General features: G+C 48.2%; 2 protein-coding genes and 1 non-coding gene across 7 annotated transcripts; 1 reads left to right on the top strand and 2 right to left on the bottom strand.

The window, feature by feature from the left end:
* Window positions 1–5,004: 5,004 nt before the first annotated feature.
* On the bottom strand, window positions 5,005–5,077 carry TRNAG-UCC (transfer RNA glycine (anticodon UCC)). The gene has a single exon. It is a non-coding gene; the product is annotated as a tRNA-Gly (tRNA).
* An 899-nt stretch (window positions 5,078–5,976) lies between these two features.
* LGALS9 (galectin 9) lies at window positions 5,977–24,299 on the top strand. Of its 4 annotated transcripts, none has more exons than XM_081584584.1 (11): window positions 5,977–6,066; window positions 12,101–12,192; window positions 14,678–14,879; window positions 15,737–15,847; window positions 17,176–17,271; window positions 19,139–19,174; window positions 19,836–19,886; window positions 20,554–20,595; window positions 21,015–21,103; window positions 21,200–21,362; window positions 23,546–24,299. In XM_081584584.1, the coding sequence occupies exons 1-11, from the start codon at window positions 6,028–6,030 to the stop codon at window positions 23,690–23,692; spliced, it is 1,068 nt and encodes a 355-aa protein (XP_081440710.1). In that variant the 5' UTR covers window positions 5,977–6,027; the 3' UTR covers window positions 23,693–24,299. The 4 variants fall into 4 exon arrangements, with proteins under 4 accessions (XP_081440710.1, XP_081440713.1, XP_081440712.1 ...); XM_081584587.1 differs by having other exon boundaries at window positions 21,288–21,362; window positions 23,546–24,250; XM_081584586.1 differs by lacking the exon at window positions 17,176–17,271 and having other exon boundaries at window positions 23,546–24,264.
* Window positions 24,300–25,659: 1,360 nt separating this feature from the next.
* NOS2 (nitric oxide synthase 2) lies at window positions 25,660–106,961 on the bottom strand. Of its 2 annotated transcripts, XM_081584864.1 has the most exons (29): window positions 106,859–106,961; window positions 70,961–71,128; window positions 67,420–68,251; window positions 65,713–65,884; window positions 56,345–56,429; window positions 55,435–55,557; window positions 53,794–53,942; window positions 50,015–50,177; window positions 48,975–49,066; window positions 47,930–48,071; window positions 47,699–47,838; window positions 45,769–45,943; window positions 45,574–45,675; window positions 41,583–41,777; window positions 40,474–40,556; window positions 39,571–39,715; window positions 38,612–38,716; window positions 37,429–37,478; window positions 36,899–37,073; window positions 35,977–36,109; window positions 34,760–34,838; window positions 33,570–33,751; window positions 32,001–32,164; window positions 30,449–30,656; window positions 29,516–29,603; window positions 28,923–29,044; window positions 28,451–28,599; window positions 27,070–27,264; window positions 25,660–26,261 (listed from the first exon to the last, which is right to left on the bottom strand). In XM_081584864.1, exons 4-29 carry the CDS (start codon window positions 65,820–65,822, stop codon window positions 26,142–26,144), a joined length of 3,474 nt encoding a protein of 1,157 aa, XP_081440990.1. In that variant the 5' UTR covers window positions 65,823–65,884; window positions 67,420–68,251; window positions 70,961–71,128; window positions 106,859–106,961; the 3' UTR covers window positions 25,660–26,141. The 2 variants fall into 2 exon arrangements, with proteins under 2 accessions (XP_081440990.1, XP_081440991.1); XM_081584865.1 differs by lacking the exons at window positions 65,713–65,884; window positions 67,420–68,251; window positions 70,961–71,128; window positions 106,859–106,961 and adding an exon at window positions 60,135–60,309.
* Window positions 106,962–114,387: the final 7,426 nt, after the last annotated feature.

The following is a 114,387-nucleotide window of genomic DNA, read 5'->3' as shown; positions in this document are numbered from 1 at the left end:
CCTTTCCCCACTGCTGCTTTCTGAGAGGCTGCCTCCTGGGCTACAGTCCTCATTTTTGCCCCAAATAAAACTTCACTCACAATTCTCAAGTTGTACATCGTTTTTTAGCCAACACCACCAACCAATCAGAAGATATCCATGAGCTGATCATGCCCCACTCAACCCTCTACCTCACCCTGTCTTTAAAACCTGTTCCTGAAAGCCATAGGAGAGTTCAGGCCTTTCAAGCATTAGCTGTCTGGACTCCTTGCTTGGTGTCTGCAATAAATGCTGTACTTTCCTTCCCTGCCACCCAGTGTGAGTAGATTGGCTTTACTGCAAGTGGATGAGCTCTTAGTGAGTGGAGGTGAATCTGATCTAAATAGTTACAGATGGATTGGAAACTTAGATGATAAATTCAGTTGAAAGATTACCTTCCTTAGCAATCGCTTGGGGGATTTAGATGAGGGTATTATCTTTCCGGGTCAATGCTGGAGGAAAGGAAAGAGAAAAGGAGAAAGGGTTTCATGTTTAATTAAAGTATAAAATCTTCATCCATCATCTTGGACAGAAGCAGTTTACCTGAACATCAGCTACTCTTCCTCCTCAGTTTGAGTCAAGGTCTCCAACACTCGTACAGCACCAGGTATCAGGTGGGATCTTCAGTTGTGAGATGTGTATCCAAGGTACAAGTCCCTGGAGCTTGACTGCCATCTGGGTAGTTGGGACAACCTGGTACAGTCCCTTCCAAGGAGATTAAAGGAGAGTCTCTGCTCTTAGTGGTGTCAAATCTCCTGATGGAAGACAAGTGGGACTCAGTTTTGTGAGTCATAACCAAACTAAGTGCTTTCCAGCCTTAGCTCAATCAATGCTCATGACAATCATATCAAATAAGCTACAATATGCTTATTTGCAATATGCTACATCTCGCAGATGATGAAATACTAAAACAGTGTAGGGGAGCAAAATTTGCCATCCCAAAATGTGTCACTTCGGCATGAGGATTCATTTAGGCTGAATCTTTTTAAGAACCTGAAGACCTGAAGTTTTTCTTGTTACTCCCCCTCAACTGCTGCAAAGAATGTAGATAAAGGACCTATTCCAATAATAGAGCTGTGACCTACGATATCTACAGAACGTGGGCGAGGTGTGCTGGGTGTAACCCAGCACTCTGTAGAGATCAGAGTTCACTCTGCACCCAGCAAGCACTTATTTACCAAGCATTTGCTTATCTGGCTTCTTCCTCATTGAAATCCCAACCATTACCCTCAACTGTAATGGTGAGCTCAAGGTGGTATTTAAGGTGAGGCTTTGACCATTTTGGTGAGTTAGTTCTTCTGGGTCTCTCCCATGTATATGTGTTATTAAACTTTTGTTAGATTTTCTCCTGTTAATCTGTCTCCTGTCAATTTAATTCTTAGACTGGCCAGATGAACCTAGAGGGGTAGAGGAAAATTTCTTCCTTCTTCAACATCATCAAAGTTCACACATGCTGTAACCTGGGTCAGAATTTCCCTCCTCTTCATGGCTGAATGACATTGCACTGTGTGTATAGACCACATTTTGTTTATCTAGTCATCCATAATAGACACTTGGGTTGGTTCTGTCTCTTGGCTGTTGTAAATAATACCATGAACATGGGTGTACCAACATCCCCTCAAGTCCCTGCCTTCAGTTCTTTAGGGTTTATACCCAGAAGTGGAATTGCTGGATCATATGGTAATTCTATGTTGAGTTTTCAGAGAAACCTCCATACTGTTTTGTGACATCCGTCTCAGCCTATGCATGGTGATGCTGTCAGTTTAGGAATGTCTGGGGGCACTCATGTGGGTCTTTAGAACCTGTGGGAGCCCCCAAGTCATTAGCCCAGCTGGAGCCAGTGCTGTGGCTAGACTGGCCCTTGTGGTTCTTACTACTATTACAGGATGCAGCTCAGCAACAACTGTCTGGGAGCTTTGAAAAAAACAAGGATTATTACTCTCAAGTCCTGAGGGCTACATAAGGAGATCATCCAAATGGGAGGTGGGAGTGGGGGCCCTTACTAGGGTCCAAGGGTGGGGTGGTTAGGCAGGGACCAAGGAGCAGGAAGAGACAAGTGGGGTCCCACACATGGTTATCTAGGTACCCCAAAGCGTCCCAGGAAGGAGAATGTCATGGGTGAGTCCAGACTGGGTGCTTACTTAGAAGCTGTCACACAGCTGGTGATGTGTTTACACAAGATGCTGCTGCTGCTAAGTCGCTTCAGTCGTGTCCGACTCTGTGCGACCCCAGAGACGGCCGCCCACCAGGCTCCCCCGTCCCTGGGATTCTCCAGGCAAGAGTACTGGAGTGGGTTGCCATTTCCTTCTCCAAGGCATGAAAGTGAAAAGTGAAAGTGAAGTCGCTCAGTCGTGTCCGACTCCTAGCGACCCCATGGACTGCAGCCCACCAGGCTCCTCCGTCCATGGGATTTTCCAGGCATGAGGACTGGAGTGGGTTGCCATTGTCTTCTCCATTACACAAGATAGGTGTCTTCAAAATGGATGTTTTGACAATCAGAGGATTAATGCCAGGCCCTTAGGATCAAGCACATACACTACATTTCCCATCACCACTTCCCCATTAAATATTCCTACCCACAGCACAGAAGGCCTCCTTCCTCTATGTCTTCATCAATACTTGTCAGTTTCAGGTTTTTCAAGAGTGTGAGGTAGCCAACACATTTAGAACAGATCCTACCATCTACGATGCAGAAAACAGAGAGCCTCAGACAAGGGTCTGGACTTTGAATAAAGGAGCTCTGAGGGCTGCCTCTCACCTCCTTAAGACCAAAGCCAAGCCCTGGGAACAAGTCTCAGTGACTACACAATGATGCCAGGCTGCTGAGGTCAACTGTGCCAGGCACTGGGCCTTGGAGACGCCTCCCTACTGTCTCCATCACCTGAAAACCCATCGGCCTTTGTGTTGGCTGTTGCCCCTCCCTGAAGGGCAGGAGCAGAGGACCCTGGGCTCTCCTTTGGAGCTGGACTCCCTGGGACTCACCTCCAAGCCACCTAGCAATGCCAAAGTGAGTACTTCCTGGAACTCTAGCTGTCCCTGTGTCTCCCTGGGCCCTGGGAGTTTTTGTTTTTTTTTTTTTTAATATATATAAAAATAAAAACAGAATTTTATTGAGATATGATTCAGGTAAACCCACAGACTTTAGTCTGCTGGATGAGTTTTTATGTTGTAAACAGCTGTGTGGCCACCATTGAGGTCAAGCTCTAGGACGTTTCTAGCACCCAGATGACTCTTCAGGGTCCTTTTCAGTTGGTGCCCTCCACAGGTCATTGCTATTCTGACCAGATGTTGGGTTTTATGTAATCAGAATGCTCCCAAGCCTATGCTCATTCATGTCTGGCTCCTGTGCTCAACTGTGAGTTTCATTGATGAACTTGCTTGTATCTTCAGTCCCTTTTTACTGCTGAGGGCAGTCCACTGTAAGGCATCCCTGTGCCTCAGACCATTAAGAATCTGTCTGCAATGCAGGAGACCTGGGTTTGATCCCTGGGTTGGGAAGATCCCCTGGAGAAGGGAATGGCAACCCACTTCGGTATTCTTGCCTGGAGAATTCCATGGACAGAGGGGCCTGGCAGGCTACAGACCATGGGGTCGTGAAGAGTAAGCCACAATGGAGTGGCCAATACTTCCACTTTCAGTCCATTGTAGGCATATTACCATTCAATTTTCCTTTCTCCTGCTGGTGAACAGTTGTGTTGTTTCCAGTAAGGGGCTATGATGAGTGAAGCCATTATGCACACATGTGTATGTTCTCATTTCTCTCAAGTAAATATCTAGGAGCAGAAGAGCCAGGACATGGGGGCGGTAGAAGTTTTACTTTATTATGACCCACCAACAAGTTTCCAATGCTGCTGTGTTTTACTTCAACCTGCAGTGAATGAGAGTTCCAGTTGCTCCATATCTCAGTCAATGAGAAAACAGTCCCCTTGTCCCTGGTGTTGAAGAGAATTGCAAAGAATTTTCCCTTCTTTTTCTCCTTTCTGTTCCAACTGTGCCACCTGCCCCTGCCCCTTAAATTCGGTCAAGTTTCAATTGATCCAGGAATCTAGTGAGGAGGGAGAGGGGAGAGAGAAGGTATATGGCCTCAGTCTATGGGAACATCTCGAAGAAGTCAGTCTTTACAAATTCTGAAGCACAAGAAGGGAGCAGCCCTGGGGCACCTGCTCCCCACTTGGTTCCTGTAGGACCCTCAACTGCTTGTCCAGCATGGACCGTCGGGCCCTGTCTCTGCCACATGGTGTGGGGGACCCTCCTGACCTCAGGTAAGACTATTGTTGCTATGTCTTTCCTCTGCATCTCCATCCACGATCCAGGTGATCCTGAGTCTCTGTTTCAGTCAATCATTTCCTTTAACAAGGTGGTGGAGCCAATTAAAGACAGCTTATTCAATATACTGCCCTGGTATCCATGTCAGTTGGAACGTCTGAGACTTATCTGCTCCCTATTCTAAAGCCCAAAATCAAGGGAGAGAGAAGAGAGAGAGAAATTGGTAGAGAAAAGGGTCAGTAGCTCCTGGGGCATCATTATACACAATGCTAAGGTAACCTTGGGCTTTCCTGGTAGCTCAGCTGGTAAAGAATCCGCCTGCAATGCAGGAGACTCCAGTTCAAGTCCTGAGTTGGGAAGATCCCCTGGAGAAGGGATAGACTACCCATTCCAGTATTCTTGGGCTTCCCTGGTGGCTCAGACGGTAACAAATCTGCCTGCATTGCAGAAGACCTGGGTTTGATCCCTGGGTTGGGAAGATCCCCTGGAGAAGGGAAAGGCTACCCACTCCAGTATTCTGGCCTGAAGAATTCCATAAACACAGGAGCCTGGCAGGCTACAGTCCATGCATTTGCAAAGAGTCAGACATGACTTAGCAACTTTCACTTCACTTCGCTTCAAGGTAAGCTTCACTGTAAGGTTTTATGTTTGCAAGACATTTCTTTCTATGTGATTATGTTTTTCTTTTTTTTTCATGCCAGGGAGCATGCAGACTCTTAGTTCCCTGATCAGGGATCGAACCCATGCCCCCTGCAGTGGAAGTGCAGAGTCCTAACCGTTGGACCACCAGGGAAGTCCCAACATGATAATGTTTTTACATTAGGAAGAGAATTTTAAAGGGGAGGAAACCTTTTCCAGGCCCTATTGATGCTTTTGAACTGTGGTGCCAGAGAAGACTCTTGAAAGTACCTTGGACTGCAAGGAAATCAAACCAGTCAAGCCCAAAGGAAATGAACCCTGAATATACATTGGAAGGACTAATGCTGAAGATGAAGCTGCAATACTTTGGCTACCTGATGCAAAGGGCCAACTCATTGGAAAAGACGCTGATGCTGGGAAAGATTGAGGGCAGGAGGAGAAGGGGGCAACAGAGGATGAGATGGTTGGATGGCATCACAGACTCAACAAACATGAGCTTGAGCAAGCTCCGGGAGATGGTGAAGGACGGAAGCCTGGAGTGCTGCTGTCCATGGGGGTCACAAAGAGTCTGACATGACTGAGCGACTGAACACCACCACCACCAAGTAGCCTCAGATGGCTCAGATTGCCACTAATGAGCTGTGTGACCTTAGGTATGACCCTTAGACTCTCTGAGCCTCTGTTACCCTGCCTGGAAAAATGGTTATAGTCAGGCCTTCCCAGCACCGCTGCCACCCCACGTACAGGCAGCCCCCATCTGCATGGGCCGTGCCAAGCAGTCCCACTGTTGTCTGGACATTCATGACACAACCACAACATCAGGGGTAATGTCTCCTGGAAGCTTGCTGTGGTGTGCATGCGGTGAGGATCTCTGAGCCTACATGAACTTCTGGGACCTATTCTGACCTGGGGCGGAGCACAGGAGAGAGGGAGGAGAGAGAACACTGGGTGAGGAGCATTGGCTTCTATCCTCTGCTCTTTGTCTCTACCCATTTCCTCTTGCCCTGGGCTCCTCCCCATTGAATAACTGCCAGATTGCTTTGGTTTCTATTTCTTCATTGAGCCGGCGAGCGAGGTGGCAGTGGCTACAGAGGAGGTGCAGAGATGGCCTTTAGTGGTGCCCAGGCTTCCTACATAAACCCAGTGAGTTCCTGGGGCTGGGGATGGCTTCAGCTAGGGGTGGGGAGGAACAGGTGTCCCAGCTCCTGCAGGTGACAGGAGCTCTTGCAGGAGGTGGGGGGAGGGGGGCATCCAAATGAGAACATAAGAAAGGCAGACAAACCAGCCGGCGTGATCCTGACAGAATTTCCCCTCTGAGCTCGTCTCGTTCCCCTAGCACCACTCAGGGCTGGAGCGGAGGAGCATCACCAGGATTCAGTAGGCAAAGGTTTACTGAACTTTCCCTGGGTGCCACTCCTGCTCTAAATGCTCAGTGGGGAAGAAGGGCCTACATCATAACTAGAAAAGAGATTATTAATACTTTTTTTTGCATGAAGGGAGAGGTACACAGGGCTTCTGGGGAGGCTAACAACCCAGCCTGGAAGCGAAGTGCACTTCCCTTGAAGATGGCCTCCCTGGGTTCAGCCATGTCCTAGCTGGGTGACCACAAACATCCCAGATGGCTCAGTGGTAAATAATCCGCCTGCCAGTGCAGGAGATGCGGGTTCCAACCCTGGGGGAGGACGATCTCTTGGAGGAGGAAATGGCAACGCACTCCAGCATTCTTGTCTGGAAAGTCCCATGGACAGAGGAGCCTGACAGGCTACATTCCATGGGGTGGCAAACAGCTGGACATGACTAAACCACTGAGCAGGCGTACACGTGCAACCTCCAGCAAGTTGCTTTACCTCTCTGAGCCTCATTTCTGCATCCGTACGATGGGGATAACCCTCAAGTCACCACCCAGGGCTGGGGGAAGAATTAAGTGAGGTAGTCCACTGAGAGAGCTTGAAAGGTGTCTGGCTCACTGTGGAAGTGTTTAGAATTAATAGGAGCCTGGGGGTGACAGGGAAGGCCTCCTGAGGAGGTGTCTGCTCCCGGAGGGGTGAGAGAGTAATGCAGGGCAGGTCAAAGATACCTGAGAAGGACCATCTGGGGCGTTATGGGGGAGAGGGGGCACTGTGGGGTGCAAGGGCTGCGTCTTGTGCCCTTTTGCCTCTTGTGTGGAGGCCCCACTGCAGGTGGCCTTGTTTAAACCCTGTGAGCCTTATCATCCCCAGGTCATAAATGGAAAACAGGTTCAGACAGGTGGAGGTCACTTGTCAAATGTCCCCAGATGGTAAGTGACCAAGGAAGCAAGTGCCCACAGAGAGAGCCCTGGGTGAGGAGGAAGCAGGCAGACGGCAGGCCAGGTCTTAGGAGGTCTCCATGCCCCCTGTGTCCTGGGCCTGGTCCTTCAGTAGGAGCCTCTCCCAACCTCAGCTTCCTGAGAGGCTGGGCAGGTGGGCTGATGGAGTCCTTCCTGGGAGGGGTGGGGGGACAGCAGGTGCTAGGGGACTGCTGGACTCCACACTCAAGCCCACCTCCCCTGGGGCCCCTCTGGGCCTGCTTGCTCCAGGCAGTGTCCAGTGCCCCTCAGCCCACTTTGGGGGGTTCCTGTTGGGGTTGGAGGAAGCTGGGGCCCCCCAGTGGGTGCTTCCATGGTGACCTCGGGGTCAGGATGTGACACCTAGGTCTCCTTCTCCCTCAGATGGGGGACCCAGAGCCCCTTCCAGGCCCTCATGTTTTATTATTCTGGTGACACATTCCTTTCTAATCCTTGGGTTCAAAAGCCAAAGGTTTGAAATTAGAAGGAAATTCCTTCTGTTGACAGCAGAGAGGCAAAACAGGGCCTCAGAGTCTGGACGAGAAAGAGGCAGGCGCAGTCCCCCAGGGACCAGCAGCACGGTCCACCCCACGTGGCCGCCTGCCCCCAGGTCACCCAGTGACCTCTAGCATCCAGGACCTCACTTCCTCCCAAGTGCAGCATGAGGGTCACCCGCCTGGCCGGTCAGCTGAGTCAATGCCTCTAGGAAATGCCTCAGGAGCACCCCTATTCCTCACCCATGCCACCCTCTGGTCTCATCTGGCCCAGGCCCCAGAGGGCCAGGAGGGCAGCAGCCATCAGAGTCAGGACGGGACTCGCTGCTCAGTCCAGGAGGGTCAGGGCTTCCCCATGAGAAGTGGCCCTGGTCGGGGCTAAAAGCGTGGGTGCTGGGATTCAAACCTATCTCTATCACTGCCTAGCTGTGTGACTTCGGGAAAGTTAGGCAACCATCTTGTTCCTATTTCCTCATCTGTAAACATGGCACCAATAATGACCTAGTGGTTTCAAGGAAATGGGATAATGAGATAACAAAGGCACAGAAGGGAGGCCACCGGAAGTGGCCACCGGCAGTGCCGCCCTCTGCGGGTGAGCCCCCTAGCCAGGTGTGGCTGGGTGGCCTCTGTGACACTGGTTCTCCAGAAGGAGACTTCCCACCCCTGGCCTGTAGGGCCTGGTTCCTCTTTCTGGAAGGATATGAGGAGGAGGGAAAGATCCTCAGTCTCCAAGCATGGCCAGGAGCTGAGACCTAGTTCAGACCCAGCAGAAGGATTAAATCATCCTGATGCAGACAGCTACCCTTGTCAAGTCTTTCCAGCCGAGGGCTTTCCACTTAGCCTTTCACCTAATGCTCTTAAGGACACTGCCAGGCTGGCCTCGCCAGTGTCTCACTGTTCTGAGGAGGGAACTGGGGTGCAGACAGGTCATGTGACTTGGTCAACATCAGAGCTGCCAGCGTGGGGAGCTGGGAGGCGAGTCCATGCTGTGGGACCATAAATCCAACATAAAAATCCTTCCTCCAAGTCCTCTAGGTGCTGCTGTTTCTTGCTAAGATCACAGACACACAACACACACGTGCACGGAGGGGTCCTTGGCCAGCCAGGCTTAAAGCAATACAAATTTATTCTGTTAGAGTTCTGAGGTCAAAATCTAAAATCAAAGTGTCAGCAAGGCTGTTCCCTTCTGGAGGCTTCATGGCAGAATGTTTCCGTGCCTTTCACAGTTTCCAGAGGCTGCCTGCTTGCCTTGGCTTGTGGCCCCTTCCTCCTTCTCTAAAGTCAGCAGCTTCTCGCTTCTGTTGTCACATCTCCTACTACTGACCCTCCTCTTCTGCCTCCCTCTTTGAGGACCCTGTGACTACATTGGGCCCATGCAGATAATCTACAATAACCTACCTCAAGATCCTTAACCTAATCACATCTGCAAAACCCCCTTTGCTGTATAAAGTAGTATATTCACAACTTCCAGGAAGTAGCATGTAGACATTTTTGGTAGGGCAGAGGGGATGGTGGTAATTATTCAGTCCACCCTACCCTCCTAGGAGTCAACCAATATTAATGGTTTGTTTGAATCATTCCAGAAATGTTTTTACATAATGCTTTATTTATAATTAGTAAATATACATATATAGCCTCCCCCACCCATTTTTTAAATAATCCATGTGGCATCATTCCATATCAATTCTCAAAGAGTTCCCTTCTTCCTCTTCTTTTCTTATTAAGTCTCCATACAGTCCGTTGTATGGAAACACCAAATTAATCTCACTATTTTCTTCCTGGTGGACTTTTGGATTTGCTTCTGATTCTTTATAATTATAATGCAGCTATGAATAATCTTGTCTTTAGGACTATACTCAATTTGAAATAATCTTGTGTTTCAGAATTTGAGGGTGCCATTTAAGACATTAAAATCTCACAAAGCTTTTTGGGGAAATCATTTCCTAAGATTCTTTACTGTCTGAGCCATGGCTTCCTTGGTGGCTCAGAAGTTAAAGAATCTGCCTGCCATGCAGGAGACCCAGGTTTAATCCCTGGGTCAGAAAGATCCCCTGGAGAAGGAAATGGCAACCCTACCCTCAAAATCCTATGGACAGAGGAGCCTGGCACTATAGTCCATGGGGTCGCAAAAAGTTGGACATGACTGAGCAACTAACACACACACACACACACACACACACACACACACGCATTTCCTAAGATTAACCTGTACCGCCTGCCCCCATGATCCACACAGGGCTTCCTCTATCCTTCCTTCCTTCTGTGCCCTGAGGACCCCTTCCATCACACTGTGCTTTCAGTTCTTTATACCTTCGTGTGAATATGCTTAAGGGAGGAGCCCACGCTGCCAGAAGGTTGTATTTTAAGCCTTGTCTTTCATGATGGTGTGAAAGGCTCTTAGGAGGCTTCAACAAACAGTTAAGGGGATTCTTCTTCAGGAAAGTCCACCATGCTGGTCAGCCTAACTGGGTCAGGCTGATTCTACTCCAAAATCACTGACATGGACAGACAACAGAAAGAACTCAGAGATGCAGAGACGTTGTGATTTGCTTAAGGTCACTGAAGTATTTAATGGCAGAGTTGAGACCTGACCTGGGGTGCCGCAAAAGACACCTCTGCCAAAGGTCCATGGAGAGTATAGTCTGTCTGAATGGGATCCTGACATCACTGGTTATCTCCCAGGGCCAGCTGTGCACACGAGGCTCAGAGGGGCTTCCCTGGATTCTGAGTGGTCACACAACTCAAGGACACAGGGTAGGACTGAATTGGGCTTGCAGGTGTTTTTTTGTTTGGCCTGCACAGTGTTTACTTTAATTTGCTGCCAAAGAAGATGTATAATGTGGAGAGAACAGTATCATAAACAACACACACCCATCCCTCAGTTTCAACTCTTGACCTATCTGTTTCACCTTTACCCAAACCTCCTTCCCTTTCCACCCCTGGATTATTTTGAAGCAAATCTAGGTATATCATCTCATCGCAAACATTCATTATGTGTTCCTATCATAAAGAAACTCTTCTACAATCCTTTTTTAAAGGATTTTTGCCCCAGAAAGTAGAAAGCTTTACAGAGAAAAAAATCCAGATTTCTGTCTTCTCCTAATAAGTTGGAAGCTCTGTCCACACTGGACTGGAAGGTAATCACAGGTTACAGCTGAGTGGACACTGCTCCTCAGATAAGGAAGATGATGCCTACTTTGCTGAAGTCCCCACCACTCCCTACTGTACCCTACCTGGCCAGCACAAATATGTAAATCACCTGCCTCATTTCTGTCAGCATTGCATGTGTGTGTGTGAGTTTTTTCCTTATTTTTTTTAAAAAATAGTTTCTATATTTTTATTTTATATTGGAGTATAGTTGATTAACAATGTTATGTTAGTTTCAGGTGTACAGCAAAGTGATTCGTTATACGTATATATGTATCTCTTCTTTTCCAAATTCTTTTCCCATTTAGGTTGCTCCATATCATTGAACAGAGTTACCTGTGCTATGCAGTAGGTCTTTGTTGAGTATCCATTTTAAATAAGCATTTAATTTTTGTAGGGAATTGACTTAAAGGAGAAGGTAGACGAGACTTCAACAGCTTGAAAAAATGTGAAAATTGACTAGGAGATTGTACAGTGTGTAAGGCAGTTTGTAGAACCCCATTAGGCATTCCGGAGAAGGCAATGGCACCCCACTCCAGTACTCTTGCCTGGAAAATCCCATGGACAGAGGAGCCTGGTAGGCTACAGTCCATGAGGTCGCTGAGAGTCGGACACGACTGAGCGACTTCATTTTCACTTTTCCCTTTCATGCACTGGAGAAGGAAATGGCAACCCACTCCGGTATTCTTGCCTGGAGAATCCCAGGGATGGCGGAGCCTGGTGGGCTGCCGTCTATGGGGTCGCACAGAGTCGGACCACGACTGAAGCGACTTAGCAGCATTAGGCATTCATTTGGAAGGAAGCTTCGAAAGTTGAGATGTAACCAATTTAGGAATTTTGCTCAGAGACCAAGGTGGAAGCGGTGGGGGTGGGGGTGGGGGCGGTAGAGAGACAACCTACTACATGATGGACTCTTCCACAGACTTTCTCATTCAATCATGAATCTCACCCCAAAAGCGGGATTTATCCCTATTTCACAAATGAGGAAACTGAGGCAAAGAGCAGTTAAGTAAGCTTCCCAAGACCACTCAGGTAACGAGCAGCAGAATCAGGATTCAAACCTGGAGGATGCCTGGCTCTAAAATGAAGTCTTTTCACCAGAACCATGGATCCTTTATTTATTTATTTGTTTTATTAAAATCTTTTTATGTCTGCACTGGGTTGTGTGTGGGCTTTCTCTAGTGTGGAGAGAAGGAAGCAGGAGACACTGACCACCATCTCCTCCCCGCAGGTTGTCCCCTTCACCGGGATGATCCAAGGGGGTCTCCAGGATGGACACAAGATCACCATCATTGGGACCGTTCTTCCCTCAGGCGGGAACAGGTACCGGGAAGTGTCTCTCTCAGCCTCATCCCTGAGTGAACCATGGTGCTGTCAGCTCAGGAGGGTCCACCCAGCATCCTCCAAGCATCCGCACCTGGCTCAGGGGATGGGAAGGGCTTGGCCCTGCCAACAATGCATGAGACCCTGGCCACCTGCACGTAGCATCCAGGGCACCATTAAGCAGACTCCCCAGAGACAGGGGGGAATGGAGGCTCACAGTCTAGGGAGGGAAGCAGGCCAGCCCAGAGGCAGAGTTCTGGGACTGAACCTCGTACACGATGACCCAGAGCTGCAGACACGTCAACTTCCTCCATTTTCTACAGTCACTTGCATCTACTTCAGAACCCTCATGTCGGCCGACATGGAAATATTTAAACTTGCCTTCAAGGTTGCAGTTTGGTCTCTTTCAGTTTCAAAGTCTTTGCTGCTAAAGTCAATTCGAAATATAAATACCTCAGCTCTGTTTCCCAACCCCCTCCTTCCCGAGGTGGGCTGTCTGGGAACAGAGAGGAGCTTGCACATATTCTCGGAGGTGAGGGAGTCATCGGTTGCTCAAGCAGCCTTGACTGACCTCTGCCGAGGGCCGGGTGACCCAGAGGCCTACAACCTGTGCCCGTGTGGGTGGGGTCCAGGTGGGCTGCACCCTGAGATGCACAGTGTACACCGAGGCCCCTCTGGACACGTGACCTCTCTCAGAAGCCTCTAGATGACTTCCTCTGTCACTGCCTCCCCTGCCAGGTGACACAGTCACACTGACTATGGACTCTGAGAGCCTGCAGTGCCCCCCAGGGGACTTGGAGGGAAGCGAGGCACCTGGTTTCCCAGAAACTGTTCCAGCAGGGGAATTGGGAACCTTGTCTCTGAACTTCCATCCCTCCCTCTCCCCCCCTCCCTGTGCCGACCCTTCCTCCCAGCACAGGAGGACTTTCTACTCCCACTCTGTCTAGTAGAGCCTGTCTCTACCTCCGAGGGTCCCCCTTCTGATGGGAGCTGTTGTTCTCTTCTTCCCTGGGGTGGAATTTTCAAAGGAACACAGCAATGAAGCTGGAGGGTGGCAAAGGGAAAATCACACCCAGATATTTCAGAAACACTATTCTTCACTTTAAGAGGAACAGGGACTTCGATTTTCTCACTCTAGAGTCACTTGGAACATCCTTTCCTTTTTGTGTTCCCGGAGGGAGCATCTAAGGCTCAGGTCCTGGCCAGTTCTGTTGGTCTTGCTGGTTGAGAGCTCACCAAGTGCCCTGGTATTGAGGACAACATCCCAAACTCACCCTCTTAACTGATGAAGCAAATGGGTTCTCAGGGTTTCCCTGGAAGGCAGGTGAGCACCTCTCCATGCTTCCACTGCGGGGGGCAAGGGTTCCATCCTTAGTTGAGAAACTAAGATCCTGCAGGCCATGCTGCACAGCCCAAACAAACAAACAAAAAACCAAAAATGGGCCCTGCAGATACAATGTCCACTGAGGGCCGCCCATGGGTGTGCTGCAGCGCCTGGCTCTGTGAGGATGACACGGTAGCGAGGCACGCTCTCTGACTGCTGTGTTTTAGTTGGGGAGACCAGAGTGACTCTGAGAAGCAGGCTGTGAACCGCACTGGTTCTGAGTTCAGGCAAGGTGGTAGGACAGACTTCTTTCTGGAGAACCTCAGATCAGAACTTGGTTTGGGGACATGCAGGAGTTCCATCTGGGAAAAGTCAGAACAAACATCAATTGCACCCCCTTCATGAGTCAGGCCCCTTGGAAGCTCTTTTTTTTTTTTTAGCCCTCACCTCAGAGTCACGGCTGTACCCAGAGGAAGTTGGGATGGTGAGGAGAGGTGGGAACAAAGAATCACTTACTTGGCATCCTCGGGCTGCCTTGGTCATCATCCCCGAAGGAAGGCAGTCACCCCCTTTCCTGGGTGGGCCAGCTTGAGTAGTGTGGTCTTGGTCATTGCAAATGACAAACAGGGCAGAGTTGGGGTCAGGATCCAGGCCTGCTGACCTCACTGGGGGCACGTGGACACACGACAGCCTCCACTGAGCGACAGACACGCACACTGAGGTCTCCATGCCCAGAGAGCTAGTGTTTATTCTATGTCTCCCCTTTAGACACCGTCTCTGTAGGTGTCCCGCCAGTGTCACCTCTTCTTTCCACTTGTCCTCTTCTGTCCCAACTTAATGGATGCGGGCAGGCCTTGGCAACCACTTGGTCCAAAAGGCTCTCACTTCCAGGCACTTTTCTCGAGTTCCAACTTGGATACAAATTTCTTTACCCATAGAAATTCACACTGTAAGGGCAAAATGTGGTAACTGAACAAAAACACATTAGTGCAAATTAGGTGAACAAAACAGACAGCAGCAGACTAGGGATGGGTACCAACCAGCCATGCAGGCTGTATGCAGATTCCCAGATGGATGTCAGTCCAAAGTTTGAGAACTTCCTGTTCCCACCCTTGGGAGTAAACCAGGACACCAAGCACTGCCTGATTTCCCTCCATCTAGGTTTGTTGTGAACCTTCAGACCGGCTATAATGACAATGACATTGCCTTCCACTTCAACCCTCGGTTTGAAGAGGGTGGGTATGTGGTCTGCAACACGAAGCAGAGAGGAAGCTGGGGGCCGGAGGAGAGGAAGATGCAGATGCCCTTCCAGAGGGGCAGCTCATTTGAGCTCTGCTTCCAGGTACAGAGCTCGGAGTTCAAGGTGAGTTGGAACTCTCCTCTCGTCCCTTCAGCTGCCTGTCCCCTGGCTCGATCAGGTGCCATGTATGGTCTTAAAATAGTCACGTGAACAACACCTTTGTACAGAGAAGAGGATCATTTCCTTGTAAGGCTGCAGTCCCCTTACACACCTTCATCTGCATCTACAAGTGTACCTGTTGCTTCTTTTACTCCAGAAATAAGCACTGGAGAAGTCACCGTGGTGCTTTTTGGCCTCCTGGTGTCTTTACAGTCCAAGTTATTCCCATTTCTCTGTTGTACCCCTTCCTCCACTCCAGGTCCCTGGGAACATTTCTTTTCCTGTTACCTGTTGCTGCCTTCATCCAGGTGTTATTAATAACTTGGTTTTGCAGGACACTGCACATTGCTTTTGCAAGCAGAGCAGTGTCTCTAGACTTGGGAAGAAGGGGGGCAGGGGTGAGTCCATCTGTGTCTGTGCTGTGCTTCTCTGTGTGAACACAAATGTCCCCAGCCCTTTGTCATGGAACTTACCTCTCCTCTGCTCCCCACCAACATTTGTATGTATATTTCAATATGCATGTTTCAGTAACACCCCAGGTGAGCTATGATTAGAAAGACAAACCTACTGCAATAAACAACCAACCAAAAGAATGAAAAAGCAATGACTAGAGCCAGACAGAGATAGTGTTTGGATGCCCTCTGGGTCCCAAGCATGTTCCTGTGACTGGCACATCTCTGAAGGCTGATGCCCGGATCTACAGGGAATAAATGTGAAAACTAGATGCAGGTCTAAACTTCTAGAAGCAGGGGTCCCAGGGGCTCAGGTGTGCTTCTACCTGGCTGGGATCCCCCTCCTGGCATGTTCACTTCCCTCGGCAGGTGATAGTGAACGGGAACCTCTTCACGCAGTATGCCCACCGCGTGCCCTTCCACCGCGTCAACGCCATCTGCATCATGGGTGTCGTGCAGCTGTCCTCCATCAGCTTCCAGGTCAGACTGTCCACCCAGCGCTTGTCCCCAGGGGCTGGGTGCGGGGCCCAGTTCACTGTGCCTGGGCCCTGCTGCGTGGACCTGAAGTGCCAGCCAGTCTCCTTTCCAGGCGGCTCTGGGGACACGCCCCTGGCTCCCTTCTCCTCCTTCTTGTGTCGCTGTCTCTGTCTGGGACACCCGCTCAGGCTTCTGGACTCAGATGCCGCTCGGTCTCTGCTTCTCTCTATCCCCACTTAGTGGTGGTAGAAAGAACCTGGGCTTGGGAATCAAACTGAATCCTGCTCAAATCCCCAGCTCTGCCATTCTCATCGGCTGGGGGATCTTAGACAAGTGACTTCACCTCTCCTTGCTTCGGTTTCCTCAGCTGTGGAAGGAGCAGGGTCTGCTGCCCCACAGGTCGCTGTGTCAGCTCAGTGAGGTCACACCCATCGAGGGCACAGAATAGCCTGCTGGGCCACTCCCAGGTCTATTTGATCCTCGCTGTGTTTTAAAATTTTTAACATGTAACCAACATCTAAAAGGTCAGGGGCAGTTTTACAAGATGAAAGAGTTCTGGAGTTGGATGGTGGGGATGGTTGCATAATGGTGGAAGTCAACCTAACACCACTGACCCACACACTTAAAAAGTAGTTACGATGGTCTGTTCTATGGGATGTGCATTCCGCCACAGTGTAGCAGAAAAAAGGTCAGGTAATAGCCCGTGGAAATCTGGATTTCTGTTTTTTTGTGTGAAAACTGGGAAGACTGGGGTATGGTGGGCCCACATTCTGTAGGGCCTCAGGCTGCTGATTGGGAGCTGTTGTCACTACTCTGGCATCTGTGCCATGGGAACATTTGGCACCTTGACATGGGAAAGGCATGCAGCAGGCCCTTAACAAATACAGGATCCTCTTCTTTGGTCTTCATCTCTCATATTCCTTCCCTCCTTAACTCTCTCGTATGGGGGTGGAGGAGAGAAAGGTAGAGATGGAGCGAGAGATGGAGTTGAACATGGAGAGATGAAGGCAGAGAGAGAGACAGAGGTGGGGCGAGAGATGGAGAGAGGGACGGAGGTGGAGAGAGATGGAAAGAGAGATAGAAGTGGAGAGAGAGATAGAGGTAGAGAGAGAGGTGGAGATAAAGAGAGATGGAGAGAGGGATGGAGGTGGAGAGAGAGCTGACCAGCCTGCTGTCACTCACTGAAGCCCAACCTTCCCTCTGCCTGTCCTGCGCATCCCTCACTCCCCCACCTGTCTGGTTCTCTCCTCCCTGCCTGGCCCCTGCTTTTCCACTCTTCCTTGGCTCCATTAATGCTTCTCTTCACCCCATGGCGCCTTTTGTTTTAACAGAACATCCGCGCAGCTCCCAAGCAGCCCGCCTTCTCCACGATGCAGTTCTCCCAGGCTTCCTGTCTCCCACCCAAGCCCAGGGGGCGCAAATCAAAAGTGAGTTTAACAGAGGCCTGGGGAGGCTGAGCCACCAGCACGAAGGACAGAGTGTCTGAGAGGCTGGTCTAGTCAGCAGGCCAGCCAGGGTCTCCAGGCCCGTTATGCCCAAAGGTTCATCCACACCCCTCAGCCCAGAGCTGGGGACCTGGGAGCTGTCCTCAGCTCTTCCTTCCTTCATTATCTCTCCAGGGCACCAGCGCCTCTCCTCCCAAAGCCACTGGCTTTGTCCAGGCCATCTGCCCCCTCACCACCCCGCCCATGGCCTGGTTCTCCACCCCTACACCCCCACCCACCACCACTGTTCGTTCCCATGCACAAGTCCGATTGCATCTTTCCCCTGCTTTAAAGTCCTAAAGGCCCCAAGTCCTTCTAGAGAAAGCCCAGATTCCCCAGTAGAATCTGCAGAATCCTCCCTAGGCTTGCCCCAGCCTCCCTCCTGGCCTCACACATGAAGCTCACGTGGCCTCCACCACTCATGAGGGGCGGTCTCAGGCCACCATGCTTTTGGCACGTGCTGCCCCTGTGCTGAAAGCATGCCCCTCTGCCACTCACCCCCAGCTGACCCTGAATGGCCCTTCAAATCTCTCCTTAAGTGTGGCTCCTGTGGAACACCGTTCCTGATTGGTGGGTCACTGGATGCCCCTGCATCCCTAAAGACTCTCAATATCTCTGTGCTACATCAGTCATCACGTCCTGCTATAATTGTGCTTATGTATGTCTCTCCATCACTCCCCTCCCCTGCTTCCCTACACCCACCAGGCCCTCTGTGGGCTCGGATTGTAGCTGGTTCATTCATGTATCCCAGCGTTTTCCACAGCACCTGGCATGCAGTAGGGATTCAGTTAATGAATGTGGAATAGGTTTGCAAGAGGAACAGTCTGCTGGGTGAAGGCAGGGTCCTGGACAGGAAGGGGACCAGGGCCTGTCCTTTCCTCGGCCACTTAAGCATTGAGGACTGAGGGGCAGGGGGTCTCTCTACCCAGCCCTTCCCATGCCCATCACAGTGCAGGCAGGGCACCTGCCTCCTGCTATGTGGACCCAGGACTGGTAGAGCTCCAGGGAACCTTTGCAGGGCAGCCAGACTCTGGCCCTGGCCTGGGGAGGATGGGGCGTGATGGATACTATCAGAAGAACTGGGTACCATTTTGGATTTTATCTCTTGTTATCTGGGTGAGCTTGGGCAAGTTGCCTAATTTTTCTGAGAACTGGTTGCCTCACCAGCAAAACAGGAGGTAAGGATGTCTCTCTCATTTGTAAAGCCTTGAAGCCAGAGCCTGGCACACAACGAATCTCCAGCCAATGTTAGTTTTCACCTTATGGGTGAACTAGGGCACCAGGAATAATGGTTTTATCTCAGGGAGCTAAAGGAAGCGAAATGGTCTGTATCAGATATGTCCTCCTCTCTTTCTGAGGGCTACCCTGGTGGCTCAGAAGGTAAAGAATCTGCCTGCAATGCAGGAGACTCAGGTTTGATCCCTGGGTCGGGGAGATCTCCTGAAGAAGGGAATGGCAACCCACTCCAGTATTCTTGCCTGGAGAATCCCATGGAAAGAAGAACCTGGCGGGCTACTGTCCATGGGGTCACAAAGAATCAGACACGACTGAGTGACTAACACTTTCACTTTCCCCTTCTGAAGGAGCCAGTGGGAAAGTTCCCCCTCCTCCACTTCCAACCCCTCTCCGACACTGTTGCATAACCACAGTGTTATCTTGGGGGGGATGGGTGAGAATCTGGGTGCCCGGAAGGCTCAGGAAGGCTTGGTTGGCAGCAGGAAGGAGGCATTTCTTACCACAGTTCTTGCCGCCATCTTACCCTCACGCGGCACCAATGTTAACCACCGTTTTCGTTTCTCATCCCTTTCAGCCTCCAGGGATCTGGCCAGCCAACTCGGCTCCCATTGTAAGTCTCTTGCTCTCTCTTTAGACGCTCTTCACTTTGTTTCTTCCTGTGGGTTAAAAGAGGGCTTCCCTGGTGGCTCAGAAGGTAAAGAATCTGCCTGCAATGCAGGAAACCTGGGTTCAGTCCCTGGGTCGTAGGTTAAAAGGAGGAAGCAGAGCCAAACACCCGGCTTCTCCCACTGGAAGGTGGGGCCACCAAGGCCAGACCCCTGGACCGTCTGCCTGGCTGTGGTGGTAACAGTGGGAGGACTTGCGGTGGGGGAGGGTGGCTGGCCCTGACAAAGTGGGAAACAGCCCCAAGGGCCACTGGTTTGCTCAGGCCCCTGCCAGTCTGTCGGCAGCCACAGGACGCCAAGACCCCGCTTCCGCTTCTTCCTTCTGCAAAGTGAGGCTATTCTGGAGTGATTCCCCTAAGAAAGACAGGCCACATGCCACAAATGCAGCCATATTTCTTCTCAGAAGAAACCTTTGCCCCTATCTCATCCCCTTAAGAGAAGAAATATCTCTACCCATCAATTTGGAGGTACCTTCTGGCTGGTTACAAGCTCAAGATGAAACTCTCCTAAGAGGAGAGAGTTATGTGTTAAGTGCCACCTCTGGGGGGCAGGTGGCGGTCTCCACACAGGTGAGAGCTGGTTAAAAATGTAGTTTCTTCCTTCCAGACTCAGACCGTCGTCCACACCATGCACAGCACCCCTGGACAGATGTTCCCTGTAAGTCTGAACACTCTGGTCAGCTCACAGCCCCACTACATGCCCCTTTACCAAAGGCTGAATTCTCTAGGTCCAGGGTCAGGAAGAAAGCAGTTTGGCAAGGAGGTGGGGGACATTTGGGGTTGAGGTCCTTCGCTCAGGGGACATGCACACAATACTCTCCTTAGAGATGGTAGAGGTTCTGGATCAGGCTGGATTTACCCAGGGCGCAAGAAATAGATCCCCTAGGGGCCGGCAAGAAAACCGGTCCTTCTGTCACTGGCGGGGTGGGGGTGGGAGTGGTGCCCAGTGCTCCCAGAATCTGGATATGAGACCCTGCATCCGGAAGACGAGTCCCTGGGATGTCTGTCACTGCTGATCACGGCTGTAGGCTGTTTCTCCGCCTCCACCTCCTGCCGGGACAATGCACACAGGGACCTGGAGTCAGTGGGGCTGTCCTTGGAGGGGCTGAGGGGCAGGTGACCACGCTGGAATCCAGGAATACGACAGGAAGTCCCACCAAGGCTGACATGGGGAGGAAGGTGGCTGGGAAAACCCAAGGGCTGAAACCTTTACTACTTCAGTCTCCTATTGGAGCATCTGCTCTAGAAAGTGCGATCTCATGAGCGTGTGCGCATACACATGCAAGCGCACTCCCGCCCTGATGTTCTCAATCTCTTTTCAACAGAATCCCATGATCCCACCCATGGTGTATCCCAACCCGGTTTATGTAAGTGGTTTCTTGGGGAGGAGGGGAGGTCTGGTTTGTGCTGTTCAGGGTTGGGGGGAGGGGGAGAAGGCAGCTTACAAAATTAAAAGCAGTGCCTTAGTAAACTGAAGTTCTGGAAACTTCCGAGTAACTTAGAAGACTTACAAAAGGAGCTTTCACCTTTAAAATTGTCCCTTCCCACCCTGAGCATATCATACAGCCTCCCCTTCTCAGCCTAAGCATCCTTAATGCTGGAAAGGTTTTCTTTGCCATTTACTGAGCCAAGTAAAGATACCATGAAGTTCTTTCTTGAAGATACTCACAGACACAGCAAACTGTGGGCTGACAGTCCAGATGCATAGAAATTGGCACAAAGGTCCCCCTAGGGTGGCGGCTGCTCTGGCTGCTGCTGGCTGACCAACCCCACCCTCTCCCCACAGCCACTACCTTTCTTCACCTCCATCCTGGGTGGGCTGTACCCCTCCAAGAGTATCCTGGTGTCGGGCACCATCCTGCCCAGTGCTCAGAGGTAAGCCAGGGCTCCCAGGGAGAAGAGACACCCCAAGGTCATTCTGGCCACCGCTCTGCCTCACAGCAGAGTCCATGAGAGTGGCCCACCCCCCAGGTTCTACATCAACCTGCGCTCAGGGAGTAACATCGCCTTCCACCTGAACCCCCGCTTCGACGAGAATGCGGTGGTCCGCAACACGCAGATCAACGGCTCCTGGGGGTCTGAGGAGCGAAGCCTGCCTCGCGGGATGCCCTTCTTCCGAGGCCAGAGCTTTTCGGTGAGATGTTGCCACCTGGAGCTCGAATGGGCTCTCAAGGGGCAAAGGAGGAGCGGGTGGAGGACATCTGGGGGCACGTTGATCGAGACAAGAGCTGATGCCTCTAGCGTGAGGCCTGGGCTCAGAAGAGAAAACATTCACCAAATGACTGCTATTATCATTTTACTATTACTGTCCTGCATAAGGCAGGGGGCAGGTACTATCAGCTGTTACAGATAAGGAAACTAATTCACAAGCGTAGGTTACATGCTAAGGTCACACAGCCAATCAGTGTGGGATGGGACTTGAGAATGAGGTGTCATTCATTCATCACTCACTCACTTATTCAAGAGTCATTCATCAGATGTTTTGTCCAGGCCCACTTTGAGCAGGAAGTACCCCAGATGTTGGGGGGACAGCTATGACGGCAGCAGTCTAGGTCTTGACCCCACGGAGTTTACAATCGAGGTGGGAGGAGGAAGAAGGAAACAATGAACAGATCACTGTGGAATAGCAATGGGTACCATGCGGGGAGCAAAGCAGGATAGGGAACAAGTGAGCCCCAGGGTCATGCAGCCTTAGGTGGGGGCAGATCTCAGAGGAGGCCACAGTGCATGTGGGACTTCAGTGGTGGGAGGAGCCCAGCTTGCAAAGATTTAGGAGCAGCAGAGGGAAGGGTCATGGGCAAGGCCTGTCTAGGAAGCAGGGAGGACAGGGATGTGGAAGGGGTAGGAATTCTGGAGGCTGGGATGACACAGAGCTAGATTCTCAATCCTGACTACACACTCAGATCACCTGAGAGCTTGAAAAATAAAAATCAATGCCTGGCCCCACCCCAGGCCCATGAGTGGATGAGCCTGGGCACCAGTATTTTTTTTTTTAATTTTTTAATTTATTTTTGGGTGCACTGGGTCTTCACTGCTGGGCGTGGGCTTTCTCTAGTTGCGGCAAGTCGGGTCTACTCTCTAGCTGCAATGCATGGGCTTCTCATTGCAACGGCTTCTCTTGTTGCAGCTTGTGGGCTCAGTAGTTGTGGCACCTGGGGTTAGTTGCTCCATGACACGTGGAATCTTCCCAGACCAGGGACCAGATTGGTGTCCCCTGCATTGGCAGGCGGATTCTTAACCACTGAATTGCCAGGGAAGCCCCATCTGTGCTGTTAAATATGCCCTAATACTCCTCTCCCGGAGTTGAAAATGACCGATAGAGGGCATTTGGGGCCACAGCAAAGGAATTTGGATTTTAGTACAAGGTGTTGGTGTGTTTCAAGCCAGAGAGCAGTACACTTTGATAGCTGTGTGACCTTAAGCAAGTGACTTAACTGCTCTGTGCCTCAATTTCCTTATCTAAAATATGGGACTACAAGTAATACCAATCTCGTGGAGAAGCAAGAAGGAAATGAGATCGTGTTTGTGACATGCTTAGGACAGTGCCTGGTGTGCAGGGACCACACTGCTGGTGTTAGTGTGCGGTGGGGACAATGATAGTTTAACAGAAGTGCTGCCGCTGCCTCCTGGAGGATGTTGGGAAGGAAAAGACAAGTTAAGGGGCTGCTGCAGCAGGAACACAAGCACTGACCACGCCTGTGTGCTGGGTCCTAGGGGTATGGATGACATACGCCAGCCCTAAGGGGGCATCTGACTTGACTCGATGGGGGTCAGGAGGTGGGGAGTTTCCCCGATAGCTCAGCAGGTAAAGAATACGCCTGCCAATGCAGGAGACATAGGAGACATGGGTTTGATCCCTGGGTTGGGAAGATTCCCCTGGAGAAGGAAATGGCGACCCACTCCAGTAGTCTTGCCTGGAGAATCCCGTGGACTGAGGAGCCTGAGGAGTCCAAAGGATCGCAAAGAATTGGACATGACTGAGCGACTATGCATGCATAGGAGGTGGGGGAAGGCTGGGAAGGCTGGTTGGAAGGAGGAGGGTGAATCCTGAAGAGGGATTAGCAGTGATCCACCTGGACAAGGTATGCAGAACAAGGAGCAATGACATTCTGGGTGGGGATGCAAGGCGGGCAACGGAATATGTAAAAGGTGCTGGGAAGGAGAGTGCGAGGCATGTTTGGGCACGAGTGAATCCTTCGGTGTGGCTCAAATGCACTGAAGTTTGGGGAAGGTGGGAAGGAGGGAAGGAGACGAGCCTGCCTTCCGCTTGAGGACAGCCCAGGTAGGGTGCAAATGCCGGGGGGCCTGTCTGTCCAGGTGTGGATCTCGTGTGAAGGCCACTGCTTCAAGGTGGCCGTGGATGGTCAGCACCTATTTGAATACTACCACCGCCTGAAGAACCTGCCCACCATCAACAACCTGGAGGTGGGGGGCGACATCCAGCTGACCCACGTGCAGACATAGACCAGCCCCGCCCTGTGTTGCTGTCTGGATCTGCTCACCACCCACATCTTTCCCACCCCGGCCCCGGCCCCAGCCCTTCCCAGGCCGCCTAGAATCTGGGGGCTTTGCTGGAGAGACCACGACCTTTGCTGGCTCTGCTCCTGGCTACAGCCAGCCCCGAGTGGAGAGGGCAGCTGGCCGGTACTGTCTTCCTTAGACAGGGCAGCACTCAGATCCTACAGAAGACGGGTGGTCCACAGGCAGAAGGCCCTGCTCAGTTCCCGTGGCAGAAAGGGAGGGTCCTGGTCTTCCCAGGCTCCAGGCCTGCAGCCCCACCTGCCTCGAAACCACATTCCCATCCCCCATTCCAGTTCACCTAGTCTGAGCACCAGCTGTCACTCCACGTGGAAGCGGTATCCTCGACCCCTCCTCTTTCTCCAAACTTGACCCTCTCCCTGCTCCGTTAAACCTACCCTGCTGACACCCCTCTGGCCCCCACTAACGGACCGGAACCTTCTCAGCAGGGGGCTGTCCCTTTTCCCAGTGTCCTTCGAATAAAGAAAGAAAGAAAAAGACTTGTTGGTACACGCGCATGGGATAGTTGTGGTTTATTAAATGAATGTGGATACGTTTTGTTGTCTCCGGAACTGGGAAGATCCTGACTGAGGCAAGGGGGAGGAGAGATCATTGGCTCACTTTGATCAGGGGGCTTCCTGACATTGGGGTCTGCTCCCAGCGGGTCCCCCACCAGCCCCACAAGGGTGTGGGAGAAAGCTCAGGCCCCCTCTGGACGGGAATCTTTGCCGGAAGCTTGGTGACAGAAAACCAATGGCTCCATGCTTCTGAAATGGGCCAAGGGCTGGGCCAAGCGGCCACACGGCAGGGCCAGTTCAGCAGAACCCTGGGTCCCGGTGGGAGGAGGGGGCTCGTGAGCTCCGGAGAAGCTGGTTCAGAAGAGACACCTGTGTGTGTGGGCCCGCTGTGAGTCCCCCAGCATCAGGGGTCAGTGTATGTGGGGAGTGGGAAGAGACTCAGTGTGGCGGTTCTGCTGGTCACAGAGCCAGTGCCGGGGGACCCGACTCTGTGTCCCCATGACGCCAGCACATCCTGCTAACTCCAAGAATCCAGTCCTCGTGAGCCAGGGTGGGCTTGGACCAGCAGCACCTGGGGGCTCCTTAGAAACACAGAATCCGGGCTCTGCTGCAGACCTCCTCAGTCTGCGATATAACAAAAGCCCAGGTGGTCCCCTGCTCGCTGGAGTGGGAGAGGCGCTGGTCCGGGGGACTCTCCTTGACCACGCTGTACAGATGCATCGCTGGGACACTGCGGTGGCGTGCCCCTTCTCCTCCTCCCCACCGCCTGGCCACCCCACCTGAGCAGGAGTAGGGGAGGGGAGAAGGGGGCCAAGGAGCCAAGGAAACAAGAGTCCAAACCCAAGCTGGGAGCCAGATTTAGCCAACCCTCCACTTAGCCCCTGGCTGAGTTCCTTCCTTGTCCCCACCGGGCTTGGTCCCTTAAGAAGCCTTCCCCATGGAAGACGTGTGTCCTTCGCTCACCATCAAGTCCTTGACATGTAGCCCAGCCTCACCTGCTTTGTCACACAGGGGCCAAATCATTATTGGCCAAACTGTCATGAAACAGGCAGCCCCAGAGCAGAAGGCGGTGACTCCTGAGACAGGGCTGTGGGGCAGGCCTTCGCTAAAGGACTGGCAGCCCCTGTCTCCACGACACCCCATGTAAGATGCTTCCTGTGTAGGGCCAGCCTGTGCTTCCTCGCCTCCATCACAGGTTTTCAGATGTGCACAAAAACTTCACGTGCTGCCCCCAGGCCCAGTGGGCATTTCACAGAAGCAACATAGCCAAGCTGGTATGTCCCTTTGTGGGGGATTTTTGTCCACGCTGTGGCAACCCTATCACCAACCCCCCCAACTCTAACTCTGTACAGCTTAAGGCTGCTTTCCTTACAACACACACACATACACATACAATGTGGTTAAAATAAAATGTATTTCGTATAAATATCTCCATCATGGAATCATACAAGGAAGGCCCGAGAGGCAGACTGGGGGTTGTTTGTTTTTTTAAATACAGAGGCATAAATAACTTTACATGGGCAGCTAAATACAGAGTGGCATGACAGCGCCTCCAGGTGGTCACTCCAAGTGGTGCAATCAAGGAAGTTCCATCTTTCTCACCCCCTGGCCAGACATGGCACTGCAGATTTAGTCTCCAAGGGACCAGGGAGGCCTGTCTCTCCATCACCCTGGAGCAGGGGCTCAAGAGAGACAAAAGGTTCCGCTCTGTCTCCAAGGCTGCTACTTGGTAGCAGGTCAAGTAAAGGGTTTGAGAGGGAAGGAGATGGGGAAATAAGATTTGAAGCTTGGAGATACAATCTCCCTCTAGTATACCCAGTCCTGTGACCTCAGATAATCGAGAGTGGGTGCCATCATTAAGTTCCATGGCAGCAGCTTTAACTTCTGCTGTGGGCGCCTGGAGCTCTGGGATCGCTGGGCAGCCCTGCTGCTCCATCCTTTTTTACCTCATAGGGAAATACAGCACCAAAGATGTCTTCATGATAGCGCTTCTGGCTCTTTAAGGGAAAACAGAGACCAAGGTATTAATATCAGCTCTGTTGGTGCAGCCCCCTCTCACTCAGCAGGTCCAGGCTGGGACCAGCCCCCAGGGTTCCCTGGTTTCCCCATCACACAGACACTCATGAACTATTTGCCTTCCCAATTGCCATGCTTAGATTAAATTTGAATCTCACTTAGACTCTTTAACTCCCATGAGCACCCACTCTGGTGTGGACCACAAAACATCTCCACAAGCTTTATGACAGCCATTAAAGCCTGTCCATTGGAAAAGACCCTGATGCTGGGAAAGATAGAAGACAGGAGAAGAGGATGACAGAGGATGAGATGATTGCATGGCATCACTGACTCAATGAACATGAGTTTGAGCAAGCTCCAGGAGATGGTGAAGGACAGAAAAGCCTGGCGTGCTGCAGTCCATGGGGTCGCAAAGAGTCGGACACGACTGAGCGACTGAACAACAGCAAAGCCTGCCCTGTGCTTGTCCCACAGGGCTCCAGGAACTGTGGGCTCTGAGATAAATATGGTTGGGAAATGCTGTGCACTTTCTCCCAGTCTTTAAGCTCTTTGATGCACAGCAGCGTGTTAGGGGCTCTGAGTGTCTTGCAGAAAATCAACATGTTTGCTTTTGTCCAACTGAGCAATCAGATCAGGATGGACAGTCAGGCTTTCTAACAGCTCACCAGCTCTGACCTCCTGTCCTCTCTAGGATTCCTTTGAGTCCAGTCTGAGCCTGAGTCCCCTGGTCTCGTCTCCCAGGCCCGTGCCCGTGACCTGCATCCCGAGCCCACATACCAGCGGCCCTACCTTGAGCTGGAAGAAATAGTCCTCCACTTGCTCCTCGTTCAGGCTCAGCGCGGTAGCCACCAGCTGCTTCAGGGTGCGGGCCACATCCCGGGCCATGCGCACGTCCCCACAGACATAGAGGTGGCCTTGCTCCTCATGGAGCACGCGAAGCACCTCACCCGCCAGCCGCTGCCGCAGGATGTCTTGAACATAGACCTGAAACCAGAGGAGATGGTGGGTTCAGGCCCCCATGTTGGGGGCAAAGGCTGCAGTCAGGCCTGCTGGCCATAGGGAGGCAGGGAGAGGGCGCAAGGGGCTGTGGGGTGAGCACCCTCCCGGCCAGCGCCTTGCACGGGGACAATCAACGTCGGGATGAGGAGGTTCACTGGCGCCCTGCCTGGCCCAGGCCTGGGCTGGGGCTGGAGAGGTGAATACCGGCCACAGCCCTGCCCTTGAGGAGCTGACCCTCCAGTGGAGCTCCCAGATTTAGCACACTTGCTCTAAATTTAGCACACTTCAAAGAGGCATCAATCAAGCCACTTGCCCTGCCCAGGGCTCTGAGGCCCATCTGCCTAGACCTCAGAAAAGGGAGCCTCTCAGCAGACTGTCCAGGGGACCCTGCTTGTAATTCAGAGCAGGGCTCGCCAGATATTCAGAAATCCTGGAGTCAATCGGGGACTCTCTGCTCTTGCTTCACACAAGTGATGCCACCAGGCACAGAGACACCACCGAGCACGGAGGCCAGTACCAGGTTGGGAGGGGTCCAATGGGACAAGTTCACAAAGGCTGAGCCAAGAGACTGTTCTGACTGCCCAGGCTCCTGGGGCAAAGTGCCCACTGGGGCAGCAGAGCGGGGCAGCAGGCCATTTGGGGAACAGCAGCCACCCTCCAGCCCTGCACTGCCTGAGCATGAAGCTGACCTGGACCACCACCCACCCAACAGTTGTACATCCAGAGAGGGGAGCCTTCAGCAGGCCAGGCACTGGGGATGAACCCATACATGACCCTGACTTAGCCCTTAATGTTTCAGGGCCTGTCTCTTCTCCTGGAAGAGTGAACATACTATCAGTAGCTTCATAGCACCGCTCTGGTGACAGCATAACTCCTTCCATTTTATTTTTAAATATTTATTTATTTGGCTGCACTGGGTCTTTGTTTCGGCATGCAGGATCTTTAGTTGAGTGATGAGAGACCTAGTTCCCTGACCAGGAATTGAACTCGGTCCCCTGAATTGGGAGCACAGAGTCTCAGCCCCTAGACCACCAGGCAAGCCCCCGTCTCTATTTTGGAGCTGAGGAGGTGAAGGCTCACAAAGGCAAGGGGCTTGTGGGGAGCCAGACACCCACCATAGTCTGTTCTTTTAATGCTCCACCCTTTCTACACGCACAGTTGTCGCATTTACCTTGGGCTGGTCAGGCAGGCGGGAATAGGCAGTGTGCACCTCGTGCAGCACCCCCTTGCGGGCCATCTCCAGCATCTCCTCCCGGTAGAGGTGATCCTCTTCCGGGCGGCGGCACCCGAAAACCAGAGTCATGCGGCCGCCCTGGAGCCCTGTAAGACCCAGAGCAGGTTGCAGTTACCATGATGACCAGCAGAGGGCGCGCGGATCATGCTGCAAGGCTGGCTGAGCTGGGCGCCCAACTGGAATCCCATTTCATCGCCACATCCTATCTAAAATAGTACTGTCCTTATTTTACAGATGAGGAAACTGAGGCCCAGGACATTGATATCATCTTTCCACACAGGTTGAGGTAAACTTGGGAGAGGGGCCAGGAAATGTCTGTGGGATGGTTACAGTCACAGTTCTACTCCCAGGCAGGCGCCGAGCACCACCTGGTGCCCCCTCCCCATCCCCGGGAGCCCTCCAGTTATACCTTTGTGCTCAGCCTCATGGAGCCGCTGCTGCCAGAAACTGCGGAAGGGGGCGATGCCCGTGCCGGGTCCGATGAGGATGCAAGGACGGGAGCGGTCCTCGGGGAGCTGGAAGCCACTGGCACTGAGGGGACAGAAGGAAAGAGGTCCTGTCCTCAGACACTCTGGGCCCAACGCACACACACAGGACAGGGGCAGGGGAACTGGGGTGTGGTTGAGGCAGCAGTGTGGAGGGGCAGGGGGTTGCGGTGGAGACAGCGAGCTCAAATTTGGTTTCCCAAGTCCAGCAGGCTATTTCATGTCCCCCATCCAGGTGAACTACATTCACCATCACCTCACCCTGGGGTCCTTTGGGAAAAAGGCTGAGCTTCGTTGTTCTGAGCCCACCACCACCATCAACCTCTGTCCCTGCTAGAGACCTGGCTGTGCTCTATCACTAGGGGTTAGAATGGAGAGGCCCAGTGTGATGACCCCAGTGCCTTCTTCACAGGCCAATAGACCCAGAGTGGCATCTAAACCCCAGAAGCCTCCCTTTCAACCCAGAACTCCCCGGGGCCAGTGGTCCCACAGTCGACACAGTGGAGGGAGTGCCTACCTTCGCACAAAGCAGGGCACCGGGTCTTGGGGCTTCAAGCTGCTGAGCCACGTACTGCAGACGCCATGGTGCAGAGGACCTTGGCCATCTGCAAGGACAGCACACACTGACCAATGTGGTCCCCACCACCCATGCATGAACACTTTTAGTGGCTCCTCCCTGAACTGCCCGCTCAGGCACCAACAGGCTTTAATCAGAGGGCTGCTTTTCCTCCTGGTTCTGAGCTCTCCTCCCTATGTGCCCAGAGTCGGCAAAAGCTGAAAGGGACTCAGAACAGGCAAGGCTCTCTCACTGCAGAAGCTGAGTATCAGAGAGGGAAGGTGACTTGTATAAGTTCCCTCAGGTAACAGTAGAATTGGGTCACGACTCAGCCTCCCTAACTCCTACTCCAATGCTCCTACCAAGAAGTCTCGATTGGTTTCCCTCAGGGTGGAATCCTGCTTTCATAGGATGTGCACCTGCCTCCCCTCCCCTGGTCCGAGGACTGAGACCTGGCCTCTGTAGATGTTCTTTGAGTGAAAGTCGCTCAGTCATGTTTGACTCTTTGTGACCCCATGGATTGTAATTGTAACCTGCCAGGCTCCTCTGTCTGTGGAATTCTCCAGGCAAGAATACTGGAGTGGGTAGCCATTCCCTTCTCCAGAGGATCTTCCCAACCCAGGGATGGAACCCAGGTCTCCTGCAAATGGTCTTTAGCAAAGAGAGTCTCTGCCTGGTTTTCAGAAACCATATGAATGTGCTTCTCAGATCACATCTACAAAGAAGTTAGCTCGGTGCCTGGTTCATAGTGATCTCTCCCATACTCCTCCCACTGCTGTTAACAGGTCTGGAAGATGGGTGTTTAATGATGAGGAGATCAAAGCTCAGAGGTGTTGAACAGCTGCCCAGTAAGTAGCAGACTTGGGCTGCCCACAGCCACTGCCCCAGCCTCACCTCGGGTGCGGTACGTGAGCACGGCCACAGTGAGGTGGATCTCCGTGGGTGCGAGGTCCCTGGAGGAGCTGATGGAGTAGTACCGGGGCTTCAGAATAGGGAGCTGGGAGAGCAGGAAGCTGGCAGACACCCGCAGGGACGGGAACTCCTCCAGCACCTCCAGGAATGTGGGGCTGTTGGTGAACTTCCACTTGTTGTAATCCGAGGGCTGAAAGCCAAGGGCAATGTGAGTGTCTCTGGGAGTTTGCTCCACACGGAGGGAAGAGGCTGTCACAATTCAGTATTCATTCATTCACTCAACTCATTCATTCCCACAGCAAGCATTTCAAAGAACTTGGCTCTGTCCATGGTGCTGAAAACACTGAGCTGGAGAGAAGTAGCATTTCTCTAACTTGTGTGCTTAGAACCTTACTGTCAAAACTGGTGGGCAACAGTCAAATTTTTATCATAACCTAATTTGGGTGAATGTTTTGGAATCATACATGGGCAGCAGTCAAATTTTTATCGTAACCTAATTTAGGGGAGAGCTTTGGAATCATATTCTGGAGAAGGAAATGGCAACCCACTCCAGTATTCTTGCCTGGAGAACTCCATGGACAGAGGAGCCTGGTGGGCTACAGTCCATTGGGTCACAAAGAGAAGGACATGACTGAGTGACTAACACACTTGGAATCATACAGACCTGGGTTCAAACCTTGCCTGAAGGCTCTTACTATTTGTGGGATCTTGTCCCCATTACTTAACCTTTGTGGAGTGAGGACAGCATCACCTACCTCGTGGGGATGTTGTGAGAATTAAGTGAGAAAATGTGTGCCAAGTTAGTGTAGTGCCGCCACAGGATAATGGCAGTGGAGGTGACTGGAATCAAGATTATTAGAGATAATGGTGATGGTAATAATGATATCCAGTGCTTTGCAAAGGGCTTCCCTGGCAGCTCAGATAGTAAAGATCCATCTGCAATGCAGGAGACCCCAGTTTGATTCCTGGGTCAGGAAGATCTGCTGGAGAAGGGATAGGCCACCCACTCCAGTATTATTTAGGCTTCCCTTGTGGCTCAGCTGGTAAAGAATCCGCCTGCAATGTGAGAGACCTGGGTTTGATCCCTGGGTTGGAAGTGCCTTTGCAAAGACTTGGGCCTAGAAAGTTTCCAGTGAGTTAATGCATTCTTTCATCCATTTATTAATTCAACTACTACACATCTGTTACTATGTCCATTCATCCACATCATCTATCCTCCAATACTTCCTGAGTTCCAGGCTTCTTCCAGGTGTAGGGAATACAAGAGAGAATGTTTCTCCTTTTTCCAGCTAATTTCTAAGGAAGGGCACTTAGGCTGCATTCTGCACACATTCAAAAAACTCAGTTCACTCGATGCAACTATGTCCTAGAAATGGGACGGGAGAGGATGCCTGACTTCCCACCAGCCTTTGACAAGTCGCACTTTGGGAAGCTGGGGTGGATCCTCTTGAAGTTTAAAAAAACAGCTCTAGGCTCAGGCTCCCCCTGACTCTGTGACCCTGTCCCAGCCTCACCCACCAGCCCCGACCTTCACCTGGCATAGGGTCTCCAGCCTCTGCCTCTCAGCCTCTTCCGTGGCCAGCTGGGCCAGCTTTCGGAGCAGCAGCTGGGTTGGCGGGGTGGTGATGTCCAGGAAATAGGTGAGAGCCTGGCTGAGTGAGCAAGGTGGCAGTCGCTTGTCCTTGACCCAGTAACTGCCTGAAGAGGGAAGAAAGGAGACAGGATAGGAAAGAGGCCCCATTTAGGTTTCCCAAAGAGTGATAAGGCTTCAGGGAGAGACACCCTCCACCCTCCAGCTGTCGGGGAGAGAAGACACTGAAATTCTGGTTCCAGAAACAGTAAAAGGGCTCATGTGCCCAACTCACGCGCAGGGGAATGGTGCTCAGAGATAGGACTGCCAGGAAAGGCTGATCAATAACCCCCCAAAGGGCACCCAAGTGGACACAATCTTCAAAACTAACCATGAACCAGAGTCCAGTCCCTCTCTGGCACGGACTTGAACTTCAGCAGTACACACACAGGTGAACTACAGATTCACATTGACTAAATTCACCAAAGACTGATGTACACCCTAGAGGTGAGTTGTTCATTTAGAGAAAAGCCTTTTTCTATCCTGTGGTGGCTGCTACTGTTATTATTATAATAGTAATTATTATGAATATTCTTGCATATCTGCCTCCTGTACTAAGTAATAAGTTTTCTGAGGGCAGACATGGAGTCTCACTCATTTTAGCCCAGGTATATAGCCCAGACGGGGGCTTCCCTGGTGGCTTAAATGATAAAGAATCCATCTGCAATGCAGGAGACGTGGGATCAATCCCTGGGGTGGGAAAATCCTGGGTTGGGAGGAGGATATGGCAATCCACTCCAGTAATCTTGCCTGGAAAATCACATGAACAGAGGAGCCTGATGGGCTACAGTCCATAGGGTCACAAAGAGTCAGACACGACTGACATGACTTAGCAGACATGCACACATAGCCTGGGATATAGATGTTTTGTAGGCTGGTATACAGATGGTGGTGGTGATAGTTTAGTCGCTAAGTTGTGTCTGACTCTTGCAACTCAATGGACTGTAGCCCAACAGGTTCCTCTGTTCCATGGGATTTCCCAGGCAAGAATACTGGAGTGAATTGCCACTTCCTTCTCCAGGGGATCTTCCTGACCCAGGGATTGAACCTGTGTCTCCTGCATTGCAGGCAGATTCTTTACCACTGAGCCACCTGGGAAGCCCCTGGTATATAGATATAAGTGATTAAAATTTCGATGGAAAAATGAATCAGTCAACAGAAGGGGCCAGTTAAGGAAACAAACGAAGGGGAAAGACAGCCCAGCCTCAGGTGTTGGGCAGATAGTTTCAAGGAAGAATCCCTTCTCACTGGAACTATTATAGTCCAGAATATACAGCTGAGAATAGTATAAATAGTCCAGAACTATTTGAAAGGCTGCTTTGGGGCAGGCCTCAGGGGCCCCCTACTCAGCCAGAAGGACAAGACTAGATGAGTGTTCGCAGCGCAGGTCTGGGCCCAGCCCATCAGTGGGGCTGGGAGGTGGTGGGAGGATGCTGAGGTCACCTCAGCCAAGCTCCCCTGCAGAAGGCTCACCATTCTCACAGAGGGTCTCCAGGCGCACGGACTGGTGCGGGGCAGGGCCATCCACCACTCGCTCAAGGATGCCTTGGACCAGGGCCGGCTGGTTGCCTGGGAAAACTCCGAGGTGCTCTCCCGGCAGGTAGCTTGGAGCTTGGCTGCCCTCACAGGAGAGTTCCACCAGGAGGGTGGTGCGGCTGGAGAAGGAAAGAGAAGCCTCTGGTGACGCCACCAGGATTTCCTCCCGCACTCCCCAATGGGTGGGCCAGCTTCCCCAGGAAATGTGCCCTCCTTTCATGTTTCTGCCCAGTTCCATGAACACAGGTTGCCAGCATCCCAGGGCTGGGGTGCTCAAGAGGGCTGGGGGCTGGTGGGGACCGTGGCTTCTCCGTGGGGAAAGGGTGGGCAGTAACCCTCCACAAGAGCTTGGCCACAGACTCTGCCTAAAGAAAGCATGTCACTGGGAGATACGTGGGCATTGGGACCAACCTTTCCTAGTGTCAGCACAAATCTGGTTCTTATTATAACACAGCCCAATTTTGCTAACGAATGTAAGGACAGCACAGATAAACCTACAGAGAATCCACAACACTGGCTGCCCGGCAGGGAAAGGTCCTGCCCTGCCAAAACTTCTCCTGAAAGTTCTTAAGAAAGAGCCAAAGGGTCTGAGTTTCTCTTGTCCTCCTTTTTTTTTGGTAAAATAATTAAGTCACAAAGGACAGGAAGTGAAGCAGGTGCCTGATTTCCAAGCTGGAAAACTGGCCCATGGTTAATGGAGACCTGATGTGAAGGTGCTGGTGGCCACAAGGGTGAGCAGTTTAGCTGGTCCTACCAACAGCACCGTAGCTAAGGCCAGCAGATGCTTTTATTTTCTTCCTTCAAGACTGACTTACTCTGGCCTTCCCTTGATTAAAATAAAATCTGTGGGGACCTCCCTAGTGGTCCAGTGGTAAAGAATACACCTGCCAATGCCGAGGGCATGGATTCGATCCCTGGTCCAGGAAGATCCTATATGTCTTAGAACAACTAAGCCCATGTGCTGCAACTATCAGAGCCCATGCACCCTAGAGCCAGTGTTCCACCCATGCTCCAAAACTAGAGAGTAGCCCCCGCAGATCACAACTAGAGAAAGCTCGCGCAGCCAAAAATAAATAAATAAATAAAATCGGTGGAATTTCACCCTGAAGTCCTGTCTTCTGCTCTACCTGGATTTCGGACTCTGCAGATTCTGGTGCGATTTGAGCCTCATGGTGAACACATGCTTGGCGTGCATACTGCTCAGGGCTGTGGAATAGAGAGACGGTGAAGTGGCGACGTGGCTCGTAAGTGTTGGTGGGGCAGCCTCCACGTGCTGAGTCAATTACACCCGACATTCCCCTGGGTGTCTCACGGTGGCGGTGCTGGGATTTTCCTTCCCTGCCTTTTTTTTCCCACTATGTTTCTCAGTCACAAATAAAGACCCTTGGTCTGACAGAAGGTGCTTGTGCTGCTGCTAGATGCTGGGGAATGCAATTTAGGTGCCCCCAATATGGGGATTTCTAGAGTATCCCATGGCTTGGGATCCATAGGAGAGCATAGTTGAAGCTGAGGATATCCTAAACATGCAGAAACCTGCAGGACCACTGCATTTGTGGTACAAGACAAGAGGAATCATGGGAGCACAGCATCAATAGGGGCCATCCAGAGTTCCCAGGCCACAGCCTGGAACTGCCTCTGCAAAATGTCCTTCATTAACACCTGGATGTCATTGGAGCTGGAAGGCTGGGGCCTAAATCCCAACTTGGCCTCGTGCTAGCAACTTGTCACACCTCCCTGAACTTCAGTTTCTCTGTCTGTGCTTTCCACTTGGGATGAGTGTCAGCGATCGCTTAGAGCATGTACACAAAGAGCCCAGCACAGTGTCCGGCACACGGGAGCACCCTTCTCTTTCCACCACCCTCCCAGGGTTTCCTTCTGAATACCCTTCCTCAGAGACCAGACAAGCCCTTGGTCTTGCATCCCTACAGACTCTTGGACCCAATGAGAGAGAGACGCCTGGTATCCCTAGACTAGCTGCCTCTGTTCAGAGGGTCCTAGTGGTCTCCTTGGGCTTCCCAGGTGGCACAGTAATAAAGAATCCATCCACCAATGCAGGAGACACAAGAGACCTCAGTTCAATCCCTGGGTTGGGAAGATCCCCTGGAGGAGGGCATGGCAACCCATTCCAGTATTCTTGCCTGCAGAATCCCATGGACAGAAGAGCCAGGCAGACTATAGTCCAGGGAGTTGCAAAGAGTCAGACATGACTGAGCAACTAACACACATGTGCAGATATACACATAAACAAACACAGAGTGTTCTGCTTGACTATAGGCTCAGGACTCAGACACGCCCACCTGGAAGGAAGGGCAAACAAGCTCCTTGTGTTACAGGGAAGCAGTACCTTTGTTGAGGTCCAGAGGCTCTGAGTCCTGCACGAGCCTGTAGTGGTGTGGGTCCCAGGTCACATTGGAAGTGTAGAGCTTGGGGATCTCAATGTGGTGCTTGCCCCTGACATCGAATATCTCACAGGCTGCCTGGACGAAGATGAAATAGACCAGTGTTAATAACCATTCCTGTTATCAGCAGCAGCAACACCACCCCTGGGGCTACCATGTTCCTTACAACTGAGCCTAGTGCTTTAATTACTAAGGACACTTATCTGGTAGGGCTATTATGAAGACTGTAAAAAGTGGCTGGTCCTAGCACGGAGTAGCTGTTGCTGCTATTATGAATATTAATAATAAGGACAGCATCTCCTTTTATCTGCATGCCCACACCATGAGACAGGTTTGATTGCTCCCATTTTCCTGATGTGGAATTGTGTGGAGGAGACATGGGCTTGGGAATCATGCCGACCCCTCTCAAGCTGGTGCTCGTAAGTCCCGCTGCGGGGTGAAAGACTTTGCTTCAGTGAGTTTTCTCAGTCAGTGGGGTCAAGCCACAGGCCCTAAAGACCTACGGAGATAGCCCTGTCTCCAAGTTCTCTGTAGCTGGGACACTGAAATGAGACAAGGATGTCAGGAGGTGACCTGGATAATCAGAGGGGGGAAAGATCTTAAACCATAGCTCCCGAGGACAGGGAAGCATCTTATCCACCTTTTCCCACCTGGGGGACACATGTCTCAGTGGAGCTCTTCTGGGGGCTGTTGGGGTGCAGCAGTGACCTGAGTCCTCCAACCTGCGACCCTGCCCACACTGGGACCATGCCTACAGGGCCCAATAGGGGTGGTGACCCCCAGGATGCCTGGCACAGGTGTCTGGGGCACAAGTACACCACAGCCTCCCTGCCCATGTGGTGGGGCAGCTCCCAGATGTGAACTGACCTTGAAGGTTTGCACGGCCCAGCTGCGGAAGGCCTCCTCCTGCCCGCTGAGTTCGTCCCCTTCCCCGGTTGGGGCAAGCTGAGAAGCCCCCAGCTGGGACAACTTCTGGTCGATGTCATGAGCAAAGGCACAGAACTGAGGGTACATGCTGGAGCCAAGGCCAAACACGGCGTACCTGCCGGAGGAGGACACGCATGGAGCCTGGGTGAGCTGACCCACCACCTGCCCCAGGGCCAACAAGTCATAGGTCAGCCCCGGGACACGTTCATGCCAGCTGGGCAAGGATCACCAGGGCACGCATCCCATTCCTGTCTTCCCTGGCTGCCAAGCCTTGTCATCAACTCCCAAGACCAACCCCACCCTTGGCCTGCAGACCCAAGAGAAGTACTTGGTTTTCCTGCTTTGACCCACGACACCCCTGAGGACAAGCTCTCTTTGGGCCTGGACATCCCAGAGAAATCCCCCTCTTGTACATCCCCAGCTCCATCGTCAGATGGAACCCAGACTCTGGGAGCAGGGAAGGGCATTACCGGAACTTGTTGGTGAGTTCTTTCAGCATAAAGAGGGACTTCTTCAGTTTCTAGAAAGAGAATCATAGACGTCTCAGGACACAATTAACGAGAGCACTGCTCTTCCTAGTCATCTGGTGGCTCATCTGAAAACTGGCCAAATCTGGCAGGACAAAGTCCAAGATCCTCATGTGGAAGTTGGTTTATGTGGACCACCTGGCTGGGACTTGGGGACAGTTTCACCCTCAGCAACTCATGGGGGCCTGACCTTTGGTGGGGGACCCAGGAGAGCCCAGCCCTGGCAGAGTGGGGGGACCTGTCTAATTGCAGGGTATCTCCAGAGGGTCTCTTGATGGGACCTTAGCCTTTCTTCTTGTCAGACTGACAATAGGTCCCATATTCTCCGAAATAACCCTGATTTCCCAGAAACTCAAGATAACTTCCCAGGTGGTGCAGTGGTAAAGAACCTGCCTGCAATGCGGGAGACCTGGGCTTGACCCCTGGGCCAGGAAGGGAACGGTTACCCACTCCAGTATTCTTGCCTGGAGAATCCCATGGCAGGCTACAGTCCATCAGGGTCGCCAACACTCAGACATGACTGAGCAACTAACATTTTCACTTTCTTTTTTTTTACAAGATAACTTCAGATGGAAAATAGTGTCAAATTACATGGTAGGAAAATATTCTTTTTTCTACAATTTTTAAACAGTTACTCCTGTTTCAATTATTTTATTTTCTTGTCCTGAACACTAGGGAAAAATCTCAGATCACTGCCAGTGGAGACTTAACACTTCTCTAATACTTGCTTATTACTCTTTTTGAAAAACAAAGCAAGCCATGATTAGGCAACAGTATCTGGCTAAAATTCAATAACTGCTTGACTTTCATTGGATGTACGTGGGACCACTCTTTGCTGGCTTTCCATTTGTGAGACTGACATAGTTTCCTATAAAAATGAATTTTTAAATTTAAAAAGGCAGGTCAATTTATTGAAATACATTAAGCACCTCATAGGCTTGGCAGCTCGAGTATACACTGGTAATTACGAAGGAGGAAGGCTGATGGCTAAAGTTAGGGCAACCCAGAGTAATCGGAGCTCTCACTCCCAAATGCCCTCCTTAGGACATGCTGAGTCCCCAGGTCCTTTCCTTGGTCCTCTCAGGCCCTTACCAGCCCCCAGACCCCTGGGCCCTGGGCCACCTACCTCTCCGTTGCCGGGGGAATCTCCGTTGCCAAAAGTGCTGCTCACCACCAGCAGCAGCTGTTCCTCCTCCAGATGGCTCAGCCTGTACTGATCCATGCAGAGAACCTGCACAGCACCCAGGGTGGACGTCAGCCCTCGCTTCCAGGCTGACACCCTCCATGCCCTCCCCAGGCACCCCGTGCTTGGGTCCCCGCCATCAGCTCTGTCCCCTGGTGTCTGGCACGGAGGAGGTAAGTACTTAACAAGTCCCTGCCAACCGAACCTATTTGCACACAGCATCCTCGGTTCTTTGATTCTCCCATGGCTAGCATTATCAGCCAGCCCTGGGGGGTCTGCCTCCAAAACACTCCATGTTCCACATCACGTCTCACCACTTCCACTGCTATTTCAGATTCCAAGAATGTGGACATATTTTTCACAAAAACAGGATGAGCAGGTTACAAAAATGCTCAACTACGTTGACATCTTGGGAACACAGATGCTTTGCCTGAAGCTAATCTCAGGTGAAATACGTCAGGGCCTCAGGATTCTACCCAGGCCAGCCTGACCCGGGATGCCTTCAGTGACTTCAGTGATGTAGGCTCAAATCCAACACTGCTAGAAGGAATGAGTCACCCTTAGGGGTTTTGTTTTATTTCTCTGCATCTTATCCATTCTCTGCGCCGTTCACATTTAGCCCTGCATCCCATATAGGAGGTGCTCTGCAAATGGGAGTAAAATTCCTCTGAAACAGCTCATGAATATGAAGACTTGGCATCATTAGGAACATGTTTCTCAAATTGTGTTTCCTGGAACACTATGAAAAGCTTATCTACTAGGTAAGTTGGGAATTCCGGGACACATATCTTTCCTTCTATCGCAGAGTTGCAAAGTATGTCCCGAGGCTCAGGGATATCTAGGAGCAGAGCAATCACTGTAACTCGTCCCAGACTTCCCCACACACTGGCTGAGGCGGCTACCTTGGGGTTGAAGGCACAGCTGAACAAAGCCCCGAGGTCCTGGGCCAGCGTTTCCGATCTCCCCGTCTCCGTTGCAAAGAGGATCGTGGCTCTGACCCGGGATGCCATGGCCTTATGCATCAGCACCGAGGCGAAGAGCACGGCTCTGTGGGGACAGACAGAGGAGGTGCCAAGTCAGCCTCCCAGAAAGGAAGACGGGGGCCCTGCGCTTACAGTGGGGTAGGTTGAGGGAAAAGAATCCAGGTTTCTTACCAGCTAGGGACCTTGTCTCACTCCCCTCCCCTGCTCAACCCACCACTCAGGACCTTTGGGAAAATAGAGGAGAGAGAACTCTGGGGCAGAGGTGGCAGGTGACCCATGGAATTGGGGTCTGGTGGCACCTGTGGCAGAACCCGTCTGCCAATGCAGGAGACATAATGAGACACAAGTTCGATCCCTGGATCAGGAAGATCCCCTGGAGGAAGGCATGACAACCCACTCTAGTATTCCCGCCTGGAAAATCCCATGGACAGAGGAGCCTGGCAGGCTACAGTCCATAGGGTCGCAAAGAGTCGGACGCGACTGAAGTGACTTAGCATGCACGCACATCAGGGAACCAAACCCTTTCTCTCTCTTTTCTTAAATAGTTTTAATATGCTTTTTAAAAAAGATTTTTAAAAGCTTTATTGGATTTGTTACAATGCTGCTTCTGTGTTACGCTTTAGTCTTTTGGCCATGAGGCACACGGGATCTTGGTGCCCCCGGGGTGGGATCAAACCCACGCAGCCTGCAGTGGAAGAGCTGAGTCCTAACCACAGGATCGCCAGAGAAGGCCCTCCAAACCCTTTCTCTTTGTTCCCTGTCCTTCAAGGCCTAGAAGGAAGTGCTGCCAGTCAGATGTCAACAGTGACTGTTCCCACTTACTTGACCAAGACTTTGAATCGAATCTCTCTTCTCTGGGGCCTCCGCCTCTCGTCCTGCCAGACGTGGGTTTTCCAGGCCTCCACCTTCAGAAAAGAGGGCAGTTATGTAGGCAAGACAGGCCCTGGCTCGGCTCCGGCTTGGAGATACAGAGGGCCCTTCATGCCCCTCGTAAGTTGTGGGGGGTGGGGAGGCAAGCAGACCCTGTCCCCACTCCCTCACTGAAAGCTACACAGAGAAGGGCTGCGTCTGTCTGTCTCCCTCAGACTTGAAGCTCCTGTCTGGCACAGATCAGCTGATTTTCATTCAACTGTCCCCCTGGAAGGAGGGGCCACATGTCTCTTTTCTTTTGATGTCTTATCATTGGAAGCCTATATAGACTGTATATAATGTAAAGTCTGACCTGGGATGCCACTGAGAGTAGAAGGAGGTGCTGTGACAACAGGCACACACTGTCCCAAGCAGTCGGTCACCCTCCTTCTCACCTTTAGAGCAAGGAAGTTCCTCCCTAAATCTAACCAAGGTCCTTTTGGACAAAAAAAAAAAAAAAAAGCCCGTTTCACTGGGTGATGGTTCCTGAGTGCACTCTGGGTAGGTCACTGGGCTGAGCTGTTCCGTGCACCAGCTCACAGGATTCCTGACCACCTCTGCCATCATGGAGCTGACACCCATCTTTTCAGAGATGAGAAAATCAGGGCTTAGATGGGTGCAATGACCCACCTGAGATCACACAGCTAGGAGGTGGAAGAATCACCCCAGATGTATGTGACTGGGAGCCAGGCTCCTCACCACAGTGCTCCATGACTGTCTACACCCCTCCTGGGCAGGCAGTCACAATGGGGGTCACCCTCAGGAGCTTCAGCTCTCTCAGAGCATTGAGCTACTAAAGGTACAATGAAAGGTGTTTCCTTCAGTCTCACCTCTGTGGAAATGGACAAAAGCATCCTTGAGTGAAGTTCAGAAAGAATTAAATATATGCCTCTGTGTCCCTGTATGTCCTGCACGAGTGAGCACACACAGGCATATGCAAACACACACACATGCATGTGCATATACACTCTGTCTCCACCCCTGAGTTCCCAAGAGAGAGTAGAGGAAGCCCTCTCTTTTACCTGGTAGTAGTAGAAGGGGGACAGGACGTAATTTAACATCTCCTGGTGGAACACGGGGGTGATGCTTCCAGAAATTGGGGGGACCAGCCAAATCCAGTCGGCTGGGCAGCCCCCTCGGGAGCGGTACTCATTCTGCATGTACTTCATGAAGGACTCTGCAGCGGAGTGGTGGTCCATGATGGTCACATTCTGCTTCTAAATCAGAAGGTGGCAAGAAGGTGAGTTGATGAGAGGAGTGAGGAGAGTGGCCAGTGAGCTGCAGGGCTCCTGGATGGACCGTGGGAGGGCCTGGCAATCTGTAAAAAGGGAGTGCAATCCCCCGGACCCATTCTCACTGAGGAAAATAAATACCCAAATGCAAGGGACAACCAGAGCCTCTGAGGAGCCCAAGCAGGCACAATAGCCATGGTCAGCCCTCAGACCACAGGCTGCCACCCTTGGCCCTCTGGGGGCGGTGTCCAGCTTCCCAGGCCATGCTCACACTCTCCCTGAACTCCCAGCAAATGGCTCTCTGGATGCTGCTGAATCAAACCACAGTGTCTTTTTTGTCACTTATTGGCAGAGAGTTCCAGAGACCCACCACAGCCAAAAATAATTTTTAAAAATCTTAAAATAGTTAACAAGTAAAGCATAAAACATGCTCAGTAAATGTTAGCTGCTATTATTATTTCTATCTACCAGGCACTGCATATAGAGGTGAAAGACACAGCCCCGTTTCTGCCTTAGATCATGTTCTAACTGGGGGAGGCAGAAGGACCTCAGCCGTTTCACATGGTCTGACAGAAGCTACAACAGAGGTCAGAGCAGGTGCTGATGGAGGGCTGACGGAGGGCTACGCTCAGACAGGGTCCCAGAGGAGAGATGGGGGACTTTAGAGACAGCTTCTAAGAGGAGGTGAGTTCTTTAGAGACAAGCTTCTAAGAGGAGGTGAGTTTTGAGAGATGGGTACAAGTTAGGCAGCGAACAGGCATTGCATGAGGCCAGATCAGGAGGCAGGAGAGGAGGCCGCTGGTGAAGGGCCCAGTAGGACCAGCCACGCCTTGTAAACTTTTACATACACAGCAACTGGGGCCTTCCCTGGTGGCTCAGACAGTAAAGGATCTGCCTGCATGGCAAGAGACCCAGGTTCAATCCCTGGGTCAGGAAGATCCCCTGGAGGAGGGCATGGCAACCCACTCCAGTATTCTTGCCTGGAGAATTCCATAGACGGAGGAGCCTGGTGGACTACATGTATGTAGTCCACAGAGTGATAGAGTCGGACACTACTGAGCAACTAACACTTCACTTTTCACACAGCAGCTCCTGGATGCCAGACCAGTTTTAGGTTTAGGAGCTGATGGTGATAGTGGTGAGAATGGTTGTAACAGTAATAAATAATAATAACAACAAAACTGATGCTGGACTTCCATGGTGGTCCAGTGGCTAAGACTCTGAGCTCTCAATGTGGGAGGCAGAGGGGACTAGGTTCGATCCCTGGTCGAGGAACTATTAATATTTAATAGAGTCTACATGCTGCAACTAAAAGATTCCTCAAGCCGCAATGAAGAAGATCCTGCATGCTGCAGTGAAGACTGAAGATCCTGCGTGCAGCAACTAAGACCGGTTGTAGCCAAATACATAAATAAAACAGGAAAAAAAAACCACTAATGCTTTTTGAGTGTTCAGTGTCGGTCAGGGAGTGCAGCTAAACATTTTGCATTGGTTTTCATTTCATTCTTACTGTAACCTAGTGAGGGAGGTACCATTATTATCTCTGTTTTACAGATGAGGAAATGAGCCCAAGCCTTTTGAAGCTGAACCCGAAGGAGGGTCATGGGGAGGTCCTGCCTGGAGACTCTCAAGCAGTGGAGGGGCGTGGTCAGCAGTGGTTAGGAGACTGCTGAGGGTCAGCAGATTTTCTGGGACATATCCACATCCTGCCAATGTCAGAGCTGATCCCAGGGTCAGGATGTGTGGTCCACAGCCTTGGGGCCTTCCCAAGCTGGCCCAGCCACAGGGGGCTCTTCCTGTCTTGTCTCAGAGCTTCCCTATGCCCCCTACTCCCCACAATCAGGCACAAGCTTGACCTGCCTATAGGATGACCAGCCCTAGGGAACAGTGCGTGATCATATGTATTTACTGGGTGTTTAAAGTCAGCTCCCATTACTTTCCACAAGGTCAGGGTTTCTGTCTGTTTTGTTCACTGCTCATATTCTTGGCCTGGCCTAGTGCCTGACACATGAAAAATGTACAATAAAACTTCGCTGAATGAATGAATGACTCTCAGCCCAGTGGCCGGGCTTCCAGGACATCTGCCAGCTTTGTGGAGATGATCCCAGCTTCTAAAGCAATAATAGCTTCACACGTCCCATGGCTCCTTCCCACAAGGGGAGTGTTTATATGAGAGAGAGCAGCAGATGGGCCAGAGGGCTCAGTCCCACACAGAAACCAGCCTGCTGTGTGTGGTGGACGCTGCCGCCCAGACAGGGAAGCAAGAGTAACCACTGCTCATGTGGACATGGGCTCTGGCTCTTTCATCCAGTGAATACATTTTTAGCATCTCCACATGCCAGACACTCTTCTAGGCTCCAGGGGTAGAGCAGTGAACAAGAGAGACAAGGTCCCTGCCCCCATGGAGCTTACATTCTAATGGGGCAAAGAAATAAAGATGGACTTCTCCAGGCTCCAGTGGTTAAAAATCCACCTGCCAATGCAGGAGACATGGGTTCGATCCTTGATCCGGGAAGATCCTTCATGCCGTGGGGCAGCTAAGCCCACACACCACAACTACTGAGCCCAGGTGCTGCAACTACTGAAGCCCACATGCTCTAGAGCCCATGCTCCACAACAAGAGAAGCCACTGTGATGAGAAACTCACGCACCACAACTAGAGAGCAGCCTCTGCTCGCAGCAACTGGGGAAAGCCTGTGCACAGCAATGAGGACCCAGCGCAGCCAAAAATAAATACATAAATAAAAACAGAAAGAGAAAGATGGACTATGTCAGGATCTAATAAGGATTATGAAGGAAAAGAAAGGGTTAAAGGAATAAGAGAAAGAGACAGGATAAAGGTGGGGTGAGTGTGCCATTTTTATGGTGTCAGAGAGGGCTGCTCTGAAAAGGTGATAATTGAGACTTGGCTGAAGGGAAGGAGCTGGTCATAGGATGATTTGTGGCCAGAGTTTTAGGCAGAGGGAAAAGCAAGTGCAAAGGCCCTAGGGTGGGGACCATCTTGGTGAGTTTGAATAAAAGCCAGAATTCCAGTGTGACTGGCACAGCTGTGGAGGATAAAGCTGGGAGGTGAGAATGTACTATGAGGTCTCTCAATGGTTTGGGGGCTTCCCTGATGGCTCAGACGGTAAAGAATCCACCTGCAACGCGGGAGACCTGGGTTCCATTCCTGGGTTGGGAAGATCCCCTGGAGGAGGGCATGGCAGCCCACTCCAGTATTTTTGCCTGGGAAAACCCATGGATAGAGGAGCCTGGTGGGCTACAATCCATGGGTCACAAAGAGTCGGACACGACTGAAGCAACTTAGCACATCAATGGTTTTGCTGTAAATGGAAGTAGAAAAACAAGGTAGTAGCTGGTTAGGGGGAGTATTTGGCTAGCTAGTCATTTATCTCTTTGAGATGGGAATCATTACAGTTTATTGGTCATCAATGGAAATGATCCAGTGGATAAGGAGACAGTTGTTATGAGAGGGGGAGGAATTTCAGGAATAAAAGTCCTTGAAAATTGAGAGAGGACAGGATTCAGTGCTCAAACACCAGGATTGACCAGTCTTGAGAGGTAAGGAGTTGCCTGTTGCTAGAAGCATTCAAGTTTACACTAGAAGACCTGAGAGTGCTTGTCTCTGTATCCCCCAGCACCTGACACAAACTGGGTATTCAACACTGTTAGATGCATGAATAAATGAGCAAAGCTGTAAGGGGAACATCAAGAATGACATGAGCGGCTGGACCAGATAACCTAACCAGAGCGCCTTCAGACCCACAGACACCAGACATGCCTGGAAACTGTGGAGCACAGCGACGTTGATCTCAACGACAGCCCGGTCTTTCCAGAGTGAGGCCAGCTTGTGCGTTTCCAGGCCCATCCTCCTGCCCACTTCCTGTAGAGGCAGAGAGATGGAGGTGAGTCAGTCCCTGGGTCCCCACCCGCAGGCCTGCACCTCCAGCCGGCCCAGCTGGACAGTCCTCATTACCTCCAGGATGTTGTATCGCTGGACGTCGCAGAAGTCCCGGACTCCAATCTCCGTGCCCATGTACCACCCATTGAAGGGGCACCCTGGGAACTCGAGGCCGCCCACCTCGAGCAGCATGTTGGCCACGGCTGGCAGGGCATACCACTTGAGCTCCAGCTCCCGGAACCATTCGTACCTGGTAAGGAGGCGGGGCTGGTGGCAATGGAGCCTTCACTTCGGCCCACACTTACCCCCTAATAAAAGCTTCAGAAAAAGAGTCAACCAAGAAAACTCCTTTTCAAGTGCTGATCTCTAAGTTCATCCCACCTGGAGAGGTGAATTGGACACAATATGTGTCATTTATGTGCTAATTATGTATTCATTCATGAGATCATTCAAGCAAAGGTATTAAGCATCAAGTATGTGGCAGACTCTGCGCTAAATGTTGAGAATTCAACAAAACATGGCAGTTAAGGATCCCAGTGTCAGAAAGCCCAGGTTCAAGTTCTGCCTGACTGATTACCAGCTGTGTGACCTTGGAATATTATTCAGCCTCTCTGAGCCTCAGCATCCTCACCAGCAAAACAGAGATAAATCATGGGACTATGGTGAAGTTAAATAGTGCCCTTTATTTGTATATTCATTCACCCCAGAAATATTTATAATTGAGCATCTACTATGAGCCAGGCATCCTGCTAGGTGTTGGGGATATATTGCTGAACAAGAAAGACAAGATCCTTAATTCTCAAAGACGTTACAGACTATAAATAGGTAAACAAATAAATAAATAAGAAAATAAAGACAAGGTGGTGGGACTTCCTTTGTGGTTCCTGGTTAAGAATCTCTCTTGCAATGTAGGGGACTCAGGTTGGATCCCTGGTCGGGGAACTAAGATAACTATGATCTCATGTGCCAAGGAACTGCTAAGCCCAAGGGCCACAACCAGAGAGAGTCCGTTGTGCTTCCCAAGTGATGCTAGTGGTAAAGAACCTGCCTGCCAATGCACAAGATGTAAGAGATGCGGATTCAATCCTTGGGTTGGGAAGACCCCTGGAGGAGAAAATGGCAACCCACTCCAGTATTCCTGCCTGGAGAATCCCACAGACTGGCAGGCTCCAGTGCACAGGGTCACAAAGAGTCAGACATGACTGAAGCGACTTAGCACGCACGCAGAGTCTGTATACCACAAATGAGACCTGACACATGCAAACAAATCAACTTTTTTTTAAAAAAAAAAAAGGACAAAGTGATATGTTAGATGAAGGGTAAGGTTTCCTACTCTAGACTGGGTGTTCAGAAGAGGCTTCTCAGAACAGGTAATGGAAGTACCTCATTAACAAGAAATGAACTCTGCAAAATTCTGAAGAAAGGGCCTGTCAGGCAGAGGGAACAGCAAGTGCAAAGGCCCTGAGGTAGGACTAAGTTCAGTATATTCAGAGGATAAAAATAATAGCCCAGCCTAATGCCTGATACATAGTGAGTGTCAATGTATGGAGGTATTTTTGTAATTATGAGAGCTGCCTGGAGCAGGGGCTGAACCTGATGAGCTCTTCAAGTACTGTCACCCTATCCTGTCACCACAGTCAGGAGATGAATGGCTAAGAGAGTCGGCAGGAAGGTCAAAGAGGCCTGGGCTGTCCAGTGTGAGAATCTCAGGGCCTTTCAAGGCTTCCTCTCCAGGAATCACCACTTCCCAAGCTCCAAGGATCCGGTCTATCTAAGCCATTGCTTTCCTGTCCCCTTCAGCATCTTCTCATAAGTCTGAGGCCTGACAGAGTTGCTGTACAAGGGTGACGAGGTGGACTTGGAAAGCCAGCCCTTCTGGGCATCAAGCTGCTGCTGGCTGGGCTTTGGGGGAGGAGCAGGGAGGGTCCTGAGGACTGCGATCTCTCTTCAGAAAGGAGGGGGCATGCACATGAACTCACACTCCCAGCACCCACAGCCTGCTTACCTGGGATGTTCCATGGGCACCTCGAGCACAAGGTCAGGAGGGATTTCGAAGAGCTCTGGGTCGCGGCCGTCAGCCTGCAGGACTAGAGGCAACACGTCGAAGCGGCTGTACTTGGGCTTCCAGCCCAGGTCGATGCACAGCTGGGGGCAAGACAGGCCCAGTGAGCCTGGAGATCCAGGTCCCCGGGGCGCTCTGGGCTCTGCTCTCACCCGCCAAAGCTGGGTCTGGTACCTGTGTGAACTCCACGCTGGCGGGGTCCCCTCTGATGCTGCCATCCGGCATCTGGTAGCCGGCGTAGCGGATGAGCTGGGAGTTCCAGACCCGGAAGTCGTGCTTCCCATCGCTCCGCTGGGGGAACACGGTGATGGCCGACCTTTCCCAAGATGAGGATGGTATTGTTTGCCACCCGGCTTCGGTGGGGACTTCCAGCCACCACCCCCCTAACAGGTCCCCCTCCCCTCCCATCTTCCCATTCCCCAGCACTCTGCACCCAAGCTAACTGAACCAAACCCCTGCAGCCCTGAGATACGCCAAGCTCTTGCCAGCCTCTGTGTAGCCTGCCTACTTCCTGACGTATCTTCTCCTTCCTTGTCCCTTCAGCTCCTACCCTTCCTTCCAGGGCAGGAACCACCCCTCCAGGGAGCCCTTCCCACCCTTCAGGCTGTCCCAGCCCTTTCTGCAGATGGACTGTATCTCTCTTTTTGGCATTGAGTTAGCTGGGTGCTTGTGTAGTGCAAGGTGTAGGTTCACAGCAGGCTGGAGCCTCCTCTTAGGAGCCTCGTCTTAGGATCCTGCTCACGTCCCACCCCCAAACCTAGCCCTGTGTCGGGTCCCCATCAGGCAGACACTTGGTGTGTGCCGAACAGAAAAATGAATGAATGACTGAATGAGTTGGCCTTGACCTCCTTGGTTGGGGGAGGGGGACGGTAAGGCGGGGGTGGGTACAGATAAACAGCGAGTCCCCCACCCCCCACCCCATACCACACTGGACCCATCGGCTGCAAACCCAACTTCTCATCCCCTCTGCAAAGTGGGGACCCTCACCTTGAAGAGTAAAGTTGCCTCTTAAATAACCCCTCTGTCTCCTCCAAATGGCTCCAAGTCAGAAAGAAACCAAGGAAATGGGTTCACTGTGAAGACTTCCTGAAGAAGCCAAGGTCTTTCTACTTTCTTTCTCTCTGGCCTCTCCAGGAGCTTAAACCCGCCTGCATCTCTCGGCTAAGCCTCTGGGGACAGTGAGGGGCCCCAGCTGTAGCCTTGGGAAAGGCACACACACCTGATGTTGCCGTTGTTGGTGGCATAACGCACGTGTCTGCAGATGTGTTCAAACATTTCTTGGGCCGTGGAACAGCTCCGGGCGTCGAAGACCTGCGCACAGCCCACCCAGACCACGCCCGTCAAGGACCAGGAGGACAGAGGCCTCGGCGGGGCTGATCAGAAGCTAAGTCACGAGGGACTGAAAAAGTGGCCCAAATCCCCACCACCGGAACATCCTGCCGAGGCGTGCACCCCTCTCTGCCCCTTCTTCCTTCTTCTGCTTTCCTAGGGGAGCCCAGGCGCCCCCCCGTACTTAGAAGACCCTATCTAAACCTAACCCTCAAAAAAACCGGATTCTCAAGCACCATGAACCAGGATTCCCACAGCCTAGTTGCTTTACACATTTCACACATGGCTTCCAGCACATTTCATTACAGCCAGAGCTCGTTCCATTGGCATTTCTCATCTATTTATCTGTCCAAGTACTTTCACTATTGTTGTTGTTGTTTAATCGCTAAGTCGTGTCCGACTCTTTTGTGACCCCATGGACTGTAGCCCACCGGGCTCCTCTGTCCATGGGATTTCCTAGGAAAGAATACTGGAGTAGGTTGCCATTTCCTCCTCCAGGGATCTTCCCGACCCAGGGATCGAACCTGCGTCTCCTGCTTTGGCAGGCAGGATTCTTTACCACTGAGCCACCTGGGAAGCCCACAATTACCCAGCAATAAATGTAAAGGTGACCTAGGAGGCTAGGATAAAGAAAAGATGAGAATTCAATCAAGGTAAACAACCGGGTCCACAGCAATAATGATAGCAAGGTCACTCGGTTTCATGCTGGTATTTAGTCTCTCAAATTTAACACAAGGGAGAAAGATAGGCTAGAAATCCTGGTGCAGAGATTGGAGTCTATACTCTGGGGGGGGGGGTGTCTATGAGCCCTTATCTAAAGTGCAGGGATGGAGAGAGAGAAGGTGAGGACCCTGCACACAGCTCAGGGCCCGCCTGTGCGCCTCCCAGCTTCCTCTCCCGCTCCTCCCTCCTCCATCTAAGGGCATCGACCTGCAGGTTCGACCACTGGATCCTCCCGATGCAGCGGGGGGCGTTGCGCCAGGCCTGCTTGGTGGCAAAGATGAGCTCATCTCCCGTCAGCTGGTAGGTTCCTGTTGTTTCTATCTCCTTTGTTACCGCTTCCACCCTGGCCAGATGTTCCTCTATTTTTGCCCTGCGGGACAGGAAGACATCAGGAAGATCAACAATGAGATGGCTTTAAATGGAGACTGATTCAATCCACAGAAGCAGGAACTGAACGAGGACACCAGGAGGGCAAGATGTCGCTCAGGGAGACCGTCCCCTCCAGGGCAGCTTCATGGGCATGCATCCAGGGCGCCGAGCTCAGCAGGGCCCCACGCTGAGCTTAATGCTCTGCTCTGACTGTCTTGAATTCTTAATCATTCATGAGCAGGAAGCCACCTTTTTATTTTCACACTGGGTCTCGCAAGTTACATAGCTGGTCCTGAGCCCACCGGCACCCTTGTTGTTTCCAGGCGCCTTCTCTCTAGTCATACTCATCTCAGCGAAGAGTGCAATGATTTTCAGTGGTCTTGCAAGACCCAGACCAGCATCCATCAGGCTGCAGCCACATCCTGCCTCTTGGCCAGGGGAGCACCCATCCACCTTCTCTTGGTTAAGAGATGCGTCAGTTCTTCCCCCAGCAGCTCCTCTGCACTGAACAGTCACTAATGAGCCAAGTACTGGGCAACGCCACCCACAGTCAGGGTCCCACTGAGTCTGTGACAGAGGCATTTTTGTGTCCTTGTTATAGTTGGTGTATCTGGAAGGTTAAGTACTGGCCTGGAAACAGAAGTGTGATAAAAAGCAAACCCAAGATTCAGACTCGGGCTGCCCCAACGCCAAGCCCAGGCTCTTAACCTTCTATCTTCCACCCTAGGGGGGTGGATCCCAAGCCCAGAGATGTGGAGGGCTTGCCCACGCTTTCCTGGTCACGTCCGGACAGGGATGGGCTCTCAGGACTCAGCCTTCAGGGCCCCGGGGCGGTTCAAGGAGGTGTCCTCCTCAGTGTAGTCCAACATCGCAGGGTCTCCACAGCAAGCTTTCTCAAACCTGGTGCCACTCGGCCAGCTCTCCCATGTGAGATTTCTAAACTGGCTTCTGCCCTCCCCGCCCAGGCTTGTAAAAACATCCCACAGCCAGGAAGGTTTTGAAACACATGCATACAGAGCAACCTTGAGATTTCCAATCGGCACCAAAGACATCTGAAAGTGCAACAAACAAAACTATTTAAGGAATGAACTCGTGATTAAGGAGAGTGGACAGCTCAGGACAAAATGGCCTTTCAGTGGATGAAGAGTGTCTCGACAACTCTTCCTTGATTAAAGAAAAAAGCTCAAAGACAAAACACTTGGTGCCATTTATCTTCAAGGACACTCCTCGCATAAGGACCTAATGGGTGAGGTTGAGGCTGTCCCACCAATGGCAGCCCTCCTCCCACAACCCAAAAACAAAGCTTATAGCAACATTTCCCGTTCTGCATCCAAGCATGAAAACGGTAGCAACTACCACAACACCGATGCTGCCAACATACTTGGTAGTGTTAATATGTGACTTTTTAAGAAATGGTTAAGTTTTCAACTAATTCCTTTAGAATTTTACATTTTACCTTTGTTTTCAAATAGTCAGATTTCTGAGGCACTAAAATACTATGATGCCTATTAGTTCTGAAAAAAGGGAGTGGCTTTTGGCATCGGTAAACTGGCTTTGAACAGAACATTCAGAAAGTTATCATTTCTGACTATACAATCCTTCACCTACAAAAGACTGAATTGGTCCAGGTGTGGGAATGGGGTGCCATCTGCCACTCACACCCCCGAGACCTCGTTGGGGAAACCAAGACACGGACTTGTGACTGTGAAAACTTCTTCCCTCTGTGAAAAGCAAATGGGTTTAAATAGCCATCAGCAGCAGCCCTGTAGCTTCCCCAGATAACCACCCCCAACTCCCTTCCAAACACCAGCAAGAATCCCTTAGGTCCAGCATGAAGTCAGAGCCTTCAAAATGAAAGAGCTGGATGCTAGAACATTGAGTTTTAAAGCAAGGGCTCTGGCCTAAAATGCCTGAGTTCAAATCCCAGCTCTGGGACTTCAGAACATGTGACTTTGAACAAGTTCCATCTGCATGGGCTCTGGCTTCCTTGTCTGTAGAGTAGGTGGGGTAATAACGGTATCAGTCCCATAGAGCTGTGGTGAGCCTTACGTACAAGGCAGAGTCCAGAATATACCTAGCACATCAAAACAGTGGCCCAGTGAAGCCCATTGAGAAAATTTCTGGGGGCTTCCCTGGTGGTCTAGTGGTTAGGAATCCACTTGCCAATGTGGGGGACACAGGTTCGTTCACGCCCTGTTCTGGGAAGATCCCACATGCTGCAGGGCAACTAAGCTCATGTGCCACAACTATTGAGCCCACACGCCGCAACTACTGAAGTCCGAGAGCCTCAAGCCTGTGCGCCACAAAAGTGAGAAGCCCACGCACCCCAATGAAGAGTAGCCCCCATTCATCTCAACTAGAGAAAGCCCATACGCAGCCATGAAGATCCAGCGCAGCCAAAAATAAAATAAATAAATCTTAAAGAAAATTCCTGGACCCTGAAAGTCTTCTTAGTCAACAACCGAGCAGAAAACCTAAGGACCCTGGACCTCCCAGTGACAGAGCATTTCTGCAGAGGTTCTATCTACACAACACAGGCAGCAGCATGCCCCTGATGGAGCTCTCAGTCTACTTAGAATCGCCTCCGGAGCTTTTAGAGAACAAGGATGTCCGCCCCCTCCCCACTTCCTGAGAAGCTGATGCCTTTGCCCAGGGGACCCTGGCATCAGTATTTTACAAGGTCCTTAACAGCAACTACTGTGCAACCAGGCTGGAGGACCACTGGCCCCAGAAGATAAGGACCTCTTTCATAGACTCAAGGTCCCTTCCAGCTCACACACTGCAGGTCAGAGCCAAGGGGGTGTGGCATCACCAGGAGCCAATCTTTCCCAAGGTACTTCTGTGGCTCGCTTCCTGCAGTAAAGTGCCCTGTGGGGCTGCATCGTAAAAGCCACACTCCCCTCCCAGCCCATAAAACAGCAAATCCATTCCCTCGGCCTTTCTGTCTTACAATCCCATTGAGCATTTTTATTTTAAAGATATAAATGGACTTAAATTAAGAGCCATATATTTTATGCAACACAGAGCTACAGATCCCCACAGAGAACAGTGCAAAGAGCTCTCTCCAAATCAAGCTGCCTGAATTCCAGCTGGGACTGAACTCGAGCTGCTACTGGGCTTCCTGGCTCACATCTGGAGGTGGAGGGCTTGGCTTGGTGATCTCCAAGGTCCCTTCTATCTCAACCATTTCATAAAAGGTTTTGCATATCGACTCATTGCTTTGTTCCAGGATGCTGTTTCAAACGCATTTAGTCCTTGAAATAATCTTAGGGACAGTTTTATCATGACCCTGCTTCAGACCTATGGGGAAATGGAGATGGCAGAGAGGATCAATTTGGGAAATAGATTTCCCAAAAATACAGAACCAGCTACTGTTGAGCAGAATCCAAACTCAAACGTTTAGACACCTGACCCACATTTTCAACCACCACCACCATGCTGCTTTCTCTTATGGTTTTGAGAACCTATTCAAGGTCTTTTCCCTGAAAAGCTGTGTCTTAGCCTCGGGTTCACTGCAAATCTGGGAAGGAAAGAGGTCTGGGGTCAGAGGGAGATGGCAGGAGACTAGAGAGCTCAGGGGAGGGAGAGGGAGTGATGCTGAAGGAAGCGAGCCTTACTCTTTGAACGAGCCATAATACTGGTTGACAAATTCGATAGCTTGAGGTAGAAGCTCGTCTGGGGGGGTTGGCTTGTCCCGGGGTCCTATGGTCAAACTTTTGGGGTTCATTATGGATGCCAGGCAAGACTTGGACTTGCAAGAGAGATCCTGGAAAGGAAGAAGAGGCGGTGAGGCCGTCCGCTTGGTCCCTCGGCACAGGCACTGATGGCCATCCCCTTCCAGTGCCAACTCTCCTGGCCACCTCCTTCCACTCTGGCTGTTCCAGCCCCCCGCCACCCATCTCTACCTCTGTGGCACCTCCTCCCTGGGGTCGACCAGGCTTTTCCCCCATCCATATCTCCTCTCCTCTGACTGGCTGAATACCACGGACTGTGGGCTGGGGCCGGTCTCCCAGCCAGCCCTAGTTGTTGCTCTTTAGTCGCTCAGTTGTGTCTGGCTCTTTTGCAACCCCATAGACTGGAGCCCTCCAGAATCCTCTGTCCATGGGATTTTCCAGGCAAGAATACTGGAGCAGGTTGCCATTTCCTTCTCCATGAGGGTCTTCTGAGCCAGGGATCGAACCCGAAGCTCCTGAGTCTCCTGCATTGGCAGGCAGATTCTTTACAACTGAGCCACGAGGGAAGTTCCCAGCCAGCCCCAGACCCAGAGCAAAGTCAACAGTTTGAATGCTGGGAACATCTCCACTATCTTCTCGTTTAAAGAACCTGATATGACTCCTGGGGACAAACTATTGCTGTTCAGCCAAAATGAATTAAGAAGGTGCAAATCCTGAAGTTGGGGGATGGCATAGAAAAAAAATTGAAAGAAAGTACACCCACAGGTGAACCGTGGTCATTTCTGGAAGGTGTGGGAAATAATTCTGCTTTCATGGACTTGAAATTTTCAACCCTTTTCTACTTTACAATCACAGAATGCATATAAACTTAGAATAAGAAACCTAGAAGATAAGAAGGAGCCTTAAAGGGCATTTAATCCAACTACTCACTGGATGCTTGGAAGCCCTCTCCAATCTCCCTATCAAATAGCACTTGAATCCTTTTCATGACAGGGAGCTCACTACCTTATGATGTAGTTCAGTCCAGCTTTGGGTAATTCTGTTAGAAAATTTTCCCTGATATAATGATGAAATCTGTCTCTCTGAGAAAGAATTCATTTGTTCCTATAATTGTTTATCTCACCTTCTGGATTATCCATCATCCATGGGGTAGGGGGAGGGAGGGTGGGCGGGGTGGAGCTAACAGGGAGTTAGCATCATTTATCCCTACTGTGATTCATGAGAAACAAGAGTCTCTGTTCCCAGTATCCTTTGCCCAAGCAGATGGCTGTCTGGTTTGCTGAGGGGGACATCTGCTTGATTCATTAACAGCCTTGATGGCTTTGCCAGTTTGGGACAAAGGGGTTCTCAAGGGACTTCCGTGGTGGTCCAGTGGTTAAGAATCTGCCTTGCAATGCAGGGGATGCGGGTTCAGTCCCTGTTCGGGGAACTAAGATCCCACATGCCACAGGGCAACTAAGCCTGCGTGCCACAACTACTGAGCCCACACTGGAGACTGCATGACATAACAAAGGTCTCACATGCCTCAACTAAGACCCAAGGAAGCCAAAAAAAAAAAAGAAAAGAGTTCCTTAGACTGCTCACCCCTTTGGCCTTCTGGTGAAGCGTGTCTTGGAAAGTCACTCCGCTGCCCCAGTTTTTGACCCTCACATGCCGTGGACAGGCTGACAGGGGTGCGTCCAGCTTGCCCAGGGACTCTGGAGACGTCTAAGAGGGAGGGAAAAAAAACAGGGGTTTCCAAGTGCCTCCAACCCCAGGACCGTAGGGGTCTTTCCCGGGCCCGGGACCCTGCTTGGGCTTCGGGTGGGCGGGGAGCTGCGGGCAGGCACACAGGTCGAGGTGTCAGCCCACGGCCCTCCTCCCTTTCCGGGAGCCAGGCCACCTGCGCCAGAGTCTGCTGGGAGCTCCAGGTGCCTGGGCCACTGGCCAGGCTTCTGTCCTCATCCAAGAGCCTGCCAAATGCTCCCTCAGGGGAATTGCAACAGGAGGGATTAAGGGGTCTACACGGCACAGATTACCATCACAGCCGCTAATCCTGAGAACAGAAAACGGGACAAGGAAGAAGGGATCATGCCCTTCAGGGAGGCACTGAAGAATATGCAAACCAGCCCTCTGCCCACCTCTGTGGAACACTAAGGGCCAAAGCACCTAGGGAAGACGGAACCGGTGGGCCAGAGGCTGGGGCTGGAGTTGGAGGCTCAGCTGCCAAGTCTGGGATCACTTTTGAGGGTCTCACTCTGACCCCAGGAGTGGTCTGCTCCCTCCCAGGTCTGCCCGCCCACACAGGCAAGTCACCCAGATGCCCATCCCCCTGGGGGGCCGCCACTCCTGATCACCATGGTTCACCACCTCATTCCCAAAGCTCTTCCTCATCCCCACCTGTGTCCCTGGGTCTCTACTCACTGCCCAGACCCCAGCTTCCACCAGGCTGCCCAGCCCACATCTGTCGGGGCAAGGGAGGAAGGGGCTTCCCGCACCCGAGTGACTTACTGACCTTTACCATCCCCGTGAGGGGCTGGGGAGGCTCATTCCCGTGCTTGCCCAGGCTGTGACGTTTGGGGTCATCCTGTGTCACTGGACTGCAAAAGGAAACAGCTCTCATGAGATGGAGTGTCCGAGGGCAGAGAGGGAACTCAGGGTCACCTTGCCAGCCCTCATTTGACGGAGCGGGGAGTGAGGTCTAGAGGGTGGGAATGAACGTCGTGGTTTCCAGCCAACGTGGTGGAGGAGGTGGTTGGCCGCTCCAGCCTCTGCACCATCACCACCCTGCTTCTTCTTCTTCTCCCCTCACCTGCCCCCTTCCAACAAAGCCGAAGAGTCAAGAGGGGAGCTGAGCCAAAGCTAAGAGGCCAAAGGGTGACTCACAGAAGCTCTGTGAAGATGACTCCCTCAGAAGCCAAGTACAAACATGGTACAGAGCGAAGCTGGCAGAGAACAGCTCCTTCAATCCTGCCCTCCCAGGCCAGCAGTATTGCGCATCACCCCACCCACTCCCTCTTTGGGACTTAAGCTTTTTTCTTTAAAGCACTTGGTTTATCCTGGCTTATTTATTTATTCTAAAATTTTATTATGCAAAATGTTAAACAGACACAATTAGAGAGAAGAGTGTAATAAACCCCTGTAAGCCTGTCACCCAGATTCAGTCCAATTAAACAATTATCAACCCACGGCCAATTCTGTTTCAACATTACTCTCCCAGCCCTTGCTCTCATTTTAAAGCGAGTCTGAGACATCATACCATCCATAAATATCTCAGTATTTCTGGAAGATAAGAATACTTAAAAAACATATTGGTTATATTTGTTTGAAAACAGCAGATTTAAATGAATCGAACTTGGGATTTCCCTGGTGGTTCAGTGGCTGGGACTCTGAGCTTCCAATGCAGGGGGCCGGGTTTGATCCCCTGGTCAGAGAACTAGATCCCACATGCCTCAACTAAGACCCAGTGCAGCCAAATAAATATTTTTAAAAAGAAGAAGAATTTAGCCTATCATTTGAACAAGAAAAAGCCCTAATAGTCTGAAGTCACTCAGAAACCATTGGTTTTGGTTTGAGATTTTAGGATTGCTCTCCCTACATATACTACAGAGAACAGAAGTTGTGAGCACCCCTCTAATAGTCACACCCCACACATGCCTCCTCCTGGGGCATCTCAGTAAGAAAGCTTATTGTGTCCCATGTTCTCTACAGTATTTTCTGGGGTGTGTACAGAAAATAGGGGTGTGCATCTTTCCCAGAGAAAAGGTGATTAGCGAGCACTACAAAGATCGCTCATTTTCTACGTTATACACATTTGTGATGTTGGAAAATGACAAATGAGTGTGTGCCGCTTTGTTATTAGAAAAAATAATGACCATTTACATCGTGCTGTGCTTTGCTCAGTCATGCAGTTGTGTTGGACTCTGCAACCCCACGGACTGTAGCCCACCAGGCTCCTCTGTCCATGGGGATTCTCTAGGCAAGAATACTAGAGTGGCCTGCCATGCCCTCCTCCAGGGGATCTTCGCAACCAAGGGATCAAACCCAGGTCTCCCACATTGCAGGCGGATTCTTTACTGTCTGAGCCACCAGGGAAGACTGTTTACATTAGCATATGTAATTAACTACATATATTATATGGTCTCATTGTGTGATTTTTAACTATAAAGAGACAGTGTCCCTTAAGAGAAAATGAGTATGTATCAGAAAGCATCTTCATTCTGAATCAAGTGATTCAGTGGGCCTATAACACACCCTCCCTGTGACCGGCTATCATCACCCCATTGGTCTGGTCAGGTGTGCCCCACCAGAAAAAAAGCCAATAAAGGGTAATCTGGACACTCAGAACAGGTAAGCCATGGCTGAGTTGTCATCATGGGGCTGCTTATAGGGAAGATGTTTTGAGGCTGGGGTCCTCAGGGAGGCAATGCCTTACTGCTCTTCTCAAGATTTTACCATCATCCCTCACACCGTTCCACCGTTTTATTCTTGTTTCCTCTCATTTACTTCTGCCTGGTTAGATAGCATCACTGACTCAATGGACATGAGTTTGAGCAAGCTCTGGGAGTTGGTGATGGACAGGGAAGCCTGGCGTGCTGCAGTCCATGGGGACGCAGAGTTGGACACAACTGAGCGGCTGAACTGAACTGATAAAACTGGAGGATCTGCGAAGCTTACTGGTCTACAGTAACTTTTACATTGAGAAACAATGTGCTTGTTCACTTAGCAGAACTACTGCCCCCCAATTTGAAATGTTGGGAGTCCCTGATGACTCAGATGGTAAAGAATCCGCCAGCAATGCAAGACACCCAGGTTCAATTCCTGGGTCGGGAAGATCCTCTGGAGAAGGGCACAGCTACCCACTATAGTATTCTTGCCTAGAGAATCCCATGGACAGAGGAGCCTGGTGGGCTACAGTCTGTGGGGTTGCAAAGAGTCGGACATGACTGAGCAACTAACACACACTCACATACACATTAAAAAGTTACCTAAAAATCCACTCTACCAATGGACTATAGTGAGTCTGACCCCAGTGTCTATGACTGGATTTTAGGAAGCACCCAATTTTTTCACTATTATAAATAATGCCTCAAATGCTATACATGACCTGATGCTGGTTCTGTGCACGCGCGCACGCGCGCGTGTGTGTGTGTGTGTGTACAAAGGCATGGAAAAACACCTGGAGGGGGGATGCTAGTAAATATTAACAGTGATTAGCACTGATAAGATCACAGATGATTTGAATTTTTCTTTATCCTTATCTGTTTTTTCCAACTTCCTTCAGTGACCGTGAATTCCTACCGTAATGGGGAAATTTCTTTTTAACTTGAATATACGAAGCTATGCACAGTCTCCTTTCTCCCCTAGTAAGCGGATTTCTTTGGGTTAGTTGCTGGAAGATAAGGGTTCACCCAGAAGCTGCGTGAACATATCAAGGTTCTGGAATGCGGGCGTTCTCAGTCGCTAGGTCGTGTCCAACTCTTTGGTTCTGGATGCTGCTGCTGCTGCTGCTGCTGCTAAGTCGCTTTAGTCGTGTCCGACTCTGTGCGACCCCATGGGCTGTAGCCTACCAGGCTCCTCCGTCCATGGGGTTTCCCAGGCAAGAGTACTGGAGTGGGGTGCCATGGCCTTCTCCGTCTGGATATTTATTGCCAAATTATTGTGACTCCCATCCAGACACTGCAGTTTGGCTAAACCCACAGCTGTGCTGGGTCCTGCTTGATCCTTCAAGGGAACACAGGACCCAAAGGATATGGCATCAAAAAGAAAGCTGAAGTGCGGCTCGTGTTCAGACCCAGCACTGTCCACAAGTGCTCAAGCATCAGGACGCTGAGGTCCAGAGCTGCAGTCGGTGGCTCCTTCCGGAGCTGATTCCCTTGTGGTCCCAACTTCGTCACAGGTGCCCATCTCTATATACGGCGGTGGGGGGCCAGGAGGCGTTCTGGGAAATGGATCTTACTTGTAAAACAAGAACCTCCTTGCTCTCTAACCCTAACTATCCTAACGGGTGTTGCAGCCCCAGTGTTGAAAAATCTAGAAAGCTCCCCAAGTGCTGAAACACCCACACAGCCCGCACAGACACCTCTCAGCAGTGCATGTGGGGTTTCTCTGGGTCTTTATGGCTACTGACTTGCAACCCCTTATGCGTTCTACACCAGGAAAAACTTTCAAGTAAATCCCCATCGGAATCATACAGAGCGAATATCCCAACCCTCATATTTTCCCCGGAAAGCAGAGGCTCAGAGATGCTCGGTGCGCACCGGGGTTCGCCTCCCTCCCAGGGTGGACCCCGGCCCGCGCAGTACCTGGTTCGGCGGGGGCGGCAGGCGGGCTGAGGCCGGAGGATCCTGCGGAGGAGCCGGCAGAGCTGGGGCCGGGCGGCCTCGCACGCGGCGCCCAGCCCCTCGCGCATGGCCCGGCGGTGGGCGCAGCTCGGAGGGCGCCCCGCACCCCGCCGCGCCAGCCCCTTTATCGCCGCCGGATCCTGCAGCCCCCGCCCCGGGGCGGAGCGAGCCGGAGAAGCAGCCTCGACTCGGTTTCATCCCGAGCCTGGATCCGGGCCAGAATGTCGGCTCGGCGGGCGGCCGCCCGGTCCAGGCCGAGCGCCCCTCGCCCTACGCCTCTGCTCCAGCGGTCGTCCGCGGGAAGGTGTGCCTTGTGGATGCCACTGGACTGTCTCTGGGCTGAGACTCCAGCCTTGGGTTTGTTATTTCCCATGAAGGAACAGCCGTGACCATAATAATAACTCCCATTGTACGGTGCGTCATAGTTTACAAAGCAAACTTTCCTGTCCGTTATTTCATCTACCCCTTACTAACCCCCCTCAAGAAGGCAATTCTATGTTGTTATCCTCACTTGATAGGAAGCACAGGGCCCAGAGAAGTGAAGGATCTTGCCCAAGGCCTCACAGCAGCCCCAGGGCCACAGCTGAAGTTCTCCCACCTTCCAGGGCTGGCCCAGGAAGTACTATTTCTTTCCTGCATGTTCATTTCGACTCCAGGAAAGAAGCCCTAAAGAAGTGCAGACCTGGGTGGTGACCTTTGGTGGGAGCCAGCGTGGCTGGCCAAGGGCTTCCTCAGTTCCCTTCCAAGCTCCTGGTCCTTATTACCTGGAAGTCACAACGGGGCCACTGACCTTGCTCCCTCTGTATGTTGTTCCTTATACTGGGAGCAGGATAACTCTTAGGGTCCAGACAGAGACAGGGCAGCACCCTTTGATCCCAGAGTATGGGGAGCCTTCCTACACATCCTCCAGCGTGTTTAATCCGAAACCCAAATTAATGTGGAAAGAGGATACATATTTATTCTGAGCCAACTGCAGCCCACCTTGATTTTGTCCCAAATCCCATTCAACTTCACCTAGGTCTTCTCAACATTTGCCTTTGTCTCTAAAACACAGGCCCACGAATGCCCCATGTTCACTTCCTAATCATTTGTTTTCATAAAATATAGAACCATTACGCACATACAAAGTCCTGGGTCTTATTACACCTGAATGGATTTTAAAATTACTTTTCCAAATCAAAACATATTAATTGGCTCCCACTGCTATCAGGATAAAATCCCCTTCATACTGCAGCTTCCTCTTCCAGTAACATCTTCCCCACCCCCACCCCACCGGTAGGTGAAGTCCAGCTGGGCCTGCCTCCTCTCTAAAGCCCTCTCCGCATTCCTCTCCCACATCCCCCCCCCACACTACAGTCAGGCCAGGCCCCCTACAATATTCCCAGAATAGATCCCAGCATCCCCAAATTCTTCTGTAACCCTCTGTCTACCTCTCTGTCCACCCCACCCTAAATTATAAAGCTCTTTAACGTTCCAATTTTTGTGTATTCTTCCCCAAACCAGCGAGAAAAGCATCCTTCCCCCAACCTCTTCCCAACAGTGGGAAGTGGGTCTCTTTTCTCTGTGCCTTTCTCAGCCCAGCACCCAGCAGGCCCTCGGGGAGAGCCCGTATAGTATAGAAGTTATGAGTTTGACTTGGTTCAAACCTCAGCTCTACCCTTTTCCAGATGTTGACTTCAATTAAGTCTCTCAACCTTGTAATATAAGGCTAATAATAATCCTATTTCATTACTGTCACAGTAATAGTGTTAGTCACTCAGTCGTGTCCGACTCTTTGTGATCCCATGGGATCCCACCAGGATCCTAGCCCATCAGGTTCCTCTGTCCATGGGATTCTACAGGCAAGAACACTGGAGTGGATTGCCATTCCCTTCTCCAGGGGATCTTCCTGACCCAGGGATGGAACCCATGTCTCCCTCATTGTGGGCAGATTATTTACTGTCTGAGCCATCAGAGAAGACAACACAGTAATAAGAACTTTCTAAACAGTATCTGTTCTGTTTAGCTGCTGTGTATGCAATTAATGGGCTTCCCAGGTGGCACTAGTGGTAAAGAAACCGCCTGCCAATGCAGGAGATGCAACAGTTGTGGGTTGGATCCTTGGGTCAGGAAGATCCCCTGGAGAAGAAAATGGCAACCCACTCCAGTATTCTTGCCAGGAAAATTCCATGGACAGAGGAACCTGGTGGGCTACAGTCCACGGGGTCTCAAAGAGTTGGACACGGACATACTATGCAATATATTATTTACTTAATATAAATCAATATATTATTTACTTAACTGATAAACAGAAGAGCTTCACTGACAGCCCTGTGACTCCCCAGCACAGTGCAAGAGGAGTAGCCCTCAGCAAATCATCACTAATGGATGGAACATGCCCAGAACCAAAAGCAGGGCAGCTAGTGTAGTGGTCATCAGCCAACCTGCCTGGGTTCAACTCCTGCCTCTGTCATTTGCTAACTGTGAGATCTCAAAAAGTACTTAAACTTTCTAGCCTTTAGTGTCCTCATTGCTGCAATGTGAGGACAACAAGTTCCTTTCTCATCGATTGTTGGGAGAGTTAAATGAATTAATGTGTAGTGTTTTCTCCCAATCATCTCTAATATCTGATTTGAGTACTTCTTTCCAGTCCAGGCCAGCTTAAAAAGATGGGATAAGTCAGCTGGTTTGCCTCAGGTCAACCTACAGCTCAGGTCTCCTGAATGGTCCCAAAACACAAGTCAGTGCTATCAGAGGGTCTGAAACTCAAGGCCACAGCCTGTAGGCCACACTGTAAGGATTAAGGGAGGAGGGGGATTCAAGACGATCTCCAAGATTAGGGGGTGGATTGGGTCTGGATGAATCAAGGGAAGAATGTGCCGTGTACAGGAAAGTGAGGAAGGCCTGGCTGAGCAGGTGGCATGGACCCTTGGTCTGGGAAGGGTGATCAGACAGAACCCTGCAGTCAGGCCTCCATGCGGCGACAGGCAATGGGGAGCCACTGAAGACTCGAGAGCCAGAGCATGGCTTGCTAGAAGGCAAATTGGAGTGAGAGAGGTCAGATTCAATGTGGGGGCTGCAGTTAGGGGAGGTCAGGAGGCCAGGGCTGCAATCATGACGTGAAGAAAGGCAGGAATGACCAGGAAGAGACTAGGCAGACCCTTGGGGTTCAGAGACCCCAGAAGGAGGATGGAACTGCTGTCAGACTGCAGCATCTGAGTCTGGAGGGCCAGGAGGACATCTAGAGGCAGCCCAACCCTGCATTCTCATCTTGGGTCTCCTGGCCACGTTGGCTACCACAGCCCAGACCGCCTGGTCTCCAGCATTCTCTCCTCCAGTTAAACCCACACTCTCTACCTGGACGATCTTGCTCAAGAATCCACAATGACTCCCGTTTGCAAGCAGAGAAAATCCAACCCCGCTGCTCTACATTTAAGCTCCTGAGCTCTGGCCTGGCCTCTCCTATCCCAGCCCACCCCCAGCCCAGGCCCCAGCACAGTCACACTGGCTTGCATCTCTGAGTCTTTGGCCACCCTGCCCCCTTCCTGGAATGTCTTCACTGTGTCTCTTCACCTCCCCGAATTTTACCCACCCTTCCACGTCTACACCGAGCCTCCCACTCCTGTGCAGTGGCTAGAGGGGATTTTGTTTGATGTTGCTCAACTTTGTCCTACTGACTACAGCAATTACAATGCTGTCAGCTGAGAGAGATGCCATTTATGAAGCACGGACTCTACCAGGCACGCAGCTCAGTTGTTTACATGTGAAAACTCACGTAATCTCCTACCTCAACCCCAGGACACAGGCATTCTTATCCCCTTCTTACAGATGAGGCAGTTGAGGCTTAAGGCCAGGGGACTTGCCAAAGGTCACAGGCTATTAAGTAGTAAAATGTTAGTTGCTCAGTCATATCTGACTCTTTGCAACCCCATGGACTGTAGCCTGCCAGGCTCCTCTGTCCATGGAATTCTCCAGGCAAGAATACTGGAGTGGGCTGCCATTAAGTAGTAAAGCCACCTGCTTATCTGGAGAAGGAAATGGCAACCCACTCAAGTATTCTTGCCTGGAGAATTCCATGGACAGAGGAGCCTGGCAGGCTCCTGTCTGTGGAGTTGCAAAGAGTCGGACGCAACTGAGCAACTAACACACACGCCTGCTTATCTGCAAGCCCAGGCTCTAACTGGTGCTGCTTTTCTGGGTTGCCCTGCTGCCTGCCTGCAGGGGGCGCCCTGTCCACTGTAGTCCAGGGGTAAGACTCCCCAGGAGCCCTGTGAAGCCTGGGGCTTTGGTTTGATTCGGGCTGTGGTGTCATCACAGGTGGACTTGTCTTTCTGAGGGAATAAGCCTCAGCCTGGAGTGCGAGGCCCTGAGTTCTCCTAGCACTGGAAGCCTGTCCACTGATGGGCAGGCTGGCACACTAATTCTCTCTGGTTCTATCTCGGGCTTGCTTCTACAAGGTGCAAGGGACTTTAGGGGCGGTCACACCACGTGTACGGAAAGTTTCTGTTGCCTTAACTGTAAAATGAGACAATAAGTTGTACTTCACAGAGCCCCCGGGGAGGACAGTTGAGTGGCAGCCCCTGTGAAGGGCCCTAGATGGCCCTGGCCCAAAGTGAGTGCTCGGTAAGTTATAATAAACGCTTGCATTTATTGAGCGCCTGCTCTTTATGGGCCCAATGCTGATAGATCTACACACCCACTCTCATGGGGCTTCCCTGATGGGCTATACAGTCCATGGGGTCAGAAAGAGTCAGACACGACTGAGCGACTAACACTTTCACTTTCCCACTCCCATTTCATTCTCAAAATGCTACAAAATGGGTCGTGTTGGTTCCCTGGACCGCACATGAGAACATCTGAGGCTCAGAGAGGTTCACCTGCCCTAAGTTACACAGCTGGTGAGAAACATCTCAGAGCCAGTGAGTGCAGCCCAGCACAGGGCTTGGATATAGTTTATCTAACATGTCCATGTTCAGCTATTTGTGACCCCATGGACTGTAGCCCACCAGGCCCCTCTGTCCATGGGATTCTCCAGGCCAGAATACCAGAGTGGGTTGCCGTGCCCTCCTCCAGGGGATCATCTTGACCCAGGGACCAAACCCGCATCTCTTATGTCTCCAGCATTGGCAGGCTGGTTCTTTACCACGAGAGCCACCTGGGAACATCCTGGTAACCTGCCCCAGGTTGATAGTCAAAATATCTAATCACCAGTGAGGCATGCGCACTGGCAATTCAGGGGATGCATCCCCTGGCAGCAGGGGATGTCAGCCACGATGCTGCCTGGTTCTAACCGCTGGCCTCTACTGCCCCCCCTGCCCCCATTCTCAAGTCAGGTATTGCATCTCTCCTTCTCAGATGCTCCCCCTCCAGGACTGTGCCATATAGTGTCAGGGGCAACAGTGGATACATCAAACCCCAACAGGGACATCAAAGAAGTCTCTGGCAAGAGCAGACCTCCAGTGAGAAGCCAGGAGCAGAGAGAAATTCCAAGTAGGCAGAGTGGGGAATGGAAACCCAGAGGAGACCAGCAGGAGGTGGCAGGCAGCAGGGGAGAGCTTACCTGGACAGAGGCTGGTGGCCTTTTTCCACGTTGTTGTTGATGTCCAGTTCCTTAGTCAAGTCCAGCTTTTGGGATTTGGTTTTGAACAGAAACTGCCAGGGACAGGCCATCTCTGCGGTTTTGCAAACACGTCGTTTGTCTGGATTTAAGCTTGGAGGTTCTTCTCTGCAGGCTGAGGAAGGAGAGGGAGAGCATGATGGGAGGCTGGGGAAGAGTTGACAGACCTGGGCCTTTTCAGTGTGGTTAGTTTACTGAGGCGTCAGTGCAGAGGATAACATATGTAAGTCATGAACTGCCTCTTCATCAGGGTTTTGCGACCTCTGTTCCTCTTCTGGAGTTGCATGTGGGGATCCTATGGATTTAATTCTATAAAGCAACGTATCTATCTAAAGGAAGAACACATAACTCAATAAGGACAAAGCACAAACCCTGTGAGCGTCTTGAATGGGACCTGGTGAGCTTCATGGTTGACCTGAGGCAAGGTGGTGAGGAACCTGCTGGTCATTGGAATACCATCTGCCTGGCCCTTCAGGCAGAGCACCTATCACTGGGGAAAGCATTCAAGTCATAGCTGTGCTAAATCTTTTCTGATTTTGCCGTTGTTATCAGTGTTGCCATCTGCTCCTTTTTTTTAATTTAATTTAATTTATTTATTTGGCTGCACCGGGTCTTAGTTTTGGAACACGGGATATTTTATTTTGTGGCATGTGAACTCTTAGGTTTGGCATGTGGTATCTAGTTCCCCAACCAGGGATCGAACTCGGATCCCCTGAGTTGGGAGCACAGAGTCCTAGTCACTGGACCACCAGGGACATCATCCCTGCTCCTTTATTATTATGGGGGGGATAATTATTTGTGGGGGAAAATGCACTCAATTTTCAACATTTGAGATCATCTTCTTTTTAAAAAGGATCAAAGAAGAAGACCTAAATGGAGGCCCAGTTCTGGTCTGGGCTTGCCCCACCCCCTACACCTCCCTACCCCCCATATCCACCCCTGCATATCTCCTCCATGGAAAAAGCATTGGGAGCCAGTGTGGTGAGATGTGGTCCATGGGACCTATGACTTAGAATCTTAGAGCCTAGGACTTCCCTGGTGGTCCAGTGGTTAATAATGCACCTTACAATGCAGGGGATGTGGGTTCCATCCCTGGTCAGGGAACTAAGATCCCACATGCCATGGAGCAAGTAAGCCCATGCACCACAACTAGAGAGTCCATAGATCCTGTATCCTGCAACTAAGGCCCACTGCAGCCAAATAAATAAGTTTTTTAAAAAAAGACTCTTAGGGCCTCCCAAACCTGGGTTCAAATCCTAGCCTTACTAGTTATGTGACCTGGCTCAAGTTATTTAAAAGACTCATTTTTTTTTCTTTCATAAAATAGGCTTAATAATATTTAGCTTACCTTTCCCCTAAAGCTGCATGTTACAAGGACTGGACAGTATCACCAATGTAAAAAAGAATTCTCAGTAGATTACTCCCCATTCTCCAAAAAGTTTTCCCTTGAAATGTAGCAACTACAGCAAATTTGGCAGAAAACAAAATATGAACAAGATGCCAAACCTCATGTTGACATTTCTTAGATTTTTTTTTTCCCACCAGTTTATCTCTATAGGCAGAAAAGCCCCAGTTTTCTGAGCCGTCCCAAACAGGAATAAACAGAATCCTCTCAAAACAGTAGCTTCCCCAGAAATGAAGACAACTCACCTTGCGGCTGGCCACACTGCCTGTGCAGGGTCTGGACAAGAGAACTCGGAAGGTCTTCACGCTGAGAGCTTTGGAATCGTCTATAGCTGCCCAATTCCCTCACCAAGGGTGGCTGAGAGGTTTCAGACCAGTGACACTGAGTTCTCTAGGGCCAGAGAGCCTCGGTCTTCAACTCACTGCAAAGTTGTGATTACATCGGCAGCTAAGAGGAATTTATACCCAACCTGTGACATCCAGGGAGCCGTTTTTGCATAAGAGTTTTTTTTTTTTTTCTTTCCCTAGGGAGTGTCCCCGGCTGAGTATACAGTTAGCTAATTTATGACTGGCCTTTGAGTGACTTGACGTTGCTGTTACATCACTCTGTGTGGGACATCCTCAGTGAACCCATCTCTTCCTGGTCCCAGGTCCAAGGCGGTGGTTCATCAGCAGGGCGCTGGGTTCAATAAAGGAGTCATCATGGAGCCAAGTTTTTTTTAGCTAAACCATGTTGCCTCACTTTCATATTCTGGGGAATTTTTTTTTTTTACACCTCAGCAGGGAGCACTCCAGTTCATTTCTGTCCAGCCTCTTGGTTTTCCAGTTCATGGCAGAAGTCCAGGAAGCCAAGGAATATTGACAATATGGAACACACTGGAAAATGCCCAGGTTACAGATGGCCGGTGATGCTGGGTCCTGCCAGTGTTCCCAACAGATCTCTGAATCATTCACCTTGAGGCTTCTGGAAGGGAAGGAAAGCCCTTGGCACAGAGAGACCTGTCAGATGCTGGTGTTGCTAATGTCTCTCACTTCAGCTCTGAGTAAAGGAGGGTAGAGTGGCAGGTACAGTGGTTTTCTACAGGGGAAAAAAAATCCTTTCTTATAACAGAAAGTATATCTCAACTTCATTATACTTTCTTAAAGTTCCGTTTTATTATAGTGCCTCAAACACAGTGTTCTTATATGGTATGAATTGTTCCATTATAAAAGAAAATTAATAACTATGTTAGGAAAAAGTCAAAAATGGAGGGGAAAAAACCCACCCTTGTTTTGACCATCCTAATGCATTGCTGTCACTATCCATTCACTTCCTTCCTGCATTTTCCAAATTAAATGCAGGATTCTAATCAATTGGATATGCCTAAGATAGGAAAAAACTGGAGAGGGGAATGGCTACCCACTCCTGTATTCTTGCCTGGAGAATTCCGTGGACAGAGGAGCCAGGCAAGCTACAGTCCATGTGATTGCGGAGTCAGACGTGACTGAGCGGCTACTGAATAACGACATGAATAGGAGCTCAAAACATCTTTGTAGAGTGAGTGGTTGAATGACTGAATGAATGAAAAATAGGAGTAGCCTTCAATGAGTTTCAATGTATCAAGACCATTCTTGTTTTAGGCTTTAGCCAGTTCAGTTCAGGGAAGCTAATGCTGCTTGAGGAGAGATACAGAGTCCCTGGGCTCAGGGAGTACAAAGCTTAGAGTAAAGAATAGATAATTATGGATAATTATATGTAGTGATCCATGCAGTGATGCAAGGGTGATACAGCTGAAGAAGCTGAAACTGCATTGCTCAGGGAACATTGACAGGGGAGAGGGCACCAGGACAGGGTTTTGAGGGATAATTAGGAGTTTGTCTTACTCTAACCATATCCCCTATAATTGCTTCCACATATTCTGGCTATATCTGCAGCAAATACATGTATTAATCATTTAACTCCTCCAACAACCCTGTGAAATGGTACTACTCCTTGACATTCATGGACTCCTCTAGAATGCTATCTACTTGACCTCAAAAACACCTGGCTGTTTTTGCTTCAGAAGATGCAGTTATTCAGTTATTTAATCAATCAGACATATGATAGCTGGACTTTGGATGCATGGGAATGAGATCCCAGGATGTGTGTATGTTGCCTTTCACTTGAGGCTGGCCCCCTGGCTCACTCTCTTAGATGCTCCCACTCTGATGAAGAAGACCACTCCCAAACGCAGTCCCCAGAGAGTGTCTTTGTGTCCTCATTATCTTGTCCGTGTACCTCCACAAGGCGCCTCCCTTTACATGACCCCCTGAAATATGTGATGCCTATAATCAACCAGCTGCCTGTGTGTCCACGGCCTTCTTTGATTCCCTTCCCTGTGGATAGGTGTGGACACCAAAGCACCTAGAGTCTCAGGTGAATCTGTGGCAGAGTCAGGTGGGAGCCCAGGTCTGGTGACTGTCTCCCCACTAAATTGTGAGCCCTGGGGAGTAAGGGACCATGCTGTCCCCATCAACCAACATCCCCAGCACCTACTGACCAGCATGGAGTGGGCACTGGGGAAGCACTAGATGAATGAATGGTGGATGAATGAATGATAAGTGGAGCCCCTCTAGGGGCCCTGGAGTAGCTGGTCCAGAGTTAAGGCTCTATAACTATTTGTTCCCTTTTCCTGTTCGTTTGCATGCTGCTCAGGTTACCAGCCTGAGCTCCGAGGCTGCCATCTCACTTGGGTCTTGCTCTAACTCAGCATCTGCCAACCGTGATGTTCTTGGCCCCTGGCAGCATTTGGGTCAGCAGTGACTGTCCGACCTGAACACCAGGCTCAGCACCTGCAATTAGCCTGAGAGGTTCTGGGTTCTAGTGACAGTTCTGATACTGAGCTGCTGTGTGGCCTCAGAAAAGATCAGGCCTTAGGACTGACCTCAGGCCCTCTAGTCTCTGGGCCTGGCTTTTCACATTAGAAACAGTGGCCAAGATAAAGTGAGTAAATGAGATACAAGAAAATGCTTTGAACTATGGAGCAAAAAGGTAATCATGTAAGAATTTCTGGTTCCCACTGTGAGTCAGAGAGGAACAATTTTACTTTTTGATAAACAGCAAGCAGGTGAAGATCCCCTGGAGTAGGAAATGGCAACCCCGTCCAGTATTCTTGCCTGGAGAATTCCACGCAGGGAGGAGCCTGGTGGGCTGCAGTCCATGGGGCTGCAAAGAGTCGGACATGACTGAGCACACACACACACACACACACACACACACGAGCAGGTGACATGACCTGCCTTTCAAAGTTCCCTTCTTCACAAGGGTCAGCACTCCACCGCAAAAATTTGTGTTCTTTAATTAATTAATTAGTTTGGCTGCACTGGGTCTTAGCTGAGACACGTGGGCTCTTTGATCTTCGTTGCAGTGTGTGGAATCTAGTTCCCTGACCAGGGATCGTTCCCTGACCAGGGATCGAACCCTGTCGCTCTGAACCGGGAGCACAGAGTCCTAGCCACTGGACCACCAGGGAAGTTCCACCATCAGCTTTTAAATTCCCAATTCTCTTTCTCTGTATAACATTACATTTATGTATTCATCTTCTTATTAGGATCAAATTCATATAACATACAATTCACCATTTTAACTATTGTTAAGCATTACACGAGATGGTGTACAACCATCACCACCCTCCCAATACTCTCTTAATTAGCAAATGGCAAAGAGGGGAGTAAAACCAGCACTGAGGATGGTGACAGACATAGAAGTTAAGAGACTTCCCCCGGCCACACAGCAGACAGCCTCTGGGCTGGGACAACGGATGCTCACCTCAGAGCTCTGGTCTGCAGGCTCCAGGGCCAGTTCCCATCTTGGAGGTGGTCACAGATTTCTATATCCGCTGTTCTGTGCATTCTGGACCCGCTTCACCCTTGGCCCTGCTTACCCAGCAGGCCGCATTCCTGGGCGTCTGTTGTTGATAGACATGGCAGGTGAATGCTGCTGAGGAGAAATCAAAGCGCGGTTTGAAAAGCAGGCAGAGGACACGTGGCCCCCCAGGAGGGTGGGGATGGAGGTTCCAAGGCTGCTGTGAAGCAATAGCCTCTGCCCTACCTGACCAGTGCATCAGGGCACCGTGCCGATAGCAACTGACTCCGAAATTTCTCGGCTTCATCATCCTGGGGTTGACTTGCCATAAGATAGAATTGGAGCTTCCCAGGTGGCTTTGGTAGTAAAAAAAAAAAACCCACCTGCCAATGCAGGAGGCATAAGAGACAAAGGTTCAAGCCCTGGGTCGGGAACATCCCCTGGAGGAGGGCATGCCAACCCACTCCAGTATTCTTGCCTGGAGAATCCCACGCACAGAGGAACCTGGTGGGCTACAGTCCATATAGTCACAAAGAGTTGAACATGACTGAAATGATTTAGCACACACACACACACACTCTAATCAGTAATTTGCAGAAGAGGAATCTGCAGTTCCAAGAGGGAAGGTGACACTTTGTCACCCAGGGAGGAAGGGGCAGAGCTGGGATTTGAACTCACAACTGTCAGACCACAGAGATAGGTTCTTCATGTGTTTATGCGGGGGGTGGGGGTGGGGCTGTTAGGCAGGATTCAGCATGCTAGTGAGCAGAAGGGTGATCCTCAAGACATGGCCTTTGTCCTCCTCACTCCAGAATAAGGGAAAGAGGGTGACCCTTCAGCATATCCCAAGTTCCATGAGGACAGGAGGGCTCTATCACATTTATCACTATATTACCTTGGTACACAGTAGGTGCTCAAGCAGTGATTACATGAAGGATGTGTGCACTTACTACATGCATAGTAACCTCTAGACAACCCTGCAATGAAAGTGTCATTGTTCTCATTTTGTAGCAGGGCACCGAAGCTCAGAGAGGTGGCCCACACTGGCTCAAGGACCTAGGGATCAACACTGGACAGCCACAACTGCGGTTCTGCATGCTCCCAGCTCTGAAGCCAGGGGGGCTCTGCCCTGAGGGTCTCCATGCTGACTCCAGCACTCTGCCAAGTGCTTGGCTGTGCTGCCTAGATCCTGAGGGCACCGGGTCTTCAGGGATGGGGCTCAAGGGCTTCAGGCCGTGGGGAGAGGACTTGAAGGACAGAAGGACTTAGATGGGGGAAAAAGACAGAGGAGGGTCTCTCAGGTCAGGGAAAAAGCTTAAACCTCCCCTGATGCTAAGTGCTTGCTCTTCACAGGGGGAGTGGTATTTCTGGATCCAGGGAAATCCCATTCTCACCCAGAAGGCTCTGGCTCAGCATCCTTGCCATCTGGTGTCCCAAAAGGAGTAGAGAAAGTGACAGCATGTGGTTGTCATGGTGCTGGCTGCTCTCAGGGTGGTCTGGAGCACTTAGGAGCAGCCTCCTAGCTTCACCCAGGCCGGGCGGCCAGGCAGCCTCAGGCAGGCACTGCAATGACTGATTTGTCAAGTGATGTCATTTGGGCAAGGCTTGAGATAGTCGGGCTTACCTTCCCCCCCGGTACACATGGGACTGTGAGGTCATCCTGGGGTCATGAATAGTGTCCCAGGCCCAGCTCAGCCAGGTGACCTCATCCCACCCCTAACCTCACTGTCCTTAGCTGCCAAGAAAGACCAGGAAGCGCTTCTCTGTAGGATTTTCCTAAGGATAAAATGAGATCCTCTCTTTTTTTTTTTTAAGAGGTTTTCTTTATTTTAAATTTATTTATTATTTTTGGTTGCACTGTGTCTTCATTGCTGCACGCGGGCTCTCTCTAGTTGCGGCGAGCAGGGGCTACTTGTAGCTGCGGAGCCCAGGCTTCTCTTTGTGGTGGCTTCTCCTGTTCCAGGGCACGGGCTGCAGGGCACTCAGGCTTCAGTAATTGCTGCACTCAGGCTCAGTAGTTGTGGCACACAGGCTTAGTTGCTCCATGGCATGTGGAATCTTCCCGGACCAGTGATCGAACCCATGTAACCTTCATTTGCATGCAGATTCTTATTCATTGTACCATCAGGGAAGTATGAGGTCTTGTCTTCAAAGTGCCAGACACTCAATAAATCCTAGGGGTTCCCATCCTGGCAGATGGGGAAGCTGAGGCCAAGAGTAGCTCATTCCTGGGTCTCACAGCAGTTTGTACTGGACCACTTCCTCTTCTAGGCCAGCAGGCCCCTGACCTTCCTGGTACCTACATCAGGCCCTTCTCCTCCTCCTTCCCCAGGCTCTCTGGTACCACCTCTGCTACCCTTTGAGATGGTGACATGGATGCCCTCTCCCCACGAATAACCTCAGCACTCTGCACTCTCAGATGCTCAGGAGATGCCTTTACTGGTGATGCTAAAGGTCCATAACTGCATGACCTAGGATCTCTTTTTTGGTCAAATGACAAGTTTCCCAAAAGGTAACCAATCCAGAGGAGATTTGGGGTGGTAGATGGTGCCAGTGGTAAAGAACCCACCTGTCAATGAAGGAGACTTAAGAGATGCGGGTTTGATCCCTGGGTCGGGACGATCCCCTGGAGGAGGGCATGGCAACCCATTTCAGTATTCTTGCCTGGAGAATCCCACTGACAGGGAAGCCTGGTGGGCTACAGTCCACGAGGTCGCAAAGAGTCAGACATGACTGAAGTAACTTAGCATGTACCTGGAATAACCTTTTTTAATTTTAATATTTGAAGTATTTATCAATGTGTTTACTGTCTGTGACCATTTACTGACGTTTCATGTGTGGGAAATGGTAAAAATGGATTTGAGAATTACATTTATTTAAGTTAAAAGAGAAGTCGGTCTAAGGGGGAAATATCGAAGCAAATAATAATGTAGGTGGTACGCAGGTGTGACAAAAATTATGAAGGTGGGATGCAAGAAAACTGCAAGGAGCATCCATGAGAAGATGTGTGACTTTGGTTCTTTCTCTACACGTGTGCCTGTGTGTGACCTGTGACGTCGCTTGTCCTATTTAGGCTTCATGCCCCTCACCTGACGAAGGTATCGGGAAGAAGCTCTCTAAGGAGCCTCCAGTTCTGATACCCATGCAAGACCCCTGGCCCTTAGCCCCTCCCTTGTCATTTGTTGACTAACCACTGGAGGGCGTGGGTCACACAAGGTCTCCTGAGTATATACCACCTTGAACGACTTGGAGTTGACGGAAACAGAGGGGTTTTTGCTGGAAATGCTCCAGTTGTTACCTAAGGTGGACAGACCCAGGATGGACCAGAATGTGGACGGCTTTGATCGCTGAGTCCCTGGAGTAGGACTCACGCTGGCTGGCACAAGCCTGGCACTTCACTGGTAAGCTAGGCACAGTGGGTGATGACCTGACCGGCTCTCGGGAGCGGGTCAGCCAGGAATTTTCTTTAAGGGCCCAATTTCTTGTTGATGCTTCCCAGAACATCGTCCCTTTTCTGCTCTTCCTCGCTGCTTCTCGGGTTGAGGATTAATACTTGACATGGTATCAGGGCAAGTCCCGAGGTGTGATACTTCAAAGGTCAAGGATTAATGTGCAATTAAATTTAGCAGCAGCAGCAGCAGCAGTACCTTGGTTCTGTGCAGAGGACATCAGTAGGGGAGCAAGGAAGGGCAGGTAGCCATCAAGTGTGCAACGCTAAACTAGTTACCACAACAGGCAACTGGAGTTCAACCCCACAGAGAAACCTAGGTAAAACCCAGACCTCACCCAAGGTACAAGACTGCTGACTGTTTGCCCGACAATTCTAGAGCATCACTGTTTGAGGCTGCTCCCAGGAGCAGGGTAGGGGCATTAACTCCCCAAGGCCTGCTGTGGGCAGGGTAGCCTTCCTTGGCTCTGGAAAAGCCCACAGGCACAGAGATGCCAAGGCTGGCAGCCGGAGTGGCCAAGAGGCCCTGCCATGAAGGATGCGGGCAGAGGAGCAGCTGCACCGCTACCAGAGGGCTAGGGTTAGGTCAAACGGAAGAGAAGTGTCGGATCACTTTCTCCCCCACCTCAGCCTCTGAGGATGTTGGATGCTGATCCAAAGAGAAGTTCTAAATGCCTTCTCACCAGCTTGGGTGAGCACATTGTCTTGAATCCTTCCCTAAACAGCTGTTCATCTTTTGTTGGGCCCCATGAGCCCACTGGGTCTCTGCTTTCTCAGTTGAAGTTCTCTGGAGCCTTTCCAGCTCTGATATCTGGGTTTTTCTGAGTCTCCCCAACTCATGCACATCTTGTCTCTGGTGCTCTTGGGAGAGTCCCCTTGCTGACTGGAGTGCCCTCCAAGAAAGCAAAGCACAGCAATAACCAGTGCCAGTGACTCCAGACACAGGCCACAAGGATGTTCAGGGCATCGTCGCATATAAGGCTCAGAAACAACCTAAATGATCATCATTCAAGAAAGGCACCCTGGTCCAGCTTTAGGGGCCAGGGTTATGGTGGACCATTACACGAAGAAATGAAGTATTTTAAGAATATTTTATGACAAGGAATAATGTTTATGGTAAAGCAGAGACATTACTTTGCCAACGAAAGTCCGTCTAGTCAAGGCTATGGTTTTTCCAGTGGTCATGTATGGATGTGAGAGTTGGACGGTGAAGAAAGCTGAGCGCCGAAGAATTGATGCTTTTGAACTGTGGTGTTGGAGAAGACTCTTGAGAGTCCCTTGGACTGCAAGGAGATCCAATCAGTCCATCCTAAAAGAGATCAATCCTGGGTGTTCATTGGAAGGTCTGATGTTGAAGCTGAAGCTCCAATACTTTGGCCACCTCATGCGAAGGGTTGACTCATTGGAAAAGACCCTAATGCTGGGTAGGATTGGGGGCAGGAGGAGAAGGGGATGACAGAGGATGAGATGGTTGGATGGCATCACCGACTCGATGGACATGGGTTTGGGTAGACTCCGGGAGTTGGTGATGGACAGGGAGGCCTGGCGTGCTGCAATTCATGGGGCTGCAAAGAGTCGGACACGACTGAGCGACTGAACTGAACTGAACTGATCAGTAAAAACATCAGATTATAGTGCAGAATCACCCCCACCAAGTAAAATAAAGGCATAAAAAGACATGAGAAAAAAATTAAAATATTAAAAGTGGTAGAAATAAGGGTGCTAGTTGCTTTCTCGTTTGCCCTTCGTTGTATTTTCCCTACAGGAACGAGGATGTGGCAGGGGGCACGGGCAGTTTGTTCACTGTGTATGTAAATCAGAACCTGGAGAGGTTCTCTCAGAGGAGGTTGATGCTTTGTTGGTTTTTTTTTAATATATTTTTTTTTTTTACTGGGTTTCACTAGGTGGGTCTTCACAACGGTATTCAGGATCTCTAATTGCAGCACATAGAAACTAGTTCCATGACCAAGGGTCAAACCTGGGTCCCCTGCATTGGGAGCATGGATTCTTAGCCACTAGACAACTGGGGAAATCCCAGAGTTGATGCTTTATTTCCTCCTGGCCAGGGAACATTCCTCTCATGTTACTGTAGGAGGGAACTTTGGCCTTTGGCATCTGACACTTGGATTTGTCCTGCCTCATCCTGGTCCCTATTTCAAGGTTCTCCCCTTCTCCCGGGAGCTCTCCAGCCAGCCACACCTTTGCATAAGTTATTCTCTGTGCTTGGAATAGCCTTCCCGGCAGCTCCTCATCCCCACCCTTCTCAGACTCTGCTCCACTTCATGATGCTATCATCTCTAAAAAGTTCCCCTGAACTTTCATTCCCAGGTTTCCCTGGGTTCCCCTCCACCTCAACACTAATCCTACTCTTTTAATTGTGGGCTCACTCATTTGTCTCCTTTATGAGCTGCCAGCTCCTAAAGGCCAAGGCAACATCTCACACACCTCTGCGGCACCAGCACTATGCCTGACACATAGTAAGTAGATGCTCAAGAAAAGTTTTAATTAAGACATAAATCACACACCATAAAACCCACCCTTTAAAAGTGTACAGTTCAGTGGGTTTTATATTCACAAGGCTGTGTAACCATCAGCAGAACCTAATTCCAGAACATCTCCATCACCCCCAAAAGAAACTCCATACCCATTAGCGTCACTCCCGCTTTCCTCCTCCCTCCCAGCCTGAGGCAACTGCTAGTCTGCCCTTTGTCTCTATGGACTTGCCTATTCTGGATATTATATATATATGGAATATGCGACCTTTGTGTCTGGCTTCTTTCACTTCACTTCAGTTCAGTCGCTCTGTCATGTCTGATTCTTTGCAACCCCACGGACTGCAGCACGCCAGACTTCCCTGTCCATCACCAATTCCCGGAGCTTGCTCAAACTCATGTCCATCGAGTTGGTGATGCCATACAACCATCTCATCCTCTGTTGTCCCCGTCTCCTCCTGCCTTCAATCTTTCCCAGTATCAGGGTCTTTTTCTAAAGAGTCAGTTTTTCGCATCAGGTGGCCAAAGTATTTGAGCTTCAGTTTCAACATCAGTCCTTCCAATGAATATTCAGGACTGATTTCCATTGACTGGTTAGATCTCCTTGCTGTCCAAGGGACTCTCAAGAGTCTTCTCCAGCACCACAGTTCAAAAGCATCAATTCTTCGGCACTCAGCTTTCTTTATGGTCCAACTCTCACATCCATACATGACTGCTGGAAAAACCATAGCTTTGACTCTACAGACCATTGTTGGTAAAGTAATGTCTCTGCTTTTTAATCTGCTGTCTATGTTTGTCCTAGCTTTTCTTCCAAGGAGCAAGTGTCTTTTAATTTCATGGCTGCAGTCACCATCTGCAGTGATTTTGGAGCCCAAGAAAACAAAATCTGTCACTGTTTCCATTGTTTCCCCATCTATTTGCCATGAAGTGATGGGACCGGATGCCATGATCTTAGTTTCTTGAATGTTGAATTTTAAGCCAGCTTTTTCACTTTCCTCTTTCACTTTCATCAAGAGTCTCTTTAGCTCCTCTTTGCTTTCTGCTATAAGGATGGTGTCATCTGCATATCTGAGGTTATTGATATTTCTCCCTGCAATCTTGATTCCTGCTTGTGCTTCATCCAGTCCAGCATTTCACATAATGTACTCTGCGTATAAGTTAAATAAGCAAGGTGACAATATATAGCCTTGCTGTACTCCTTTCCCAATTTCGGACCAGTCTGTTGTTCCATGTCTGGTTCTAAGTGTTGCTTTTTGACCTGCAAACAGATTTCTCAGGAGGCAGGTAAGGTGGTCTGGTATTCCCATCTCTTGAAGAATTTTCCACAGTTTGTTGTGATCCACACAGTCAAAGGCTTTCGCATAGTCAATGAAACAGAAGTAGATGTTTCTCTGGAATTCTCTTGCTTTTTCTATGATCCAGTGGATGTTGGCAATTTGATCTCTGGTTCCTCTGCCTTTTCTAAATCCACTTGAACATCTGGAAATTCTCGGTTCACATACTGTTGAAGACTAGCTTGGAGAATTTTGAGCATTACTTTCACTTAGCATAATGTTTTCAGGGTTTTTTCATGTTGTAGCATGTATCCGTATTTCATTCCTTTTTATGACCAAATAATATTCCATTGTATGGACATAGCACATTTTGCTTATCCATTCATCAGTTGATGGGCATTTAACTTGACTTCACTGTTTAGATATTATGAATAATGCTGCTATGAACATGTGAGCACAGTTTCGTATGAAAAAATATTTTCAGTTCTCTTGGGCATATATACAGGAGTGGAATCGCTGGGTCACAGGATAACTTCACGTTTAACTTTTTTTTTATTGTTTAACTTTAGGAGGAACTGCCCTAATATTTTCCAAAGGGGCTGCTCCATTTTATGTTCCCACCAGCAGTGTATGAGGGTTCCTATTTCTCTATTCAACCCTTGCTTGTCAACTATTGCCTGTCTTTTTTGTTATACAGTCACTTCCTAGCGGGTGTGCAGTAGTCAATGGACTTCTGATGAATGAATGAGTGGCTGGCCAATGGATGGATGGATGGACATGTAAAAGTAGGTGTCAGTCCCTGAGCTCTGAGATCTGATTTTGGTGGGAGAGCCTGCTCTGCCCGCTTGCTGGGGGCCTGCACTAAGTGGAGACACAGCAATCTGCAGCCTGCCCTGATCTGTGGCTCCAGACACCCCAAAGCTGCCTCAGTCCTGGGTAGCTTACAGCATGCAGGTGGCCTGGACTCCCCTAGACCCATTGGCAGGCTCTGAACGGTACCTATTTCTGGGTGGGGCTAGCTCTGTAACCCCTCTGGGCCTTGGTTTCCTCTTCTGGGAAATGAAAAATGAAAATAAAGCTCAGCGTGTGGAATGACTGTAGGATGAAGCAATGCAGGTAAATTGTCCACAAAGGGCACAGCACAGAGTGGGTGGTGCCTTTTTCCAGACTGTTTTCTCAGAAGTCTGCCCCATTCATGCATAAATGTCACTTCACTGGTTAACTGCTGGACAAGAGTTTGAAAAGAAGGGGGTGGTGGAAAGGGTGGGGGAAAGGCCGGAGGTTTACAGATAGGAGGAAACAGCAACGGGGGCGGCCAGCGGTTGTGGAGTAGGTGGGCAGTGCAGACAATCCTGGGAGGATTATCACAGGCCTCCAAAGGGCACTTCCTCCCAGTCATTTGTGTCCTCAAGCTCTCTGGATTTTCAGATCCTTGAGTCTTCTATGTAGGCCCTTGAAGGACATTGGTTGGGTGCGCTGGGGGTGGGGGGTGGGGGTTGGGGTGAGGAGCACCTGAGTGGTGTTGATTCAAACTCAACTGCAGGTCTACAGGCCAACCTCATGGAAGGGCAATCGGATGCCAAGATGTAGGATGGCATATGGGTTTGATCTGTTGTGCCCAACTTAACTAATAAATAATGTTTCAGAGCCTCTCGGCAGGAATGAGTTTAAGGTTCTGTACTTTAAGGCTCAGTAGGAAAAAGTAGCTGTACCTGTTCCAGCTCAGGAGTGGGGCGTGGTCAGAGCAATGACCCATATTTACTGTTCTAGACCAACACAAGGTGAGCTCTCTGTTGGGTAGTTTCTATGTTGCCTAAGTAATTTGTTGGTTGGGGCAGTTTAAAGGTCAAGAGAGATTCAGAGAATTTGCTGAAGTGACTGAGGGTGGTGGCGGTCACGGCTTCCTGCTCTAGCTGTCGTCCAGAGGCTCTAGCACGTGCCAGAATGTTGTGTCTGGTTTACAGGAAACCCGGGCAGAGGTTTCCAGGAAACCCCAGGCAGAGGGTGTCACTCACGCAGAAAGGCCATGGAGTGCCTTTAGAGCCAGACTGGGTTTGGGGAAATTCTTGGCTCATCTGAATGACTCCCGGTGAGTCGGTTCCCTGCCTCCATGTAACATGGGACCACGAGCCTCATGGGGCTGCTGGGTCCAGGTGATCTGATGGACCCTGATCAAGAAAGTAAAGGTGCATGTGGGGGAAATGTATGCTCTCAGTTTGACCAGAAGAGAAAACTGCAGCCTGTACTGGGTGAAGAGAGATGGAGAAAGTGCACTGAGAGAGGAGCAGCTTTGTGACTGCAGTTTGGATCCAGGTCCCTGTTTTGTCTGTGAAAAAAATAAACAGTCACTCAGTCGTGTCTGACTCTTTGTGACTGCATGGACTGTAGCCCACCAGGCTCTTCTGTCCATGGGATTCTCCAGGCAAGAATATTGGAGTGGGTGGCCATTCCCTTCTCCAGGGGATCTTCCCGACCCTGGGATTGAACCTGGGTCTTCCGCATTGCATGCGGATCCTTTACTGTCTGAGCCACCAGGGAAGCCCATTTTGCCTGTAATTCTGTGTTAGTTGTTTTCTCATTAATACCTAATTCCCAGCTGGAGAGACTCCCAGAAGCACTGGGACATCTACTCTGGCCCAGCCACTTCTGAGGATTTCCTGGGCCTGTTTCCCTACTGTGTACCACGTGACCCCTCCGGGTCCATTGGACAAGGGTAGGCGTGTCATCCTGGGACAGCCAGTGGCCTCGGAGGTGGACCCTCTGCCTTTGAGTATTTGAACTGGAGACAGAGGAGCAGCAGTTGACAGCAGGGTAGACCTTCAAAAGACCCCCAGAAAGAAGAGAGATGGTGGGAGGCAGAGGGCTGAGGAAGCCACCAGTAAACAGAAGTCTGAGGTGGGGAGCAGAGGACAAATTGCAGGACACCCCAGCTGGGCAGGGTGGAGGAACCCCAGGCGCTGGACATGACTACATTCCAGGTCCCGAACTCTCCCCCCAGCTTTGTGACTCTGGCCATGTGACCCAGCTTCCTTATTGCCCAGAATATTCTCCAATAAACTCTTTATTCCCCAAATAAGCCTATATGAGAGGCTTGCGTTTTTGCAGCTCCCTAACAGAGCCTAACACAGGTACTACTGCTTTATTGAGAAAGTTTCCTACTTCACAGTAAAAATGGAAGCCAACTGTTCACCAGGGACTGAGGAAGGAGAGGAGCTAGATGGAGATAAGGCTCGATGCTGGAAAGTACCCTGACTCCACATCTTCTGGGGCTCTGGAGCAGATGGCTTTGCCGAAGTTCCTGTTGGAAAGCAATCAACCTTTCACAGCCTACTAGCAACTTTAATGAAGGCCAGTTTTATGGTTGCCTGGTGCACCCACCTGTCCTCCTTGGGTAATATGGAGGCATGGACTTTCTCACCATGAAGCTGGAGAAGTCAAATGCTTGCCCGAAATTACATAGCATTTACCACCTGACTTGTTGAACAGTTAAAAATGAACAGAAACCTCAATTAAACAAATTTGGGAGATCACACAGCAGAGCTCCTCTGACCTGTACATCTAGCAGAGCCCAGCAGGAAGAAGAAAGACTCCTCTTCTTCCCCGGAAAGGACTCAGCCAAGGAAAGCCACAGATGCTTTGTTTGCACAGACTTCCCAGCTTCCTTTGCCCTCTATAAAAGCAGTCTTCTTCCCTTGCCTTGCAGAGACTTGCTCTTGGACCCCAAATTGCAATTCTCTGCTGATCCCAAATAAACCCATCTTTTAAAAATTAAAAAAATAAACCCATCTTTGCTGGAGAAATATCTGGCAGTCTACCAGACCTTCAGTGCGCTTCTCAGCTTCCACTCCACCTCCCACACACTAGATCTGCAGTCTCTCTAAAGATCTGCAGTCTATCTGTCTTTCCTATTGTAGCTCAGAGTGATGAATCCAAGTGCCAGGAAGAATGAGGGGGGATTTCCAAGGCAGGTAATTCCTGAACAGAGTTTTGTTTTTTAATTAGCATTGATTTTTCATTGTTTCGATGCACAGGTATATGAGTGTTAATATTTGTGTAAATTCATGTGACCACCACCATATTCAGGATACAGAACAGTCCCATCACCCCACCAAACACTTTCCTGCAGCCCCTTTGTAGTCACACCATACTCCCAACCCCAACCCCCTGGAACTGTTATGTTCTCCATCCCTACAGTTTTGTCTTTTATAGATTGCCATATAAATGGAATTATAAAGTGTATAATATTTGAAACTGATTTATTTCACACAGCATAATGTCTTTAAGCACCATTCATAGTTTATTCTGTTATGTTGCAGAAGAGGAAGCCACTATGTGGAAAAAGGACAGTCTAACTATTCATCCACGGAAAGATATTGGGTGGTTAAGTTTTTGACGGTTATGGGGAGAGCTGCTGCAAACATTTGTGTGTAGCTTCTTGCATGAACATAAGTTTTGTTTCTCTAGGTTACATGCCTAGAAGTGGAATTACTGGGTCATGTGGTAAGTGTCTGAGAAACTGCCAAACTGTTTTCCAGAATGACCATATTAAGAATTCTCTGATGGTCCAGTGTCTGGACTTCCACAGCAAGGTGCGTGGGTTCAATCTCTGGTCAGGGAATTAAGTTACCACATGCTGTGTTGTGGCATAAATAAATAACTAAATAAATGTAAACAGCTTGTCACCTCTTTCTAAACAAAACCAGAATGGTTATACCTATCACATTTCTACCAACAATAATGAGAGTTCCAGTTGCTCCACACACTAGCCAGTACTTATTATTGTCAGACTTTTGTTTGTTTAGTCTAACAGGTGTGTAGTAGTATCTTATTGTGGTTTTGCGTTTCCCTAGTGACTAATGGTGCTGAGCATCTTTTTGCGTGCCTACTTGTCATTTGCACATCTTCTTTGGTCAAGTGTCCATTCAAGTCTTTTGCTCTTTTTAAAAATTTGGTGTTTGTTTTCTTCCTGTTGAGTTTTGTAAATTCTGTATATACTCTGGGTACAAATTATTTTTCATATACGTAGTTTACAAATACGGTCTCCTAGTCTTTTCAATTTCTTTAAAGTGCTCTTACAAAGCAAGTGTTATTGATTTTGCTTTTTTATGGATCATTAAGCAGGGTTTTGAAGAACACATCCAAAGGATTCCAGGCAAAGGACATACTATGTGCAAAGCAGCTCAATACTGCTGGAGAGGAGCATGTGGGGTAAGGGGTGGAGGGAGTGACTGGATCATAGAAGGATCAGATCCCATGTCTCCAGGATGCTACACCAAGGAGTGTGGACAACTTGTCCTGTAGGTGAGGGAACTACCGAAGGACATGGCAATTGCTTGCTTTTATTTTGACTAACTTTTAAAAATGAGTTTCTCATAGGAAAACAAAGAGCAACAAAAAGACAGGTAAAACCCTGCGTAATTTTACCACCCAGAAGGAAGTTACGCTCATTAACATTTGGGCTGGTTCTTTTCATACACACACGTACACATACATTTTTGTTACAAAAATGAGGCCATGTCATCATACTGTTTTGTAACATTCTGTTTGCTTTTGCTCAACAATAATATCTGTGAACACTTTTCTATATCATTATCCTTTTACTTCCTCATTTCTTCAGTTAAGGTTTGTTTTTTTTTCGGGCTTCCCTGAAACCCTAGTAATTCAGTGGTTAAGAATTTGCCTATCACATTTCTCCAAAGAAGACATATAGATAGCTAACAAACACATGAAAAGATGCTCAACATCACTCATTATCAGAGAAATGCAAATCAAAACCACAATTAGGTGCCATTTCACGCCCATCAGAATGGCTGCTATCCAAAAGTCTACGAGCAATAAATGCTGGAAAGGGTGTGAAGAAAAGGGAACCTCATTACACTGTTGGTGGGAATGCAAACTAGTACAGCCACTATGGAGAACAGTGTGGAGATTCCTCAAAAAACTGGAAATAGAACTGCCATATGATGCAGCAATCCCACTGCTGGGCATATACACCGAGGAAACCAGAATTGAAAGAGACACGTGTACCCCAATGTTCATCACAGTACTGTTTATAATAGTCAGGACATGGAAGCAGCCTAGATGCCCATCAGCAGACAAATGGATAAGGAAGCTGTGGTACATATACACAATGGAATATTACTCAGCCATTAAAAAGGATACATTTGAGTCAGTTCTAATGAGGTGGATGAAACTGGAGCCTATTATACAGAGTGAAGTAAGCCAGAAATAAAAACACCAATACAGTATACTAACACATATATATGGAATTTAGTAAATCGGTAAAGATAACCTTGTATGCGAGACAGCAAAAGAGACACAGATATATAGAACAGTATTATGGACTCTATGGGAGAGGGCGAGGGCAGGATGATACGGGAGAATGCCACTGAAGCATGTAAATTACCATATGTGAAACGAATCACCAGTCCAGGTTCGATGCATGATACAGAGTGCTTGGGGCTGGTGCACCGGGATGACCTGGAGAGATGGGATGGGGAGGGAGGTGGAAGGGGGGTTCTGAAAGGGGAACACATGTACACCCATGGTGGATTCATGTCAATGTATGGCAAAACCAATACAATATTGTAAAGTTAAAAAATAGATGAATAAACTAATTTAATGAAAAAAAAAAAGAATGAAGGTAACCTAAAAAAAAAGAATTTGCCTATAAGTGCAGGACACCGATTTGAACTATGGTCTGGAAAGATCCCACATGCCATGGGGCGACTAAGCCTGTAGGCCACAACTACTAACCCCTGCATTAGAGCCCATAAGCTGCAACTACTGAGCCCACACACCATGAAGTGTGCCCTGGAGCCCAGGCTCCGCAACAAGAGAAGCCACTGCAATGAGAAGTCGGCACACCTCACAGAAGGGTAGCCCCAACTCGTCGCAACTAGAGAAAGCCCGGGCAGCGACAAAGACCCACTGCACTCATAAATAAATAAATAAAACAAATCTTTAGAAAATTAACCTTTTTCTTTTGTTATATTTTAATGTAAGATTTCATGCATTCAAATTAAAATGCCTAACATGAAAAACATGACAATATATTATGAACTACCATCTGGTTAAAGGATAAGAACACAAACAATAGCATCGTCTCTGTGGTGAACATGTATTTAGTTCTTCCTATGTGCCAGATGCTGTTCTTTATATATATGAACTCCTGTCCTCTCCAAACAGCCCCCTGAGGTAGTGACATTATCTCCCTGTGACAATGGGGAAAGGCGCAGAGAGGTTAAACCACCTTCCCCAAGATCACACAGGCAGTGAGGCAGAGATAGGACTGAAACCTTTGGGTATGGAAACAAACAGGTGGTGGACATGGAAGCACAGAGGTCAGGGGTGACTCCTAGAGAGCTGCTGTGACTGAGGAGCAGAGATGCCACTTACTGAGCCAGGAAGATGGAGGAGGAGCTGATTTAGGGGGAACTTGAGGTTGAAATGCCTGCAGAACAGGAGGGTAGAAATGAATGAACGACTACAAAATGGAAACAAGAAATGCATGAATGAATGGAGAAATGACCCACCCCAGGCAAGGACATTCATAGCAAAGCAGCAAAAAACTCTTATTGGTCAGGTCAGGGAAGCCATAAAGCTGCAGGGTCTAGTTGAAGAGGGTCACAGCTGTTTACAACAGGGAGACACATAGACATACAGGATTTGGGAGCAGGTTGTTTTCACCAGTGGTTATCAAGTACCCGGGGTCTGGCAACTGCTCCATCCACAAGTTACTATCTCTACTCTGAATCTGGGAGTGGGGGTCGGGTGGAGACCATGTCCACCGCTGGGTCCTGCCATCCCAACACCCAGCTGGGAACAAGGCACATTCCTCAGCGGTCAGGGCAAGAGGGAGGTGGTGGGATGGGGGATGGTTCCATTCTTCTTCTCAGAAGACAAAGGGCTCTTCATGATTTAATTAAAATGCCCATCAAAGGCCTCAGAAGATAAGGGTTAGTTGGAATGAAATAAAAATTGCTGGAGTGAACATAATACCAATTTAATTTCATTCTGGGGGCATCTATGAGGTTCTAATATTAAAGAGAGAATCCATCACTAAATTCCCATCTGTCCTGCCATGAGTGAGTGAGTGAGTGAAAGTCAGTTGTGTCTGACTCTTTGCGACCCCATGGCCTGTCCATGGAATTCTCCAGGCCAGAATACTGGAGTGGGTTGCCATTCCCTTCTTCAGGGTATCTTCCCAACCCAGGAATTGAACTCAGGTATCCTGCATTGCAGGCAGACTCAGACTCATGTACCATCTGAGCTACCAGGGAAGCCCCATCCTGCCATACTGGGGGCATTTCTGAAGATGTCCAAGTTCTGTTTGAAGAGGCCCAGAGAGCTCTTAGCAACTGAGCACATCTGTCCTTTGTTTCTCAGTGAGAGGAGAGCTATAGGGGGTGAGAGAATCTAGAATACAGCAGGCACTCAATTAGTGTATGTGAAAGGGAGGGAAGGAGAAAGGAAGAGGCGGGGGGAGCTTTGCATTTAGAATTTACCTCATCTGAGGGTGAGTCAAAGCCTTGCATGAACAGCTTTTCCTCCAGATAACCCCATGACTCCCTTCCTCCCCATCTTCAATTCTTTGTTCATATGTCCCTTTTCATTGAGGCCAACTTTGCCACCCCTGTTTAAAAGTACATCCCTTCCCCAACCCTGACCTTCCTGATCCTCCCCTCCCTGCTCTATCCATCTCCCCCAGAACTTAACTTCACATCCTATATAATTTACTAATTTGTTTGTTCATTGTCTGTTTCTCCCCATTAGAATGAAGTCTCTGTGAGAGAAAGAATTTTTGTCTCTTCTGTTCATTGATGTATATATATACCTAGTGCCTAGCATCATGCCTGCCTCAATAAATATTTGTTGGATGAATGCGTTGATTCATCTGGCAGAGAATAAATTATTTGTTAATTGCAATCACTGTCTCCTTCCAAGGAGAGTGAATCTCCAGAACAATTCTGACTCTTCCCAGTGTCTCAGTAAGTCTTTGACCATCCCATGTTGGTTCTTCCTGGTCCAGCCTGCAGTCTCCCCTGAAACCAATCCAGGATTGCCTGCCAGTCATATGTCTTTCGTATAGCTCTGACTTAGAGCAATAGGAATGTTTCATGAACACTGCACGGATCTTAAAGTGTACACGGTCTATCCCAACCAGAAGGTGAAAAATATAAGCCCTTTCTCCAAACTACAGAAAAATTGGGCCAGGCAAGCCCTCTTGTCAATAAAGAAGAAAAATTTAAATTAAAACATAAAAAAGAAGAACAATCCTGGATGGAGCCCGCTGATCCAAAGGCGACTTATCCCCTATTGCACCTTCACCCACAGACTCTCAGGTATAAACTATGAGTCAGGGAAGAACTACTCTTCCAGCATCAACTCAAGGGTCATAGCCCTCACTCCGAGGTCTGCTCCCTGGCTCTGTGCCCACCAGCCAAGTCTAAACCCTATATGCTCCGGAAATGGTGAGAAATGACAGGTGCCCATCGGCCCCTTCCTTGGAGTGTCAGAGCGAAGTCTACAAGAGCAGCTTTCTTGTCCCTTGCAGATGGCGGGGTGGCTGCTGGGGCTCACGTAGCCAGGGGGAGGGCCCTGGGGAGCAAGCCAGGAATACTCTGGACAGTAGTCATCTGTCTGGAAAACATTAGTCCTCAGTCTGATGTGTGCAGAACCTGAGCCCAGACACTCTTTCTCTTTCACTTACAGAAATAAACAGTCCTCAAAATACTCAGGACTTTCCTTGGTTACTGCTGCTGCCAGTACTGGTTTAGTCTTTCACTGTTTAAAGCCTGTTCTTCTCTGGAAGCAAACATTTAGCCTGGGCAATGTGAAGAGTAATGAAAACATTTTAAAATGCAAAGCCGGGTTCTTTTCTCCAAGGGTAATTTCTTAGAAATCTTATTTTGCCAGCAACACCTAAAAAATCTGGCCTGGTGCAACATCCTTCTAAGCATTGTGGAGACAGAATTTTAGAAATGGAAAGAACCAAACTTTTTCCCTTATATGTCCCATCCATCTTAGAGTTGATGGCTCCATACTATTCCATCCCAGAGCATCTAGGCTCCCTGCCCCTTCATCTCTTTCTTCTGAAGCATAGTTCAGAGACCCTCTCACTAGTCCAGAGACCCTCTCAGATCTGTACACTCTACGGGTCCAGATCCCTTTTAAAGACTAGATCTCAACATTAAGTGCACCCCTCCTACCCCGGGTGGAAAGTAAGGCCTTTTCACTAACTTGAACTGGAACAGTTGGGTTTCCATAGGGAATGAATATAAAGAATTTTGAGCCCTACATCACATTAAACACAAAATTTAATTAAAAATGAATTGCAGTCCTAGACATGAAAAGGTGAAACAATAAAGCTTCTAGAAGAAAACATAGGATGAAATCTTCTTGAACAAGGGGTAGGCAAAGATTTCTTAAGCAGAATACAAAAAGCTCTAACTGTAAAAGGAAAGTTAATAAATTTGACCTCATTGAAATTAAAAACTTCTGTTCATCAAAAAGATATGATTAAGAAGGTAAAAAGTTAGCCATAAACTAAAAGATATTTGCCATACTTACAAGTAACAACATATTTTATATATTTTTGTATCCCAAATATGGGCTTCCCAGGTGGCACTAGTGATAAATAATTCACATGCCAATGCAGGAGACATAAGAGATGAGGGTTGGATCCCTGGGTCAGGAAGATCCCCTAGAGGAGGGCATGGCAACCCACTCCAGTATTCTTGTCTGGAGCATCCCATGGACAGAGGAGCCTGGTGGGCCATAGTTCATAAGATTACAAAGAGTAGGACACAACTGAAGCAACTTAGCACACACGCACGCATATCCCAGATATATAACAAGCTTCTAAAAATCAACAAGAAAAAGACAAATGATTTAATTATTAGGAACAGCAGAAAAACTTTTACTTCACGAAAGAGAATATTCACATGGCCAAAAACATTATTTTAAAAGGTGCTCAACACCATTAGTCACCAAGGAAACACAAAATCGACAAGGAGATACCACAACATACTGACCCAAATGGTGGAGCTGAGTACCTGTAGCAGAGACTTATATAGTCTGCGTAGCTGAAAATGCTTATTATCTTACCCATTACAGAAACAGTTTGCTGACCCCTGGTACACAGCAGGTCTTTTTCACAAAGACTGACTCCCTACTACATGCAAAAGCCTGAGTGATTCTCACAGACAAAATGTTGAGTGAAAGAAGCCAAACACAAGTGCACCCTATATGATTCTATTTAGATAAGGTTCAGAAGCAGGCAAAATTAACCTCTGGTGATGGAGGTCAAGCTAGTGATCACCTCTGGGTGGATGCGAGGAAGGAAACAAGAGGGAGCCTTGCTCTGTCTCTTGATGAGGTCAGGGTGGAGATTCCACTGGTGTGTCGTTATGCAAAAACTCATCAAGCTGCTTAGTGTAATTTTGTACATTTTACTGCATATAACTTCCTTTCAGTTTCAAAAGGGAAAAAGTGCTAGTCTTCAGGCAGGGCATACCTGATAGCTCAGTTGGTAAAGAATTCGCCTGCAATTCAGGAGACCCCTGTTTGGTTCCTGAGTCCAGAAGATCTGCTGGAGAAGGGAATGGCTACCCAGTCCAGTATTCTTGGGCTTCCCTTGTGGCTCAGCTGGTAAAGAATCTTCCCACAATGCGGGAGACCTGGGTTTGATCCCTGGGTTGGGAAAATCCCCTGGAGAAGGGAAAGGCTACCCACTCCAGTATTCTGGCCTGGAGAATTCCATGGACTATATTGTCCATGGGGTCACAAAGAGTCGGACACAAGTGAGCGACTTTCACTTCAGGTCTACCACATGCAAAGCACATTAGGGGGGATTTCTTCTTTCATCCCAGAGACTGAACTCAGTATTAGAGTGGCCACACCCTGGCCCCTTGCTGACTCGAGCAAGCCAACATCATTGCATTTATAGCCACAGGCCACCAAGCTTAGTACCACTTGAGCCCATCAACCTGGCTCCAGATAGCTAGATCCAACTGATGGTGTCAAAGGTGACTCTCCACATCTAGTCTTCAGACGTTAGGACAACTATAAATGAGCTGGGAGTTTCCTAGTGACGCCTACTTCTGGCCCCTCCTCCCCCAGTGTCTACTTCTTTCAGGTCCTGGGTGCCATTGTCAATAGTCCGGCGGATGAATCTGACCCAGAAGATCTGGAGACCACACTCTGAGAAGCGTTGCTGTGCAGGCTGAGGCGGGAGGTGTAAGGGTGCAAAGGGAAAGAGACAAATTGCCCTAGAAAGGGAAGAAAGAACCCAAGAGGAAGAGGCAGTGGAAGAGGAAATGGGTGAGACTGAGGGGAAAAGGGGGATGAGTAGGGAAATGGGGTTGGGGATCTTTATGAAGTTGGTGTCTAGGGGAATACTGGTTCTCCATCTCTCCACCCAAGTGTTGTAAAGGTCCCAGTTCTTATTACTATACTATGACGTGCCCACCTCCAAGATGAGCTCAGGATGAGAAAAGACCCTGTCCTTAGAGATTCAGTCACATCCGGATTTGATAACCACCCAGGAAAATGCATATCATCCTCCTTTCAGCACTTGGGGTCAGTCATTCCCCTTCATAAAGTCCAGGTTCGAGTTGCCCCTTCCACCATATTCAGGCAGGTGTTTTGTTTTGTTTTGTTTTTCCTATTTAGGAATTTTTTATTTTTGAAGAAAGCTCTTTAGTGGTGTTCTTTGATTTTTCTTTCTCTGGTAAACTGAAGTTTTACAGAGAATCCATACCCTTTGAACTGGTGGTTTGTGCTTCTGAATGAACAAAAAGCAACTAATGGGGTTATTTTCTTCTCAGGCAAAGTATGAAGAAACTGCAAGAAAGAGAGGTGTGCCTTTTATTTAAGGAAAGTTGAAAGAAGATAAGTTATAAGTGGTCTTACTAACAAATTTAATACTGTCTGCACCTGGAGAACATGGTTTGGAATTGTATAGCTTTCCCAAGCCTACTAGGTCAAAGTGTATTACAAAAATATGGTATTTTCCACCATATGCATTTCATGTTGCCTGTGTTCAGATCTGGAACTTTATGGATCCAGTCCATCCTAAGGGAAATCAGTCCTGAATATTCATTGGAAGGACTGATGCTGAAGCTGAAACTCCAGTACTTTGGCCACCTGATGCGAAGAGCTGACTCATTTGAAAAGACCCTGATGCTGGGAAAGATTGAGGACAGGAGGAGAAGGGGACGACAGAGGATTAGATGGTTGAATGGCATCACCAACTCGATGGACATGGGTTTGGGTGGACTCTGGGAGTTGGTGATGGACAGGGAGGCCTGGAGTGCTGCAGTTCATGGGGTTGCAAAGAGTCGGACACAACTGAGTGACTGAACTGAACTGAGGGAAGGAACAGACAGTTAAAAAGTAAAGCAGACACTCAGTATTTGGGCCTGTGGAGAATCATGGGAAAGCAAAACAATTTTACTAGATTTGACTTTTAAAAGAACAAAATGAGAATAGGAAAAGTATGCACAGAGACACCTGTGTGGACTCCTACCTGACTACAGTGGGCAAGATCAAATAAGCCAGACAATGTGGCCAGACAAGTCTGCAGGAAATAGATTACATTAAGTAAACTGATGGAGTCTTCAGCAGCTGTTACAAAGAGCAAGCAAAGCAGGAAGTGATAGTATCATATATCTTGTGAAAAACCAGTGGGGGACCAATACCTCCACAAATGCTTTCACACATTATATATCTTGTAAAGAAATGGGCACTGTGGTTGCCTCTGGGAAGGGAAACTGGGTGTGGGAGAGAATCAGAGTTGGGTGAAAGTGAAAGTGAAAGTCGCTCAGTCGTGTCCAAGTCCATACAGTCCATGGAATTCTCTAGGCCAGAATACAGGAGTGGGTAGCCTTTCCCTTCTCCAGGGGATCTTCCCAACCCAGGAATCGAACCCAGGTCTCCTGCATTGCAGGCGGATTCTTTACCAGTTGAGCCACAAGGCAGGGTTGGGAGGAAGACTTAATTTCTATCCTACGTTCTTTAAGGCTGTTTGACTTTTCTACCCTGCATAAATTTTGTCTACTAAAAAAATAAAAATTAAGAAAGGATGAGAGTAAGGGATGGGAGGAGGGAACAGAGACTTGGATGGGCATTTGTTCTTGAAAAGCCAGCTCAGAGATGTTCCAGAATGAGAAGCACACACAGGCTCCAGAGGGTTCCTGCTGGCCAGACCGTGGTGCCCACAGGCAGTGCGCCAGGTCTGTCACCTTGCCCGGCACTCCATCCTCCACCACTTCCCCCACAGCCTGAGGTAAGAACATGTTGTCTTGAGGTCGTGCCCACACCCTGGGTGGAAACACCATGGTGTACCAATGTGGAATTTCCAGCAGCTCTTGCAGCACAGTGTAGGAGTTTGGAGAATGAACTCCAAGGCAGAAGCAAGAAGTGCAGAAGGGACAGAGGTTAGAAAATACACAAAGAGCTGTCAAAGGGCCTCCTGGTCATTGTCAGAGCATAAGAGATGAGAAGCAGGACAGGGCACAGGTACGGGTCTGGACCCATGTTATCTGGGGTCAAATCCCGGCTTTTCCACTTAGAGACTGTGCGACCCTCCAGAACATCATTTCCCCCATGTACAATGACAAAATCTACCATGCAGGAATAGTGAGAATTAAATAAATTAAGGTGTTAGTGTTTAAGCACAGAACAAACACATAGCAGATGTTAGCTATTATGGCTCTTCTATCTTCTTTGAATTCTCATAGTACTGTGTCAGACAGGATGTGATTATTGGTCTATTTTTGTCTGATACACCAAAGTTCAGATAAATAAACCTCGTTAAGGGTTAGACAAAGGAGTCTCTGATACCAAGCATAGGGTTTTGTCCATTACAACAACATTTTCCAAACTCTGTTCCAATGAACAATTAATGTATCACCAAAATTTTAATGAATGTTCCTCCAACACAAGATTTTGTGACCAATAAGTTTGAGAAATACTGATTAAGTGAAAAATTAACCAGGTTATTTACCGTAGGATTCATCAGAGCCTTTAAAATGCTAATCCACTCATGACTCCATTTCCCAAGTCATGTGACCATTAAACAATTTTGTTTTCCGTGGCATACGTATTAACACAGAGAGAAACAGTAGGGTTCTATGGAAAATAGCTCTGGACACGCTTTGCTACACTAAAGGACAAGCATGGCACTTCCCTGGTGGTCCAGTGGTTAGGAATCTGCCTGCCAGTGCAGGGGACACAGGGGACCCCTCGTCAGGATCCAATTAAGTCTGTGAGCCACAACTACTGAGCCCACACTTTAGAGCCCAGCTCCACAACCAGAGAGGCTATCGCAAAGAGAAGCCTGCACGCTGCAACAAGAGAGTAGCCTCTGCTCGCCACAACTCGAGAAAGCCCTCGCAGCAACAAAGAGCCCACGTGCCACAACACAGACCCAGAGCAGCCATAAATGAATAAAAATTTTGAAAAGGACAAGCACGCCTAGAAGAAGGCCATTTAACATCTGTTTTCATGTCAGTCTCCATCAAAGAGAATGTCTTCCAATCACGAAGTGTAGAACCTATTTGGGCATGGTGGTTAAGACAGAGATGATGAGCCACGCAAAGTACATGAGCACCGAGGTCAGACTGGGATCCGAATTAAGATCTTTTGTTGGGGGGGAGCATGCTGGGTCTTCACTGCAATGCATGGTTCTTCACTGCAACGCACAGGTTTCTCTAGTTGTGGCACACAGATTTAGTTGCCCCTCAGCATGTGGGATCTTAGTTCCCCAACCAGGGATTGAACCCATGTTCCCTGCAATGGAAGGTGGATTCCTTACCACTGGACCACCAAGGAAGCCCCCTGAAGGCAAATCTTGAGTTCCCTGGAATGATAGGTCATTTGCTATCTCAGAACCTCGGTTTCCTCATCTGTAAGTTGGCAGAATAACATCTACTTCATTTGGCTGTTTTACGGTTTAAATTTCAGTGAGTAATATCTCAGGGTTAGTTTCCTTTCTTCAGTTAGAATGTTTTCAGTTGCAGACAGAAAAACTTAAATTGGCTTAAACAAAAAATGGAATTTACCAAAGTTAGTAAAAGTCCAGATAAGATTTTACCAGTGCTTATGATGTAATTAGAGCAGATGATAATTCTCACCATCAGGAAGCTTAATGCCCAACCCTGGAAAAATTCTAAACTGAGTATTGAATAGATGATCTGTTAGTGCCTTGATCTCTAGGGACCAATGCAAATTCACTAAGAACAAGTCATTGGAAGATAATCCTTTTTATTTTTTCAAAAAATATTATCCCATCAGGGGACTAGTGATTCTCAAGTTGTGTAGGCAGGCACCCTAGACAGCTCTCAGAATTTCCAGAGGGATTTTCTATCAAATTCCCTTGGCTGATAGATCTATTTTAAAAGTAGAATAAATAATCATTGCACAGGGCATGGGCAAAAAAAATGTTTGAGAAGCACTGTCACAGCCATACTATGACTGGTTCTCAGAAAGGGTGTTTCATAAAACCTCTCTCGAGGGCTTCATAGATAAATACCCTGGGGGCATGTGGGCCAGCAGAAAATAACAGCTCCTAATGATGGAAACACTATATAGTTTTGTGTAAAACACACAGAATCTTGAATTTTCTATTTAAGCAGAACTTGAAATTTTTTATCAAGTGTGCATTGGTTATATGTATACTGCTCAATGATTGATAAATTGTGAAGTCCAACTTATATTCAGAGGATTAAAAAAGAGTTTTGTACCAAGATGCTCATTGTAGCATTATTTATAGCAGATAGGGAAAACAACGGACATGTCCAACAGTAGCAAAATGGTTCATAAATCATACAAAAGAGTATTAAGGTAAAACACAGACTAAATGAAGGAATTATTATATAGTCATTATGATGTTACTTGGGCTTCCCTGGCAGCTCAGCAGTAAAGAAACTGTCTGCGATGCAGGAGACACGGGTTCAATCCCTGGGTCGGGAAGATCCCCTGGAGAAGGAAAGGGCAACCCACTCCAGTATTCTTGCCTGGGAAATCCCATGGACAGAGGAGCCTGGTGAGCTACAGTCAATGGGCTCGCAAAAGAGTTGGACACGACTTAGCAACTAAACAATAAAATGATGTTACCTAGCCTCATTATGAAGTAAGATTGTGAAGAATACATAATGACATGAAATATATAATATGAATTTTGTCTTAAAAAATGTTTAAACACAGAAATGGATAAGAAGGTAGAATGAACGCTAAACATGTTAATGATCGATATTTTTTTTTTTTTTTTACCTTTCTGTGTTTTTCCAAAGTCCTTCTCTTTTATAACCAAGTGGGGGAAACAGCAATAAACGTTCTTTTAATATATCGTTGGGTGTTTTTACAGATCATAAGCCCAGCATGAGTCAACAGTGAACAGACACATCTGCCAAAAATACTAACAACTCTCAGCTCCGTGAAGAGAAGCAGAGTGTTCTGAAAATAGGAGGTGACAACCTTTGACATACAGATGGCTCATCCTCATATGAAACCCTGTGTCCAGAAAAACCACATTTTTAAGGACATTGGGACACTGGGGCATGCCCAAAGTAGGGAGATAAAGGACATTAGGAAAGTTTATACCATGTCATATTTACTCATTAATGAATTCACCTATTCAACCTCAAAAGTACCTCTTAGGCACTGTAGGTGAAATGGGAGAATTGTATCAAAGAATGCATATAAGTCAGGGGCACAATAGCTGTCTGCAATATTTTAAGGTTTATCATGTGACAGATGGACCGGGGGCATATAAAGGTTCAAGGCAGGCCATGGAGGCATATATGGTCAAATAATTTTCTACAAGGATGCCAAGACCATTCAATGGTTAAAGGACAGTCTTCATCACATGGTGTTGGTTTGATGAATATCCCCATGCAAAGGATGAAGTTGGGTCCTCCTCTTACTCTTCATTTTTAAAAGTAACTCAAAATAGATCAAAGACTTAAATGTAAGAGCTAAATCTACAAAATTCTTAGGCGAAAACAGAGAGAAAACATCGTGGCATTGCAATTGGCAATAATTTCTTGGATATGATAGCAAAAGAACAAGCAATAAAAGAAAAAGTAAATACACTGGAATTCATCAAAATTTAAATGGAAAGGAAACCCAAAAAAGAGGGGCTATATGTATATATATACACATACATACATACATATATATATATACACACATATACACATACATATATACACATATACATATATATACATACATACATATATATATATACATACATACATATATATATATATATATATATGAGCTTCCCTGGTGGGTCAGATAGTAAAGAATCTGCCTGCAATGCAGGAGATCTGGGTTGGATCCCTGGGTTGGTAAGATCCCCTGGAGAAGGAAATGGCTACCTGCTCAGGACAGAGGAGCCTGGCAGGTACAGTCCATGGAGTCGCAGAGTCAGATACAACTGAGTGACTAACACTTTCTCTTTCACTATGTATACATGTAGCTGATTCACCTTGCTGTACCGTAGAAACTAACACAACATTGTAAAACAATTATACTCCAATAAAAATTTTAAAAAAACTTTTGTGCGTCAAAGGACACTATCAACAGAGTGAAAGGAAATCCACCAAATGGGAGAAAATAATTGTAGCAAATCCTATTTCTGATCCTTATGGGATATCTATATCCTCAACTTATAAGGGGTTATATCCTGATAAACCCACTGGAAGTTGAAAATATCACAAGTTGAAAATGCACTTAATACACCCAAACTACTGAACATCATAGCTTAGCCCTCCTTAAATGGGCCCAAGACACTTACATTAGCCTACAGTCAAGCAAAATCATTTAACACTAAGCCTATTTTATAATAATATGTTGAAGATCTCTTATAACTGATTGAAGGCTGTGTTGACAGTAATCAGCATGGTTGGCTGGGTGCAGAATGATTGTAAGTATGTCAGTTGTTTACCTTCGTGACTGCCTGGCTGACCGGGACCCATGGCTCGCTGCTGGTGACCAGCATCAGGAGAGAGTATTTTCCCTCATATCGCTAGCCTGGGAAAGATCAAAATTCAAGCTGTAGTTTCTACTAAATGTTTATCACTTTCACACTGTCGCAGGTCAAACTATTAAGTCAAACCAACACAGTTTGGAGGCCATCTGACTGTGTGTATATGTTTCTACCTGCATCTCTAATCTTTTCTGGCTAATGATAAGGATTAATAAACCTCCAATAACTTAACAACCAGAATACACAGCCCAATTAAAAAATGGGCAAAGGACTTGAATATATATTTCTCCAAAGATGATTTACAGTACCAATAAATACATGAAAAGATGCTCAGTATCACTAGTTATCAGAGAAATGAAAATCAAAACCACAATGAAATACCACTTCACACACATTAGAATGATGGCTATTATTGAAAAGGAAAATAGAATAAAATAAACAGATAATAACAAGGCTTGGTAAAGATGTGAAAAAATCAGAACCCTTGTATATGGCTGGTGGGAATGTAAAATGGTGCAGTCACTGTGGAAAAAAGTATGGCAGCTCTTCAAAAAGTTCAACATAGAATTATCATACGATACAGCAGTTCTACTTCTGAATATATGCCTAAAAGAATTGAAAGCAGGGTGTCAGGACTTCCCTGGTGGTCCAGTGGCTAAGACTCTGTGCTCCCAATGCAGGAGGCCTGGATTTGATCCCTGGTCAGGGAACTAGATCGCACATGCTGCAACTAAGATAGAGGAAGCTTCATGCTGCAACTGGGACCTAGCACAGCCAAATAAATAAATATTTTTTAAAAGCAAGGTGTTAAACAGATATTGTACCTCATGTTCATAGCATCATTATTCACTAGTATCCATTGACAGCTGAATGGATAAACAAATGTAGTATATACTTTCAATGGAATATTATTCAACCTCTAAAATGAATTCTGACATGGATGAATCTTGAAGACATGACACTAAGTGAAATGAACCTGTCCAAAAGGACAAATATCATATGACTCACTTATATGAGGCCCCTGTATGTGTGTGTGCGCTCGGTCATGTCCAACTCTTTGCGACCCCATGGACTGTAGCCCACCAGGCTCCTCTGTCCATGGAATTTTCCAGAATATTGGAGTGGTTGCCATTTCCTACTCAAGGTGATCTTTCTGACCTAAAGATAGAAACTGCATCTCCTGCATTGGCAGGCTGACTTTTTATTTTATCAATCATGCCACCTGGGAAGCCCATATGAGGCACCTAGAAGTAGTCAAATTCACCATCAAACAGTGGAATGATGGTAGCGGAGTCTCAAGGGAGGGAGGGATGAGGGTTTTAATTAATTGTTTAATGGGAACAGAACTTCAGTTTGGGAAAATGAAAAGTTCAGTAGATGGACTGTGGTGATGGTTGAGAAGACATAAAAGGAGGGTCACACCCACCACTACAGCTAAAACAAAAGACTAAGAAAAAAGTGTTATCAAGAGCATGGAACAACAAACTCCCATACATCGCTGATGGGAATGTAAAAGCTAAAACTATGACCCAGCAATTCTATTCCTATATATTAACTCAAAGAAGAGAGTTCATGTGCAAACAATAATACACACACAAAAATGTTTATAGGCGCTTTATCCACAATAGTCAAACACTAGGTACAAGTCGAATGCCCACCAACAGAAAAATTATTAATTAATTATGGGGTAGTCATAAAGTGGAATACTATTCAGCATAAAAAAAGAACAAAATTGAGTTTACAAAGTGAGATAAAAGAATCTCACAGATACTATGTTAAATGGAAGAAGCCATTTAAATGGAAGAAGCCAAATGGACCATTTCTCTTGCCACTTTCAAAAATTTTTTTCTTTAATTTTTAGAAGCTTGATTACATGTCTTGGCATGAATTTTTTTTTTTAGGATTATCCTGTCTGGGATTTTTCAGCTTCTTGAATCTGTGTCTGTTGCCAAGTTTGGGAAGTTTTCATCCATCTTTGCTTGAAATACATTTTAAGCTTCACTCTCTTTTCCTAGGGCTCCAATGACACGAACATTCTTTTGTTATAGTCTCATAGGTCCCTACAGCTCTGTTTTTTTCCCATCTATTTCTTTTTACTGTTCAGATTTGAGAATTTTTATTTTTTATCATCAAGTTCATTAATTCTTTCTTCTGTCCTCTCTCCATTCTTCCCTTAAGCCCATCAACTGAGTTTTAAATGTTTGATTACTGCATTTTTCAGTTCTAAAATTTCTGCTTGATTCTTTTTGATATCTTCTATTCCTTTGCTGAGATTTTTCAGTTTTTTATTTGTTTCAAACATGTTTGTCATTGCTTGTTGAGACATTTGCATGATGATTGCTTTAAAATCCTTGCCAGGTAAGTCTAGCATCTGTTTCATCTTGGCACTGGTCTGAGACTCCCAAGAGATGTTATACAACTACAGTCTAGGGGCCTGAGATGCTAACAAAAATTGTTTCTGATTTCCCAAACTTATGATTGGAACTGAGAACCAAAGGAACCGGATCTACCATGTAGCAAAGTCCATGAGCCACCACGGACTTCCCTGGTGGTCCAGTGGCTAAGACTTCAGGCTCCCAATGCTGGGGACCTGGGTTCAATCCCTGGTCAGGGAACTAGATCTCACATGCCACAACTAGGAGCTCATATGCTGCAACTCAGAGTTCACATGCCACAACTAAAGATCCCATGTGCAGCAACTAAGACCTGGGACAGCCAAATAAATAATCTAAAAAACAAAAAAGCAAAGTCCATGAGCTACCAGCTTGAAGTAAGCCAACTTTCCACCAGGTCTGCCAAGGGATTAACTCTCATAGGAGCCAGGGACAGACCCCTTTCTCTCCACCACCTGGGTCTATACAAAGCTGGTGGTTTAGGGTGAGTGGGGAGATGCTTCTTGAGGGAGGGAAGTGTTTGTGAAAAGAAGTTCTTTTATCCTTACTCCTCTGGGGATGGAGAGGGAGGAGTGGGCCTTCGACTAGTTCAAACGGGGATGAGACTCAATAAAAACCTGGCAGTGTCTGCATGATGGGGAGATGGACACTTCATTGCCTATTTGATGTCCACTGAGCCGCCCTGACACTACTGGAGTGGCAGAGACAAGAGAGGGCAAGAACTCTCTCCCCAACCCTGCCAGCAACCAGGACCTGCAGGTGCCAGAGCTGGGGTGCTGGAGAGCAAGATGAGCTGGTTTGCTAGAAATGAGGAAGCAAGCTCCACTGGGCATAGAGGAAGGAGTGGCAGGGGCTTCCTGCTGGCAGTCAGCCTGAGGATATCCGGTCTCAAGGGACTCCCATGACCTGGCAAAGTTGCTTGACATCATAGTATACCAAGGGGGTATGGTCTACGTAAGTGGGAAGGAGTATTTTATCACTGACACTGTTTAGTATTTTCTGGGCATAATGAGGGCAAACATAGACTGACTTTCATTCATTTTATGATTGCTTTTAAATTCTGTATGGACAGTGCCCCCAACACACACGCCCCTCAACATGCCACTTGACACTGATGTTGACACTGAGTCTCTTGCCTGTGGGCTCTGACCTGAAGCAAAGATCAGTGAGGGAGTAACCACAGAGGACAGAGGGGTTGAGTGACAGCAGACATACCTCACCCAGCACACACACACACACAACTCAGAAGGAAAGGAGCCTCCTGGGAGAGGAGGCCTGGGAGAGGAGGGATGTTTGGAATTGATCCAGGATTGAAGTTTTTAAACGGAGAGAAAGTACATAACACTGTTAATATTAAGGTTTAATAACTTAAACGAGACTGTTCCCTTCCCACTGCCCCAGCTTTATGGAGGTGTAACTGACAAATAAAATTGTATACATGTGTGGAGTGTACAAAAGACTTTAATAAATGCAAATGACTAGCGTTATGGGGATAGACTGAGAAGTCCTGTTGGTTGCTGATCAACAGAAGCTTGCCTGCAGAAAAGAGGGCTGAGAGCATCACTCTCAGATAAATGATACTATTTATCAATATCAGAAAAATGATATTATTCCTTGTTAAACAGTCAGTGAGGTGCAATTCCTCAAGTAAAGCAGCTATATTGGGTTTTTTTTCTATGATAATGCATAGGTACATTTTTCTGGGAAGACAGTATATACTTTCAACCTATTCTCAAAGGGCTCTTGGATTCAAAGAAGATTCAAGAGCATCAGGCCTACAGACAACCCAGTCCATTACCTGATGACACTTTCTTAGTATACTGTGTTCAGCAGACATTATCTCACCTCTGTGTGACCATGAACAATTTACTAACCCTCTCTGTTCCCAAAGTTCATCACCTGTAAATGAGAATAACACCACCAACCTCATAGGGCTGTTAAGAGCATCAAATGAGTAAATGTAAGGGAAGTGCTTAAAATAGAAGCTGCACTTATATGTGTGTGTGTGTGTGTGTGTGTGTGTGTGTGTGTGTATAAGTGCAGTGGTTCAGTGGTAAAGAAGCTGCCTGCAATGCAGGATACCCCAGTTAGATTCCTGGTTGGGGAAGATTCCCTGGAGGAGGAAATGGCAACCCACTCCAGTATTCTTGCCTGGGAAATCCCATGGACAGAGGAGCCTGTCAGGCTATAGTCCATGGGGTCTCAAAAGAGTTGGACATGACATAGCAACTAAAAAGCAACAAATAGAAGCAATGGCTATTATTATTTTTTACTACTGTTACTTTCTATTCCTCTTGGGGAACCAGGAGAATTTCTGCATGGATGTCAGTCTCCCTTGCAAGTGGCTCAGTTAAGTGATGCCCATTTCTGAGAAGTACTTTTTTCCTACAGCAAAGTCAAGACAGAGCCAAGAGCCGAGAAGGGATATTAGCCAAAGAGCTGAATCACTTGTCTCACTCAGACTGGGAAAAACCCACAGTTGCCATGCTCAGAACGAAACTGGGTGCCTCAGAATGCACAAGTGTAGTAAAGTGGGGAAGTTGGGGTGCTCTCTTCCTGTCCTTTGATTTGACTTTGGCTTAATGTCCCTCCCATAAGGGGATAGCCGCTTGCTTCCCAATGCCGACTCATGCCCTCTGTTGTCCATAAAACAGCTCAGTGTTCCAGAGAGAAGACTGTTACTCATCACCTCTGCCATTCACTTGGCATCTTATGTCTTCCAAAGGCCTCACAGCCAAAAAGAATCCATCCCTAGGCTGTCCCCAGGTGGAAACTGTCTCATTTAGAGGCTTGTAACCAGGAGATGGAACGGCCACATTCAATTCTGTACCTACTTCTTTGTGAGGCAACTTCTCTCAATCCAGAGAAGCTGTGAGCTTCCCTCCAGAATGGCTCACAGGAATGATAAGGGTCTCCCTGGTGCCAAATGCACCTGCAACGTGGACGTTTGCAGATGGCTCCAAAGAACCAGATGACAGAAGGCAAGGAAACAAGTTAATTGAATCTCCTGCAACTGTGTTATCAGAAAAGCTGCCATTGTATATATACAGTCAAACATTGGAACTGGGCCAGTTTGGTAAAACCAATGGTGAGGATATTTGTCCTTGGGCAGGGACCACTCTTACTACAGATAGCAGGCTGGGCTTTCTTCTACCATTCCAGGAAGTCCATACTCCAGGTGGAAGAGCCAGAATGTGCCCACTGGGAAATTCCTATGGTTGAGGCTCCTGCTCAGCCCATGAAGTCAGTGCTATTCTTCACGTCTCCTTTGGCCAAAGGCTGTCCTGGTTGTTTCATTTTCTCTCTTGATAGCATCACACAGGGGTAAATACAGTATTGAGCAACCAGTGGAAAAAGAAGACACGGGGATTTTCTCGTGGTTTGCTCAAGCTGATTTGTTTGTAGTACCTGTACCAGCTGTGTCTCTAGCATCCATCTTTCTGGAAGTCAATTCATGATGAGCAACCACTTCACATCCCTGAACCAGAGTTAAAAATAAATGTGACATGGAATTAGGCATATATTCAGAACATAATTATGAGTTGACGGCTTTCCTTGGAAGAACCATCATTGATTTATAATTTCATGATTTCATGGTAAGATGGGGGCACTTTTGCTGCAAAACTACAGCTGAAGACGTCTCTGAGCAAGTTATCTCAAGTCCCTTACATGAGGACCTACAAAATTTAATTTTCCAATAATATAATACCAGGTGAATGCTGGCATTCTTCAAACAAAACTAGATGCAGCTCAGCTGATTTGCTTCTCCATCTCCTCTCCTCCTTTCTCCATCTTCTTCAGATAATGATGATGCAACTCACATGGCCCACCATTTCTACTTTTGCCTTGGGTGTTATGAAGCTCAGGGTAAAATTTCATGCTCAAACTATTTTATCCACATTTCTGAAAATACTTCCTATTTTTCCATAACCAGCTTCCAGTCCCTTTTTAAACTTTCCATTTTCACTGTATTTAAAATTATAAAACTCTTTCTGTCCTTTTTTTTTAATAAAGAGGCAGAATAAAATTAATTAACTAATTAAACCTGAGTTGGGAAGATCCCCTGGGGGAGGAAATGGTAACACGCTCCAGTATTCTTGCCTGAAAAATCCTGTGGACAAAGGAGCCTGGGGGCTATAGTCCATAGCATCACAATGAGTGGGACACGACTGAGCACCCACACACAATTAAACCTGACTTTGGGGTTAAGTGCCCAGGCTCCTTAAAATAGTTGATCACCTAATGTTCAGTGAGGCATTGGTTACGGCCATTGTTCACAAAGAATTGGCTCTGGGTGGGGTTTGGGTTACTGATTTTGAATCTGTTTTCTTGGAGCCAATTTGAATTCACTGGTAAGGCTGAAGGACTGTCACTTCCTACAGTCCTTTGTTTGAAAGGATTGTGTTTTGCATCACAGTCCAGGGAGACAGGTGCAGTGAAGAAAAACAGCTTTTTCTCCTCTCGCCAAATGCTTTGCACAACTACACACATCCATGTTCTTATCTTTGAGCTAAACCTTGGTACAACAAGGAGCCGCCCTGCAACATTCTCAATAGAACAAAAGATTCCTAAGCCTTGGATAACAGAAGTGGTCCACTTGTTAGAACAATTGTCAACTAGTATATTACAAGAACAGCTACCTTTGGACTGAGCTCAAGGTTGGTTATGTGAGGTGTGACTGTTTCTGGTTTACAGGTTGAGTAAACGCAGGACTCAAATTTGCCTTAGGGTTCCATTATTTACAAAATCAATCAACCACAATTCATTAATTACAGCCCTCAGTTAACTGGAATTTTATCTATCCATCTCATTCCTAAATTTAGATGCTCTGCTTTTAACATAAAAGGCCAAGTTACTAGAAGTTAAGTGTATGTCTGAGAGATAACAAAAGTACTAATATCCAAAGAACGTCCTTGACTTAGCTCAAGTTTTTGGCTGTCTGTACCCAAATTGAAAGAAGACTTGCTGTTCTCAGCCCATAGGCACTATAGCATCCTTGGCTACTGAAGACAAAAGCATTGTCTCTCAATATAATTTTTTAAAGATTTTTTTGACATGGACCATTTTTTCAGAGTCTTTATTGAATTTGTTATAATACTACTTCTGTTGTATTGGTTTTTTGATCCTGAGGCATGTGGGATCTTAGCTATCCAACCAGGGATGGAACTCACACTTGCTGCATTGGAAGGTGAAGTCTAAACCACTGGATTATCAGGGAAATCCCTGTAATTTTTATTCAGGACACAAAAGTGTATCAATCAAGATAGAGTGAATTTCTGTTCAATTAAATCAGAAAGAGCAAGATATCATAGCAGTCTCTTCCATAAGCACCCTGGAGAAACAAGTTTTGCCAAGATGCTTCTCCTTGAGGCATTAAAAAATCCCACTCCCACCCCATGTGACCTGACAGCTTTGAGTCAATTCTTTAAGGAAGTAAGGGTGTTGCAGAAACCAGTACTTGAGAAACCAAGCACCACACTCGGAGAGTTGCAGAACACAGGTTTATTAAGCCGGCGGGCCCAGAGGAGTTAACACTCCAAGCTCTGAGCCTGGAACAAAGGGATTATAGAGTTTTTATAGACAGACTGTAGTGGGCAACACTAGCTGTCAATAGGCTGGTTTAAACTAAGGGGTTTCACGCACTCGTGGGAAGAGTGGTCAAGATGGGGAGGAGGATGCCTGCCCTGGACAGGCATGATTAAGCAGGTTGGCAGGGGCTAGATGATTGCAAAGAGCAGGACAAGTGTGAGTGAGATAAACTCCAGTATTGCAAGTCCCCACTTTTTGAGACTATGTGACCTACGTGATCTAGATTTTGCAAGGGGGAAGCTGAGTTACAGAGGCAGAAGGAGAAGGAGGTTATGTAAAATTTTAACTTTTCCTCTTCAAGTGGAGCAATTAAGTAAGCCCCTGGGCCACAACTACTGAGCCCTTCTGCCACAACTGGAGAAGCCTGTGCACCACCCTCCTTGTGCATTGCAGTGAAGATCCCTCGCAGCCAAATAAAAAGAGAGAGAAGAATGAACCTGGCCATCATGGACAAGAACAATTTACTAAGGGGGACAGGGACCGAAGTGGGGAGACTAGTTCAGAGGCTATTAAAATAAGCCAGGCAAGAAATGATGGTCACTTGGACCAGGATGGTGGCAGGAGAGGTGATGTGAAGCGGTCAGGTTATAGGTATATTTTAAAGTAGAGCTAACAAGATTTCCTAATGGATTAGATAGTGTGGTGTGAGAAAAGCAGAGTAAATGGTGACTGCAAGGGTTTTCCCTGAGCAACTGGAAGAGGGAAAGCACTTTATCTGAGAAGGAGCTGATAGCAGGCAGGTCAGGAATGGGAAGAGATCAGATTTGGACACCTCCCTAGAGGTGAGAAGGAAATTACAAACCAGGAACGGGTGGTGTCCTTGAAGCCAAGTGAAGAATGTGCCTGAGGGAGAAGGGAGGAGAGGGATAACTCTGCAAATGCTGCTGATGAGTTCACTGAGATAGGGACTGAGAGCTGAGCGATAGATTTAGCAACATGAAAGCCACTGGGGACCTTGACAAGCGAGTGAAATTTGCTCAGTCGTGTCTGACTCTTTGTGACCCCATGGACTATACAGTCCATGGAATTCTCCAGGCCAGAATACTGGAGTGGGTAGCCTTTCCCTCTTCCAGGGGATCTTCCCAACCCAGGGATTGAACTCAGGTCTCTCACATTGCAGGTGGATTCTTTACCAGCTAAGCCACAAGGGAAGCCCAGGGTATTTTGACAAGTGCACCACTAATTACTGAAGTTCTCAGTCACTGCACCAAGCATGGAAATTCAGGTTCTGTGATGTGGAAGAGGCTGGAAGAAAAATAATCTCTTAACTCCAAATTCTGCAGTTGTCTTGGGAGTCATAGCAGCAAGTCACACCTAGACCTGCAACACCACAGTCACTGAGCCCAGGGAAAGTCACATTATTGATACAAGCAAGTCTATTTGTGTGAAAGCAGACAGGGAGCTGCTGGGAGTTCAAAAGTAGGATTCCAAGTTCCCAGCCAATCCACTGGCTTCTGTAACATACTGAAAAACCAACCAACTAACCAACTCAGAAGCAAAGCAAAGTAGTGAAAAAGGCAGCAGCAGTAGCATTATAAAACTGTTAGGGGAAGCACACTGATTGAAACCGCCCAACCTGGCCAGGCACCATAGTAACTATTAGCATGAGTTGTTTTATAACAGGAGATCCTGTTAAGGAATACGGAACTAATAAGCCACCACCAACCGGAAGAGTTCGGGAAAGGTCAAAAGGAGACACCGCGTGTCCGTCCACTTCCCAGAATCCCTCTTGCTAGCATCCATCTTGGCTGAGCGACGCGTGCACCACCAGGAAAGACTCTGAATTCGAATGATTGGCCAAAGACAACCCGGAAACTAATCCCATCACCATAAAACCCGAGACTGTGAACCACGCAACAGAGCTGTTCTCCTGGGTTCCCTTACACTACTGCTCTCCACCTGGCTGCCCTTTCCCAATAAAATCTCTTGCTTTGTCAGCACATGTGTCTCCTCGGACAATTCATTTCCGAGTGTTAGACAAGAGCCCAGTTTTGGGCCCCGGAAGGGGTCCCCCTTCCTGCAACAAAACTATCTGAGATCTAAACCCTTCCACCTCCAAAAAGAAGTGGTGAGAATAATCATTAAGTTCCTTTAGGGCAGGGATTCTGATTCACAGTCATATACCATGCCTGGCACAGAGTAGATACTTAACAAGGGCTGCTTGTTGATTGGCCTATTGCTATGTCTCTTACATGTTATCTCATTTAATATTCACAATACTCTTCAATATAGTCACAATACTCTTCAAGAATTGATGCTTTTGAGAGTAAAACCTACATGGCCTTTAGAGCATGAAACACCAGAACTTGCTGCAATGGGAGATCAGGACTTTATGTAATCCATTTACATTAGGGAGAGATAGCATTTTCTTTCGCTTGACAGGTTGACATGCCTTCATGTTTTTCCACTTAATCAGCAGAATCATTTAGGCACTGAGGGTTTTGATGGTCTCAATAAAAATACCTATTTATGTAAAAAAAAAAAAAAGAATTGATGCTTTTGAACTGTGGTGTCGGAGAAGACTCTTGAGAGTCCCTTGGACAGCAAGGAGATCTAACAAGTCAATCCTAAAGGAAATCAGTTCTGAATATTCATTAGAAGGACTAATGCTGAAACTGAAACTCCAGTACTTTGGCCACCTGATGCGAAGAACTGACTCCTTGAAAAAGACCCTGATGCTGGGAAAGCTTGAAGGTAGGATGAGAAGGGGACAATAGAGGATGAGATAGTTGGATGGCATCACCGACTCGATGGACATGAATTTGAGCAAGCTCCAGGAGTTGGTGATAGACAGGGAAGCCTGGGGTGCTGCAGTCGATGGGGTTGCAAAGAGTCGGACACTGAACTGAACTGAACTTCAATATATAGGTGTCAAGAGGAGACATACTGAGAAGACAATTCAAAAAGGTGGTCAGAATGAGTTCCTTTAAGTGTTGTGCACCTAATGTTTGCCAGGTGGTTTCTGCAGACTTTCAATCCCACCACGATGCTCTGTGATAGACAGTGAGGCCTGGCATGCTACAGTCCATGGGGTTGCAAAGAGTCGGACACAACTGAGTGACTGAATTGAACGATGCTCTAAGGTGGGTAATAGGATTCCCCATTTTACAGATGAGGGAGAAAGAGGCTGAAAGAACCAAATAACTTGTTCTGGACCAGTGGACTGAACTTTGGCTGTATACCAGAATACCTAGAAAAAACACAATAAGACGTCATAGTAGACAAACTGTCATGTAGGAGGGAGTAGAATAAAATTAAACCCCTAAGCTAATGCAATTGTCATGGTCAAACACCCAGAGTAGGCAGCAATATGCAACAAACTGAATATAGGTTTTGGAGTTGGACAAACTTATATTTGAATCGCAGGGCCACCAGGTGCTCATTATAAAGCTCTGGGCAAGTCATTTAACTTTTTTGAGCTTCAATTTCCTTATTCATAAAATGAGGTAATGATAATTACTTTGAGGATGTTGTATTACATGAGACAACTTGCATGATTGTAGATATGCAATAAATGCTATTCCTCCTTTCCTCAACCTAACAGTCAAGGGAACAGGGGAGACAGAATTATGTACCTGTTATTATTTCTCTGCTTTGTTTCACCAGTTCTCAGAGTGCTATTGTAACACGCAGCATCACTTGGGAACTTTTAGGATGCCAATTCTCGGGCCCCACCCACACCTACTGCCTCAGAACCTCTGGGGATGGGGCCCAGTAATCTGTGATTGCACATGCTCTCCGGTTTGAGAACCACAGCTCTGTTTCATTATGGACCCAGTCTGCAACAAAGCCATGGAGGAAACTTGAGTAGCTGAGTAACTTGGCAAGATCACAAACTTATTCACTGAAGACGCCGTTCAAATAAGGATCTCAGGCAAAAGAGTGCTCTTATTCCCAACAATAATTCCCAATGGAACATAGATTTTGTCATTTTACAATTGAAAATATGGGACTCTCTGCCTTTGTGAGCCTTACTGATGGGTTTTAAAGACTTTCTTACACGGCAGTTTCTCTGTTCATGTTTCTTTTTCCTACTCAAAACTATGCCTGATGGTAAGTACTCTATATATCTTCTGTTCACTCATGGTGAGGAAAAATATGTTAACATAATTACATGTTAAACTTCAATAGGTATGCATGTTATCAAGGAAATCAGGGTGTCATTCTAGGACTGGGGGAGTCAGCACAACATGGCTATAAGAAGAAGAGGGACGTTTGGACCTCTGTCCTGTGGCCCTGTGGTAGGCTCCGTGTCATGGCCACAACATCATAGCTGGGTGTGTATCCAGGCAAAGCACTGGGGGTGGGGGTGGGTACAGATTTTCAAAGTCCTAGACAGCACGTGCTGGTAAACTGGCTCTTGGGGGTGTCCTGATTTTCACGGTGAAATACTCTCACTACGAATGATTTCAAGCTACCAATGGTTGAACATCCTGCTAACAAAGTTGCTGAATATTCAGCCATCAGCAGTGGGCAGTGTAGCTGGCCCCAGCACACTGCTGTGACATCTACTATCGGTGGGCCCAATTTTGACATGGCAGGTGGCACGGTGTTTTATTTACTTGCTTGCAAGTACCTTCAGAATGCTTTACAATATGCCTCCTGAGGAAGTAATCACACTGAACGTGACTTTATGAACCCTGCCTGATTCTCGGGAAAAATTTACATGTTGGATTCTTTCAGTAGAAACAATTATTTTGACTTTACATCTATTTAGACTGGCACTTGTGAAAGCAGGATGACAAAAATTATTGTTTTCAAATAAACAGAATGTTGACAGTAATATGAAATAGATTAGAAGGTAGAGATAAACTCCTTCCTTGAAAATCTCTTCAGAAAAAATTATTATATATAATACATAAATGTATGTTTATGTTATATATTAATAGGAGAGTTTTATAAGAATTAAATAAACAATCTTTGGCATAAGTTTACATGGTTAGATTTTCAGGAAATTTTATTTGTTCCAATATTTCTATGTATTGCTGAAAAGAAGAATGAAGTGAATTATAGTATTCTGAAGTGAGGTAGTTGACCTCAATTACAAAGGATAGGAAGTTTTTAGAAAGAGGATCATGGTTTTATTTTTTGCCTGTAGTCTCAGGATTAAACTCACTATCAAATTCTTTTTTCTATTCATTCTTAACTTATCCCAAGATTCTTGTAATGTCATAAATAAGACAGTAGACTAAATCAAGTGCATTTCAACATTTTATAAATTCTAATCTTAAAAATATAAATCTATTTATTCATAAAATTTATTTTTAATTTATATCTAGCAGAGTATTTTATTTTTTTAAGAGAGTAGAATTTTTTAATATTTATTTTTATTTATTCATTTTGCTACGCTGAGTCTTAGCTGTGGCATGCAGGATCTTTAGTTGTGGCATGTGGGATCTAGTTCCCTGACCAGGGATGAATCCAGGCCACCTGCATTGGCAACACAGAGTCTTAGCCACTAGACTACCAGGGAAGTCCCTTGAAAACAGCTACTGGTGGAAGTGAAAATTGATTCAACTTCTATGCATGGCAACTTCACCACCTCATTCAAACTTACAAATATATTGATATGTACCTTTTCACCCAGCAAGTCCGTTTTAGGAACTTACTCTACAGATATACTTGCCATGTATGAAATGACATTTGCTCAGCGTTATTCACTGCAGTGTTGCTTCTAATAGCAGCAGAATGTGTCTCTCAATAGGAGATGACTGAAAAAGTTGTGATGCCTCCATGCAGTGGACTAAAAATGAACCATAAAAAAGGACAAATGAAGCCTCTTGTGCATTTTTTAAAAAAAGAATCCCAAGATAAATTATTAAATTTTAAAGAAAATCAAGGTCAGAGCAGTTTGTAAATGACTGCCATTTGTGTGGGTTAGAAAAACCCGAATCAACAACAACAACAAAGTAAACAGGCAAAAGGAAAACTATGTACAGCTTTTCTGTACTTAGCAGGACTTGAAAAGGAGACCCAAGAAACTAGTAACGTTGCTGCCTCTGGAAAGGGAAACTGGATGGCTGCGGGGTGGATTGTCGTTGTCATTTAGTCGCTAAGTCATGTCTAACTCTTTTTCAACCCGCCAGGCTCCTCTGTCCATGGGATTTCCCAGGCAAGAATACTGGAGTAGGTTGCCATTTCCTTCTCTGGGGGATCTTCCCCAACCCAGGGATCGAACCTGCGTCTCCTGCATTGCAAGTGGATTCTTTTACCTCTGAGCCACCAGGGAAGCCTGGGGAGTGGGTTGAAGGGAGACTTTTACAGTGTACTTTCTGAATTTTGAACTATGCAAACATCTTACCAATTCTAAAACTAAATAAATTCATGTGGCAAGTAGTCATTGGCTACAGGAACTAATGAACTAGAAAACTGATTTATTAAATAAAGGGCTTCCAGTCAATACTCCTCTCTGCTCTTTAGAGGAAAAGGTTTTAGAGATTCCTAGCCTCTGCCCCTTTCCTAATTCCTGGCAGAGTCCCCACAGGGAATCACCAACAGAGGTGCTCTCTGGGCCTTCAGAAAGGCATGTGGGAAGAAAATATTTATTCGGGTCAACTGGCATAATTTCCAGGAAAGGCCTCCCTTTTTCATCCTGAAACCGTGCTTTCATGAGGCCCCACAGAGACATGTCAGTTGGAGGACTTTGCCAAGCTTGTTTAATTAGGCTCCTTGCTGAAAAGCTGAGCCATTGGTCTCTGAGGTAGCAACTGGCCCCAAAAGATGCAATCACTTCTCCACAGGGAACTCTTTTTTAAAAAGTCTGACAGTTAATACCTTCCTACATACAAACCAGCATCTAAAAGTTATTTACAATATTGAGAAAAGCAAAGTGAATAATACCAAAGCCTCCAGAAATGCGACAACCCGAAGAGCTGGTCTGTGAGTGCTGATTAAATTCCAGGGGAAAGGGTAGTGAATAGCACTGGCATGTGTTTTGGGCAGCTCGGGTGTCATCACTCGGGCTTGATAAGGAGGATGAAAGGGAGATCGACAACTTCCCTGGGAGGAGGCTCCAGGTGTTCCAGGCGCCAATGAAGGAGAGCCCCATCCTGCAGGCCTAAGGCTTGGGCCAGGCAAACCAATAGCAAAAGGAGCAACAGGAAAGAATGGGAGGAGTAGGGGTCTTCAACCCCCCTCCCCCATCTCCATTTGTACTATAACGTGATCATTTCTGTAGCAACCTTATGGAGAAAGGATTACTGCCCCCTGCCTACCCCACTCTACAGATGAGGAAACAGGCTCAGAAAAGTGCAGTAACTTCTCTAAAATCTTTACAACTAACATGTGTCCAGCTCAGGAAGTGAGCCCAGGGCTCTCTAATGCTAGAGTTCATTCACTTAAGGATTTTTATCAGAATTTGTTTTAGGAAGGAAGACTAGATTTTTTAACCTTCTATCTGATTAAGTCAGACAGCATTCCTTGGCAAGATTTTTTGCTACTTTTTTTTTTTTTTTTGGCGCTGTGAGGGATCTTAACTCCCCAACTAGGGATGGAATATGTGCCTCCTGCAATGGAAGCATGAAGTCTGCCAGGGAAGTCCCTATTCACTTTTTAAGTCAGAAACAATCATTTAGCTTTTAAGAACTTGTGCCATTTTTCTTTTTAATACTGCATCTCAACGTGCTATTTGACATCTGTACATTATTTCCATTCCCAACACAAGGAAGATGAATTCTTCCTTTTTCTTTCCTTCTCACCTTGGGTTCGTCCATATGAGCTGAATGAGGGATCCTCAAGTTGTTTTATCAGTCAGAAGACAAAGAGAAAATTCCCAGGAGTCCCAGGATAGCCAGAGCCCCTGACTGGAGGTAAGATCTGGCTGCTCTGGTTACCTGGGTATTCTAGATGCCAAAAGCTATCCACGGGGACAAGACCAGTATATTTTCCATGCTGGGACTTGCCATAAACTGTGTCTTTTGACTTTTCTGAAGACAAAACTGGGAGATATGTTAGCAGTGTGGATTTGTTTTAGACCTCAGAAAAACTTCTTAACGTATGATAAAAGAATGCAAGAAACAGATAATACTAATAAAATCAATGCTTCTTGTGCATCCATAACTATTGCTACCCTGAAAGGAGCGTTAATTCAAGCTGAAAGGAAGAGATGAAGGCAACAGGTGTGCATGCATGTGTGTGCTCAGTCGCTCAGTCATGTCTGACTCTTTGCGACCCCAGGGACTGTAGACTGCCAGGATCCTCTGTCCATGGGATTATCCTGGCAAGAATACTGGAGTGGGTTACTATTTCCTCCTCCAGGGAATCTTCCTGACGTAGGGATCGAACAAGAGTCTCCTGTGTCTCCTGGATTGGCAGGTATCAGGGATCAAAGATCAACAAGCAAATTATTCATCTCTGGCTGGTCAGTCCAGAAGATGCTGAACTTTGCCTTGCACACAAGGATGTTGCCTAGTACTATTGGTGATGTAATTTGAAGATCATTGAAAATGTATGTGTTCGTCAACCTGAACAAATCCAAAATGACCAATAAGGAAAGTCAAGGGCACAACACCTTACCTGCCTTTTCACAGTGATGGTTTCTGTCTACCAGGACCCAAGGTTCGATTCACTTCCAAACAGCAAGGACCTGGCTAATTCCTCTCTCTGTGCCCACAACAGCTCACCAAGTAAGTTCTAATTTCGATGATGAGCAATGGAGGGCCCCATCAGGTTCTGATCCATCACTGAGAACTTTTGTTTTTTCCTGTGGCTTAGGAGTAAGAGGCTCTCCTGTCATCTCACTTAATGGAAGTGAGAACTAAATGAGATAATGATATAGGATAGCTCTTTGAAAAAGTTGCAAATTTGATATTCAAATGTCATGATTTTATTGTTAACAACAGCAATTGTTTCTTGCTTTTCCCAGGTAACTTTTTTTCCCTGTTCTTAGAAAAAAGAAGAAAGTAATAATTGCTACAGCCTTCTCAGGAGCATGAGAATGCTGTTCAATGAGAGCTTTCTAAATGGCTGTTTATTATTAACACGCACAGAATTTCTTCTTTTACACATCTCTTTTGGAATGGGGAGTCCTCTAGGGAATGGATGGCACCATCCACTTTCTGTGAAATGCCTCTTGGGTCTGACTCAGTGTGAATGATGAAGTAGGATGATTGATCATCCTGATATAACACATGCCTCCCCCCAGCTGCATTTCTGCCTTCTGTTTCTCTGACCCAGTCCTTTACCCTCAACTGTTTC

The sequence above is a fragment of the Giraffa tippelskirchi genome, chromosome 3, assembly GCF_054371585.1.
Source record: "Giraffa tippelskirchi isolate mGirTip1 chromosome 3, T2T-mGirTip1v1.2.pri, whole genome shotgun sequence".
In the NCBI taxonomy this organism is placed as follows: domain Eukaryota; kingdom Metazoa; phylum Chordata; class Mammalia; order Artiodactyla; family Giraffidae; genus Giraffa; species Giraffa tippelskirchi.
Note: the sequence above shows the minus strand (reverse complement) of the source record. Positions and strands in the feature narration are given on the sequence as shown.

Bases quoted from the DNA above. Each gene is read 5' to 3' on its own strand.
- LGALS9 (XM_081584584.1), top strand. From the start codon at position 6,028: ATGGCCTTTAGTGGTGCCCAGGCTTCCTACATAAACCCA. The intron at 12,193-14,677 runs GTACCGGGAAGT...CCCTCCATCTAG, and splicing joins CTTCCCTCAGGCGGGAACAG to GTTTGTTGTGAACCTTCAGA. The intron at 20,596-21,014 runs GTAAGTGGTTTC...CTCTCCCCACAG, and splicing joins TGTATCCCAACCCGGTTTAT to CCACTACCTTTCTTCACCTC.
- NOS2 (XM_081584864.1), bottom strand. From the start codon at position 65,822: ATGGCCTGTCCCTGGCAGTTTCTGTTCAAAACCAAATCCCAAAAGCTG. The intron at 37,074-37,428 runs GTAATGCCCTTC...CTCCTCCGGCAG, and splicing joins GAACTCACCAACAAGTTCCG to GTACGCCGTGTTTGGCCTTG. The intron at 32,165-33,569 runs GTGAGCCTTCTG...TTCCCTCTTCAG, and splicing joins GGAGACCCTCTGTGAGAATG to GCAGTTACTGGGTCAAGGAC.